At 32.8% G+C, this 144,179-nt stretch overlaps 8 protein-coding genes across 13 annotated transcripts in view; 3 read left to right on the top strand and 5 right to left on the bottom strand.

Annotated features, from left to right (window-relative positions):
• Positions 1-53,486: 53,486 nt before the first annotated feature.
• Positions 53,487-54,488, bottom strand: LOC107912987 (chaperone protein dnaJ 11, chloroplastic). The gene has a single exon (XM_016841382.2). It carries the CDS (start codon positions 54,328-54,330, stop codon positions 53,860-53,862), a length of 471 nt encoding a protein of 156 aa, XP_016696871.1. The 5' UTR covers positions 54,331-54,488; the 3' UTR covers positions 53,487-53,859.
• Positions 54,489-58,680: 4,192 nt separating this feature from the next.
• Positions 58,681-59,262, bottom strand: LOC107911057 (RING-H2 finger protein ATL39). The gene has a single exon (XM_016838950.2). The coding sequence runs from the start codon at positions 59,260-59,262 to the stop codon at positions 58,681-58,683; it is 582 nt and encodes a 193-aa protein (XP_016694439.2).
• A 552-nt stretch (positions 59,263-59,814) lies between these two features.
• On the bottom strand, positions 59,815-63,284 carry LOC107912988 (DNA-(apurinic or apyrimidinic site) endonuclease 2). 2 transcript variants are annotated; one of them, XM_016841383.2, is made up of 10 exons: positions 63,056-63,284; positions 62,839-62,950; positions 62,552-62,767; positions 62,381-62,466; positions 62,184-62,299; positions 61,975-62,055; positions 61,583-61,783; positions 61,249-61,400; positions 60,351-61,126; positions 59,815-60,232 (listed from the first exon to the last, which is right to left on the bottom strand). In XM_016841383.2, exons 1-10 carry the CDS (start codon positions 63,161-63,163, stop codon positions 60,161-60,163), a joined length of 1,920 nt encoding a protein of 639 aa, XP_016696872.2. In that variant the 5' UTR covers positions 63,164-63,284; the 3' UTR covers positions 59,815-60,160. The 2 variants fall into 2 exon arrangements, with proteins under 2 accessions (XP_016696872.2, XP_040937361.1); XM_041081427.1 differs by having other exon boundaries at positions 62,552-62,741; positions 62,839-63,194.
• A 1,305-nt stretch (positions 63,285-64,589) lies between these two features.
• Positions 64,590-66,976, top strand: LOC107912989 (transcription factor bHLH121). 4 transcript variants are annotated; one of them, XM_041081430.1, is made up of 5 exons: positions 64,590-64,924; positions 65,070-65,191; positions 65,800-65,922; positions 66,007-66,456; positions 66,528-66,976. In XM_041081430.1, exons 1-4 carry the CDS (start codon positions 64,848-64,850, stop codon positions 66,024-66,026), a joined length of 342 nt encoding a protein of 113 aa, XP_040937364.1. In that variant the 5' UTR covers positions 64,590-64,847; the 3' UTR covers positions 66,027-66,456; positions 66,528-66,976. The 4 variants fall into 4 exon arrangements, with proteins under 4 accessions (XP_040937364.1, XP_040937363.1, XP_040937362.1 ...); XM_041081429.1 differs by having other exon boundaries at positions 64,602-64,924; positions 65,800-65,927; XM_041081428.1 differs by having other exon boundaries at positions 64,649-64,924.
• A 1,055-nt stretch (positions 66,977-68,031) lies between these two features.
• Positions 68,032-72,920, bottom strand: LOC107912990 (calcium-dependent protein kinase 28). 2 transcript variants are annotated; one of them, XM_016841388.2, is made up of 12 exons: positions 72,328-72,920; positions 71,594-71,724; positions 71,340-71,381; positions 71,094-71,205; positions 70,922-71,000; positions 70,193-70,362; positions 69,671-69,797; positions 69,448-69,563; positions 69,232-69,339; positions 69,085-69,147; positions 68,788-68,961; positions 68,032-68,576 (listed from the first exon to the last, which is right to left on the bottom strand). In XM_016841388.2, the coding sequence occupies exons 1-12, from the start codon at positions 72,703-72,705 to the stop codon at positions 68,412-68,414; spliced, it is 1,665 nt and encodes a 554-aa protein (XP_016696877.1). In that variant the 5' UTR covers positions 72,706-72,920; the 3' UTR covers positions 68,032-68,411. The 2 variants fall into 2 exon arrangements, with proteins under 2 accessions (XP_016696877.1, XP_040937365.1); XM_041081431.1 differs by lacking the exon at positions 68,032-68,576 and having other exon boundaries at positions 68,855-69,004.
• A 16,070-nt stretch (positions 72,921-88,990) lies between these two features.
• LOC107912992 (naringenin,2-oxoglutarate 3-dioxygenase) lies at positions 88,991-91,964 on the top strand. Its single transcript, XM_016841389.2, has 3 exons — positions 88,991-89,544; positions 89,698-90,126; positions 91,521-91,964. Exons 1-3 carry the CDS (start codon positions 89,185-89,187, stop codon positions 91,821-91,823), a joined length of 1,092 nt encoding a protein of 363 aa, XP_016696878.1. The 5' UTR covers positions 88,991-89,184; the 3' UTR covers positions 91,824-91,964.
• Positions 91,965-135,157: 43,193 nt separating this feature from the next.
• LOC107912993 (uncharacterized) lies at positions 135,158-136,818 on the top strand. The gene is made up of 3 exons (XM_016841390.2): positions 135,158-135,606; positions 135,702-136,138; positions 136,232-136,818. Exons 1-3 carry the CDS (start codon positions 135,528-135,530, stop codon positions 136,736-136,738), a joined length of 1,023 nt encoding a protein of 340 aa, XP_016696879.1. The 5' UTR covers positions 135,158-135,527; the 3' UTR covers positions 136,739-136,818.
• A 39-nt stretch (positions 136,819-136,857) lies between these two features.
• The window catches only part of LOC107912994 (transformation/transcription domain-associated protein), a 27,211-nt gene continuing 19,889 nt past the window's right edge, over positions 136,858-144,179 (bottom strand). Inside the window, 12 exon segments of the mRNA XM_041081432.1 lie at positions 136,858-137,127; positions 137,232-137,441; positions 137,536-138,087; positions 138,293-138,571; positions 138,772-139,203; positions 139,506-139,991; positions 140,082-140,372; positions 140,450-140,710; positions 141,043-142,341; positions 142,601-143,030; positions 143,112-143,524; positions 144,052-144,179. The exon segment at positions 144,052-144,179 is cut by the window's right edge and continues 220 nt beyond it. Coding sequence (XP_040937366.1) covers positions 137,008-137,127; positions 137,232-137,441; positions 137,536-138,087; positions 138,293-138,571; positions 138,772-139,203; positions 139,506-139,991; positions 140,082-140,372; positions 140,450-140,710; positions 141,043-142,341; positions 142,601-143,030; positions 143,112-143,524; positions 144,052-144,179 — 4,901 coding nt within the window. The 3' untranslated portion in view covers positions 136,858-137,007.

Raw genomic sequence — 144,179 nt, forward strand, 5'->3', positions numbered from 1 at the left:
ATAAACGCCGCAAATTGTTGCAGCGTTTTCTATAGCGGCATTTTTTGCGGCGCTTGTGAAAACGCCGCAAATAGTTCTAGCGCCAAGCTCCGCTAAAGGCAAAAACAAAAACGCCGTTAAAAGTCTGTTTTCTTGTAGTGTTAGTCTATCCTTTCTTTCCATTACCAAAACCTTACCCGTGACTGGATCAAACTTCCTTTACATTGTCATACATCTCTTCTCTAGTTATTAGAATAGAAGCTTGAGAACTTATTTCCACCAACCTCGTAAGCTTGTCCTACATTTTACTTATAATCATTGTTAAATTACATAAATAATTAATAATATAAGTATAATAAATTTGTATGTTGTTAAAGCTTTACCCCGATTTGTTTCGAATGATCATTTATCTCATCTAAAATTTCATCTTGAGTGTTACAAGCATGTTGAAAATTTGAGTTATTACCATTATTTCTTTAGCCTCAGCAAATGAAACATTTTCGATTATATGTATCTACTTTCAATTCAGAGCATTGTTTGAGTTAACTAACTTATAATCTATAAAAATATGAACATTTGATTAATAATGCTAAAATTATAATTAATCAAATTTTTTAAAGAATATAAACACTGTTATACTTGAAGTCCTTTTTACTCAAGATCTTTAATACAATATTTACATTTTCCCAAGTTTACATCTAGTGTTATATTTTCTAAACTCTTCAAATCATATACAAATTGTAGGTAATGATTGTGCAACTTATATTTCCAACCCTTGTACAAATGTTGCAAGTGCAAAGTCTTTGATTTTTTTTTTTAAATTTTCAGGGTATTCAAACTTATACTATAAGATATTCATTTTAGATATATTAGACATTTTAATAAATATAAACTAATCAAATTTATTTTACCCCTATACATGCCTCCACATTAGCACTTCAATTTTTTCATGAACTTCATTTCCGTTCTTCGCATTCAAAGGAACATATGTTCATATGAAGTATCCACAATAATTAACTAAGTCACATGCGTTCTCTCCGATGATCCAATTTACATCTTGTTCCATTTTAATCTTTAACTTTTATTTCCACCGTTGGTTTTCGAAGTTCACCTTTATGCATTTCTATTTACCACAAATTTTTCTTTTATCTAGAGATAAATTAACATGCACATGGTTGAAACCCTTTTTTGAAATCGACTTTTTATTTTAAAATGAAAATGAGAGTCACCGCCAATCACTTTTAAGATGTGTGATCGGGTCACCTGATAATTTAATCATTTTAATAATAGGTTTGATTTATTAAAACAATGTTTTTCGGTCTACAAAAATCTAAAAAATAGGTTCGGGAGTCAGTTACGCACAAGGAACAATTAGCACTCTCGTTACGCCCAAAATTGGTACCTAATTGATTACATGATGTCTTTAGTGTCAAAAAATAAAAATTTGAATATTCAAATATGATCCCTCTTTGCATGTTTTTTTTAATTTAAATCATTTAATTAAATCAAAACTTGTATAAGAAGCCTTCTAATTTCGAGATAACGAAAAAGGTCATGTCCCGTAAGTTAGGTTACGACATCTCAAATTTTCGAAAATAAAACTGCTCCCTATTCAATTATTGTTTAAATCTCATGTGTTTTTAGTTTTAAAATGATGTTCGATTATTTAGGTTCAAAGAGAAAATCAAACCCCGTAAGTTAGGGCTGATTTCTCGAATCTCTAAATAAAATATTGCGTTAGTTTTGAAATTCTCCTTTATACGCTTCGAGTTAAAAAATAATATAACGTTTACAGTGATGTATATTTAATTTATTCAAGCACAATACAAAACAGGCAAATATGTCTAAATATAATGTATGGTATAGTGATAATGAAATTATAAAATGGCTAGGTGGGTAGAATATTATAGTGATAAATAATAAGTAAATAAAGGAATACCATAATAATAATAATAATAAAATAAATAAGGTAAAATAAAATAAAAATGAAAAATGCATTATTAAAAAGGATAAATAAACATGACATGAAAATGTCGAAAAATAATAAAAGAAATAATAAAATAACGAGAAAAGAAATAAAAATAAAATAATAACGACAATAATAAATAATAAAAATACACAAATAAAAGGGCATAAACAATCTAATATTTAAGTGTAAGAAAAACAAATAGATAAAAAAAATAAATGCTTGATGAAAAAAAATAAAAAAAATTTCAAATATAACAAAAAGTAAAGGAATGATAAATAACCAAATAAATAAAATAAATAAATGAATTAAAATAAGCAAAGGACTTATCGTAACTTAATTAAATTAAAAGGATAAATTGGGATAAAATAAATAAATAAAAGACCAAAATAAAAAGCGCGAAAACAAATGAGGACCAAATAAGAATTTATCCCAATCCTCAGGACACGCATCCCTTCTCTAGGAGATTAGCGAACCGAGGACTTAATTGAAAGCAGGGTAAAATTAACTGGTATAATTTCTAAAAAGAAAAAATGGTGAAATTAGGACTAAATTAAAGCAACCCAAAAGGCGGAAGGATCAAGAGCGCAAATATTCCCTCCCCTTTAAAAACATGCGGATCCTAAGAGGATCTGAGTCGGGTCAATGAGTCAGCCTGAAATGGCGCCGTTTTGGCATCTGGAAATGAAACCCAAAATGACACTGTTTTGGAATGCTATAAAAGCAAAAAATTTAAGAAAAAAACCATTTGCTTCATTTTTTAGAAAAAAAAGCTTCATTCTCTCCATTTTCTCTCTGGGCACTACCCAGAATCCGGCTATCAGGCCACCGTGACTGCCGGTAACTGGTGACGGTGGCCACCGTCTCCAGTGACCGTAAAATTGCCTAAAAATACCTTTTAAACCCCTTTTTTGTGTAGAACTCCGATTTGCAGTTGAAACTACCAAAAACTAAAGCCAAAACCCCCCAAAAAGAAAAATACTTTTCGACTCCCGACGCCCTCCGCCGCGGCCTTGGCCGAATCCCCAAGGATTCGACGACCTCTTAGACCAAAAGAGATGCGAATAGCGGCACGAAGACGAAAAAGCAGGTAATGTTTTTCCTATTTTTTTACTTAGTATTATTTATTTGCTTCGAGAATAAAATCAGAGAAAAAATAAAATTACTGCCTTTTGAAACTTAACACTTTTTTGTATTTATCTTTGTGTGTCCGTAAAAAAATACATGGTGCCTAGCTCTTATAGCCAATTTTACATATTATTATTTTCTTTTTCTTTCTCTATTTTGCTACTGTTTTTGCGTATTTGCGTTCGTTTTCCTTGTTCTTCCTTTTTTGCAGGTGGTGGTAGATGGCGAAGTCAACGACGATGGTGGCAAAAGGGGTGTCAGACGGCACGCCTGCTGACATGGTGAGGCTGCGGCACGAAAAGGGGCTAGGGTTTCTGATTTACTGAAAATGCTTAAATGTTTTGGGCCACTGGGCCGTTAGGGTTTTCTTTTATTTTGGGCTTCTTTTGTAATTGGACTTGGACAGATAATTTTTGTTTTTTTTTTTTTGGTTTGGTTTGGGCCGGGGCAAAAATGACTTATTACACACATTAAACCTTTGTTACAACAAAGTTTAAAAACTATACATGCCATTACATATGAGAATGAACTAAAAAACTAAAAGTGGTGTTGGTCCAAGAAGATCTAGGTTGATTTTGTTCCATCATGATTGCGAATATATGCATATCAAGGAAAGAAAGCATCGTTGGGATTCTCATGACATTCCAACATTTTTTTTTGTGAAACTTATGTTGAAAAAGGGATAGCGAAGAAAGAACACTTCGTTTTAGTGCCATTGATAATTATTGTTATAGTTTTCCTTTAAGAAAAACAAATGTGCATTGAAAAGATGAGAAAATTGTGAGTAAAGGAGAGAAAGTGTAAAACATTATATTAGAATTATTTTTTGGTGACATATAAAACTAAATAAACAAACTGATTACATAGAAAAGTTCATATTTGAAAACTCCCTAACACTATCTTGCTGCTTGAATCTCCACTGGAGGCTAATAAAAAGAATACATAAATCCTCATCATTATTTAAAGCCAATTTTACTAAAGCGTCTGCTACTTGGTTATTCTCTCTCAGGGTGTACCTCAGAATCCACCTTGCTTCACTTGACAAAATCTGTTGAATTCATTTAGCTAAGTATGAGCGTGGTCATGTTGAATGACTATCACAGATGGTACTAACAACCTCAAGATTTTCAAACTAAATAACAACCTTCTTGTATAATTGTTTTTGCAACAATAATAAGCGATCCAAAATGCTCAATGCTTCTGTGTCAAAGATTGAACATTTCCCTAGAAAACGATTGTAGCCAAGAATCCACGTCCTTTTTTCGCCTCTCGCCATACCACTTGCAGCTGATACACCAGTGTTTATCTTTATCGCACCATCTGTGTGAAGGAAAAACCATATACCCGAGATATTTTTTTCTAGTTGGATCACTAAGTCTATCATCGGAGTGGACTTATTGATTGAAGTATAATGATTCACCCAGCTAAAGGACACTTTAAGAATATCATTCGGGTTCATGTACTTACCTTGGAAGAAAAATAGATTTCGATTCTTCTAGATACACCATAATACTAATCTGAATAAGCATACCCATCTCAGCTATTCTGTAGTGTATTTGGTTTGAACTTGTAAATTTGAAATCAACCAACTAAAAAAGTTACCTTTAGAATAGAAGCCTTGTTGATTAGTAGGAATGACCCATATCCAAACATCTTTTGTGGTTGGGCAATCTTTGAGCACATGTAAGGAATCCTAATGTCTAGAAAAGGAACATGACTCATCTTGTCCAAACCCCCTCCGAACTCTTTCGACATTGGTTAAGAGTCTTTGTTTCAAAGCTAACCAAAGGAAATGTCTAACTCTCTGTGGATCGGGAAATTTCCACACGATGCTACATATGTTATCTTTAGGAGACCACATTCCTTCCTTCATCAACCAATACACATTTTGAACCAAGAAAATACCTAATGTAGAATGAGCCAATGTGATTAAATTCGATCCAGTAGAAGATAAAGGTGAGGGAACACTAATGTTATAATGAATAATTTCTTCTAACAACCAACCTTTAAATAAATCAAGATTCCAAGATCCATCTTCCAAAATCATCTCATTCAACTTGCAGTTTGAGGTGACATTCGCATGGTCTAGAACATGATTTATTAAAGGACCCATATTAGAAACTCAAGCATCCTCCCAACTTTGAATATTGGTACCATCACCAATGGACAATATCAGATTATCTTTCAATAGAGGCCATACTTTTACAATGAACTTCCACATGAAAGAGCATCTACTTCGTCCAAACTATCAGGTAATATTTCCTTCATTTCGTATTTTAACTTGAGAACTTAGAGCCATAGTGCATCATTCTTAGTGACAATATTCTAGCCTAGTTTCATGATAAAAGTAGTGTTTTGATCATTAAGATGTTGCAATCTAAAACCTCCATGAGATCTCGGTTGACAAATATTATCTCACCCCACTAAAGCTAGTTTCCTCTTGCCATTAGATACGCCCCAAATGAATTGTTTTACCCTTTTTTCTCAATAGAGTCACAAACGCCTTTTGGAACCAAAATTGATTGCATAAGGTAATTCGGTATTGATAGTAAAACTGATTACGTCAAGGTCACCCTTCTTGCAAATGAAAATTTCTTAGCATCCCAACTCGAAAGCTTAGTTCAGACTTTTTCTACAAAAAATTCTATGCACTCTTTGTGACTTTTTAGTGGAAAAGCGGAACCCCCAAATAGCAACTGAGATCCTGGACTTGTTGGAATCCAAGATTTCCACAAATTTCCTCCCTAAGCTTATTCTTGACACCATTCAAAAAAAGATATTAGTTTTCCTAGAATTAATCTTATGCCCAGAAGAATCACAGAACTGGTCTAGAAATCTTTGAGAAGTCCACAGTGAAACATGTTCACGTTGCTGAAATAACCAAGTCATCCGCAAAGAACAAGTGCAAGAGTGTCGGTCCTCTCCTAGATAATTGAATGGGATTCCATTCCTCAGCCAATATTGCTAAATGGAAGCGATTTCCTAGCCACTCCATACATAACACAAAAAGATATGGAGATAAAGGGCATAACTAACGAATTCCTCTAACTGGTTTAAATTTAGTAGTCGAAACCCCCTTTCACAGGACCTGCATGATGGAAGTCAAAATAGCATACATGATAACAGTAAAAAAATAATCAAGAATGTATGCTACCTTAAGAGAGACTTCCATAAAATCTCATCGAACTCTGTCATAGGCTTTCTCCAGACCTATTTTTATGGCTATCCATTCACGATTACTCTTGATTATCATGGACTGCAAAACTTCTTGCACAATGATCACATTATTAGTAATGTTTCTACCAGCAACAAACCCCACTTGCTCTTATTCTATAATCTTTGGAAAAACCAACTTGAAATGATAAACGATAACTTTCATGACAAGCTTATACAGAACATAGCAGAGACTGGTTAGGCGAAAATGCGTAAAATTTTCTGGATTAGTAACTTTGAGAATTAACACAATTAAAGTGTCTTCAGATACGAGTTTACAATACTGCCATCAAAAACTTTCTTAGCCTACTCATAGATGGCTCCTCTTATAACGTCCCAAATTTTATATTTTTGCTTCTGCAATTATTGACACAAATATCTATCTACTTCATTGGTTAAGTATTCCGGGTGTGTGTGGGAGGTCCCAAGTTCAAGCCTTGTCTTGGGAAAATTTTGGTATTTTTCTAAATAAAGCCTTGACCTTGATCAACAGGCTTTTGATTGGTTGGTTGTAAAAAATATTAGAATGAGCCTGCTGGTCTAGTGGTTAAGATGTGTGTTGGTGTGTTAGAGGTCTGGAGTTCAAATCCCTGCGTGAGCGTGGGAGTATGTTTTTGCTCGTTTGACTAATAGAGTTTCGGTCAAACAGAAACTCTGAGTTGGTAGAGTTTGTGTGGGTTAGTGGGGATAGATTTGGGGAGATGATAGGGGGTTATCAGAATATTCTATTCAGTTTTCCTTTTCTCGAAAGAAAAAAAAATATTTCAATTTTCTCTCCTTCTTCAAATTCCCTACCGTTCCCCTCTTCCCGTTCTCTTCTTTTTCCTGAATCCATTTTATCATCTCTTGTTTTGTAACTTGGTTGGTGCTCACATGGTTTGGTAAGTTCGATAAATGAATTCTTGGTACTTTGGCATGATGTGAATGCTAAGTTCTGATTAGAGTTCTATGGATCCTTTTGGCAGCAATATTTCGTGAGAATTAAGGTTCATCTCGTGCTTTTCTATAGTCAACTGTTAGTGGTGATTGAAGATAAGGGGGTCTCTTACTCAAAGAATGAATATTCTATATTAAGTTGGATTTTAGTTCACCGTTAAACGATTAATTGAGGGTTACAATGGTCGATTTCTAGGTTCTGGAGGCTTAGGAGTGCTTGCGCATCGAAGACGATATAGGTGTGTACCCGAAATGCAGAAAACAAGGTTTAGTGAAAAGCCAAAAAAACTTACTGTCAATGCCGCACGGACGTGTGGTCACCTATATGGTAGGTCGTGTGACGGCACACAGGCGTGTGATCGATGAGCCAGGCCGTGCGTGTATGACACGACCGTGTGATGGCCAGGTAGGCCATGTGTGACACACAGGCAAGACTGATTTAGGCCGTGTTGGCCACACGGGCATGTGGGCCCACACAGACAGTTCACATGAGAGTGTGGAATTCTGGGTCAGGCTGTGTGATCCACATGGCCAAGGCCAATTTGGGCCGTGTGGGCCCACACGAGTTAGCCACATGGACGTGTGAGCCCATGTTTCTGAAAAGTTGTCTAAGGTTGCACAGGTCACCCAAGTTGACTGTGGACTTACTGAAGGGTCGGTAAACCCTACTTAGACCTTATACGAGTGATCTGTTTGTCTGATTTCTATACCAAGTATGAATTATGATATCTAATTATATGTACTGTAATTGTATAATAGCATGACATATTTTGTATGTTGCATTGCATCTGGGTGGGTTATTGATGATATTTGGAGGAAGTACCTAAAAGGCTATTAAGCCTGTTATCTGGCAGCTCTGCTACAAATTTCTGATTATTGTGCCGCATTTCGGTACAGCATGGTGTGTAAGGATAGGAGGGTTGATTTAATCCCCACATGGTGTGTAAGGATAGAAGGAAATAGTGTGTAAAGGCTGGTGGGTAGGATTCTGTTTTTCTACTATTGCATACTGTATTTGAAATGGGACAAGGCCCTAGTATAAATATCTGAAACTGTATCTGATTGGGCAAAGGCCCAAATCGAATATGTAATGAGCTCAGGCCAGCCTATGTTTGACTGTATTCTGATGTGTTTTTGTATGTATGTTTTCTGTAGGGATTACACACTGAGTTTACGAAAACTCACCCTTTCTGTTTAACCTGTACAGGTAATCCCCAAACTTGACAGATCAGCACAGCGGAAGACTCGACGGTAGCCACACAAAAATTTTAGACTATTCTCATAAATTTTTTGATTTTATTACTTAATTAGGGTTTGATGTAAATTTTGGGACTCTGGATTGTTCTGGATTTTTACTTTAGATTTTAACTATTTTACAGTTTTAGAACGGCTAAACGGTAAAAACTTGATTTCGCTAAAAACAAGGGTTTCTTTCAACACTAACAGTTTTCCAAAAAAATAAACGTTTCCAAAAGCTTCCACTAAAAAGATTTGATTTAATCATAATGAAGAATATGAGCTTTACTTCAAATTAAAATAAAGACTAATCAACTAGAACGGTTTTAACTCGACAAACTCGTTTTCAAATTCCATTTCATGTGACATCACCAGATTCGGCCATAACATCTAGGCCGGGTTTGGGTGTTACACCTCTAATTTTATCCCACTATTTCTGAAAAAATAATGCATGATAGCCATCACTTCCTGGTGCTTTCAACAGTTCCATGTCAGAAAGAGCATTTTTTATTTCTTTATTTAAAACCGGTCTTCTAAGAAAATCCATGTCTTTGGGTGCAAGACTCGGGAAACCACTTGGGGGAAAATTCCCTATTTAAATTGGTACATCTCCATATAGTTTCTAAAAAAAATTAAAAGCTTTCAATTTAAGTGTCTCAGAGTAATTACTCAAATCACCATCCGATATACGCAAAGTATTTTATATTTCCGTCCCCCAAACTCAACCAGTCACATATTTATTTTTGCTTCCAAAGCATTTCTTCATGATAAAAGGACATTTTCTAACTCCTCTCGAACCTCTAATTCATATTTAGCAAGTCTATTAGAACTAAAAAAATCCATGGCTCTCTTGTGAATCAAATTCTTTTTCTAAGCCGTAATATGACCTTACACACATTTATTCCAATCTTTGAGTCTCTCTGTGAAGCGAGCAATCGTGCTAGTCATGTTACCGTCAAAGTTCCAGTTACCCACAACAAAGTCCCAGAAATTGGGATGTTTCCTCCAACTAGCTAAGAACCGAAAAGGCCTACCAAAAGAAGTATTGGTGTCTAAATTAAAATTTAAAAGAAGAGGCCTATGATCCGATTTTATTGTTGGAAGATGAGACACCAAAGAAGAAAGAAAAAACTCCAACCACACATAATTTCTTAAGGCTCAATCCAACCTATCAAACAAATTACTACAGTGCCAAGTGAATGGAAAACCCTTAAAACCAAGATCTTGAAACTGCACCAAATCCATAAACTCTTCGAAAGATGAACACTTCTAGCCTCTTACCTCACCACCTTTTTTGTCACTTGGAAATAAAATGACATTAAAGTCCTTGATAGCCATCTAAGGATAAAAACTAGATGAAATAGAAAGTAATAAATCTCTCCAAAAAAGCTTCATTTTCTATCTATTAAGACTACCATAAACAAAAGCAATAAAAATCAACACCGAAAGATGGATAAAGCATATACGAACCAAGATAAATTGGGGATGATTCCCAACCACCTCGATATCAAGGGCTTCCTTCTAACCTAACTATATACCTCTAGAAAAGCCAACTTCTTTCATGCAATGAGATTTTTCCAAACCCAGATTTGCAATAATAGTGTCTACTTTAACTCTGTTAACTCTTGGTTCAAGAATACTGATATTATCTGATCTATATTATTTATTATATTCACTAAATCTTCGAGGAAATTTAGAATTCGCGCAACCCTGCATATTTAAGGAAAAGATGGATAAATTCATAATAAAATGTAAAAAATTAAGAACAAATTTATTGTTGACTAGCAATAGAAATGTCCAGTCGTTCCCCTTCTTCGTTCATCATAATTTTAACTTATTGCCCATTTAGCACAGAAGAAATAAGATCTGTTGCCTTCAACATAGATTCAAAAAAAGAGACTCGAGTATTTCTCGAGGACTTGAAACGGTTACCTGGTCCCGTAACTATTTTATTAATATTTATTTTCTAAACCCCTTTGGCCTAAATGATTTCTCTCCAATCCCCTTTCCTTTTGTCGACCTTGAAGAACCCCCACAATGTACAATTCACTAGTTTCGATTAATTTAGGATTCTCCTTCTCTTGAAAGACAATTGCTTAATGCTTTTTAGCATCTCAAATACCACCCATCACAGCCACTACTTCTTCATTTAGCTCTTCAAAAGTCAGATTAAAGTGCAACGAAAAATCATTATTACCTTCAACTGGGATGGAAGAAAAAATGCTAACAACCACTCCAACATTAGCAGCTTTAAGATCGTCATTTTTTACCGTAATTTAGGGGGCCTTCGAAATAGTGTTTTCCAAATTGCTTGCTAGAAATGGTTCACCAAGGGTAGAGTTTAAATTAATTTTCTTTGTTGTAGTCGAGGGGTCCTTTGGGAATTCCTCTTTTTTAAACCCTATATGAGCCTCACAAACATCCACATAATTTTTTCTCTGCACGCCCGATTTAGATCCAAGAGAAACAGAAGGCTTGCAAGTTGTTCACCGCCGTGTCTCCATCCCAATAAGAAAAACCACATATTTTTGGCCCTTAGAAGGTCCAATTGCCTGATGGCGTTCCTGCTAGATGCGATTAATGAGCCTAAAGGATTGACCCATATTATCCTTTCTTGCACCAGTACCCGAACCTCTTATCCCATTTCTAGAGCTACCCCATCATCAATTAAAACCTTTTTTCCTATGCTTTTATCTCGACAAGTATTTTTTAATAAAATTTCTATTCACCACTTTCGAATCTAGTGCCATTAAAGATTGATATCTTGAACCCATGATTCTCTCCCCTTCTTTAGACCTTTCAAATTTATTAGGTTCACGAGATTGGCGCCTTGATTTCTACTCCACCAACATCCACAGGCTGTATTCGCCATTTTCGATCGACGGTTCCAGAGCAGCCGGTGTGGTGCTAGCCGACTGTAATACCACCTCCGATGCAGCAGAAAATGAAGATCTGTTTGGTCAAATTTTCCTGTTATGGCCATACCATCCACACAGAAAGCATACCACCGGTAAGCTCTCATACTTGATTTTTTATATCTTCTCGTTGAATAGTATTTAAGACATTAGAGGTCTTTCTAGATTTATAGAAACAACCATATGCGCACAATGCCCTCTTGCCTTGTTGTTTGTATTGAAATATAGTTTTGTCACTTTTTTTTATCAAACCCCCAATTTCTTATAATATTTTCTTTCTGTATAGAAAACTCAGAAGACCTGGAAACTTGATCCACCTAATTACAAAGTTGGGTATTGGAGAGCTAGGTTAAAATCGATAGATCAAAGTTGAACAATTAAGTGCTGTCCAAAAAAAATCCAAGGGCATTGTGACAATATCTTCTCATAGTCCTCCACATTCTGATACATGTCTAAAAAATAGTAATTCTCGATATCCATCAATTAAAAAGGCTTGGTAGGTTTCGATAATCCGTAAAGTCTATTTTGTAAAGCTAGAAAATCGATACTCCCTAATAACTTAAGTACCACTTGTTGAAAAGTCAATTAAAGGGTGAGTTGAAAAGTCAAAAATGGGAGGTGCAAGTGGCACTGAAAGGAAAAATGGTAGGCAAGTTGTTTAAAATTGAATGGGATAATTGCAATTTTGGTCCCTAATTTTTTAGGCCATTTGCAAGTTAGTCCCTGAACCTCAACTTTAAATAGGCCTAACCATTTTTCATTTCAACCATCCCAACCAATCTTTCTCTCTTAGTTTTCTCTCTTCTCCCATTTGAGAATTCTTAAGGAATTCTATTTGTTTGTAATATTTTGGAGATAGTAAAGTTATCATCTGGTGTTAGTGCCCGAGGACGTAGGTATAATTTACCGAACCTCGTTAAAAATCTTGTGTTCTTTATTGTCCTATTTTTCTTTCAATATTTGAGGGTATAATAATAGTATTTAATTATGCTATTAAATTACGATAGAAGGAACATTCTGACTAAGGAAAAACTTGGTATTTAAGAAATCCTTGTGATCCACCTCTTTTCCCTGGGAATTGAACTTTGTGTGATTTTTTAGTACAATAATTTACACGCTTCCGACCCTATTGGAACAACAAGTGGTATCAAGAACCGAAGGTTAATCGTAGTATGCTCTGTGGTTGCAGTTTAAACTGATCTTCCAATTTAGAAAAGATTTCCTTAGGTATATTGAAAGATTATGGAGAAAACGGTCGGTGTATGAGCTTCAACATCGTCCATGTGGACAAGACCGAAAATTGCAAATGCAAGATTGGCCGTGGAGATCTTTGATGGCACGGGCCATTTTGGTATGTCGCAAAGTGAGGTTCTAGATGCCTTTTTTCAGCAGGGTCTAGACATTGCCATTGATGAAGAGAAACCAGATGATGTACAGGAGAAAGATTGGAAGGTGATCAATCGGTTGGCATGTGGCACAATTCGATCATGCCTTTCTCGAGAGCAGAGGTATGTTTTTTCAAATGAGACTTCTGCAAATAAGTTGTGGGTGGCACTTGAAAATTTTTTTTTGAAGAAAAACAGTCAAAATAAGCTCCACTTGAAGAAAAGACTGTTTCGCTTCACTTATGTCCCAGGTACCACAATGAATGATCACATCACCAAATTTAATCAGTTAGTCACTGATTTGCTAAATACGGATGAGACATTCAAAGATGAAGATTTGGATTTGATGTTGTTGGGGTCACTTCCTGGGGAGTTTGAGCTCCTAAAAACTACTCTACTTCATGGCAGGAGTAATATATCTCTGAGCGAAGTCTGTGCGGCCTTATACAGTTATGAACATAGAAAGAAGGACAAACAGAAAAACTTAATCAGAGATACAGAAGCTTTAGTAGTCCGAGGTCATTCATACACTCGGAAGAAAACTTAGAAAGGGAGATCAAAGTCAAAGTCCAGACTCGGGAAAGATGAATGTGCCTTTTGTCATGAGAAATGCCACTAGAAGAAAAATTGTCCAAAGTTGAAGAATAAGGGAAAAGCTGTTGTAGATGCTTGTGTTGCAAAGCATGATACTAGTGACTCTGAACTATCACTGGTTGCATCATCATTGTCGTTCCATTCAGATGAGTGGATATTGGATTCGGGTTGTACTTATCATATGTCCCCTAACCGGGAGTGGTTCTCTGATTTAGTAGAACTAAATGGAGGAGTTGTTTATATGGGCAATGACAATACCTGTAAAACTGTTGGGATAGGTTCAATCCAATTAAAGAATCAAGATGGATCAACCAGAATTCTAACTGATGTTCGGTACGTGCCCAGTTTGAAGAAAAATCTCATCTCATTGGGAGCCTTGGAATCTAATGGTTCAGTTGTTACTATGAGAGATGGGATTTTGAAAGTGACATCTGGCGCACTTGTGATATTGAAGGGCATCAGGAAAAATAACTTGTATTACTACCAAGGTAGTACAGTTATTGGAGCAGTCGCTGCAGCTTCCGGTAATAACGAATTGGACTCAATGCAGTTGTGGCATATGAAGTTGGGACATGCCAGCGAAAAATCCTTGCAAATTCTGGCAAAGCAAGGATTGTTGAAAGGTGCAAAGGCTTGCAAATTAAAATTTTGCGAGCATTGTGTTCTGGGAAAGCAAAAGAGAGTGAAATTCGGCGCTGCTATCCATAATACAAAAGGTATTTTGGAATATGTTCACTCAGATGTGTGGGGGCCTTCCAAAACACCTTCATTGGGAGGAAAACACTACTTTGTTACTTTTGTTGATGACTTTTCCAGAAGAGTTTGGGTGTATACCATGAAAACTAAGGATGAAATGCTTGGAGTTTTTCTTAAATGGAAAACTATGATCGAAAACCAGACTGGCAAGAAAATCAAGCGGCTTAGGACGGACAATAGAGGGGAATATAGAAGTGATCTGTTCTTCGATGTGTGCCAAGTATGGTATTGTTCAACACTTCACAGTTAGGGATACACCATAGCAGAATGGAGTGGCAGAGCGTATGAATCGAACATTGCTGGAGAAAGTTCGATGTATGTTGTCCAATGCTGGGTGGGGCAAGCAATTTTGGGCTGAAGCTGTGACATACGCTGGCCATCTTATTAATCGTTTTCCATCATCTGCATTAGAAAGAAAAACTCCTATGGAGGTATGGTCTGGAAAGCCGGCTATAGATTATGATTCCTTACATGTGTTTGGATCCACTGCATATTACCATGTGAAGGAATCAAAGTTAGATCCGAGGGCAAAGAAAGCTTCCTTTATGGGAATCACTTCTGGAGTGAAGGGATTTCGTCTTTGGTGCTTAGACACAAAGAAAATGATCTATAGCAGAGATGTTACCTTTGATGAATCTGCCACGTTAAAAAATGTAGCAGATAAAGATATTCAGATGAGCGATACTCCACAGCAGGTGGAGTGTACTCCAAAACAGGTAGAGTTTAAGCAGATGGGGATTTGCCCAGTTAATAAGTCTAATTCTCCGGCCACAATGGAGGAATTAGAGGTTGAAGAGGTTCTGACCCAAGAACCGTTAAGTACACCAGAACCAGTTGCAATTGCAAGGCCACAGAGAGAAATTCGTAAACCTGCTCGATTTACTGATATGGTGGCCTACACCCTTCCCATTGTTGATGATGATATTCCTATCACTTATCAAGAAGTAATGTAAAGCTTAGAAAGTGATAAATGGAAATGCGCCATGGATGAAGAAATGCAGTCTCTCCGGAAGAACAATACTTGGGAGTTGGCGCAATTACTGAAAGGTAAAAGGGCAATCGGATGCAAGTGGGTATTCGCAAAGAAAGATGGATCTCCTAGCAAGAAAGATGTTCGCTACAAGGCAAGATTGGTAGCTAAAGGCTACGCTCAGAAGGAGGGAATTGACTACAATAATGTATTTTCCCCTGTTGTGAAGCATTCCTCTATTAGAATTTTGTTGGCCTTGGTAGCACAGTTGAATTTGGAGCTAGCTCAACTTGATGTTAAGACGGCTTTCTTGCATGGTGAGTTAGAAGAGGAGATCTATATAACTCAGCCCGAAGGATACACAGATGCTGGTGGTAGAAATTGGGTTTGTAAGCTGAACAAATCGCTATATGGATTGAAGCAATCCCCGAGGCAGTGGTACAAGCGATTTGATAGCTTTATGAGAAGGCAGAAGTACACAAGATGCAAATATGACAATTGTGTGTATTTGTAGAAGCTACATGACAAATCTTTCATTTATCTACTCTTGTATGTTGATGATATGTTAATCGCTTCGAAGAGCCAAAAAGAGATAGATAAGCTGAAGACTCAGTTGAATCAAGAGTTCGAGATAAAAGATCTAGGTGAGGCCAAGAAGATTCTCGGTATGGAGATAAGTAGAGATAGGCAGAGAGGCAAGCTTTGTTTAAATCAGAAACAACATCTGAAAAAGGTATTACAATGTTTTGGTGTAAATGAAAACACAAAACATGTAAGTACCCCACTTGCTTCTCATTTGAAACTTAGTGCTCAATTATCTCTGAAAACTGAAGATGAAAGAGAATATATGGCGAAAGTCCCATATGCTAATGCAGTTGGGAGTTTGATGTATGCGATGGTGTGTACGAGGCCTGGCATTTCACAAGCTGTTGGAGTTGTGAGTAGGTATATGCATGATCCTGGAAAAGGACATTGGCAAGCTGTGAAATGGATTCTACGGTATCTTCAAAAAACCGTAGACGTTGGTTTAATTTTTGAGCAGGATGAAGCACTTGATCAGTTTGTAGTTGGATATGTTGATTCCGACTTTGCTGGTGATTTAGATAAACGTCGTTCAACTACGAGGTATCTGTTTACTCTTGCGAAAGCCCCAGTGAGTTGGAAGTCTACCTTACAGTCTACAGTAGCAGTGTCTACTACAGAGGCAGAATATATGGCAGTTACAAAAGCTGTTAAGGAAGCTATTTGGCTTAATGGATTGTTGAAAGACTTGGGAGTTGTTCAAAGTCACATTAGTCTATATTGTGATAGTCAGAGCGCTATTCATTTAGCAAAAAATCAGGTCTATCATTCAAGAACCAAGCATATCACGTAAAATATCACTTTGTGCGGGAAGTCTTTGAAAAAGGAAAAATTATACTTCAGAAGATTCCGACAGCAGATAATCTCGCAGATATGATGACCAAGGTGGTAACAACAATCAAGTTTAATCATTGTTTGAACTTGATTAACATCCTGAAAATTTGAGCACCTTCAGGTGTATGGCGCTTGAGAGCGCATTTGGAGGCACTACAAAAGATAGCTTTATCGAATTTGGGGAGTTGAAGGAAGTATGTGAAGATGTGATTATCCTAATCAAATCTTCAAGGTGGAGATTGTTGAAAAGTCAATTAAAGGGTGAGTTGAAAAGTCAAAAATGGGAGGTGCAAGTGGCACCGAAAGGAAAAATGGTAGGCAAGTTGTTTAAAATTGAATGGGATAATTGCAATTTTGGTCCCTAATTTTTTAGGCCATTTGCAAGTTAGTCCCTAAACCTCAACTTTAAATAGGCCTAACCATTTTTCATTTCAACCATCCCAACCAATCTTTCTCTCTAAGTTTTCTCTCTTCTCCCATTTGAGAATTCTTAAGGATTTCTATTTGTTTGTAATATTTTGGAGATGGTAAAGTTATCATCTGGTGTTAGTGCCCGAGGACGTAGGTATAATTTACCGAACCTCGTTAAAAATCTTGTGTTCTTTCTTGTCCTATTTTTCTTTCAATATTTGAGGGTATAATAGTAGTATTTAATTGTGCTATTAAATTACGATAGAAGGAATATTTTGACTAAGGAAAGACTTGATATTTAAGAGATCCTTGTGATCCACCTCTCTTCCCTGAGAATTGAACTTTGTGTGATTTTTTAGTACAATAATTTACACGCTTCCGACCCTATTGGAACAACACCACTGAAGTGGCCATATCCTCTACAAAGAGTTGATGGATCTTTTTTGAAAAATCAATAGAAGGGATGTCGTTAACTTTCGACTTCTTAACATCTTCATCTTGTAAAGCAAAATCTTTGTCCAAGGGATTTGATTCGTTCACCATTTTCTGTTCGTCTGATTTATTCCCCAATACCAGATCATTCCAAGATAAAGTTCTGGTTGTCATAGTATCCACAACCATCTCATCCTCTAAAACACTAGTCGAGTCTTTGAAATGTACCTTTCTCGTGCTCAGAACTCCAGAAAAAGAAGAAGCCATGTTTTTACATTTCCACAACTTTTAAATAATAAAACTTTAATTTTAAATAAATTTTAGTTAAAAAGTGGCACGTTATTGGTTAATGAATGTTAGTTGTCATAATGTAATTAATTAACTAAGCGTTTTTTTAATGAATTTAACAATTGAGATAATTAGTGTTACGGAAATATATTTTTAAGTACCACTTTTTGATCAAATATATTTTAGCTACTTGGGGATCAATTTTGCATTTAAATATTGTTTGTCAAAGTTTTGATTGATTTTTTTTAGTATGGGTTATGGTTTCCTTTTATGGAATCATTTAAAGGGATTTTTTTAAAAAAAATCTTGATTTTTATTATATTTTGGTTTATTTATTTTTAAATATATTTTTTAAAAGTTTTAGGTAATGATGTTATGGGTAAGAAAAAAAAATCCCGATTTGTAGTATTTGGGTGATTTTTAGAATACAAGTCAAAAAGTATAGTTACCTACATCGAATTGAACTCCTTTTTTTTATTGAATTTGTAACTAATGTTAATTTCTTATGATATAAAAATAAATATTTTATATTTAAAAATAGAAAAAATAACTTAATATTCTATATTAAAATATTCTTTTAAAAATATTATATAATAGTTATTGAATATGTTTTATTTACTCGAATTTTTTTTAGAAATATTTATGATAGTGATTTTGAAAATTTACCAAATAATGTCAAAAACCAAAAAAGAAACTTATTTTGTCAAAATAATTTAAAATTTTTAAAATTCAAAATTAGTATGAAAAATTGAGAACTAAATTGAGTTATTGTGAACAGTTTTAAAAAAATAAAAAACAACTAAGCGGAACTAAACTCAACCCCTATATGACGTGGCACAATGATAGAGTGATATGACATCGCATCTTAACAATGTTAAGAAAAGGAGACAATGTGTGACGAAATATAAATTTAAATACTAACTTAAAACGAGAAAAATATTAGGTGGAAACATGAAAAAAAAACTGACCAAATTCAATGGTCAAAATATGAGTTATTCCTAAAATTTATGGTGTTTAGATTATTTATTTATTTATTAGTTTGTTTACATTGATATCTGGTTAGCTCATAGTATCAATATTGTAGATAGCATAGAAATTGAAATTAAAAATTTTAAAAGTACGAATTTTATTATTTTATATTTATAAATCCTTGAAAAGAAAACACACACAAATAGAAATGATTGAAAAACAAACAAAATTATAATATTATTGGATTGTTTTACTATAATGAAATAGATTTATATGGAATCCAATTAAAGCAGCCCATATATTTTAATAGCCCAATGTTTAAGCCCTAGTTTCATATTAAGAAAATAAGTTACTCTATTAGGCGTTTGAATTACTTTGAAATTTATCTGGTTGCAAATTGTATAAAATCATTAGGTTTATCATAAAAAAAAACTAAAATAAATAAATAATAACAGTTAACACAAATTCTCATGAAAGCTTGTAGGTAGAAAATTACAAAAAAAAAAATTTATAATATTATTAATTAGTTTTGATAGTTAATATTATTAATTTTTCAATTAAATTATTAAATTATTACATAGTTATATATAATTGGAACCATCACATGGCTTTCCATTTATTTCAAGTTTGCATTTCTTTCTTTTTCATTATAAGCAATAATCAAATTTCAATATTGACCTTAGATTATGTTGAAACTTGAGATCTAATTTGCATATTTTAATTTTTGAAATAATTTGATCTCTCTACTTTAATAATGTCATTAGTTAAGTCTAAATAGCAACTACTGTTAACTATTTGAGTCAAAATGATGATGTCAATTTTTAATAATACTACTCTAACAAAAAATAGAAAAAAATATTATATCATAATGAGTTCGAATGGGTGCTTTTAAGGTAAAAAAAAATCTTAATTAGTATTTTCAATGTTATTTTTATTATTAATCACTACCAAGTGTATTTATTTGTTAATTTCAAAATGTGACATTAGAGCATTTAATAGTAGAATTTTAACTGGTAACAACTGAACTTGAATTTTTAAATTTGAATGTGAAAATAAAAGTAGGAAGACTAAATTCTAAATGTACAAAGTGTATAGGGGCTTAGAGTATATCTTAACCTTCAAGTTTTTACTTTATAATTTAGCATAAACAAATAATTAACCCAACGCGGAGGGTAGATCAAGAGCCATACGAATATATAACTAAAAAAGAAACAACCAACCATTATATATTTGGGTGTAGTTACATATACCTATTACAACATTAACCCAAACATTCAGTTCATTCAATTTGAATTTGATTATCAATTTGAATTCACTCAACTCAAATTTGAGAATGACCCAAACTTATAATGACATGAACCCTAATTAATGGGATTTAAATGGTCAAAAAGTGTAACTTGAAATTATTGAAACTCAAAATCAACTATAATTGACTTTCTATCTTATCTCAAGGTAACCATTACATCTTCTTTCATGAAAAAATCAATTACTAACCAATGGAAATTAACTCATTTAACACCCTATACCCGGCCCAGTCGCCAAGCCCAAAGATTAGAATGCCACACCATCATCACACATCACACACATTTTAAAATGTCACATTAATAGGCAATCGTCCTCTTTATTAGCGTTCTTACAAAATTTTAAGTCAAGCATATATTAATCATCATTAAAACATGTCAAACATACTTCAAACAAACTTATAATATCAATTAAACATGCATTAGAGCCACTTAGCAAAATTCTAAAACAAGTTACGCAAGTATCGATACTAAAACAAAGGTATCAATATTTCTCTTATATGGTATCGATACCGATTGGAAAATCAATACCAAAACAGCATTCCATTTCTCGTTTAAAAATCAAACCCCAGAATTTATCAATACCTTTATTAAAGTATCGATTATTTTACCTTTAGTACTGATACTCGTGATATGGTATAGATACCAAATTACGTTACTGACTTCTCGCACTTTCAAAAATCATAGAGGTGTCATTTTTAAAACACGAATATCGATACCTCTGCTCCAGACCACAAAAATACTGCACATCTAAACATTTAATCCATTCCAAAAAATATCTAATCAACATGCATCATTTACCTCTTTAAACCAATGTCAAAACGACCAAAATAATAGTTCAAAACATCAAAAACATGTCCGAGCAAGAATCAACATACCAAAGTCCAAGCCTATAGTTCCTTGGAATAATTAAGCTACAAAATATCCAAACCATTATGGCCATACCATGCAACAGTTCTACCAAGTCATTCAACATTCATTGACCACACATACAGTTCATGGCACTTCAACATAGCAAATATTCAAACCAAAACAATACCAATGAAATAATTATGACATCCACCAAAAGTGCTAGAAAACTAAACCCATAAAATATCATGAGGACCATAATAATAATCAGTTAAAGTCTAACCATATTGCCCTATCCCTAAAGTTCAAAAAATAATATTAATACCACCTACGCAAATACTAAAGCCTAACTTGGATCACTTCCTTGGTATCCTCATATCTCTCACACCATAATGCTAACAGTCTGCAAAGGTTTTAAAAGGAGTGGGTGAGTTTAATCAAGCTCAGTGAATGTCAAAACAACCATAATGTATACACAATATCAAAGGTTAAACAAGAGCATGCTACAACACATTCACAACTATATTCTAAACAAGTCACAACAATATATTCACTCTTCATTAAAACATAAAACTAACATATACTCTCACGTATAACTACACTCAACTTATATACAAATAATTTATTTTACAATAATTTGCCAAGATTAACAACATATACATGCTTTAATTGTGTCTAGCTTATATATTAACATGCATGCACAAGTTAAATGAAAACGATCCAATCCACAATTGCATACGCAATTTACTATAATAACATAGTAACATTTTCATGAAACTTAAATCAACGTATTTAACATGTTATTCACATGTTTATGCATCCATCTCACATCATATTATCACAACATATAAGATCACATTTAAACGATAATTTTGCACTTGAGGCTATGAAATATAAAAGTGGGCTCTATCACCACACATCAGATACATGGATCTCCAACATACCAATTGACTAATTGAGTCAAACATATCTCAAAAAGTGAAGCATAAAGCTAACACTCTCCAACACACCAAACATGCCCCATTGAATGGACCTTAGCACATATTCCCTTATCTCTCCAACCTGTCTTAAGACCTCAGTGCCCAAAAACACAATACAAATAGGTGAACACTCAGAATCCTATGGCATGCCACTTATATCCAACGATTTCAAGTGATCACAAGGCCAAAATATCCACAATTACACATTTTTAATTACCAATTTAATACACATCATCTCTGTTCATATTCATCAATTTACATCACAACTTGTACAAAATGCATGCTTATCAGTTTCACATTTAATTGCACTTTAAGTGCCACAATAGTGCTTATTGAGTCATCACATATTTGGCCAGATATGTGTGCACTAAAATCAGTACATCACATGTCACATACAAATATTCTCACATATTACACGTCATAATAATATCACATTTCACAATTCAACACATATATTTACCGAAATTTCAATTGCTTTCGCTACATATTTGCATTATTAACATATCATTATCATCCTCATTTGGCATGTATATCATGCCCACAACACAACACAATTCACAATAGTCATCACACAAATCTCATATCATAATATCATATCATAATAATCAATCCACAATTATTCACATAATCACATAATTGCCAAAATAAAGTAAGGGAAATAGAAGGCTTACACTCGAAACTTAGGATAGGGGTTTAGGCTATTCCTAAGCTCTTAATTAACACTATGAATCGTGTCTACAAGTAGCGATTCCAAACACTCACCGATCACACTTTCGCCTAATTGTCGAAAGTTTAAACTAACTATTCATTGTCTTTATCTTTAGTCATTGAAGGTCCTGATGATTCTAAAGCTTCAATATGGTAAATCACACAACAACACAATATAAATTTGGCCAAAAACTCACTTCAAACAATAAAAACACAAGCCTAAACTAAATTCTCATGTAATTGAAACCTTCAACATAGCAAATTTTAATTTTAATTTCTTGGTTTATACTTAATCTTTTTGCCTAAAACTGATTTTGTTCATCTAATTATTCACCTATGACTGATTCTCAACCTTTAAACTACTCAAAACTACCCAATTCATGGTATCGAAATTTTCGACATGTTTGTTGTAATTTTCACGAAAATTCCTTAAAACGTTGGAAATCTTCAATGAAAATTTAAAGTAAGTTTAGAAGCATCCTAATCATGTCAAAACTAATTCAAAATCACTTTGAAACCATATTTTTACCCAAAATCCTGAAATCCATTATTAACGACCCAATTTTCGGTTTTGATTTAAAACATGTGATTTAGTGGCTAAAAAATCAATTTAAAGGATCAAATAACATCAAAAACTAATAAGGAACCGAATTGTTACCTTAGTTGATGAAAAATCAAATGTTTGATCAAAAACTCGAAAAACCCAAAAATTTAACAGTGGAGAAATTTATGGCGTTCTTGGATGTTTTTGTTGAAATACTATAGAGATTTATGGCTTAGGAAATGATAGAAATCTAAAGAATTAAGTTTGAGAATTAAAATTGAATGAGAGGAACCTTCGAATGCAATGGAAGTGGGTTTTATAAAGATGGAGGAGGAAAATAGGGTAAAAATTAAAATTTAGTTTAATTACCTTTTAAAAACTCATAATTTAGACCCTTTTAGAAATCAGTCCTTTTTTCAAAATTGAAAGTCTTTTGAACATTATTTTCAAAAATTGTTTTAATTTTCATGAAACCATAAACAAAAACAATTTCAGGTTACCACAATTTAAAATTTCTAAACCCATTCCGAGCCAAAATTCGTAATTTACCCTCAAAACTTCTATGCCTAATTATGGGGTGTAACAAATCATTTGTCTTAAACAAATGACTCATGGCCACGTTACATTTCCATCTATTATGTAATGCCAATGAGAGGATAACATTAACCCTTTTATTGGGGGTATGAATTTCACTATTGTAAATGAAGCTATGTCATGAAGAAGTCGTATACCCAACATGTCAACTTTTGGCTATTTATTTATTCGAACTTGATGTTTCAATACATCAAAGTATATGAGTAACGTATACATAATCAATCACTTACTCGGGATTGAAGTAAGTCACACTATGAACGTTACAAAGGAATTAATTCATAAACGAATCTAGGATTAAATCAACTTGGGTCATGTCTAATGTATTCTCAATCCAAGTAACCACATTTATGTCTCTATCTTCTAGGAGTCAATCAGTCTGATGTCTAAGATAGTGTATCTCTTTAATTGGACTTGATAAACAACATAATAATCCTTCAACCAATTTACTCAATTTCTATTGTAACACCCCTCACGGATCCTAACGATTGGTACGAATGGGAAATGTCACTGGAGCATGTATAGATAGGAAATCTCAATTTTTATTTGAAAGTTAAGAGTTTAATTTTTTTTATAAATAAGTTTTATACAAATTTAAAGTTCTAAAAATAATTTAAAATCATTTAAAATTCAATCATAGTCGATTGAGGGTGGTTGGAAAAAAGGTCAAAATGCGTTAAATGGTACAGGGTTATAGAATGGCATAACGCCATGATAAGGGGACTTGTGATGTTGCGACATGCCTTACTGAGTAGAGATGTTGTGACATCAGGTGGTGAAGTCACGATGTTGCAATTCCATGGTTGCGATGTGGCTCACTGAGCATGATTTAAACACTTCAAAATGCTTTCCTAAGCCCCTTTATTCATGATATATCTAACACATGCTTAAAAACACTCAAGCCTGTACAAAAGCAACTATAATACACTTTTAAATTCGCAATTTAGAATCTCCAAAGGTAAGTATCCATGCATATCAATGATTTACCAAAAGAATGATAAGGTGATGAAATAACAAGTGAAGCTTGCGAGCTCAAATTTAAACAAAATTCAACATAAAGACTAAGTAATATGAAATTAATATATTTACTATTTAGACACACTAATACATGCCACAACTAAAAATATGTCACTTTCATAATCTTATTGATTTTGATGATCGTGTGATGTCTCGAATTGAGTTAGGCTTCAAGACTCACAAAATCAACAATCTATGCGCAAAAACAACGGAATGAAGCAAATAATACTTAGTAAGTTCAAATGGAATTCACTATACTTACCTTGTTGGAGGTGAGCATACCAAATGCCATAAGAACATGCATACTTACTATAACATTCTCAACAACATCACATAAGGCAAGTTAAGCATAAGAATTTACAATCATGTCGACTAACGCAATTAGTATAGCACATATAATATGATTAATATATATTATTATCATACCATGGAACGTATTTATATATCATGGCAACACATGCAAAGACTTCACCTTTTCTTTAAACTTTATAGCACAACCATTCATATTCATTTTCTATAAGCAAGTAGCTATCCGTATAAAGCTTTTCGTCAAATGTAATATTAGTAAAATGAACTTGAACATACAGGAAGCCACCACCACACCAAGAATGGTCACAAGAGCTTAGAATTGCACACACCAATGCATATAAGTGCAAAACCCAAAGACATTATATACATCCTGTTAGAAAAATAGGTTTGGAAAACACAGCGGAAAATAAATTTAGGGAAAAGCCAAAGTTTTAAAATTTTTCCAGAGCAAGATATTGGCTATGATATCTAAAGTAATAAATACTTAATAAACGCTTTGATTGAGCAGTCTTCTCCGCTATCCTCAAGCTCACGTCTACTGAGTGTAGGCTCGCTTCGAATCAGAAAAATTTTCACAAAGATTACTAGTGGGGTAATTTTACAATTTCTCCAAACTTTTGGGTTAAGTTGTAAATCAAAAAAATATCTCTAGAAATTTTCTGGAATAATCTCTTAAGAAAATTTTCTCTCTACAACTTTCTTTTAAATTCAAGGGTGTGGAAATAATGATCCAAGGCTCTCTTTATATAGGGAGAGTTTAGAGAGTTTAACTATGATTAAACTTAATCACTTTTATATTAAATTAATATAATATTTATCAAAATAAATATTATATTAAAATTAATAATAAATATTATTAAAATAATAATAAGATAAACATTAAATTAAATATAATATTAAGATAATCACTTTAATATTAAATTAATAAAATACTATTAAGATATGTATTAAATTAAATTTAATACTAAACTATTCACAGCAACCGGCACCACCATGTACGGTGATACAGGTGCGACACCCTTACGGCATCCCAAGTCGGTTTAGTTGCTGCTGGTTTGGTCCGGTCTAGCTACCGATTGAACCATCAGCCTGGTTTCACATATCAGGTCCGGTTTGACCAGTTTTTAGGTCTCAATTTTGGGCTTTTGGGCCCAATTTACGATTTCAGGACCAAATTTCAAGTTTAATTACCATTGAGCCAATTGTTTGACTTAAAAATTAACTTTAAAAAATATCATATTAATTTTAATTGATTTGATTAATTTAATTTTACTTGATCAAAATTAATTTTTTCAAAAATCACTTAGATTTTTCAAATTAATTTTTCAAGAAAATTCTTTAATCAAATTCTCTAGTTGATCAATTCTCACGATCACCTAATGTAATTACACATCGAATAAATTGACTCAATTAAATTATTCCTAAAGTCATAGATTTTACTTTTGATTCAAATGTAGTCTGATCAAGCTTTTGCTGAGCTAGCAAAGGGACCAATCGAACATATACAATTAGGCTCTAGTGATTGCAATTATATCCAGAAGCATCGTTCTGATAATTCACAATTACTTAATCATGGAGTCAATCTACAAGAAATACCATGATTGAAAACTCCTTATTGTATACTCTTTACGAAAGTAATTCACCCAACTGCTTTGTTCAATGACCTCGTCATGTGTGCGTTACCCTCATATAATATCCTTGATTCCTTTGAGTTAAATCCATTTACTCAATACAATCCTATTTTATCTCATTGTCACCATTGTGTCTTCTTAATGATTAATATGTCACTGTCAACAAATGATAAATTGCCCATTCGAGAAGTAACAACCCGTGGCCACATTTCATATTTATCAATCCACACAATGCCAATGAAAGGATATCATTTACTCTTTAATTGAGCTATGGATTCCACTGTTGCTAGTAAAGCCATGCCATACACAAGTCATGTACCCAACATACCGACTATGGGCTTGATCATTTTTAGAACATAAGTATACACTCATATTAAAGTACATGAGTTGCATATGCATGGTCAGTGACTAACACAAGATTTAGGTAAATTACACTATGAACGTCACAAGTAAATTAATTCACAAAAAGATTCAGAATTAATTCATCTTGAGTTGTAACAGTCGATTTTTTAGTGGTGTCAGGAATAGTAGTTTCAGGATAAAAAATCTAACGTGTCAATTCATAAAATTTATTAGCTAAATATTTATGAGGTCATTAGTGTAATACTAAAATTTGGTTATGAGATTATAATATTTAAATAGTTACTTAGTAAAAAGGACTGCATCGTTCTGATAATTCACAATTACTTAATCATGGAGTCAATCTACAAGAAATACCATGATTGAAAACTCCTTATTGTATACTCTTTACGAAAGTAATTCATCCAACTGCTTTGTTCAATGACCTCGTCATGTGTGCGTTACCCTCATATAATATCCTTGATTCCTTTGAGTTAAATCCATTTACTCAATACAATCCTATTTTATCTCATTGTCACCATTGTGTCTTCTTAATGATTAATATGTCACTGTCAACAAATGATAAATTGCTCATTCGAGAAGTAACAACCCGTGGCCACATTTCATATTTATCAATCCACACAATGCCAATGAGAGGATATCATTTACTCTTTAATTGAGCTATGGATTCCACTGTTGCTAGTAAAGCCATGCCATACACAAGTCATGTACCCAACATACCGACTATAGGCTTGATCATTTTTAGAACATAAGTATACACTCATATTAAAGTACATGAGTTGCATACGCATGGTCAGTGACTAATACAAGATTTAGGTAAATTACACTATGAACGTCACAAGTGAATTAATTCACAAAAAGATTCAGAATTAATTCATCTTGAGTTGTAACAGTCGATTTTTTTGTGGTGTCAGGAATAGTAGTTTCAGGATAAAAAATCTGACGTGTCAATTCATAAAATTTATTAGTTAAATATTTACGAGGTCATTAGTGTAATACTAAAATTTGGTTATGAGATTATAATATTTAAATAGTTACTTAGTAAAAAGGACTGAATCGTAAAAGCTATAAAAGTAGAGTCTACTAAATTTAGAGGGTTAAATGAATAAATTAGCCAATAAAGATTTAATGGGTAGATCAATATAGTTATTTATTTAAATGGATAAGCTTAATTAAGGTAAATTGTAATTAATTAATGTTTAATTAAGAACTTTGAAATATTTACCAAAAAACCTATATATATTAAATTAAAGAAAAGAAAAAGAATAATTTAAGCTTTATTTCATCTTCTCTACGGCATAAGGAGAGAAAAACTAGGGTTTCATCCTTTTATTTTAAAGCTTTAATTCGTAAGTGTTTTTATGCTCGTTTTTAGTAATTTTTATGTTTTTGAGTTCGTATTAGCTTAATCTAGCTAATTCGGACTAATTTGTAAAACTGTCAAACATTGTGGATTGCACCATTGATGAATTGAGTTGTTTCCCTGAAGCTTTTGAAAGATTTCTAAGCTTAGATTTTAGATTGGACTGTTTTGTAAAGTAATTTTTTTATCATTTTAATATTTAAGGACTAAATTGAAAAAATGATGAAAGTGCTTGTCCTTGATATGAAATATTTGCAAATAAAGGCTGTTGGAAAACCATGGAAGGTTTGGCTGGAATGAGATTAAGAAAAAATAGGTAAATTGCATGTTTGGGGTTTAAGGATTAAATTGAATAAAGGCGAGAAATTGAGGGAAATTTTGTAAATGTCAAAAAGGACTTAAAATGTATAGAATGATTAAACTTGGCTATTGATTTAGTTAATTGAATGGAACTATTGTTTTAGATCACGAACGTGTTGATGACCGAGGAAAAGATAAGGTAGCGGAGTAGTCCCTGTACTTTGGCTATTACTACAAATCAACCTGGTAAGTTCGTATGTCTAATTTTTATACTTAGTTTTTCTTTTCAAAAAATTATAAATATTTAGTTTGTAGAATTTTTAAGCTTATTGGATCAATTTAAAAGTTGGTAATACGAATAATTAAGGGGATTAGGCCTTAGGCCGGGACGTGAAGTGATGAAATGATTACATATTTTGTTCTAATGATTTGGACTAATCCAATGGCTGAGAATCCTATGTAAGTTATGAATTCTCGTAAGCTTGTGTGAGCAACATTACGAAACGATGAATGTTCTGGAATCTAGATCGAATAAGTGATACTCTGCATTTTTGAAAATGACGACCTATGATATCTAATCAAACTGATTTAATGAAACATGTAGCTCTTATCTGTGGTGGATTGTGAACAACAAGGAATTATCTTAGTTGTTATCCAATTGTGTTGTTAAGATAACTTGTGGTAAGCTCTATCATTATTTTTACAAACTTATTGAGCTTCAAGTAAGCTTACCTCTGTTTGTTCTTTGTTTTGTAGATTTCGTTTTTGCGGTTGGGAGATCGGATCAAGCTCAAAGAAACACACTATGTCAAGGACAAATTTGGTAGATTTTGGATATCTTGGTTATATGGCATGTATAAAACTTTGTGTAGTAATAGTTCATAAGTGTGTTAATGATCATTTTGGTACAAATATGCTTTTAGAGCTTAAGTTTTGTTTGATGGATTTTCTTAAAACGCTTTGATAAGTTTAAGTTTTTTGGTCACTTTTAGGTACTTGGAATATATGCTTCTTTATGGTATGTTTGAACTGAAATGTAAATGGTTAAGTTGATTGTCATTTGGTAGTTAATAGAACTAAGTTTTGTGCTTGAAATGTGGCTATATTACTTTGATTGGGTTAGTGATGTTTTGATACGAATGTGGTACCTTTGAATGACATATTAGTTAAATGAAATAATATGTTTGAAGCGGTATGTTTATAAGTGTTTAAATGATGTTTAGGCTGCTTGAATGTGTGCACAAACAGGATGGTTGGTTAGGAGTGTTTTGGCCTTGAAATGGCTTGTTTTTAAGGTCAAATTATGGATTACAGGGCATGGGACACAAGCTGTCAAATGTGTCATTTGCAAATTGTTAGTGTATCAAGTAAGTGTGTTACATGGCCTAGCACACTGCCTGCGACACGATCGTGTGTGGCAAGTCAGACAGTTATACGAGTGAAGACATGAGCTAAAACATGGCCATGTGTCCCTTTGTTTGATTGTTACACAACCCTGGGATATATCACATAGCCGCGTGACCCCTATTTTCACATTTTTGCATCTTTATCTTAAAACTTATGTTTTGTTACGATTTAGTCCCAAATTGTTTATGATATCTTTTTAGGGCCTCGAAAGCCCGATTTAATGCCAAAATGCACATGTTTGTTTTTCTTTAATGTGTTTTACTTAAGTAGTGTTAAATGATTTTATTGAGATGCTTTGAGGTTAAATGTTATCGTATTGATCGGTAATTCTCTATAACCCTAATATGGCGACAAAGACAAGATATAGGTGTTACATGGGTCCAATCCAGTGTATCATTCTACTAATGAATACATCGATGTCTATACTCTTGGAGTCAACTACTCTGATAGGCAAGACTAGTCATCTCCCCAATTGGAATTGTAGACAACATAATAATCATTCTCAATATTTGAATCAAATGTGCACTTTAATTCTTTTATGGGATTAAGGAATTATTTAGATTATCTACTGAAGTAAATTATCTTTCTCACTATGTAAACATTCTTTACAATTCCACTTATCTTCAGTTTGAACTTTAGACAATCAATGAGCTAATATTTACTTCTCCCAATTTCGCTATGCATGCAAAATATCAAAGACAGAAAATACAAAAGACATAATAGTGAAATGTGAAATTAACTTTATTTATTTATTCATCTTTCAAATAAATAGAAAACAGTTACATGTTTACTACAATATGGGTACATTTCCCAACTACCACACCAAGATTATCCCTGAAGAAGCAGTATATATTTGATGATCCGCAACAAATGCTAAATCATCAAATGACATGATATAACTCTAAACAAATACTAAATCATCAAATGACGTGATATAACTCTAACTCTGTAACGCCCCTTACCCGAGACCGTTGCCGGAGTCGAGCACAAGGCACTACTAAACTTATTTGAGCACTTAACCAAATTTAGATAATTTATATCATACTTTTTAGACAAGCTATCCAACTGCGTCATAGTTGTTAAATAATTCATATCTCGAGTTATAAAACTCAAAACCCAAATCCGTAAATTTTCCCCGAATTTATACATATATATCTACTTACTAATTTTTTTTATAATTTTTGGTTGGTCCAATTAGTACAGTTTATTAGTTAAATCCTCCCCTGTTTCAGGGTTTGGCTACTTTGACCCCTGTGCACTACGAACCAAATTTCTCTCTGTACAAAATTCAAATAACCATGCCGTTTGTTTCTTTTAAAAATAGACCCAATGAGGAATCCATACATATACAGTATGACTCATAATTAATTTTTTGCGATTTTTAATTATTTTCTAAAATCAGAACAGGGGAACTCGAAGTCATTCAGACTCTGTCTCACCACAATTTAAATATCTCATAACATAAAATCCAATTGCATGCAGCGTTTCCTCTATATGAAACTAGACTCATTAGGCTTTAATCTTATTTTTTTCCAGCCCTTAACTCAATTTCCACAATTTATGGTGAATTTTCAAATTCAAACTACTGCTACTTACCAAAAACTGTTTTAGTACAAATATTGTTAACTAGTTCATAACATCTTTACTTCAATTCATTCAAACTCTATACATGCCATATAAATCTTTAAACATAAAACAAAAACTACCAGAATTGATCTGAATAGTGTGCCCTGTTGTGTTGATCCGATCTACCCACTTCACTTCAAGTCAATCTACATAAAAATATTAAACACACACAAGTAAGCTTATTGAAGCTTAGTAAGGTCATAGGCATATAAACACAAATCATATCAAATATCGTACACAATCATATATCTATTAGTTTAACTATTTCATCCTCCAAATCAAAATTTCATTAATAACTCATTGGAATAATTTCCATATGGCTACTCACAATTTAACTCCCTTAGGCCCATTTCTCATTTACTTTATTGTCAAATTAGGGAACAATAAGGGAATTGAGTGCTTCATTATCACATTGCCATAGTAAACTATGGACTTTCACATTGTTACGCATCACACACCGAAGCCATAGCCTTTCCATGGTCTTACACGGTTCAAATATCATACCGAAGCCATATCCCAGACATGGTCTTATACGGAATCACATTATCACATTATACCGATGCCATAGCCCAGCTATGGTCTTATACGGAGTCACATTATCACATTGCACCGATGCCATAGCCCAGCTATGGTCTTAAACGGGCACACTTATCACATATTTTTCGTCAATTCATCAGGGTCACAGAATAGAAGCACTCAAATCCATTGTTCCTACTAATTTGTACTTTTAGTTACACATTATTCATTAGTTAATGCAAATTGATAGTATTCATCAACAATAAAATACTTTAACAATCATAAGATTTTCATATCAAAACATTGAACTTTGCCATATGAACTTACCTGGACTAATTTGCAAAAGTCGTAGAAATTCAGGGACTATTCTTGAATTTTCTCCTTTCCACGATTCAGTTCGTTTTCTTGATCTATAATTATAAAATCATTCCTTCATTAGCATCCATTTCAATTCTATTTCACTTCACAATTTATGCTGTTCAAATTTCGAAATTGCACTTTTACCCCAAAATTTACAGTTTTCACAATTTAGTCCCTGCTCGATTCACCCATCAATTGAACTAATTTTTCTCAATTAACACTTTATTTTATCATTATAAACTATTTCAAAACCTTTTATATTCTTAATTTCAACAGAAACCTTCAATTCACAACTTTTTCACAATTAGGTCCTAAATATCATTTCCTATCAAAATCACTTAATAAAACCACCTTAATATGAAATTAGAACTTAAATTTCATAATAATTCATCATAAAATTCCCTTATCCATCCAGGGTAACTTCCAATTTCACCCATAAAATCAAAAACTAATGAATTCTACAAGTGGACCTAATTGTAAAAGTCATAAAAACATAAAAATTATCAAGAAAAGTAAGAATTAAACTCACATGATGTAAAAATATGAAAAACCAGCTTTCTCCAGACCTTCTATGGCGTTTTGGCTGAGAAAATATGAAGAAATGTCTAGATTTTTCAATTACATCATTATTTAACTATTAACTTTTATGCTATTTCCAATTTTGCCCCTTGTTCACATTGTTTTCTTGCTTATTTCATACCCAAACCGTCCAGCCATTAACCTTTGGGTCTAATTGCTCTTTAAATCCATATTTTTAAATACTTAAGCTATTTACTCACAATTTAACAAATTTTACGCTATTTTCAATTTAGTCCTTTTTAATTAATTAGCCATCCAAACGTTAAAATTTTCTAACGAAACTTTAATACTAACTCAATGACACTCCATAAATATTTATAAAAATATTTATAGCTCGATTTTCAACTTTGAGGTCTCGATACCTCATTTTTGACCCGTTTGACCTAATAAATTCTTTTAATTCACTAATTTCACCATTTCACAAATTCTTCTAAATTCTTACTTGATTCATAAATATTAAATTACTATCTTGTTCAATCTTATTTGTCGAATTTAGTGATCTCAAATCACCATTTCCGACACCACTGAAAATTAGGCCGTTACAAACTCTCCCCCTTTAAAAATTTCGTCCTCGAAATTTGTTACCTGAAAACAGATTTGGATACTGTGATCTCATTGACTCCTCTGTTTCCCAGGTTTCCTCCTCCAATCCATGTCGATGCCATAACACTTTTACTAACGGTACTCGTTTATTCCGTAGTTCTTTAACTTCTCGAGCTAATATTTTCACTGGTTCCTCCGAATAAGTCATATCTGATTGTAGCTCTATCTCAGTATGAGGAATCACATGTGAAGGGTCTGATCTATATCGTCTCAACATAGATACATGAAATACATTATGGATCTTCTCAAGTTCTGGAGGCAAGGCCAATCTATAAGCTACCGGACCGATCCTCTCAATGATTTCGTATGGTCCGATAAATCGTGGACTAAGCTTTCCTTTTCTACCAAACCGTAAAACTTTTTTCCACGGAGAAACTTTCAAGAACACACGATCACCCACATTGAACTCTATATCTCTTCTTTTCAAATCTGCATACGACTTTTGACGATCGAAAGCAGCTTTCAAACTTTCCCGAATAATCTGAACTTTCTCTTCAGTTTCCCGAATTAAATCCACTCCGACTAATTTCGATTCACTTAATTCTGACCAATACAACGGGGTTCTGCACTTCCTTCCATACAGAGCTTCAAACGGTGCCATTTTGATACTAGCTTGATAACTGTTATTATAAGCAAATTCAGCTAAAGGTAAGTACCTTTCCCAACTGCCACTGAACTCGAGTATACAACACCTTAACATATCTTCCAAAATCTGAATCACTCGCTCTGACTGTCCATCTGTCTGAGGGTGAAAAGCTGTACTAAATTTTAACTTAGTACCTAAAGCTTCCTGTAGTTTATTCCAAAATCTCGAAGTAAACCTCGAATCTCGATCAGAAGTAATTGATGCCGGCACCCCATGTAATCTCACAATTTCTGACACATATAATTCCGCTAACTTATCAAGTGAAAAATCTGTTCTGACCGGAATAAAATGCGCCGATTTAGTGAATCTGTCTACTATCACCCAAATCGAATCTTTTTTCTTCGGAGTCACTGGCAATCCAGATACAAAATCTATCGTCACATGTTCCCACTTCCATTCTGGAATCATTACGAGTTGTAACAAACCTGTAGGCACTTGATGTTCAGCTTTTACCTGTTGACAGATTAAACATTTTGCCACAAATTCACAAATTTCCCGTTTCATACCAGGCCACCAATACATTTTTTTCAAATCACAATACATCTTCGTACTACCCGGATGAATCGAGTACATACTACTATGAGCCTCTGATAAGATATCCTTCTTCAATTCTAGATTATTCGGGACACAAATTCTATTACAATAGTATAATATACCACTATTATCAATAGAGTAATCTAAGTTCAAATTATCCCGAACCATTTGTCGTTTCAACACCAACTTTGGATCTTCATCTTGCAATTCCCGAATTCGTTGAAAGAATACTGGTTTTGTCTTTAATTCAGCTAATATAGAACCATTTTCATTAACAGACAAATGAGCATTTAACGCTCGAAGAGCAAATAATGATGATTTCCGACTAAGTGCATCTGCCACTACATTTGCCTTACCCGGATGATAATCAATGATAAGATCGTAATCTTTCAACAGCTCTAACCATCGCCTCTGTCTCAAATTCAGCTCTTTCTGCGACATTAAATATTTCAAACTTTTATGGTCTGTATACACATAACATTTCTCTCCATATAGGTAGTGTCTCCAAATTTTTAAAGCAAATACTATGGCAGCTAATTCAAGATCATGTGTAGGGTAGTTCCTCTCATGTGGTTTCAACTGTCGAGAAGCATATGCTACAACTTTTCCTGACTGCATCAATACACAACCTAAACCATTCAGAGACGCATCACTATATACTACATATGGCACACCTGATTCAGGCTGAGTTAACACCGGAGCCTCTGTCAACATTTTCTTTAATTGATCAAAACTTTGTTGGCACTCATCAGACCATACAAACTCAACATTCTTCTGTAATAATTTAGTTATCGGTGAAGCAATCAGTGAAAAATCTTTCACAAATCGACGATAGTAACCAGCTAATCCAAGGAAACTTCGCACTTCCATAACATTCTTTGGAGTTTTCCAATTAATCACCGCTGACCCCTTACTCGGATCTACCCGTATACCATCAACTGACACAATGTGACCCAAGAATCCCACTTCATGAAGCCAAAATTCACATTTACTAAATTTTGCATATAACTGTTTTTCCCTTAATATCTGTAGTACAATTCTCAAGTGCTGAGCATGCTCGGATTCTGTCTTTGAATAGATCAGTATATCGTCAATAAACACAACCACAAATCTATCCAGGTAAGACTGGAAAATTCGATTCATTAAATCCATAAAAGCAGTAGGAGCATTTGTCAAACCGAATGGCATAACTAAAAACTCATAATGACCATACCGAGTTCTAAAAGCTATTTTCGGTACATCACATTCCTTTACCTTTAACTGATAATACCCAGATCTGAGATCTATTTTTGAAAACACTGTAGCATCCTTAAGCTGATCGAATAAATCATCAATACGAGGCAAAGGATATTTATTTTTAATTGTTACCTTATTCAGCTGCCTGTAATCTATGCACAGCCTCAATGAACCATCCTTCTTTTTCACAAATAAGACAGGTGCACCCCATGGTGACATACTCGGTCTGATAAACCCTTTGTCTAACAGTTCTTGCAACTGCACTTTTAACTCTCTTAATTCTGCTGGAGCCATTCTATACGGTGTCACTGATATGGGAGCTGTTCCTGGAAGCACGTCTATCACGAACTCAACTTCTCTATCGGGTAGTAAACCTGGTAATTCTTCAGGAAATACATCCATGAATTCATTTACAACAGATAGTTGCTCTAACTTTGATTTAGAACTTCGAGTATCAAGAATATAGGCTAAATAAGCCTCATTTCCTTTACACAACAATTTCTGAGCAGACATAAAGGAAATCATTCTAACCATGTCATCCAAATTCCCAGACTCAACCAAAACAATATCTCCTGTTTGACATTTCAAGCTATTTCGTTCTTCTCGACAATTCACTACCGCGTCATGTTTCATTAACCAGTCCATGCCCAAGATAATATCAAATTCACGAAAGGGTAGCAGCATCAAATCAGCGGGGAAATCACAGCCCTTAACTTTCAGTGAGCAGTTATGACATATTAAATTAACTACCACACTTTGACCTAACGGATTTGTAACTTGTACATCATAATCAGTAGGCTCAACAAATAAGTTCTTTTCAGATGCTAACATAGTGCAAATATATAAATGAGTAGACCCATGGTCTATTAAAGCATACACAGAAACATCATAAAGATAGAAAGTACCAGTAATTACATCTGGAGCTGTTGCTTCTTCTCTCGCTCGAATGGCATAAGTACGAGCAGGAGCCCTAACTTCTGATCGGCTAGCAGTATCTTTCATACCCGAACGAGTAGCCCCTGTAGCACTGCTCTGACCAGAGCGTCTTCCTTTTTGAGGAAGAATTTTCTGTTTCTCCCTCCGTTCCACTTCTTCTACTTGTAATTGGGGACAATCACGAATAAAGTGATCAGTGGCCCCACATTTATAACAAGCCCCTAACTTACTTCTACATTCACCGGGGTGACTTCTTCCACAATGTTGACACTTAGGCCTTTGGGTATTTTGTACACTACCCACACTAACAGTAGGTCTGTCAGATGCTTTGTAATCAGATTGTCTTGGCCTACTTTTTCCTGATCTTTCCGGTACTGAAGTGGCTCGACTGAATTCCTCTTTAGATTTCTTCACTGGTAAAGTCGAAAATGACTTAGATGCACTTCTTTTGAAAGATTCTTTACTTCTTCTATCTCATTGCATCTTTTTATTATATACTTCTTCAAGCTTCTGAGCACGATCTGATAGAACAACAAATTCTCGTATCTCAATGCCCCCTATCATCATTTTAATCTCATCATTAAGCCCTTCTTCAAATCTGATACACATTTCTTCTTCTGTAGGTACTATATCTCGAGCATATTTGCTCAGATAAACAAATTCTCTTTCATATTCAGCCACTGACTTGTTTCCCTGTCGCAAGTCGAGAAATTCTCTTTTCTTCTTATCCAGATATCTTCTACCGACATATTTCTTCTTAAATTCATTTTGAAAAAATTCCCAAGTGATCTTCTCAGCCGGTACAACAGCTTCTATTGTTTCCTACCAGTTATAAGCTTCTTCTTTCAATAATGACACGGCACATATTAAGTAATCATCTGGTGAGCACGCCATTTGCTTAAAAACCCTCATTATACTTTGTAACCAATATTCAGCTTTAACAGGGTCATCATCTGTTCTTCCCCGAAATTCTTCAGCCCCATGTTTTCTGAGCTTTTCAAATGGAGAACGTTTGCCAGATTCAGTTGTCGGAGGAGGTGGAGGAGCAACCGGGGGTACTACAGATGTTGAGATAGGGGGAGGAGGTTGTGTAGTCTGATTTCTTTCTCGCACATTCTCATTATACCATTGATTCATGAATCCATAAATCATATTTTTGAGTTCTTGTTCTCGCATCAATGAAATCGGAGCTTCACTACTTGTTCCTTGTTCAGAGGTTTGTACTCTGCTATTAACTTCTTCTTGCTCAGTTTGTTCTGGTCTATCTGACATCTTTTCAAATCGAAGATAATCTATAATAAAAACAAGGATTAGATCGGATCATACACAGCACACTATCACAGATTTATATGGCATGTAATTCTAGACACTTTTCACATCATACATATTCCGAGAATCGGCTAAACCGAAGCTCTGATACCAATAAATGTAACGCCCCTTACCCGAGACCGTTGCCGGAGTCGAGCACAAGGCACTACTAAACTTATTTGAGTACTTAACCAAATTTAGATAATTTATATCATACTTTTCAGACAAGCTGTCCAACTGCGTCATAGTTGTTAAATAATTCATATCTCGAGTTATAAAACTCGAAACCCAAATCCGTAAATTTTCCCCGAATTTATACTCATATATCTACTTATCAATTTTTTTTTATAATTTTTGGTTGGTCCAATTAGTACAGTTTATTAGTTAAATCCTCCCCTGTTTCAGGGTTTGGCTACTTTGACCCCTATGCACTACGAACCAAATTTCTCTCTGTACAAAATTCAAATAACCATGCCGTTTGTTTCTCTTAAAAATAGACCCAATGAGGAATCCATACATATACAGTATGACTCTTGTGCAATTTTTAATGATTTTCTAAAATCAGAACAGGGGAACTCGAAGTCATTCAGACTCTGTCTCACCACAATTTAAATATCTCATAACATAAAATCCAATTGCATGCACCGTTTCCTCTATATGAAACTAGACTCATTAGGCTTTAATCTCATTTTTTTCTAGCCCTTAACTCAATTTCCACAATTTATGGTGAATTTTCAAAGTCAAACTACTACTACTTACCAAAAACTGTTTTAGTACAAATATTGTTAACTAGTTCATAACATCTTTACTTCAATTCATTCAAACTCTATACATGCCATATAAATCTTTAAACATAAAACAAAAAATACCAGAATTGATCTAAATAGTGTGCCCTATTGTGTTGATCCGATCTACCCACTTCACTTCAAGTCAATCTACATAAAAATATTAAACACACACAAGTAAGCTTATTGAAGCTTAGTAAGGTCATAGGCATATAAACACAAATCATATCAAATATCGTACACAATCATATATCTATTAGTTTAACTATTTCATCCTCCAAATCACAATTTCATTAATAACTCATTGGAATAATTTCCATATGGCTACTCACAATTTAACTCCCTTAGGCCCATTTCTCATTTACTTCATTGTCAAATTAGGGAACAATAAGGGAATTGAGTGCTTCATTATCACATTGCCATAGTAAACTATAGACTTTCACATTGTTACGCATCACACACCGAAGCCATAGCCTTGCCATGGTCTTACACGGTTCACATATCATACCGAAGCCATATCCCAGACATGGTCTTATACGGAATCACATTATCACATTATACCGATGCCATAGCCCAGCTATGGTCTTATACGGAGTCACATTATCACATTGCACCGATGCCATAGCCCAGCTATGGTCTTAAATGGGCACACTTATTACATATTTTTCGTCAATTCATCAGGGTCACAGAATAGAAGCACTCAAATCCATTGTTCCTACTAATTTGTACTTTTAGTTACACATTATTCATTATTTAATGCAAATTGATAGTATTCATCAACAATAAAATACTTTAACAATCATAAGATTTTCATATCAAAACATTGAACTTTGCCATATGAACTTACCTGGACTAATTTGCAAAAGTCGTAGAAATTCAGGGACTATTCTTGAATTTTCTCCTTTCCATGATTCAGTTCGTTTTCTTGATCTATAATTATAAAATCATTCCTTCATTAGCATCCATTTCAATTCTATTTCACTTCACAATTTATGCTGTTCAAATTTCGAAATTGCACTTTTACCCCAAAATTTACAGTTTTCACAATTTAGTCCCTGCTCAATTCACCTATCAATTGAACTAATTTTTCTCAATTAACACTTTATTTTATCATTATAAACTATTTCAAAACCTTTTATATTCTTAATTTCAACAGAAACCTTCAATTCACAACTTTTTCACAATTAGGTCCTAAATATCATTTCCTATCAAAATCACTTAATAAAACCACCTTAATATGAAATTAGAACTTAAATTTCATAATAATTAATCATAAAATTCCCTTATCCATCCAGGGTAACTTCCAATTTCACCCATAAAATCAAAAACTAATGAATTCTACAAGTGGACCTAATTGTAAAAGTCATAAAAACATAAAAATTATCAAGAAAAGTAAGAATTAAACTCACATGATGTAAAAATATGAAAAACCAACTTTCTCCAGACCTTCTATGGCATTTTGGCTGAGAAAATATGAAGAAATGTCTAGATTTTTCAATTACATCATTATTTAACTATTAACTTTTATGCTATTTCCAATTTTGCCCCTTGTTCACATTGTTTTCTTGCTTATTTCATACCCAAACCGTCCAGCCATTAACCTTTGGGTCTAATTGCTCTTTAAATCCATATTTTTAAATACTTAAGCTATTTACTCACAATTTAACAAATTTTACGCTATTTTCAATTTAGTCCTTTTTAATTAATTAGCCATCCAAACGTTAAAATTTTCTAACGAAACTTTAATACTAACTCAATGACACTCCATAAATATTTATAAAAATATTTATAGCTCGATTTTCAACTTTGAGGTCTCGATACCTCATTTTTGACCCGTTTGACCTAATAAATTCTTTTAATTCACTAATTTCACCATTTCACAAATTCTTCTAAATTCTTACTTGACTCATAAATATTAAATTACTATCTTGTTCAATCTTATTTGTCGAATTTAGTGATCTCAAATCACCATTTCCGACACCACTGAAAATTAGGCCGTTACAAACTCTATAACAACCCGTACAAAAATGCGCATATGACCCCAATTGTCATGCCAACCGTATCCTAGCTTTTCTACCAAGTTTACTTAGACACAATAATTAAGTGAACATTAATAAACAAGTTCATTTGTCTAAAGTTACAACATTTATAAGCATTCATGTTTTCCACTTTACTTAGCTCATAAACCGAACATCCATTCACGTTATACAAGTCACCATACCATTGTACACATACAAATATCCTTTTTTAACTTTCTCATTATCACAACCAATAATTATACATTTTTAAGACAATGACCATGTTTTCACCTATCATGTTAACTATATTGATGTTCTTACTAGAGTTTCACAACCACACATAACAACATGAAAGTATAGTAAGTTCCATGAGAACTTACATTTCCCAAAAGCAACAAAAATGGATGGAGGTTTCTCCAAGGCCTTCAATCCATTATCTTTTCCTTTCCCTTGCTAAAACCACCTCTAGTAGCCTCTTTCTCTTCAAATACATGCAAAATAACAACTTTTGCTAAAGTGTCAAAATGTTAAAGTAACATTTAATAGCCATATTAATAGCTCAACTAATATAATACTCATAAAATTGTAATGGAGTGTTAAAATGATGTAAAATCATGAAAACTCTCCTTAGTTTTCACTCTCCAACTCATGATGATGATGATGATGATGATGATGGCTCAAATAGGACTTTTAGATGTTCATTTTGCAAGAAAATGGTGGAAGATCTAAGAAGATTGGTGTAGAAGATGGAAGAAGAATACAAAAGAAAGTATTCTTCTTCTTCTTGATATGGTCGACTAGAATGTCTAAAATTTGGGGGATTATTTTCCCTTTTTTTTTGTTTTATTATGATTAAAAGTAGAAAGGTGATCAAATGGTCAAACAGTAAAAGGAACATATGGTTAAAATTAAATTTCAAGGCCAAATCTATTTATTTTTAAAATAAAAAAATCATCTCATCACCATACATTATCACAAACATTAATATTTAATCATATTTAGGTCTCAAATTGTAACACCCCTAGCCTGAATCTGATCGCCGGATTAAGGCTAAGAGGCATTACCGAATAAAACATTTAATTATCTCATTCACATTATCAATAAACATAAACAAAGATCGAGCTGAAATACATACTGATATTTAAGTTATACGCCATTTTCATATGGCCAAAATATTTACAATTTCCAAACATCTTTATCATCAGCGTAACCTATACATGCCATATCGAGTCCAAAATATAATTGTACCAAAAAGATCGATAGTGTGATGAACTACTGACGATCCCCGAGTCGATGGCCAAGATCAACAATCTATAAAACAGAGAAATAAAGAACAGAGTAAGCTTTCAAAGCTTAGTAAGTTTTAAGCATCGCAAACAATTAAGACTTATCGAACATCGAAACATTTATTTAAACAAACCTAATCTCAATTCAAATTTGCTTCATGGCCGAATACACATAAACATAAACATAGATTCTCAGCACATTTTTTTTCTTTTTCTTAAAGTTCATACGATGCATTTAAATCAAATAATCTCATATATTAACAACATTTGACATAATAGGTCATTGTTTTACTCGTAGATATAACAATCATTCACATTTAAGTATCATTCTTTAATACTAATAATTCACAAAATCATTGACTGAATGTACATGTGTCATAAAGTAATTTTAACATATAATTCATATACAAATATACCATGACCGATTAAATCATTCTCATATTCGCAAATATAACCATCAATCACATTGATATATATATTCTTCTTTGATGCTAATGATTCACTTCGAAATCAATTCATCGATGTGTAAGTAATACGCACCTGAACATCTTAAATGTATAGTACTTACTCAACAATGGTTTACTGCGAACATTCAATATCGTAATCTTATTTAATTTACTGGCATTAAGCCTGTCAGGTCTTAGAACTTGAAACTAATTACCAGCACAAGCCTGCGGGAATTTAAACCCGGTATAATACCAGCTCGAAGCCTGCGGGACTTTAGCCCGGACATATTTTCAGCACGTAGCCTGCAGACCTTAAGTCCGGTTATAATTCCAGCATGTAGCCTGCGGACCTTAAGTCCGGATATAATTCCAGCACATAGCCTGCGGACCTTAAGTCCGGATATACTTCATCACTGAGTGTCATGCATACTTATTCGCAAGAGAATTCAATTCACATAACATCTCACAATCATAGTTCATTTATTCCATTCAAATAATAACGTAACATAGGCACCATTCATATAACCTTTGGTTCAATAACATACATGAGAATATATGTCCGTTTTACTTTCCAACTTATCTTCTAATGTCTATTCGGCTTTAAGCCTTAAGCATAAGTTATTTGACACACAACTATATTCGAATAGCCTCAATAGATCTCAATCAGTTATCATACATATATCAAGATATTATTAATTATGTACTAAATATGACTATTCAAAACTTACCTCGGATATACTTGAACGGTTGCGGAACGGCTACTCTATTACTTTCTCTTTTCCCTTATCTGATTTTGATCCTCTTTGCTCTTGAGCTTAATTAAAACAAATAGATTTGTTTAATAACTTACTCAACTTTATTTCTTAATAGTCACATTTGACAATCATATATATCTTCAATATGTATTATATTTTATAAATATGCCATGACTCGATTTCATGCTTATATAATCTATATCTAATTCGCATACCAAGCAAAGATTCACATAACTTATCATGCTTCCTTATACATGAATTTAACCTTATTCCCGAATGTCTCTATAAACACAAGGTACATACATAAGGCATATATATATACTTATATATGACTATCACAATTTAAATCATTTACTCATATTTATGCACAACCGCGTATACACATGCATATATATAATGCATGCTTTAATATCATATACTTTTATTATTTCAAATTACACTATGGCTCCAAGACATATAGCTAACTCCGAATGTCAACTTATTAAACATTTACCACATTACCAATTGCCATTTATCATCAATGCCACACACACAAATACATACATGCTCATATGCATAAAATCTGTTTATGTTTAATTTATAACCCATTCGGCCTTAACTACTCAAACTTAGCCTTCATATTTAATTCCATTTTATGACCGAATGTAACAAATTCATATAGGTTTCACCTATGCCAAACAATGACCGCACCATTTAATCATGCTTATGGCCGATTATCATATTAACACGAGACACACAAACATCAATATCCAAGTATGCTAATATATCACACCATCAACTAAATCATACATATAGAAACATAAAATTCATTTGACCTATTATACTTTCATGTGCACATTTTTAACCATACAACCAACACCTTAATAAACAATTTAAATACATATCACCTACCAATTCACATCTCTAAAATCCCCGATACAATCATTTTTTTATCATAGCCGAATGTCACAAAACAAGGCATCCAAAATCTCAAATCACTTTATATAATCCATTCGGCCTTTTCAAATTAGATACACAAAATTTTATTTTTTTTAAACTTAACATACTTTTATAATTTCAACCGAATAGAGTACTTTTATTAATTCAAAACAAAACATCAAAGTATCATTTCTAAATGAAAAATCCTCTCATGACCGATTGCTCCCATAGCTACCAAAATGAAAATTTGCACATGGGTTATGGAGGAACTAAGAAACTATCCTAAAATACACAAGTAATTTCTTTCAAAACACTTCAAACATACTAATGACATCAAAACATCTACTAAGAATTTCAAACTCCTTGGCCGAATTTCAATCCTCCCAAATAACAAAAATTCGAACCATGAAATAGGTAGAATTCAAACTAACCATCCAAATTATGCATAAATTTCCAAGAGTGGCATTGTACATACCTTATTCTAGCAATCTCCTTAGCCAAAATTTTAACAAGAATTTTCTTCTTCCTCTCTTCTAGCTACGGCAATGGAGGAACAAAGATGAACCAATTTTGGTTTCTCCTCCCACAACCCATTATTTTATTACCCTTTATTCTTTTATTCATTCTTTAATTCATTTAGTTGAAAATAATGTTAATGGAAAATACATATAATATATTAATCAACAACATGGCCGGCCACTATCAGAAAAATGGATAATTTGACATGCAAGTCCATTTTTTTTATAACATGCATTAGTAGATCATTTTAAATTAACCTATCACATTTCAAAAGTTTCTCTCATAAATCCTATTTACTAAATTTCACATACATTTGACAAAAAATCAAAGCATGAAACTTTCACACATGCATTTACACATATAATAAGCATAAAATATAACTGTTAATTATTTAATGACTCAGTTTTGTGGTTTCGAAACCACTTTCCGACTAGGGTCAAATTAGGGCTGTCACACAAATGATTGCAATGCCTTAGAGAGCAAAATTATCATTTTGCCCCTTAACTCGTATTTTTACCCAATTGAGCTTGAAACTTTAAAAAAGTTCCAAAATACATTTTAATGACCTCTCAATAGTCTAAAGATAATTAAATTCATTAAAAATGAATTTTTCACCAGAGATATGTATAAAATTATCAAAACAATCTTGTACGGAACACCCAAAAATTTTGGGGGGTTACATCAATTGATCAGACTATGGACCTTTTAGATTACCTACTAATAAAGTTGTCTTCTCGCATTACGATCCAACAACATAATGTAACTCGGCATTAGTTAAAGTTTTATGTAATCAATAGGCGAATATTTTCTTTACATTTTACTTTTCTTGCAAAAACCCGTTAAGGATAAATACAAATGATACTAATATGAATAATGAAAATTTATTAATCAACCTATTCGAAAAATTACAAGTACTTATGATGAATAAACTACACTTAGGGCACTAGATCCTAACAAATAATCATATGCCCATTTCAACTTTTTTTGTTTAGAAAGGAAAAACAAAGCTTGTGGATTATGTAACTTTAATTACTCACAGTAATTAAAAGTAGATGTCGAACCCAAAAATGCATTTAATGTTATTCATGAAGGATGCATGACAAATAGGACTTTGGTTGTTGTTATTATGAAAGCTAAATCTTATTTTCAAAAGTCTAATCCCTATAATTCCTTTATTATATTGAGTATTTTGCAAGGGGTGGAGTGTTTGATATCTTCCATTGCAAGACTTTTAAGTACCATGACTATCATTAAGATCCTCTAAGCTCGTGGAAAGAAGCCTTAAGGCCTTGGGTAGCCCATCTTTAATGGTTTACCAAAGAAGGCTAAAATGGTAACTTTGGTTCTTGATGAGATTAGTATTGTTAAAGACCATCTTGGTAACTGGACTATTATCAAATGGACAAATTATGAATGATCAATGTGACATCGTGATGCCTCCATGCTCAGAACAAAACATGCTAAATCTTTAGGAGAATGGTAAAGTTGATAAAGAGTCTGCTAAAATGAGTCTTTTCAAGATTTGTAAGGCTACCAAGTTTAAGGCACAAGAAGAAAAGCAGAGCTTGAATGGATGCAAGCCATCCAACTTTCCTACCTAAATCCTGATGATCGAATCTTTGTTACCTTTTCTGAACACATATTTGCTTTTGCTCTTATAAGTCCAACGGAAGCTTGTATCAAGAAGGTGTTGAAAAGAACTCCTATGGAAGATTAGATTGTTGCTGAAGGCAATTGGTTGGCTCAACATCCTTTTTGTTTGCGCTAATGTTGGCATCTCCATTTTATTTAGTCTATTTGTGAACAAAATCGGAGAATCTTTAGGTATACGACTCCTCCATGTAAATGATTTAAATAATGATCCCCAAATCCACTTTTAGAAGCATTAATTGGACTCCTCTTATTCAAATTTATGGTGATGTATCTATTTGTTTCTACCTAGGAAGACTAGGGGGTGTAATGGTTTGTTTAGGACCTTTTCTATTTTTTCAATGAAATGATATTTTCTAAGTTAAAAAAAACAAATAATAGTAAATTATAATCCTTACTGACTGTCATGTTCTGGAATCTACATGCACGGAGTTGTCTTTTTCCTTGCCGCTGAGCTTAAGGCTCTATTTGGTTCACTGAAAATAGCTTCCGGAAAATGATTTTTGGAAAATAACTTACTTTTCTAGAAAAGCTAATATTTTTTGGTGTTTGGATGAATTTGTGTAAAATATTTTATGTTATTTGGCAGATTTCTTGAAAATATTTCATAAAACTTGTTTTTAATGAAACAAATATACATTTGAGATTTATGATAAGTAGTGAATTGATTGCAGAGTGATGTTAAGGTGAAATTATAGTAAATAATGAATCTTCATGATGTTAAGGATTAAATTGTAAACTTTGTGAAATTTATAATTGAAACAAGAGAAGTGATATGTATGAAAATTTGTTATGTAAATTAAGATATTATAATGAGTTATTTGATTAAAGTGCTTAAATGGTGAAAAATAAATTACATGGCAATAGGGACTAAATTAAAAAAAAATGTATAAAAAATTTTAAGTGTGAAACGGTTTAATATGTGAATATGAAAATTATGATAAAAGTTTAATGAATGTGTTATAAAATAATGAAATATGCATAAAGTATTGTAAAAATGAAATTGTGAAAAAATATGGAATTTTTATTATGACAAAAACTAAATTGTTAATCTTGAGAAAATATGTAGATTAAAATAATAGAAATGGAATACACAAAAATTTGATATGTGAAACAAGATATGGAGATAAATTATGTGATTAAAGTGTGAAAAGAAAGAAATTTAATTTAATATGATTAATTAGTGAATATTGAATTTTTATGACAAAAAAGGACTAAATTGAAAAGTTATGAAAGTTTATAAGAAAATATTTGATAAGTGAAGAATGTAGTAAAGAATGTAACATTCCGGTGCTTTGACCCAATGTTCGGGTCGAGTATAAAGGTGTTATAGTAAACAGAGCCTTGTTAGTTTATGGGAATAAAGGGGATAATTCTATGTTGATCATTCTATTTTACATGAAACAAGCATCGAAAAACACTACAAATATTTTTTGTAAAAACTTTTATGTTGAAACAAACAAAACCTAAAATAGAAATTCAACAAACAATTATTATATTAATTTTCTTTCTTTAAATAAAATTTAAAAAAAAAAACCTGCAACATAAATAATAAATTGAAAAAAATACGTCATATAATTTTCCAAGGATTGTGTAATTGAATTCAACGGGTTGAAAAAAAAAATAAAATAAAATTCTAATCTACTAATTTAGATAAATAGATCGGCCAACCTAATTGATGACATTTGTTAGCTAATCATGTGCGGAACTTCACTTTTAATCAAATCATTTCTACTTTTTCTAATAATCTTCTGGAACAATTTTGTCTACAAATTGAGTCACTGGACTTAACAAAAATTTATATTTTTATATTTTGGGTCCATCATATCTAAAATTTTATTAATGTCTAATTTAATTTATCAACATTTCTACTTTATATTATTCCATTTTTTATAAAGAGACAAACCACTTTAAAACAATTTTTATTTAAATCGCAACAAAACAAAGTAAGACTTAATATCAATTGTATACTAATATATTTGGATGCTGAGCCATCTTTTCATTAAGCTGTGATGTAGAATGGGGAAAATAATAAAGAAATTAATTATCTTAAACAAATGAGTTGGAGCAAAATTGAAATGGATTCTAAGCTTTTTAAAACTGCTAGCAGTAAGGTATATGAGAGATGTGAGTTAGATGGGGTTCATGAATAGTTTATGATAGTGATAGGCAATTGGGCAAGAAAAGAAATTAAAGGAAAAAGGGAAAATTGAAGGACTAATTTTTTAAGTTGATCAGTTGTCAGTGTCATTAGTTAGCAAAGTGTTTAAAATAATAATGGAGGGTGAAATTAACATCAGAAATCACAATCAACGATTTTGGTTACACATGCATTACTTACCTCATTATGCTGTTTTGATGGACTACGTAACCTTTTCATCATTTCTTATCTCTTCACTCCCTACCTCATCCAAATATCAATTCATAATTAATTATTATATGTTAAATTGAAGAATAATTTGATCTTTTTGTTAAATTCATAATATCAGTCGACATAAAATATATGTGGCACTGTCTAATTACTTTATCAACCACGTCAGCACTTAACAGAATAGATTACAATTTTAACAGAATGACTAGTTTGTTCTTTGATCTTATGTACAGAGATTAATTTATTCATTTTTTGGTAGACGAAACAAAACACAATACAACTCTTAATACAAAAGCCTCTATAATAGTTTTATTGTTATAATTATTTATTTGTTTTATTTGCATAATTTTATTTTTTACAAATACGTTGGTTCAAAATGTATAACCTCTTTTTAGCATCAGATTTATTTTGAAATGTTAGTTATATGCATCACTCATCTTTAATCTAAGTACATAATTTTCCTCCACAAACAAAGCACTTCACCATTGCGTGGAAATCAAGCGATTTTGGTTAGTTTTAATTCCATTCAATTTAATTCAGGTTTTAAAATTTTGGACAAAATTTATAATTTAGGTCATTTTGAGTTTAGATCACTTCGAGTTCAAGTTATTTTGAATTCAAGACATTCAAGTTTGAGGGTTAGATTTTTCTTGTCAAGTCATTTTAAGCTTATATAGTTTCAAGTTTTGATCACCTCAAGTTCTAGGAGTTTTGGGTTCAAGATATTTCTAGGTTTGGAATGTTTCAAGTTTGAATAGTTTTCAATTCAAGTCATTTCATGTGAGGTGTGCCTCGCATTTATCAGACGCTTTGCAAGCACTTATTGGAGATAGACGCATGACATCATGACGGAGATGACACAACGAGCAAAGGACGACGTCACGATGAAAGTCATTGGGACGAGGTGATGATCTCTTGAGGCAGGAGTAGAGACGACATCATGACGATATCTCACCTAATGTAGCCGCCTTTTTTACTCCAAGCAGGACTTCTTCTCCTGGTTGAACTCTAATTACTTTAGGGTTATTTTAGTCATTTGAACCCTTAATATTGAGTCTATTTAAAGGGCCTTTGTACCCCTGAGTCAAACATTACAATCAGCAATGACTTTTATAGTTGCAAATGAGGTTTAGTGACAGTTTTCGTAGTACTTATGGAGAGAATTTTGTACCTATTTTGAGAGAATTCTATGAGAGTTAGGATTTTGTTTTCAAGGTTTGAGTTTGTAGGTTTAGTATATTTAAGTTTATTTTCTTCACATTATATTCTCGTTTGTTTACTGAGTTAGTAAAAAGTTGAAAAATTAATTGAAGTTTAATTGAATAAATTAAAATATTATTATTATTATTTATAATCAAATCCAACTGGATTGAGTTTAAAGTATATTAAAATTGAGAGTAAGATTGATTTATAACACCAGCATCACCCACCCGTCCTTCTAATTTATAACATTAGAAGCGAATAAAAACTCAACCCAAATGATTTGAATCGGTTTGGTTTATAAATTTGTATATTTTAGTAATTAGGAGGAAAAGAGAATCCCAATCCGGTCCTTTGTAGTTGAATAAAATGGCACTTATAATTTAATAAACTGAGACATTTCAAGAATAGAAATATTACTCTAACATAGATTAATTACCTTCTGTATTGATGTTTGTTTTTTTTAATCAATTTTTTTCCTACTTGCTAACCAATTCTTCATATTTTTTATTAATGTATATAATTATCGTTTAAAGAAGTGTATTTTTGCTAAGGGTTGTATTATCATTTATATTTTTATAAAATTTTAGATTAAATCAATTTTTTATTATTTTTAAGAGTTAAATTGTAATTTTGCTATTTATTAACTTATAACTTTATATTTTTTGGAATGTAAAATAAAAATTTTCATTTCTTTGAAAGGGAGGGGGTAAGATCCTTGCTTGTGCCCCTTTCTTCGCCTCTGCTGAGCATCTAAGTTTGAGTGTCATCATACATAATTGCAAAGTGTAGGTCTCTAATTTAGCGGTGTAAATAATACACCGGTACTGATGCAAGTCTCAAGGCACAATTTCAGACTCATGAATGTGATAGACTTACACTACCTCAAGGCCCAACAACAGTGTCAAAGGTTAAGCAAATCAAATCAGGATTTGATCAAAGACAAAATTCGAGGACAAATCTTTTTGAGGAAAGGGAGAATGATACATGCATAGATGGGGTGAAATTTATTAAATTCCAATTACCAAAGCAGCCAATTTTCAAGCTTGGGATCCTAACATTTCTGGGTTGAGATGTCATCATGGCGTTTGAAGATTTATCTCTTAGCTTCAAAACACATTTTGAATCACTCAATTTTGAGTTCGAAAGCTCAAGTTATGATCGTTTTAATGAAGACTACGCAAGCAGAATTACGAATTTCAGGCTTTTAATTTGAGTTCAAAACATATTGGGTTCGGGTTTTAGGCTTAATTTTTATTATATATCAGCTCAATATTTTATTTATCAACTCTTATTTTTTTATAATTATTAAGTATTTTAAGTTATTTAAGAGTTTTATGTTAACAAGAAAGTTTAGTTTAAAATTACTTCTTGTTTAGATTAAATTAGATTTATTTAGCTAGTCTATATATAGGCTTTTGCATTGTACACAATTCAGATAATTCATTATTATTCTATTTCTCTTTGAGTTAATAAATTCTCTCTGAGTTTTTCTTTTCAAGAATTTCTCTTGAGTTTTTTTTGAAGAGTTTTAACAATTTTTTTAGATTGTGGAGATCAGCTTTAAACTTTTTCTTGCTAAGGTTTCTATCTTGGAGGGGAAATTAAAGCCACTTGAAGGGGGTTGTGGATTCTTCATGTTTTCAAGGCTTTTTAAGACTTCTACACACCACGTTCCATCTTTCTATTTTTCTTCTTTATTCGCTTTCTTATTATTCTAATATTTGATTTATTATTTTATTTTAGTTATTTATTTTAATTTTTTTATCTTACTTGGATTCAATTTTGTTTTAGGTTGTGTCAAAATCCAAGTTTCTTTCCAAACGTCTAGAGCCAAAAGTAAAATCAGTTACTTTGACAGACTTTACGATCCGCTTTCGCATTCATCATTCTCATCCTTTATCAGGTACTCGTAAATTATTTGAGTTTGATTCGAAAAAAAATTGCACTTGATTCGATAATTATCAAGTCGAATTTGAGCTTAGTAATACTAGGCCCGAACAACTTATGTGCCTTATTGAGCTTTTCATATTGTTACATTATTAAACTATGTTATTTCCCTTAATATATATTTTTAACCCTAAGTTGAATAATTGAGTTGGGCTTGGGTTTAAAAAGAGATGTTTTATTGAGCTCCAAATTTCAAGTAGAGCTTGAGTTAGATAGTATTCGGGTTTACCTTAACTCGATTATAACCCTAATATAATCTCATTATTTGTGTATACCATGTAAGAGCTTTATTTAGATTTTTATGCTATTGTTGCTCGAACGTATATTTATATTTATAATTGTGAACACCTTTTAAGATTTAAGAAGTGTAGTTTTGGGATATTTTATAAAACAAACATTATATTTATTATACCAAAGAACATGATAATTAGCCTTCAGATTGTGCTTTCAAGGGTTGGAGCGATAAGCTTCCATTTTGTAAATATATGTTATACAATCACAAAAGGAATTATGTATATAAAAATATCTTAAAACAAAACACTCTGGTAATAATGCAATTTATTTTACAACATTAAGTGAAATAATAATAATATAAAGAGGATATTGGTGGAAATTTTGGGAAGTAGTGCTCCGCAAGTAACGAGAATCAAAGTAACAAAAAAAATTACTATTCTGCCACATTTATTGGAGGCAAAATCCCTACATCTTCCATGTCATAGTTAGCTGGCAAATTTAGATTGGATGAAAAAGCTTCTAGAAGGCTTGCTTTTCCACCTCAATCACAGTGCGCCATTTAACCATTTTAAAAGACACCAACTTTTTTGTTTGTGAATAGGTCTTCTAGAAACAATCATCATTTTGTCCTTTAACAATGACGCATGAATTGCAGTTACATTTGTGTAGGGCAGCATCACACTTGTCTTCCCAAAACAATCCCACCTTTGACTATGTTACCCACACCCCACAAACTTCCCTCCATTTTCCTTTTAATAATACCACCTCTTCCAATTAGATTTTTCTTTTCTGTGGAATTAAATTATATTTATTATTTTAATAATTGTATCTTTTTTGATAGTCCAAATTATAATTTTATTATTATTAATTTAAAATTTTATAAATGTTATGTAATCAAAAGGGAAGCCCCATCCAGAATTTTAAATATTTTATCTTAATAAACTGGTATAAGAATATTAATTCAGCAAATTTTGTTTCTTGAGAAAAATGATGAGATGTAAAAGGAAAAATTTTGATTTGGATAAAATTTTCCTTTCCATTTGTCAACTCAGAATAGAAACTTCACCACACAATATCACAGCTAATAATATAAATTAAGCTTAACAACAAGCTATTTGTCATTTTAATTTTGTAATTATGATTTTAATCACTGTGAAATAGTACTGAAAGTACAATGGAAGGGTCCATCTTTTGTAGATGCCGGGCACAGGGCAAAAAAAGAGCAGAGCTCTTACGTACCACTATCAACACCTCTGATTTCTCCACCAAAACCCACGGCCCACCGCTCTTTGCTTTTTGCTTTCTTTTTCGTTAGTCAATCAGTTATTTTTTTTTTTTTGCTGGGATATAATCTAACTGTACAGATTTTTAAGAAACGTTGATGAGTTCAACCTCCAACTCAGTAGGCTGATGGAGTGAGTCAACTAATTTACCAGCACTGATCGGTCTCCCAACTCCTCCCGGTAAAACTAGAAAACCTAGAAGCCGAAGTCAACGGCCGTTGGCATCTCCAGATAAGCTTACTATCATATACGGCTCGTTTCTCGGGATCCGATAAGGTACTGTAGGCCGCATGGATCTTCATGAATTCATCGGCCGATGAGTCTTTCCGATCGATTGTCACCACATCGGGGTGGCAAACCCTTGCCAATCGGCGGTACGCCGCCTTGATTTCCTGGTTCGAAGCGCCGACAGAAATCCCCAGCACCTCGTACAAAGATGTGCACGCTGCCATTCCTGGACGGCTAAGGTAACCTCTGGGAGAAGCTTTTTGTTGTTTTGAAGTAAAAGAGGCGGTGGAGGCGGCGGCGAGAGGTGGTCGGAATCGGAGACGGGAAGCTGTCGGAGGAGAAATTGACGAAAGGGAGACAGAATTTGAGATGGGGAGGGAAGAGAGCATGGTACGAGCTTTTGGATTATGGAATAACTTTGTTTCGAGAAACCAATGGGGAGGGATAGGTGATAATATAGAGGGAGAAAAAGAGCAACGGAAGGTGCTTTTTGTACTTCTCCTTAACTATGGTTAATTGGCTAATAGCAAATTATGGCAAAGCTTATCCGACATTTACTTTTGGTTGCGAGTTGCGAGTTGTGAGTTGCGACTGAGTCAGCAAGTTGACCTTGCAATGTGGCCATTTCTTTTTCTGTTAAAAACTGCATTCATAACTTATAAAAAAAATCTAAATAATATTATAAAATTAATTATTACAAAATAGATTAATTTAAATTTAAATAAAAAATTAAATAAATTTCACACATAATAAAATTTAAAGGAAAATAAAAATCAGATTAAAAACCCACGTGGAATTTAAACTTGAGATGCTACTTGAGTTGAGATGCTATTTGAGAAAGAAAATAATCTTATTCATTATAATTTAAATAAAATGTAAGAATCATATACTTAAAGGTTACTTCTTTATTGATGTTGCGGTTAAAAAGTATTTTTAAAAAAATTATTTTTGAAAAGTATGATAAAAAATTATTATGAAAAATATGGACAGTTAACTTTTAGAGTATTTTGTACCGGTTAATAAATTGTGGTTGAAGGTTAAATTATCCTTTATCGAAGGCTAAAAATTAGTTAAATTATATAATTATTAAGTAATAAATAGAAATTGTTTGTAAAATTAATGATACATAAAATATAAATTTATATAATTTATATGTATTAAATAATTAATATAAATAAGAATATTTTGATAATTTTTACTTCTAAATATATAAATAAATAAATAAAACCTAAATCTCAACTTTTACATTTAAGTAGAAAAGCACTTCTCCACCACAATTTTGACCTTCAAAACTAAGTGTTTTTTATTGCTTATATGATAGAAAAATATTTTTAAAACCCAAGAACAATCAAGAATGGGACCTTAATTGTACATTTAGTAAATTAGCAATGAAAATTTTAACTACATGAAAAAATTAAAATTTTGTCAAAAATCTCTTTTAACCTTTTTTTTTCTAAAATATTTTAAAAATCAGTTTGAAATAATTAAAATATATTAAATGATTATTTTTATATTAATAATGTAATTTTAATTTTAATTATTTTTAAATATGTAATTACCATAACTTTTATAATTATAATTATTTTTAAATGTGATTTTTAATAATACCATAAAAAGATAAATATATATATATATATACTTCATCGGTAAATTTGTGCTTTTTCATTTTCTTTAACTGTATATAAATAGCTTGACACAAGAATGATTCATAGTTAATTAAAAAAGAAGTAATTAAAAGGGATATATTACAAGAAAGAAAGCAACAAAGATTAGGTAGTTTAATGGATGGCATATGGTGGACAAGAATTAATGGCATAACCAAAAGGACTTGCTTCCATCGTTATGTTTTGTATTTGTTCATAAAAAAGGAATGAGATATTTTGTTCTCATTTAAAATTTTATTACATTTTTTTTTTTTGATGTGCATCCACCGATTAAATGTGGGGTCACTTCTATCTTGGGTATTTTTGTAGCTAACCCCACCCCCACTTTGCATATTAAATATGTATACTCTTGGTTGGGATCAAAAGGAGTGGTATTGCTTTTTTTTTATATTATTGCATGAATATATCTATCATATGTTTGATTATTAGTATAATAATATAAAATAACACATATATTTTAAAATAATTAAATATAACGTAAAGAATAATTAATATAAATTTAAATTTAGATGAATAAAAGTGTAAATATAAAAAAACATAAATTTTAATATGTTAAAGCATATTATTTTCTTATTTATAAATTTATATTTTGTAATTTTTAATTCCTAACTTAATGGGATGATGGTAAATACAAGTGATAAGCACTTTGTGTAATGTCCCCACAGACCACTTCCATCATCTCTTATACTTGTAGATTTACTTGAGATTCACCCTTTTGTCCCAAAAGTTGAATAAAAATAAAATGTGAAAAAAGTCGCAAAACGTGCTCCCCATTTCCTTGTTGTCTTTATCAGTTTAGTCATGGAAGCCATTTCATCCCTTCTATTATTATTATTATTGATGTGTTTTTAGTGGTGGAATGAGGTCCAACATAACTCTTCCACATACATAGATTGACTTCTAATGTGTGTGAGATAGCGAACGTTGGAGCTTACCTTTTAAATTGCCTTTTAAGTATGTGGTAGCAAAAACAGCTTAAGCTTAGGTTAAAAATGTAAAATGCGACAAGAAAATGTATTGTGTTTGAATATTCATTAACCAACCGTTTCCTCCAATTTCTTTCTCACAATTTTGCTCATCTTAGACTGCTAATACTTTTTATGTTCTCTTTAGATGGGCGGTGTGTTTACTTATAGTTATTGTAAAAAATAGTAATGGCGATGAGATTATATATTGTAGTGTGAGACAAAAACGAAAAAACTAAATACACCACATTGAAAGTAAATGCCCATCCAAAGGGGCCCTTAGTCTCAAGTTAGTCTATTTTATAAACTATGTTGAGGTAAATCTGAATTGTGTAACGAATAAGAACAAAAAAAGAAAAAGTTGGACACAAATATTTATGTGGAAAAACCCCTTTAAAGAGAATAAAAAACCATAGACAAAGAAAGCTTCATTAAAACGGCAAGAACCAAAGAGAAGTACAAGATGGGGAAGCAAACAAACCCAAACCCTAAAAAAAATACAAAATTCTCACAAAACTCTCTTAATTATGTTGTTGAATCAATCTCTCTAGGTTTGCTAAAAGCCTTATTTATAGGTTGAAATTTGTGTGAAAGTATGATTAAAACATCCCTAGAATAATCAGAGTTAGACTAGGAAAAGATAACAAAGTTTAACTAGGAGAAGAAACTCGGTTTAGTAGGGAACACATCAGGACGTGGCATATTACATCGTCAGGACTTGGTGATTCTTCTCGTCCAAACATCGTTGTCATGTCGTCCTGACGACGGCTCTTCCTTGTTATGACGTCGACTCTATTTCATCCAAAATGTGAAACACACTCCACAATCTGATATAACGATTATTATTATTATTCCAATTTTTGAAAACTATATTTAATTTAATTATGGAATTTTAGAATTCAATACCCTATACTTTATCTTATACTACCTTTCTTTTCATTCATTTTTGCTCATCTTATAACACTATACCATAGACATAGGTATTAGGTTACATCTTCAAAACTAAATTTCAACATTTGTTTTAATTTTTTTTTATTGGGTAAAAGAAAGACTTAGGACCCTAACTCACAACACTATAAATACTAACATTTCTCCTCAAACTAATCTTTCACTCAACAATTTATTCCCTACACCGTAAACCCAAGAACCATATGCTCGACTATAGAATTTGTTTCATGGTATATATGTCAGATGATAATATTCCATTGCAGGTCATGTATACTTCTATGTAAAAATTGAAACCCCCTCTCCAACAACAACAATCTTTATAAGGTTTGAGGAGAACATTCTTATATCGCTTGTCCCATGTTTCTCGAAATTTGATAATTTTTCTGTTAATTTGTTTATGAATTTAGATCACCTAAATATTAAAAGAAATATTATTTTATTTTTAAAACTTTATATAATTTTTAGGTGTTTTGATGACACAATATTTAAGTGAAATTAGTGAAGAATACATATAAAACTGAAAGCTAATTATTAAATTGAGTTAAAAAAATTGCATAAACACTGATTTTTAAGTAAATGAAAGGGTTGGGAAAACAATATTTTCTTATTTGTATCTTGAAGTTAGGAAAGAAGAGATGTAGAAAGTAGTTAGTGAAGAGTTAAGTAATAAAATAATGCAGTTCTTAGGTATAAGCTGTAAGGGCAACCAAGTGTCGCATATTATATTATGATGAGTGGATTTCTTTAATTAATTACTTGTAATATTTTAATAATATTACAGAAATATCCAAGTTGACTTTGGCCGTCCCCTTTCAAGCCAACCACCTCATTTTACTCAATTTGGTACCCCCATTTGGCAACTCCCGCTTCCCACAAAACCCTATATTATAAGCTGTCAAACAACACTTTAGGGTCAGCTAAGTGCATTTAAACATTACCTTTTTAACCAAATTTAGTGTTGGGTGGGGGATTGAAATAAAATTATATACAAATTTATTTTAAAATTTAAATTGAATTACTCATAATTGAGAGGGATCAAAATTGCTATTGTTCCATTTAACAAGGGGTCAATGCCCGTCATCAAATGTAGTAACCTTTACTTCATAACGTTCTCAAGAGTAGGACTAAATAAAAGGGAAAAAAATAATGAATAAAAGGAAAATTAGACAAATGTGTTACGTATACCACCATAGAAACCCAACAATGGAATGTGATTACTATTATGCCTTTGGTTCCTGCAATTATTAGACCTTGCCGATTGTAGGCAATGCTCCAGAACCTTATCCCTGCAAATGGGACAATGCAAAGATGGAACCTCAAGCCATTCTTCAATACAATCCTTGTGGAACATGTGCTTACACCTCGGCAACACCCTCACCCTCTCTCCATGCACGTACTCTTCCAAACATATAGCGCAGGTTTCAAGCTCCGAAATAGTGTCGGAACAACTAGGCTCCGATGAGGGCATCATTGATTCTCCGTATACAAGGACTGGAATCTGGTCAAGCTCGCTGTCGACAGATGGTTTTGGCTTGGTTTTGTTCTCATCGGAAGAGTGGTTTGGTGATCGGAAAATGCATTTGTAGATTAAGAAAAAAGTTATACCAAGACTTATCACTGCAACCATGACTGTAGACCAAATGCGGTCGACTAATACATTCAAGTGTTGGTCATTGTGAGGTGAGTTATGGTCTGTGAGTATAAGCCTGTGGCTGTTGAGACTCAAGCCTTTGGCAGGATCCATTTGGGGTGTTTGAAAGTGTGAGGAGGTTCGATTCAAATAAATAAGAAGGAACATGGAAGTGATTTCACCATTTACCTAAATTGTAATGACAGTTTGCTTAGCCTTGGAGAAAAAGTAAAATCCTGCAATAGATATTATACGATTATTGACAAGTGATGAGCATGGAAAGGGGATGCTTGTATGCGTTAGAAACTGTCACCACTTAGGTTTTTCTGGAAACAGCTCATTTGATCATTTAAGGAAAATTACCCGAATAGGAATAATACGCGGCCATTCGATTTCTCATTCTAACCAATGAAGTCCCCGTTGGTTTACCATTTAAGTAATGTTTTTCTTCCGCTGACCAAGTTAAGAAATCCAACTCGGTTTGTCTACGAGTGACGTATGATTGTGTGCGTGTTTTTTTACAGGGATTGTACCCCAGACTGATGTCTGAACACTATATTGGTGGTTTTCTTTGGAGTGAATAGTCAGTGTAGTGCATTCCATCTACTCAAGGCCTTTTGATTGATGAAGAAAAATTGTCCTCTTTGATTGATATAAGATAGTTTATTGATGAAAAATGATTCTCTTTGATTCATGTAAATACACTATTCAACCAACAAAGAAGAAACAGATTACAGGAAGTTAACCTTATGGTGGTGTTAATGTTGATATCATTGACAAATGCAGTGTTAAACCACTGAAAAATTGATCCATTGGTCTAATTAAGATGAACTGACGTTCAACATCCTCAGTACATGACCAGGATGAAAGAAAGAGTTCGCTCTCTAGCATGGAAGAGGCTGAAATTGATCAATAATTTACAAAATGGGTGGTATGCCAGCATTGTGGAGCCGGTCAAGAGGGAAGGACATGTGCATATCCTCCCATCAAACTTTGAGAAGAAGGATCACCATCATTTTGGCCGTGACTTCGTAGAAGCCCATCTGAAGTAACCACAATTTGCTTCGGGGTTGGAAGAAGGACCCTGTAAGATGCCAAAAGAACAACTTGAATTATTTCATAAATCCGGCACCTTTCCTAATGTAATCAGTAAACTGCACTTGAAGAGCAGACTGGTTAATGAATTGATAAAACACGCATACCTCAGCTCGAGCACACACGTAGAACCTATGACCAAAATTAGGACCTGGTTTCTTCACTACTCGAGAAACACAAGGTTCTCTATGGCCCTTGCAAAGAGGTATGCTGTTCTGCATGAGTTGTTGGATCCTTTGCCACTCCAATAATGCATCACTCTTCTTCTGTTTCTCCAAATAACGACTACCATCTTGTTCTTCTTGACCCTGTGAGGATGCATTCCCATTTGTGTTGTTTTGTGCTGGACTACATGGACGATCTGGTTCTTCTTGACCCTGTGAGGATGAAATTCCATTTGTATCATTCTGCATGGTAGTGCATCTACGATCATCCATCACAGGAGCTTCCTGGGACTGATTGTTAGAGTTTAGGACACCGGTCTGGTTAGTTGAAATATCATTTGTAGAATTCTCGATGCCATAATCTAGGTTTTGACTTTTCGGGAAAAATGATCTCAAGGAGAGCTGTTGACTCTTTCTAGCTCTTTTCCTGGTTCGTTTGTTAGGCAATGGACTGGTGTACTCCTCGTTGAATACAATGGTAGTGCTACAAGCAGCCTCCTCTTTGAGATCTTCAGAATGACCAACAACTTTTAGGATGGGGTTTCGGGAGTCCTGGTCCAAAGAACAGCAGGATATATCTGTTCCATTAGCATCACAATTAGCTATAGACCTTTTTACATGACTGCAACCTCCTGAGATGATACTTTCATCAGGAAATGAACTTGATACTACATCGGATTTGACTTGCTTAGTAGCTTGCCTTCTCATTAAAACTGACACTGTACAAGAAAAAAAAGAATAATCTTTGAAAAATTACATTGCTGCAGAAATAATTCTCTAAGACATATATACTAAAATTTAAATGAAAGTAATGTCCAAATATGGGAACTGAATCTCGTACCAAGAGTTTGCTGCAGACCATGAACCATTGGCAGATATCTAGCAGCTAAAGATGGAGTGCTATGTTCTAAGACATCAGGGATTTCCCTTAAGCACGTATAAACAGGTGCATGGTCCGAACCTTCTAACTTAATGTTCCACCCTCCTTTCCACCTGCATGAGGCAAAATAGACAAAAACATGCTAATATCTAAATATTTAGAATATTGTCGGATTTGATTTAGAATAACATGAGACTTCAGTGACCATAACAATCAAAACTTAGACCTTCGATCATTAAGATGACCACAAAGTAATTTGAAAAGAGAAAACTACAAGGTTAGATCTAATCTTTACCTTGTTGCACTTCCAGGCTTCCACCGCTTGTATTCTGTCAAGATGTCACACTCCTTCACATGGCAGGTTACCAAATTATGTCCCTCTACATCGTGCTCCTCATGTAAGCAAGGCCCAGCACATAGAATATGATCAATTCTTGTCCCATAATTGAATTGCTCAGCACCAGTATTTGAAGGCCAGCATGTAAATGCTTCTCTTCTGCAAATAAGTTAAAGATGGAAAAACAAGTAAATAACCAAAACCATAAAACATTAAAAGCCTTCATAACAACAGAATAAACGCTTACCTTACCTGTTAATAATGATGAAAAAGCAGAACTTCTAATAATGTTATAAGAGGAATGTCAATTGAATACAATGAATTCAATGTCATAAGAAGAAAGTTAAAACCTGTTTGGATTTTTGGCCCTGAAAACATCAAAGAAATGGCCTCCAGATTCCACTAGCATTGATCTAAACCATGTTCTAAACCTACAATGGATTGCAACTGAGCTAAGTACTTCGAAAGAAAGCCAGTTTCATCCCATAATATATACAATCCATAGAGTTGTAAACAATGTCAGACTCAGAAAAGTTACAAAAATAGGTCCAACGCTTACTCATTCTTCTCAAAATCTGGTCCAGCTTCACAACGATCAATAGCAGAAGGAGCAATGTTGAGGTCACCAACAACAAAAATCCTCCTTCCTCGACACAACAGAGACTCCCATCTTTTCTACATCAAAGACAACCAGTGTCAATCCCCATTGCACCAACATCTCTCAAATAAAAGTTCTCACTAAACAAATTTCATCACCTCTAATATCTTGAAAAAGTTGAGCTTGAACTGAATTCTCTCAGAATCACCGTCCCCTGCTCGGGGTCCATACAAGTTGAAAAGAACTAACAAATACATTAAGAAAAGATTGAGACAATCGTACCATCTTACAAAGAACTAACCCAATTAATAATATCATGTTAAACTAACCGAAATGACCATGATCTGTGATAATGCACCGCCCCTCACTATCAACTTTGAGAAGCTCCTCTCTTGAAAACTCCACAAGCCCTTCAGCTACTGCTGAAGCTGCTTCGTCTTTTCTAGAACAACCTAGGAGACCCGTGAAGCCTTCCTCCGCCGCAATCGGCAACGCCGCTTCTACACTGGAGAACGCCGACTTAACACGACAAAATGTTGCCACACCTGAAAATAAAATAAGTGGGGAACTTTTCTTTTCTTCTTTTCTCATTGAGGCATACAATCGAACATCTTACCGGAGTACCCAGTTCGGCCTTTGTCGGAGGAACGAGTGCAGGAAAAGAAGGATTCATAGCCATCGGCTATTGCCAAATCCGCCGTTAATTCTTGTCTTCTCAATTTCGTCTCCTAATTCAACCCCCCCCAAGAAATTAGGAAAAAGAATTAAGGTAGTAAATATATATTAAATTTAAAGAAAAGAAAAAAAAAAGGGGGGGAAAGAAAATTTGGGACCTGGATGCAGATAATATCAGCATCAAAGGAATTGAGTAATTTAAGGAGAGAACCGAACTGTGAGACTCTTTGCCTCAGTCCATTTACGTTGTAAGTTACTATCTTCATTTCTTCATAACTTAAATTTCCCCCTTATTTTCCTTCTCTTTTCTTTTCTGGTTTGAAGCAGATAATATCAGCATAAAAGGAATTGAGTTTTTTTTTTTTTTTTTGTGTGTGTTGAGATCGGAAATGATCAAATTATTATTTATATCTATTTTATTATTTAAGTTTTTATTAAATTGATATCTTGTTAACTTAATTATAAAAATTACAAAAAAAATTATTAAAATAGGTTATATTATTTAAGAACATTTTAATTTTTTTTTTATTTTTAAAAAAATCAATAAAAATATACATAATATAATATTTGAATCAATGTTAATTGTATTATTAAAATGTTAAATTTATCACTCAACTAAAGTTTTATTTTGATAAATTTTATATATTTTTATTTTAATATGTACAATTTATTATCTCTTTTAGTTTTTTATATTAATAATCTTATTAATTTAATTGGTATCACAAGTCAACTTAATTTAACTCACAATTGATGATAAAAGCATGATAAATAATTGTAGAGCATTTAGTATTATTTGTCTGATGTATTTATTTATTTAAATTTTATTTTAATTTCATTCATATTTAATATGTTTTTATGATTAATTAGTTTCAAATAATATGATTCATTGTTTATTGTAAGTTATTTTTAAAGATGTGTTTTAAATTTATGATTTCCATATGTATAGTGTGTGATAAGATTTATAGTTAATATTTGAAGGAATAATATTTGTTACACTGCCAATGAAATTTCTAGATTCTATAAATAATGTTAGAGAGTTGACAAGTGTCATATAAGAGTATATTAAAAAAATATTAAAAAGAGAGATTATTAGAATCCGATCCAAGAACAAGATTATTAGTAAAAATAGAATTTTTAAGAGATACAGAAAAATGCAAAACTCTATATTTCTATTCTATTTAAATTATATATACATACACAATAGAGGAATATAAAAAAAATTATTTGTATCTCCAAATTCAAATTTCATTCCACATAAATAAAAATTCACTTTTTATCTTGCTGCTAAAGGTTTACTCGTTAGTAATATTGAATAATAATAATTATCCACATAATTTTTTTTTCAACAATTTCTTTTTTTTTTATCACAAAGTCAAAGCCCATTACAAGACTTTGACTTTAATTCTGATAAATTAAACTAATTATCTTTTCACTACAAATAAAATGATTTCATTTAAAACTCTACTTGATTGAATTTTAATTTAAAGGAAAAAAAAATAGTGGAGCTAAATTAATTCACTCAAAGCACATGATAATTTTTTAAAGTTTGTGAAATGAAAAAAAAATACCAAATAATAATCAATATTTAAAATATATATCAAAATTAAAATTAATTTATACTTTATGGATTGTTTTATATATAATATTTGCAGCCAATTAAATTAAAAGTCAACGCAATCCTACGAAATTTACGGTGGTCTACAACCCACTTGAAAAAACCGCCTTTTTAGTGAAGTTAATTAAATCCGACAGGTCCCACAAACAGGTTTGGGCTCGTGGTGAACACAAGTTAGTGCTGTTGTGGTTTGAGTTTCCTCTTCCTTCCCCCATTTACGATTTTCTCTCTCAGAATTCACCCAAGCAAAGGCAAAACACGCATAAAAGTTTTGGATCATCAGCTTGATCTATAACTTTAAATGCCAGCTTCATACTAAGGGGAAAAAATCAGCAATGGATCATCAATGGAAGCCTAACGATTTCTCTATGCCAGCGGCAGCAGATTTGGACCCCTCAAACCCTGAACCCAGGTTTTTGTTCTCTTCGGCGTGTTAAATTTCTCGTTTTATTTCTTGCTTATTTCACATTTTAATTGTGGTACTTATTTAGTGTTGGTGAATCATCGTGTTATTTTGGTGGTTGTGATGGACATTCATTGTTTCTATAATTTGGCAGACAAAGGCAGGAGATGGAAGCTACTGATCCAATAGCTGCAAGGAAAGTTCAGAAGGCGGACCGTGAAAAATTGAGGAGGGACAAGCTGAATGAGCAATTTGTTGAGTTGGGTAACACGCTAGGTAAATTTATGCCCATTCATTACTTGTTTTAGATGACTATGAATTTACCCTGTGTTACTAGGATAACTCATCCTCTTCCACTAGCTAGTGGGGTCTTTAGTGTAGTAACAATTTGAACTATCTAATTTCTAGTTCGATGCCATTGTCGGTTGTTACGGTTGCGCCCATCTCGTTCATTCATCTGCTAGATGCTGTTGCTTTGATGATAAGCAGTTGGAAAACTTTGAATGCCTACTAAACTTGGTTCACTTTAAAGCTGTTGATAAAAGGTCTTGTAATTTTTTCGTGTTTAGGATGCATAGTTACTGATGCACATAGACAACTAAAACATTCAAATATTGCTTGGAACATCGAACAAAAGCAATTCAGGAAGTAACTCTACTTGTTAGGAGCTTGATTGCAGCGATTAACGCATTTCGTCTGATCGGTATCCATGTCTACTTTGTTCTTTCTTTCATTGAAGTTGTATCGACAGTTATACTCAGTTCCTTTTGTCCCTACCTCTACAGCACTTCTCTTAGGCATGATTACTGTTAATTCTTCCCTGAATGCACTTTTTGTTAAAAGTTAAGTTCTTGATTTCTGAAAAGTCACGATTTGAAATGTAGACCCAGATAGACCTAAGAATGATAAAGTAACTATACTTGTGGATACAACCCAAATGCTTAAGGATTTAACTGCCGAAGTCAACAGACTAAGGGCTGAGTGTTCATCACTTACTGAGGAATCACGTGAGGTGACATTCTCTTAGTATTAAAACCTTTAGATTATGGTACTTTTAGTTGCTTTCTCACTTGCATTTTTGTTCCAACCAGCTGACTCAGGAGAAGAATGAGCTCTGAGAAGAAAAGGCTTCTTTAAAAGCTGATATCGAAAACCTAAACATTCAGTATCAGCAAAGACTTAGTGTCATGTTCCCATGGACCGGTATTGAACCTTCAGTTGTTGTGGCTCCCCCTTATTCATATCCAGCTCCTCTGCATGTCCCTACGGGTCCAATTGCAATGCTCCCCTCACTGCAACCGTATCCATATTTTCTAAATCATGGTCCAGGTGCTGTTGCCAATCCCTGCTCAACCTACATACCATATTCAATGGAACAACCATCATCACAACCTACATCGTCTTCACACCTTTCTTTCCAAAGGGATTGCAGAAGCAAACCAATGGATGACCAAGGAGGAAGTAACAGAGATAGTTGTGATGGTTCTAACGATGTGGTGACCGAACTTGAGCTGAAGATACCTGGTTCATCAACAAATCAGGTATATTTTATCAATCTATATCCCTGGTTGTAATGTCTGTGATGCTAAATATAACCAAATGTCATATGCAGGGTTTGTCTGCTGTAGAAACAAAAGGCAAGCAAACTGAGGAGAGAAGTATGGTGAACAGTATCTCTTCAAGCCGAATTCAAGGTCCTCGCGATAGCGCCTCTAACAATCTGGATGAAGTTTCAAAGTCCAAAAAATGAACAATTTTTCAAATTCCTGATATTCTGTGTTAAGTCCGACAAGGGTAGTGCCGAAAGAAGTACGTAAACAAGGGTACATTTTCTGCTTACTGCCAGATTCTTTGGCATTAGGAGGGTCTGGAAGATGCTTGTCTGAAACTATCAATGATGTTGAGGCAGACCTGGATGATTTCATTATCTAGGTATTTGTGAATTACAAATTTTCTATTGTTAATATCATTCTCTCCTGCTCATTTAGAATTGATGCGATGATCAGGATATGTTATAATGCCATCTAGAAAGGAACTTTCTTTTTTCTCCTGTTCATTCAATCAACTGTTATTGTTGTTATCCCTTTCTCTCAATTTTTAACATATACCCCCCCCCCTCAAAAAAAAAGGCAAAAGTTGATCCCCTAACAGGGGCCCCCACTTGCCATTGTGGGTGAATGACTCCCAACTTTTCAAAGTTCCAGTCTTCCCCACTGCAATTATTGCAATAAAATGACAGGCCACTAGCCTAGCAGCCACCAACATGCGACAAGTTTGACTAGACTTTACCAGATAGCGGTCATAACCAACCAACCCTTTGCTTTGCTTTACTTCTATTGGATGAGAACAACCAAGTTGATTGAAACTGCAGTTTTTAATTACTAGTTGTTTTAGTCACCGTTAAAATCTATTATCTCTTAAATGACAATATGACGTAACAATTAAAATGAGTTTTAAATAGCAACGTAAATGTTTAGGACAAAAATGTCTATAAAAATAGATCAATCAAAATGGAAACAAAAATTAAAAGAAAAAGAAGACCAATGATTCTTTTTTTTTCAATTCAAGGATTAATCTGATTCATTAGTTTGATATATTAGTTTTGATTATTTTAGGAAACTAAATTAAAGTTTCCCTTTAATTAATTTAAAAAATTCAATTTATTAAATTTATTTAATTAAAGAATAAATTAATTTATTTGACTGAATATTCACGTAGCCATTTAAAACTTATTTTAACTACCATGTCGAATTGTCGTTTGGAAGATAACAGATTTTAACGACTTTCATAATGAAACGATAACATAGATAACTAAAACATAACATTTCAAATATAAGTGATTAAAATATAACATGAAGCAGTTTTCCTTAATAGTTATTACCATTGCCTTTTTAAGCAGTTAAGCCTCACTTCCCAATAGTTATTACCATTGCCTTTTTAAGCAGTTAAGCCTCACTTCCCAACCAGGTAGATAGCCCTGCATTGAATGGACTTCACACCTAATAAAGAAAGAGACTCTGCCCACGTGAATGCCAACCACAATAATATCATAGTTGGACATGCAATTAGTGGCTGGCGCGGTTCAAATATGATACCATTTGGAGGGGCAAAACGGATGAGCGAATTTCGATGCAGCATATATTCATTGATAAATGACTGTGAGTCGCATGTTACAAATTTGGAGGGTACAAACAACAACTACCCAACTAAAGAAATATACACAGTATGACCATATACCTAGTATGACCATATACCTGCAGCTATCTCGCTACCACTGCCAACATCAACTCTTATTATCCAACACCTTGCAGATTCCATCCAACAGAACTCGAGTTTAAAAACCTTCTCTAGCATGCTGATGAAGACAGGTATATGGAGTCATACTTGGGATCTGGTACGGATACAAGCAAGCACAAAATCTGGGAAAATCCTCTATATTCTCCTGGCTCTCTTTTTGTCTCTCCACTGATCAACCCTCGTAAACTTCTATTATAACCTATAACTTCCGAGAATTCCGCTGATCAGATGAACAAGGTACATTCCGTGAACTAATGCTTGCAGTTCGTAGAAGTCGGCGGAATTCCGAAAGGCTTATTTTTCCATCTTTATCAATGTCAGCCTCCTCAAGCAAAGGGTCAATGGAACCTCTTAAGCCCGTGTGCTGCAAACACGATTGCACAATGTGAATAAGAGAACATAATTTATTACACTAGTAACATTCTTCATTAAAAAGGTCGACATTGCAAGCAATTACATTGGCCTCTCGGGACACAACACAAGGGCAGTCCACAAACACATACGTCTAATTTTGCAGGGATAAACACTTTTTTCTTTGTTTTTAGAAGAAAAATATCACCAAAAACAACACTTACCATTCTAAGTTCCTCTGGAGTTATAAACCCATCTCTATCTACATCAAATTTCTCAAAAGCAGCTTGCGAAAGCATCTGCCATTTATCAGAATCATGTTCTTCCATTTGATTCACATGTAGAGCTGCTGCAACAAACTCCTTGAAATCAACAAGCCCATCTGTGTTGCTATCAATCTGAGATCAGAGGAAATAAACACCTCCACAACAATCAAAACCACTGGAAAGAAAAACTAATTACAAAAGAAAGAGGAAAACAAAAAGTTACTTCTGGATTAAAAACATGAAACCTGTACTCACCGCTTGAAGAATCTCAAGGACACGTGGTTCCTTCATTTTCCAAGGAAGATCTTTAGCGAGGGCCTGCACAGCAACCATTTTTATCAGGACGAATACAAAGAAGCTCGGTGCAACCTAAAAGATGCTACATGTGATCGAAATGTTTACCTGTCTCATCTCTTCAAGACTAATAGAACCATTCTTATCCACATCAATTGCATCAAACTGATCCCGAAGATCAGCTATCTCTTCTTCATTAAGTGTGCTAGCTAATGCCTACACAGTAATAATAATTATATTTAACATGATGAAAAATGGAGGGAATAACAGTCGTTTATGACCATGAACAATCCACTAATATTTCGGGAAGACAAACTAGATTACCCTCAGAGCAAATTGCTTCAATCGACTATACTTCACAAATTGTCGCAGGTTGTTAAGGACAGAAATATCAACAGGAATATCAGACGCATTTCCTCCTTCTCTAACCCACGGGTGTGCTGGAGAAGCTAAAAACAATCAGATATTCTAGAAATAATAGCAAACTTTCCATCCTTTTCCTTAGCGTTAAAAGTAATAATTTATGAAGAGAGAAACAAACACATACATAGGGCCTGAGCAGCTGTCAGTCTGGCATGGGGATCCTTCACCAATAACTTCTTCACAAAATCTTTAGCACCATTGCTAATTGTTGGCCATGGCTTACGACGAAAATCAGGCTTCTTCTTCAAAACCTGAGTTCATTGACATTTTGCACATGAATTTTCCAGAAAATATTAACATTAAATAAATAAATAAAGCCAGAAGAAAAAAAATCATTGACCCATATTATCAGTGGATTTCATAAGAAAAATCATAATTATTCAGAGCAAACAAAAGACAGCTAAAGTAACTTGGACGATAAACAAAATTTCCATATTTTTTCCTCGTAGACACATGCATAACAAGTGCATAAAGGATAATGAAGTGCATCAATCAGTCCATTGAAATGCCTCTAGTGCAGAAACAAACATAGTGCAAAAGTAATTTTCTATCTACATGTGATAATAATAAATGAGTAAATGAATGAAACCCATAAAATTCAATGAAAAAGATAAATCAAGATCCATGATTTGGAAAAGTACTACACCTCCTTAAATATGCCATCCTCGGTCTTATCCCAAAAGGGCCGCTTCCCACAAAGCAAAATGTAGGTAATTACACCAATACTCCAGACATCTGATTCGGGCCCTGACCTTCTCTTTAACACCTCAGGAGCAACATAGTAGGCACTGCCTACAATATCATGAAACCTCTTCCCTGCATTTAGTCAGTCATGGTTAAGGATTGCATGGGTTGGATATTTGTAGCATGAGTATAAACTATGAAGCACGGACATGGCACAGAGTACAACACAATATGGACACAGTGATACCGCAAATTTAGAAAGAAACAAGGACATGATGCTACAAGATATGAAAATCATTTACATTATATTTTAATACTAAAAGTTTTGCAAATAAATATAATCAGTATATAACATTTTATATTACATAAATAAATTATTGGAATAGTTAAATTACATTGCAAATATCTTGGTAAATAGGCTGCATAGCGTTAAATATTGGATGTTAAATATGTTAAGACCAAATATTGGATACATGTTCCATCCTGTCCGTGTCAAAAACAGGCACAAATCAATATGCAGGGGACATGGTGTGTCCGTGATTGATAGATTCTAATATTAAAAAGTTGAAATGAATGTAACAGCTAGAGTAGGAAAAATTAAATAACACAGTAGATGGATCCTGGTTTTTTTTAATACATAGTTATTTCATGAGCAATAGCAAGATCTCTACACGAAGCAAATGCTACTTACCGGGTCTGATAAAGTCTGACAAGCCAAAATCTGTAGCCTTAAGCAGTGAGTCCTCTCTGGTCGACTTAAATAGGAAATTCTACAGTAAAGAAACATTGAGAGAACAATAAGCAAGTGGTAAGACTTTCTAAAGAAATTTTGCATGTAAGCCATGTTAATGTAGTTCAGCAACCTCAGGTTTCATGTCACGATGCACCAAGCCATGCAAATGACACTCAGCAGCAACCTTGAGCATCTGCCGTACAACAACTGCTGCGTCTTTTTCACTATAACGACTATCTTTTCTGAAAGAAAATGATAAGAACATATTACTACGGGTTGTGACACTATTGAAACCATCAAGAGAAGTACTAATTATTATATTTGGACCATAAATACAGTAAAAAAAATTGTCCCAAGATTAATTAAGCATCCTTACTTAGCCAATATCCGGTCCAGCAACTCTCCACCCTCACATAACCTAGCATCAAACACCACCGACAACGTGATATAATCAAGACATAGAAGGATTGATACAAAAGCACATAACCAAGGTCAAAGATGTGTCACCAGCTACGGAAAAAAAATACTTTTTTTCAAAAGTGAACATCAGAAGACAAGAAAATTACATGATTAGAGAAAATGAGAACCCAAAGAACAGCCATAGAAGAAGACGATATTCATAAAACTTACTCCATAACAATGTATACATAAGAATCATCCTCAAATGCATTATAAAACTGAACCACATTCTCATGCCCTTTCAAGGCTTCCAATATTTTAACCTCTCGCTTGACATCCTCAACAGCCATTGGAAGAACCATCTGCACCCCACCACATAAGAAAAAGCAAAAGACATATTAGGACTACCAAATTTTGAGTAGTTAATTGAGTGAAAAATACATCATCTTCCATTCAATATCTCTACGATGCTTCTATTGAATTCACGGTCAGTTCAAACAGCAAGATATATTAGATTTCAGATGCAACTACTGTATTTTTAGCTCAACTATCATGACAGTTAAATCAATTGCTGTAAACTTGCTATAACAAAATGGCTATTACAAGATTGTCATACCAAGATCCTAAAACAGTAATAAGATTATCAAGCCGAAGAAGAATGGATTCAAAATCCTCATAGCTCGACGAGGTTATTGCAGTTAACCCACCTAATTTTACCACAGACAAGTCGATGGTGTTTCTAATTGAGACCAATCAGAAGGGGAAAAGAACAAGCTCTCCTCACTGGGTTACAAATCAGAGAAAGGAAACACTCCCATAACCTTAACCCGAAGTAAGAAAGAAAAATCCCACCTTGAATATAATAGACTACGGATATAGCCAAAAGGAAAAAGTGAATCAAAATAATCCCAAGAACCCAGAAGCAGAAACAAGCAAAGGATGAGAAAAACATTAAAAAAGAATACCTTATTTTTATCAATTTTCTTAACAGCAACACGATCCCCATTTGCCTTGTCGATGGCAACATAGGTGTAACCAAATTGTCCATGTCCCAACAATTTCCCAATGGTGTATCGCTGATCAAAATTTTTATGATACCCAAAATCAGTACGCTTGCCGCAGGGTATGATCCCTGTTTGTCTGGTAGAACTTGGCTTCCCTTTGACCTTTAAAGGCTGAGAACTCCTCACCTGCTGCCGCTGACCCTGTTGATTATTTGGCTTTCGAGACTCTTTCTTCTCATTGGCCGTTACAGTGGTGGCAGAGGGTTGATGTTTGCGGTGGTGGGCGGCGGCGTTGCTGCTTGAGCCAATAACTTTGGTAGTGGAGAGACAGGCTCCCATGATGTTGTTAACAAAGAAGAAGAAGAAGATATGCTAAAGGAATGAGTTGTAGAGATAGAATCCCATAGGAAAAGAAGAAAGAAGAAAATAAATAAATAGTAAAGGGGTAAATGATTAAAAGCCCCCAAAACAAAGATAATGGCAATGAGAGAGGAAACATGGTAGGAAGAAGGGAAGAAGGAGATGGTGGTGTAGCTGCTGCCTGCCAATGCCATGCCCATAGTCAAAAGCGCTTTTATTTTATTATTTTATGTTATGACCAAATAACAACCTACATTGGTCTAATTCGGCATTCAGTCTCTCAAGTCCTTATATATTAGAAAATGAGTCCTTTTACTTTTAATCTCAAGAACTTAATAATGGAAATTGTAATTCTAAAGTTGTATCTACTTTAAAAACACCGCATAATTTGATTTAATGAAATATTAATCCTTAAATTCAAATCATAAAAAAAATAATAATAATAAAGATTTATAGTTAACTCCAAAATAAGAAAAATGCTGTGAGATTTTCTTCTTCTGTGTGTTTGATTGCCTCACCTAACTAAGCTGTTTTTAGTAGCTCAATTATATGATTCTATATGTTGCCTTTTTCTGTATGAGGTTTGGATGTAATTTATATCTTCTTTTCTGGTGTTTTAGTTATAAACACTTAAAAACAAAATAATTTCTTACACTAAATATTTATACAACTCGTATTCCAAAATTAATTTATTATAAGTGGTTATACAAATTTCTTAAATTTATTCGAATCAAGGGTAGGTTGACTAAATTGGTAAATTTATAGTCATTTCCTAAAATTTTAATATAATCACCCAATACTTTATAATCCAATTCTCACTCTCCCCATAAATGATGGTTTAACTCCTCCAAATATTCTAAGTTTTTAATTTCATATCATGGTAAATTTACTTTTTTGCCCTTCTAGCCCAAATTTTAATTATGCCTTTGCTCCTATTTTTAGTATTGAATTATCTATCTATCTATATCCTTATGTTGTTTAATAACACTAAATCTTATTTTTGAATTTTTTTTTGTTGTTATTATTATTTTAGATTTTTTAAATTAAAAATTAAATATAATTAATAAACTAATTTTGTTAGTTGACGGTATACGGTTTTGGTTGTATGTATATTTAAGAATATATAAAAATTATTTTATAATTTTATGATTGATATCATAAATAAATTTAAATCATTTTTTAATTTTTATTTGTATTTTGTAATTTAATATTTTATTTGATAAAAATAATATCTTAAATTATTATATCTATATGAGATATATATATATATAATTTCTAAACATAGATTAATCTTATAGTATATTTAAAAATTAAAATTATGCTAATAAGATATAAAGTATAGATAAAATAATTTTATTCAAATTAATGAATAATTAAATTTTACTTATTAAGTGACAAATATGTGTTTAATTATATAATTTCAAACAATTTTTACACACTAATTCTAAGTGTTTTATTTTATTTAATAATATTTTAATTTTTTTTTTGCCAGAGTACTAAAAATTCTTAACACATTTATTTTAAAATAGTTTTAATTTTTAACAATAACTGAATACTTTTTTTTATATACTGTATGGCAGAAAAAAAACCATATTTGCATAGTTCAATCATTTTTAACAATAGTTGAATACTTTATTTTAAATATGGTATCAAAGTCACTTGTTTCTCGCCTAGACTAGACACCCTATCATACATGTATGTGTGTGAAAATCACGAATTAAGAACACATATCTATGTTTAAAAATAACATATAATAAACAATAAAATGCATAGTTTGAAACTAATTAATCATAACAACACATGAAATATGTTTGATATTAAAATAAAAAGTAAAAAAATTTATGAGTAAAAACGAAATTTAAACATATAAATGCATTGATAATAAACACAATACTAAATGCACTACAATTATTTATTATGATTTTGTCATAACTGTAAGATAGTGTCGAGTTGATTTGTGACTTATACAGTTGATAAAGATAATAAATTATGTATATTAAAATAAAAATATATAAAATATATCGAAATGAAACTTTGATTGATTGAAAAATCTAAAGTTTTATCATTTCACCATATATATATTATTATTGATTTTTGTTAAAATTTTAATTAGTGCAAAATTAAATATAAGTTTATGTTCAATTTTTAGACCTTACATTCTTAATTATTTTATTTAAATATTTCATATAAAAATAATGAACGAGAAAATTACTATTATATTAATATTAATATTTATTAAAAAGAGTAATTTTCTAAATAAATTAGAATTGAATTCACAAGAAAATAAAGTGTTATAAATGGTTTGCAAGTTAGGAAGGTGTGGGTGTCTCCACGTTTAATAGATTTCATCATTCATGTACCTCCATCTCTTATATAATACCAAAAAGTCACATAACAATATATTTTATTTTTCAACCCATTGAGTGAAGGGCACTAAATTATTATAAGTTTATGTTTTGATTATTAGAATTTAAAGTTATAAAATAATCATTGAACTATTCACAACTTTTCTTTTAAGTTAGTAAATTATTAGAAATTTTTTGTTTTAAATCACTGGGTTGTTAAGGGTTTTTTTTAAAGTTCAACTAGCGAACTCCAAGCGACGATTTAGCAATGAAACAGTGGATCAATATCTATTGACGAGGAGAAGAACATACCTTAGATCCAAGTCGATTTGGCGATCAGTGTCAATGATCAAAGTAGAAAGCTATTTGGATTTTGATTCATAAATTCATGATGTTCAAATCTGTTTCATGAAAAAAAATTACAGGGAAATGAGCGCTTTCGATTGGTGTAGGCAATGTAAACAAAAAATGCCATACATAAGCGATTTTAACAGCCCAATGATAAACGAAAACTTTCAAATAGTTTAGTGACCATTTTGTAACTTTTTGAAGTTGGACGATTGAGACGTATATTTACTAATATTTTAATAACCTTGGGTTTTACCGTTAATAATTCTTAGGGTAAACTACACTAGTATTTATTGGTAAGTTCCGTTTTTTATCATCTAATTATGAAAAGTTACGAAACGATCATCTAACTATTTGATTTTATCATTTTTGGACATCGACCAATGCCATTAAATGACTAAAAGAAGGATGATGCAACAACTTTTAAAATTAGCATGATAGCAACTTTAACCTCAACATTATACATTATGTCAATTAGTTTTGATTCTAAAGAAATTAACCCTTAACATTAACACATCATGTAGTTTGATCTTTTTTGTAATTTTGTTTTTCCTTATGACCCTTTCACCTAAAAAGCTTAAAAAGAAATAGTCAGCTAAATATGATTGAAAATATACCAAAAATGAAAGCACGCAAAAGTTCAATACAATAACTTTCATCTTTTCACATTGTTTTAAATTTAGCCCTCAATGTCTCAATGAAAAGTAAAATTGCAAACAAAACCAAATTACACAATGTATAAATGTTGAAGGTTAAAGTTACTATTATTCCAATTTTAAAAGTAGCTAAGTTAATGTTAAAGAGGAAAGTTGCTAAGTTACTATAAAGTTTTCATGATCAAGTGGTTTCCCAAGGGTGACAGGTTCGTCTGCTTTGGTCTTTATGGCTTGCATATAGTCAGTGATAGATTATGATCCTTTGGAGATGCTTTTCAAGTTGTCTTTGATTTGTTTGATATGTCCATAAGAAGGACAAGCATAAGTGTTGGCAAGGGCTTGCCAAGCATCACGAGACGTTTTTGATTGAGTAATGCGTGGCACAAGGTTAGGTGAAATCGTGCCCACCAGTGCTCCAAACAAAAGTTTGTCTTGTCTCAGCCATGTTTGACATGCAAGATTGGGGGAAATTGCATTGCTGACGGTGATGGTGACAGGTGGAGAGATGCGAATCGTTAATAAACTTGTGCAAGTCATAACCTATGAGGATGGATTCAATATGAAATTTGCAAGAGAGATAATTGGTGGAGGTAAGTTTGATGGAGTTATGGATGGTGGCCAAGGTTAGAGGATTGTTTGGCTTGCGAGTGTTTGGGAAGATAGCCTTAGTATTTCCAATTACAATTAGATAAGAGTTGATCGGATATTCAAGAAGAAGTGGTTAAGAGAAGAATTTTTTTTTAAACAAGCAAGTGTAAGGACCGGAAACCTAAACTCGTATGAGATACGTACACTAATACCATAAAAAGTATATTTTTCCCTTTCCCTTTTCAATTGATGGCCATGGTTTTTATTAGAGAATCTGCTTTGTTACATCAAATATAACTAAACTTAGGGAAAAGTAAAATAAAATAGTATTAAAATAGAGCATTAATTATGTAATCTAGTATGTATTCTTATAAAATGTTCCGTTGACAATTTAACGATAGGTGACTAAACAGAAAAAGTTGAATAATTAGATAATTATTTTATAATTTTTTATAGTTGAATTACTAGAAAAAATTTATTGATAATTGAGTGATTAAATAAAAATTGATAATTTAATGAGGGCATTTACTTATTTAATTATTCAGATATTGTGTACGAGTATTTGTGTCAGGATTGAAGTCATTTCATTAAACGTGTTGAAATAACGGTATATATAGAGATAGATGGAGCCCCACTTTCAAAAGCTGTTAAAGAAACACACACACAAGTCTTGGACTTTTCAGCCACTTCATAATTTATCAAAAACGTGTCCAAATATCATCACTTCTCCAGTATGAAACAAATCTTTGATTTTCCAGTTCTAACTCTAAATTGATGCTAATATACTATTTATTATTAGAAATGGCAGATGATTGGAGTTTTACTGTTTTTTTACTTAATTATATCTGTAAATTTATCGACTCGATTTATTATTTGGATTTTTACTATTATTCATCCAATACCAAAATTCCATTTCAATAATTTTTAGATACCAAATTTATAAAATTGGGTATTTAAATCTAAATTCCTATTCAAATAATGGTTAAATTAGTAAAATATGTCGAAAAAATTATGTATTAGTAAAATAAGTTGATTTTTTTAATTTAGGGAAATAAATTATTTTTTTGAGAGAAATTATAAAAACATGTTTATCTGGAAATATTTTTCAATTATTACAAAAAAACGCGTATTTTTTTTTACATATCCAGCTAATTTAACCTCAAATAATTAATACACATAATATTTATTCACATTTACTCTAATTACTCAAAACTACAATATCCAAATATATATAAAGAAACAAATTTGGGAATCGATAATGGTGCTTGGAAAGAGAATGGCAAAGCTTGGTTTGATTTTTGGGGGCGGTCAAGGATTCAGAAATAGTGAGAGTGAGGACCTGGTATTTTGAATTATATTACCACGAATTAGAATGTATAAGTGATGCAATCGTACAGCCAGAAATGGACTGGAAAACGAAAGAAGATCTTAAAAAGTTGGTCAAACAATGCGCATGGACGTCTTATTTAAGCTTTGAATGCATATTCTACGTTTTCCTATTCCTATATTTTATCTTTACCAACTTCTGGGGAAGTTTCAGATACTAATTTTCCCATTAATAATTGACGCTGATTTATAGATGGTAGCCTGACGAATAACAAATGAACACGTATTAATTTTACTTCAAATCTTCTTCCACTTCATCCTTAACTTTTTTTAAAAAAATATGCAAATATTCCTCTCTTGTTCAAATTTTCAGCGAGGATGGACAAATTATTAACCAAGACCCATTTTTGTCGTCTCCATGCATATATTCTCTTTCATTTTGTATTTTTCAATTTCACATGTGAATGAGATATAAATCTCACGTCGCTAAATAATGAAGGTAAATAATGTATATATATATTATGTGTACACTTTGTTTGAATGAAGCTTTTCTAAGTCAACCATTTTGATTAAAGAATAACAAATCAAGTTGGTTGCGGAAAGCAACTTTGTCCAGAGACACCTTACTTTTAATGACACTTGTTCATTCACTTGCATTACCTGTAGACCTTATCATGTTCCATAATGATCTATTTAAGCCAATTTATGAATATAAGATTCTTCTTAACCATATTAAAGGCATATATTTGAAATTTAACATGGCTCATCAAACTATAACTTAAGGGGATAATTAGCATCAAGAGATTCACTCAAATAGCCCATAAGTATAGCTTTAGAACCCATCGAGCAAGGACGATACGAATATACTAATTGTTACTTTGTTTAATCAACTGTTCAACTTTTTTTCCTTTACCAATTTCTACGACTTTTTACACAATCACCATATGAACCATCATCAACCATCACTCTCATTTTTTATATCAACAATTAGTACAACTAGTGAAGATTGAGTATGGCTCAAGCCAACCCAGATATCCTTGCAAGCTGAGAAGAAGAAGAGATTAGAGTCAGAACCCTCATCCCCACAACACTCAAATTCAGCAAAACCTCTCAATTCAGCTGCTTGCAAATCAACCATATGATCCTTATGGCCAGTAGCAACTAATATCTAAATTACTGGCCAACCAAATGTTACACTTTATGTCATAATCAGTAGCCATTCCCACCTCCGTCGGGGATTCATCCTTACCTTACTCTAGAGGTGCAAACTATCCAAAATCATGAGGAATATCGTCCTTAGATGATTCATCCTCAATAACAGGCTACTCTTTTAGAGAATCAAATGGAAGCTTTGAGAAAAAAAATGCGATCCCTCCATAAAGCCAAATAACACAAAATAGAAGGGAGTACTTCAACAACAATCTAACCCCAAAAGTGGTGATTGTGTACTTTCAAACCACTAAAAAGAAATATATATCTTAAATGTAACGATAAAGATAATTTTCTTAATGAGATGATAAAAATATCAAATTAATTTAAAATTTTACATACATAATAAATATAATTATGTTGATAAATTCAACTGTCAAATTGTTAAATTATTACTTGTGTAAAAATTTATTCGAGAGGTAAAACTAAGTAATTTTATAGTATTGTAAATGAATCCTTCTTATATAACATGTAATATGTATCTTAGATAAATTTTTTAAATTCACTGTTTAATCCTTAACTGATAATATTTACTAGATTACAATATTAACTAATTCGGTATGACGGAGAGTGATCACTTTTCGTGAAATTTAATTAGTTGAAAAGTGATTTCAATATTTGGTATATCAAAATTTATCTTCTTTAAAATCTAATTTTTTCCATAAATATGATAACATGATTTCTATGATAAAAGTTGAGAAAATTACATTTCTATAAAAAATATTAAGATAAAATTAATGGTTTAAAGAATTAGTGTAAAAAACGTAAAAAGAAAAATGGTTGCCTCCTTCCTTCTCTCATTTCTAACATCTTCTATACCCCAATTTTTCAACATCAACGTAGTTAGCTTGAATTGATGTATGTGAATGTTATAACATCGTAAACACATCTCTTTCTTTCTTATTTTTTTCTTGCCTCAATATAGTTAAGCTTCCCACTGTCCTGTTTTTAATTTATATAAGAAGGTAAGGTAGACACGTTTCCAATGGATATATATATAATTTAGAATAGATACTCATTTAATTATTAAATTTTAGTTAATTAAGGTAAAAATTAATTGTAAATTAAATTTTATTAATTATAAAAATTAAATCTATGATCATTTTTTTAAGTCAGGTATAAATGTAAGTTAATATGTAGATTAATTACTTTAAATATTAAAAAATTCCTAACATGTTAGAATAAATATGAAATATGTGCTGACTTAGAAAATATCTGTTTTGCTGTAGCAAATGCGGCCATTTTTACATGAAAGAGAAATATGATCCAAAGTGGTTTTCAATTTCTATGGTGTATCCAATAATGAGTGGTAAAGGGGACCATCACAATTTATGCTCCCACCATTTAAACACTTGGTCGGTAGCAAGTAAAATCTCCCATACACCATCAACTGTAACTGAAAGAGAGATATATGTATCTCCTCTTCCCTCACACAATTCACAATCTCAAAAGCTTTGAGGTTAAAAAAGGAGTGAAACTTCCAAAAGAAAATGACACATGTATCTGGATAATGGACAACTTGCAGTTGTTCTTCTTTGACCACCGTAGCTTCAGAGCATGGGTGTTGAGCGTCTAGGCTAAGGCTTTTCACACCCAAACCCATTGAAAATGTGGAAGAGAATCTTGCTCATATTATTAGTTTAATCGACTTAAGAGACTATACTAGTGTCGATCAGGAACACTATAGTAATGATATTCGTAACAGGCCATCTTTGTCTGGTCAAAAGAACAGAACCGCTGTTGTTTTGGTCAGGTTCATTCTCCAATGTCAGTTTCAGTTCCCTACAAAATGTAAATATTAAAACTTAGCATGTGATACTTCCTTTTGATTTTTCTTCACTCAAGAATCAAGTGACTAAATATATGACTTTTCTATTCTACTTCACTTTTTTTCTTTTACTTGGTTTGATTTTTATATATATATTAATAATTGTATAAAGTGATTCAAATATCAAAATTAAATAAAGTTAAGTTTGAATGAGCGGTGCATTTAGCTGCGATTAGTGTAAAAATAGCGGTGGCGATAAGATTAAATATTGTAGAGATATTGTAGCATCAGACAAAAAGTAAGCTAAACACACCGCACCATACCTAATCATCCATCTAAACCCAACCTAAATCGAATTAATTTTCTTATCAAAATCGTTTTTTTTTAGTATGATGGAGTTTTTCAATTTTGTTTTTTAAGATTTATCCATAAAATTTAAAAATTACTTTGTAATTCACAAATCACTAAACAAATTATACAAAAGAAAAAGGCAACAAATTGAGAAAAGAAATGTATGGTCGATTTTATTAAAAATGTTATATTTTTATTAGGCATGTATTAGCTTTCGTATTTATTTATAATATTTCATATTTAAATTTCAATCCATTGATTGGACAAGTTTGCATCGATAATAAAAGTTTTTATGAATTTGATTAAAAGTTTAAAGGTGTTCATATGTCGAGTTTGATTGCGTCTAAGTATGATATTAATATATTTTATGTTTTTTCAAGTCCGATTTGAAATATAAGTCTAAATTTTTTGTCCAAATCGGCCCATATTTACAAAAGATTAACTCAAGCTCATTTTAGATATGCTCATATTTTTAAAAAAAAAATTATATTATTAATTTAATATTAATAATTTATATATTTTTTTATTTTCTCGAAATTTTTTATATAGTCATCTTAATATTATTTTAATGTTTACATTATAGTAGTATTATATATTAGTATAGATTTATTTTTTTAATGTGTTTTAAATTACATAATATATAAAAATAACATAATGTAAAATACTATAAACTTAAAACGGGCAAAGCTAAGCTTATGCCTTAAATGTTCAAGCTAATTTTAAAAAAGTGTAGTTTTGCAAAATTCCATAATTGTTTATGAAGAAGAGTGCAAATGCATTAATTAATCAAGATTTTAGCAGTTGTTATATACTTATAACATCATTCGGATGTTATAGAGATAGTTGTTATAAACCTATTTTTTTCACCTTATAAAAAATAAAATTATATTTAATTTGATTTGTTTCTTTTTTTTTTTTGAGAAAATTAACACTCCTATTAATTAGGAATGAATAGAAATAGAGGTTCCTTCATATAAGGAATCATGAGTATTCTCTTCTAGTAACAATATAACATACTGTGGTGGATCTAGGAAAAGAACTATTTAGTTTAGTTTTCCTATTGCTGCTTTTGCCAAACAATCAGTTACTTTGTTACTTTCGCACAAGACATGTCTAAATTTCACTTTCCAATCCTTATTACGTACCATTAATATTTTATTAATAAATTAAACACTTACATAAAAAATTACAAGTTATTTAAATAAGTTTTTAATGGAAACTAAATTCTCTTAGTGGCAATTTAACGCTTATATCGGTGAAGAATTCGATCTATTTCTTCAGCAAGAGGAAACTCCCTCAATAGCTAGGCTACCCAAGAGCTTAATAGTTAAATCTTCGAAGTCAGACCAAGTAGCAGTCCTTCATCTCCATTTTGTTCATCCACTCCAATGACTTGGGCAACAATCTCTTCTTCAGTGGAAGTCTGAATAACAGCACATATGTGGTAGCATCCATTACTTGATGGATATTATCACCTGGGATTTGTGCTATAAGTAAAGACACACTCCCAACATCCTCAACCAATTCTATGCTTTTGGTATTAACACTTGAAATGTTATTCGTAGGTAGTCTTATTCCAACAATTGAGAATTATGGAGAGTGTCTATTGCATGTCGTGTCTTGAACTTGTTGTTACCAGAGAGCGGATGACTTCCATTGCACTCATATGCATCAATCAAATGGCTAATGAAACGGGTTGTATACCTCACCCTAAAATTTGCAATTATGCCAACATTTGCCTCAACATTTGAAGATATAAGTGCATTATCTTTTATCACTTCTTGGAGTTTAGTGCGAAAAATAGGAAGGTCTTGAATGGGAACACTCTCAGCCTCAATCATGAAAACGGTAATACTTGATTTCATGTCATTGTTTGAACCGTACAAGCCACCCTCCAAAGACACTAGTTTTTTTTTTCTCTGCCGTTTTAATGCTCATCGATTCTGCAAAACCAAGAGCTTTGCCGATGATGATTGCATCTGTCAAGATGACATGGTTTTTCTTTTCTCGAGTGAACCAAACCTTCACTGCTTTGTCAATCTGGTAAATATTGATTGGTTGGTTTTTGGATGATAAAAAATGTAAACTTTTTTTTTTTGTCAATTCATACCTCTGGATGTTCGCAATACCAAGATTATACTACTAGTTTTATGACTAGCAAGTCCAAATTTATATCTTAGTTGTTCATGGGTAATTGTAGGAAATAACTTGACGCGTAGACCTCATATGCCGTAGAATGGAAGATGAACGTGTAGGACGTAGTAGTGTAATTGAATGGGGATTTTACCCCAAGTGCAGCCTTACTAAATTAAATGAGTGCAAGGGTAACCATATTAACAAAACTAAACTAGATGGATAGTATGTGCATATGTTATGACCCGCGAATAAGGTACCAAAGAGATTATTTGAGTAAATTAAGTTTACTTAACTCATTAAGATTAGTCCAATTCATGAAACATCGTGAAAAATCTATCTATTTGAAGCTTGGTGACTCAATAACAACAAATTACAATTATTAAGTCCATTTGTAATCCTAAAGATAAGATTATTGATAATTTAAATTTATTAAGAATTTTTTGAAAATAATAATTATTTATAAATGATTTTGTAAATGAGATTTTAGTTGTATGAATAATGTTGTAATATTTGGTTCTTGAGTGTTCAGGTTTAAATTTTTTTAAAAGAATTTTTTTATTTTATTTTAAAACAAATTAAGTTATCTATATAATATAATATATTTGTGACACCAATTCAATCAAACACTTTATTTATAATATAAATATATAAAATTATTATTTTGAAAAAAAAAACTCAATTAATGAGTTTAGAAATCATCTCTAAAACCTTGATTTCTTAGGCCTCCAAAGAATTATAATCTTGTTTAAATAGTCTTATGGAAGACTTTGAAGTAGATTTGTTTGAAGGCTAAACTCGTTCAAAAGGCTTAGCCTGCCTCGGACCCGACTAGGACAAAAGGTGTTCCATTCCGCTGACTTCAATCCGATTTAATTACTATTTATTTAATTAAAATTAATTTTATCATTAAATATGTAAATATATTAATATTAAATAAATAATAAATTTGGGACAATAAGTTGGACCGAGCCTAAAAATGAAAAAATAGAGGGCCAAATTATGGATTAATCTACTTTTAAGCCCAAAACCAATCGAATAAATAACCCTTCTATGCCAATTAAAACAATTTTTTTTTTCTTTTGGGATAATTTAAAAGATATATATTAACTTTGATTTAATGGGCAACGTATACATGAATTTTAATTTTGTATAATTTTATACATAAAAATTTTAATTTAATGAAATTTTTATTAACATAATTAACAATATAACACCATTTTGAATTGAGATTATATTTGATCTATTGTTAGTGCATGAATCTCATATACTATCGATAAACTATAATTTGTCACTTCGTTAATTAATAAAATAAGATAAAATTAAAGGACTTATACATAAATATTAATAAATTTATTTAAACCTAATTAAAACTTAATTACAATTTTTTTCTTCTTTACCATCCAATTGGTTATTGGGTTATCATGATAGAAAGCGGTAATTCCTTATATATATATATATATATATATATATTTAAGCTACGAATTTACCCATTCAGCTTCCATTTCTTTAGAAAGAGAGTAAACTCCGTCGAATTTGAAAAATAATGCTGATTTTTAAAAAATATTTAAGGTTTTGAATCGATTTTTGAGGTATTTAGAAAAATAGTAGAGGGAAACAAACTGACGTGTCATTGAAAATGTATTTTATAAGCACATTTTTTTCACATCAATTTATTTGATTAAATGGTTAAATGTTAATGGTTTTATATTTGATCTCGGGCTCGATTTCTCTCCTACTCATTTTTGTATTTTTGTTTCTTGTTGTTTCAAGCTTTACTTTTATCCTTAATTACTACTTTCAACATATTAGCTCTTTTGGTTAGATGGTTAATTAATAGTGATTTTATTCTTGAGTCTTAGGTTTGATTTCTCTTCTAAATACATTTGTATTTTTTTTTGAAAAATAATAAATTCGTATTTTTTATTTCATGTTGTGTCAAATTTTTTTATTTTTAATTAATAATATATTGTTTTCAAGTTTTTTTAATTAATAACTCTTTTATTTATAAAAATAAATAATTATTGTCAAATATCATTATATTTATTAAATATAATTTTTATATGTGTAATATTTATTTTTCAATCCATATCATGAGTGTAGTAAATTTTAGCATTATATATTTTTTGTATGTGTATTCGAAATAATTATTTGAAATATTTTACATATAAAAATATTTCAAATATCATACTCACAATGTAGATGAAAAACAGTGATACTTGAAATATTTTACATATAAAAATAATAATGATATTTGATTTTATAATATTAGAAACCATCATACCCATAATATAGGTGGAGAAAATAAATATTTGACATATAAATATTATATATAAAGAAAAATATATCAAAACAATTACTTGATGTTTTTAAAAAATAAATTATATTTAACATAATGATAAATATAAATTTTATCAAAAAATTATTTTTATTTTATAATTGAAAATAATTATTTAATTTTATAAATAAAAGAGTTATTAATTAAAAAGATGAATTAAAAAATAAAAAATTGAAAATAATATAATTATTAATTAAAAATATAAAAAAAGCTTGAAATAATATGAAAGAAAAAATACAAATGTGCTTAGAAAAGGAATTAAACCCATGACTCAAAGATAAAATCATTATTAATTAATTATCTAACCAGAAAAGTTGATGTGTTATAAATAATAATTCAAAATATAAGTAAATTTTGAAACAAATGAAATAAAAATACAAATGTGAGTAGCAGAGAAATCAAAGTTGAGACTCAAAAAGATAAAACTACTAACATTTAATCATTTGACCAAATGAGCTTATGTGTCAAAAAATCAGAAAGCGCACTCTGTATGATACGTTTTCACTGCACATCAATGAATGCGTCACGTAGAATGCATTTTTACTTTTCTTTCTAAAATCGACCTATTTTCTAAATATCCTAAAAATTAGTCTAAAATCCTAAATATTTTTTAAAATCAGTATTTTTTTTTTCAAATTTGGGAATAAACGAACTATTTTTCTTTTTATAATGTTTAATGGAGAGAGATCACTATTTCGATGGAGATGGAATCCCTTTGAAGATGACTTGGATTTGAAAGAAGCCAATAACCTACGCACTGAATTCCTTAATTTTTATAGGGATTATTTTAATCTTATAAGGTAATTCATCTACTGTTGTTTCAATTCACTAATTTCCTTCAATGACAGTTGATAGGTTTAATTTTGTAATGTTTTTTAAAAGTATTTTTAGGGTGAAGTTAAAATTTTTAATTTTTTAATTTTTCAAAAAAATATTTTTGGGTCCATTTTTAGTTTGGAAGAAACATTTTTTCTCTTAAAAAATAACTTATTTAAGAGTATTTTTGTCTAGACCTGTTCATGGATAGGGCTACTCGGCCCGGTCCGCTCAAAATGTGAGAGAGTTTAGACAAAAATATAAGTTCGAAAAATGGGCTCGGACAAAAAAATAAGATCCGTTTAAAAAATAAGCCGAGCTCGGGTAAAGCATTTTTTGCTCGAGCCTGGCTCAACCCGGCCCGAATTCATTAAAGGACAAAAAAAGTTTTTTTTGTTTTTTAATATTATTTTCTTATTGTTTTCTCCTTATTTTGCTACCACATTACTATTATGTTGCTACTATTTTGTTGTTATTATTTGAATATTGTATAAAACTTATTTTATTATTAATTTTGTTTTTATTTTAAAGGCATTGTTAATTTTGTTATTATTTTAGAGGCATTTGCTTGTTAAGTTACATCTATCTTAGTGTTATTTAAGTCTACATATTTTTTAAAATTTATTTTAATTTGTTGGGAAATATTTATTTTGATGTTTTTAATATTTATGATGTATTATATATATTTTAAAATTATAAAAAATAATATAAAAATTAATATAAGTGAGTCGAGTGGGGCCCAAGTTTTAATATTTTTAACCGGGTTGAGCTTGGGTAAAATTTTAAGCCTATTTTTGAACCGAGCCCGAACCAACAAATAAGCCTAATTTTTAAGTTGAACCCAACCCGTCCCATGCACACCTCTACTTTTATCTCAAAAATATTTTTTATCTTAAAAACAATACTAAACATGCTGTTTGCGGTAGCTCCAATCTTTGGCTTTGATTTAGACTACTGCTTTGTTGCCGATTCCCCAGTTGTTGTAGTCCAAAGATTCTATTGTTAACCTAAAAATATTGTCGTCATAAACTTTCACAGATCGCCTTCAAATATATTGCTAGTTACTATACATAGTTGCAACATTGTTTCAAATCTTAGTTATTAATTGTTATACTTAGATGGTCTTCTACTTAATTTGCTCATGTTTTCGAGAAATTAAAGTGAACGAGATTTTGGTCTTGGTTTAATTGTAATTAGGTTTAAATAAATTTATTAATATTTATTTATAAATTTTCTAATTTTTTTATTTTGTTAATAATAAAATGATAAATTATGATTTATTAATTGTGCATGGGATTCATATATCAACATCGTATCAAATATAATACATTTTACATTTATATATTGCTTATTAAATATAAAAATAAATTGATATATTTATTTTTTAAATATGTAAATTTAAATAAAAAAATAATTTCAATCATAAATTTAAATTATAATAAAAATTTTAAGTGCATAATTATACTAAATCAAAATATATTTATAAAATTTCAAATGAGAAATTTTCACATTAATTTTAGTTTTTTTTTCAGAAAATTTTAGGTTAGGAATTTATTATGACATTAATACCTGAAAATATTTGGTGAAGCAAATTAAGAGGATGTTAGCTAGTCACATGCAAGGTCTGCATTGAATCTCGTTAGGTGAAGACGTGAAAGAGAGACCCTACTGCCAAACAAAATTACGCAAACCAACCTTTAATTAGATTTCATGTTATGGCTACTAAGAGGATGTTAGACTTCATGTACGCTAAGCCCGTAGACTTTGAATCTTGGGCTCACGTCCAGTGTCTATAATCTAGATTAAAAAAATATTAAAATGATGTCTCAATAATACAAAAAAATATTTAAATAACATTAAATAATTGATAAATGAGACAAAATAAAAAATTAATATTTTCGGTTGATTTATAATTTGTATTCTTTTATTTTTATATTTAACTTCAGCCTTGTTTGGATTTTAGAAATATTTTTTGTTTTTATTTTCAAAATAGTTTTCATTTTTAGATAAATAAAAATTTTACTAATATAATCAAATAAAATTAAAATAAACATAACTTATGGAATGATGAATTAAATAATTTTGTTATTTGAATTATAAAATAAAAATAAATTCAATTTAAAGTAAAAAAAATTTCAATATCTTAATTTTCCAAACATTTTTCTATTTTTCCTAAATTTTAAAAAAAATATTTTCTATAAATAATTTTCTAAATTTTCAGCCAATCTTTTTATTTTTTTCATTTTTCAAAAGAACAAAAATAAAAATAATCTATATTTTGTAATCTCCAAAAATGTTTTTCTGAAAATATATATCTAATTTACCGAAGAAAATGACAAGTCGGAATTAATATGAAAGTGAAATGAAGAAGAGAATATATAGAATGTGGTAATTGTAGAAGCCAAAACTACCAAAACTAGTAGCTGTCTGCTTGGGAGGTTTCTCACGAGCCTTGTGGGGGGGTAGTTAGCCGACACCCTCCAACTCCTTATGTATACACCATTTCCACGGTTCTCTGCTAACCTATATCTGTAAGCAAACATCCATTTAACGCATACCAAATAATTAAAACCAGCAGTAATGGCTCCTTCAACTCTCACAGAGCTTGCAGGGAAGGAAACCTTACAGGCGAGCTTTGTTCGTGATGAAGATGAGCGTCCTAAGGTTGCTTACAACCAATTCAGCGATGAAATCCCTGTGATCTCTCTTGCCGGCATCAATGATGTAGGTGAAAATAGGGCGGAGATATGCCAGAAAATCGTGGAGGCTTGTGAAAATTGGGGTATCTTCCAGGTCGTGGATCATGGAGTCGACACTAAACTCATTTCTGAGATGACCGGTCTTGCCAGAGAGTTCTTCGCTTTGCCCGCCGAAGATAAGCTTCGGTTCAATATGTCTGGTGGCAAGAAAGGTGGGTTCATCGTCTCCAGTCACCTCCAGGTAAATATATTCATCACTCAACTCCCTATCTCTTCTCTCCTTTTTTGCTTTAACGACTTATTGCTTAAATTTTATAAGATACCACTTCTGGCTGATTTAGTCCTTTATATAGTCAATGGGAGCGTCGAGATTGATCATGTTTGTTAATTACAGGGAGAAACGGTGCAAGATTGGCGGGAGATTGTGACCTACTTCTCGTACCCAATTAAGAGCCGGGACTATTCAAGGTGGCCTGATATGCCAGAGGGGTGGATTGAGGTGACAAAGGAGTACAGTGATAAATTGATGGGCCTAGCTTGCAAGCTTCTTGAAGTGTTATCAGAAGCAATGGGATTGGAGAAAGAAGCATTGAGCAAGGCATGCGTGGAGATGGACCAGAAAGTGGTGGTTAACTTCTACCCTAAGTGCCCACAACCTGATCTCACTCTGGGACTCAAGCGCCACACTGACCCCGGGACTATCACGCTGTTGCTCCAAGATCAAGTTGGTGGGCTTCAAGCCACCAGGGACAATGGCAATACTTGGATCACTGTTCAACCTGTTGAAGGGGCATTTGTGGTCAACCTTGGAGATCATGGCCATGTAAGTCTAACTGCTTGCCTTATTTGCATTGTTGTCGGTACAAAAAGTTTTTATAATAAAAGTATTTTTAAATGGATAAAATGTTTATTTTTTTAAAGTTATAATTTGACAAATTAAACAAGCAAAGGGTTAAAGAAAAATTGCTTTTTAGATGAAAGGACTTTCTTTTCAGGACACTTGTATTATTTTAGATAGAAACAAATAACCACTCACATCCTATAATTTGAAAAATAACCATTGATAAATCTAGGGGCGTTGAAAGTTAGAAATTGAATTAATCGATGGAGTCGATTTAATTTAGTTAATCGGTTGGTAGTTAAATTTAGTTTGATTAGAGGTTAGTTAATAATTTTTTAAAATTTTAATTATTAATTAATTCGTTTCGAAATTAGATAATTAATCGAACTTATGTAGTGTTTTAAGATTTAAATTTTTGATTAATTTGATTAGCTTTCAAGACAAATGAACATTATCAATGAATTTTTTTATATGTTTTATACATGTTTTAATCAAAAAGTAAAATATATAAATTTTGATTAATTCAATTAATCGATCGAATTAACTGGAATATTTCAGTTCGGTTAAAGATTAAAGGACTGTGTAGTTCGATTAATTCGGTTCGATTATTAATTGAATCGGCGACTATTTGAACATCCTTAGATAAAGCGGCTAACCCCGTTAAAATTTATTTTTTAAATGAATTTTAATTAAAAGGAAAAGCTTAGCCTTCATAAATGATTATTCTATTTAATTTTTTTTATCTTCACACTAAATATTCAATTAAAAATAATAAAAATCTAATTAATTAAAATAATTTAATTATTATTAAATTAAATTATAAATTGTATCATATTTAAATACAATCATATGATAAACATAATATATATGAGTTTTTTTATTAAATATAAATTGAGAATTCACGTCATATACACAAAATAAGACTTTAGGCTAAAATGTTTTAGTTGTGGGTCTTAATTTCGCCATCAAATTAAAGCCTTAAGTTTAGTTTTAGAGAAAAACTATTATTAAAGATAATTATCTTTTTTCTTTTTTAATATATATATTTTTTATCATATACCTGTTATTTTTTTATTTAATATTTTTCTTTTAAAACCCTTTTAATAATGGTACCTATTTAATTATACATAATAAAAAAAAACCACTGAATTCATTTCAAAATGAATAAATAACCAAACACGTGTAAGTTTTGAGTATCACATTTTTTCATGGATGCTACGTTGTTATTAGTCCGTCATTCCCATAAGAAATAACATCACTAAAACCGCAAAACATGATTTAGGATTTCAATATAAAACTTACAAAATTTGCTACATTCATTCAATTGGTGATAAAAAGAAATAGCAGCAAAGTATAATTTGAATTGTGATGAGCAGTACCTGAGCAATGGGAGGTTCAAGAACGCTGATCACCAAGCAGTGGTGAACTCCGACTGCAGCAGATTGTCAATAGCCACATTCCAAAACCCAGCACCCGATGCAACAGTGTATCCACTGAAGATAAGAGAAGGAGAGAAACCTATACTTGAGGAGCCCATCACATTTTCTGAGATGTATAGGAGGAAGATGAGCAAGGATCTTGAGCTTGCCATGCTAAAGAAACTAGCCAAGGAACAGCAGATGGAGACGACCAAGAAGCCCGAACTGGAAACCAAGCCTCTTGAGCAAATCCTTGCATAAATAAACTTCATTTTACTTCTGTATTAGTATTAATTAAATGCATTTGGACTCTTCTTATGGCTACTGCCTACATTTTATGCTTGTTTTCTATGCTCAAACCTATGTACGTAATAAATGAAAAATAAATTTCCACATTCTCTAGCTAGCTATTGTTTAAATTGTGGTTGAGTTTATACTCCTTAGCTGTTGTTCCTCGCTCCATAATATTATCAGACCGTAAGAGACTCTTGACTATATCCTCCATGGGGTTTCTGAAAAACTAGACTTAACTGTATTCTACATCTATCAGTGCGTCCAAATTTTTAAATTTGAATGATTTCGAGTTAGTCTCTAAGCTTTTTGGAATTAAAAGAAAAAGTACAAGATTATTTTAATGGCTGTTATTTCTTATGGAATTGACAGATTAGCTAAAAGTAAAGTAGCAGTCGTGAAAAAAAATGTGATTTTGAAAACTTACATTTGTTTGGCATCATTGTGAAAACATGTTGTAAATGATTAAAATGTAGATAAAATCACGAAATTTACTCAAAAACTACAAGATCATTCAGATTCCCTTAATATGCTAATAAAATGGAAGGAAAGGAACTACAGACGTTTTCAAAACAATAAGAATATTGAGCAACAACCAAGGTAACCACCCATGGAGAAACGGCGATGTATGGATTACACGGTTAGCAGTGTATGGATTGCCTCTTCATGTCTGGAACTACAACACATTTCGAAGAATCGCTGCTATTTTGGCATTGGGGGAAGAAACTTTGAAGCTCGATGGCTTCAGTCATGGTACAATGTCTATTATGACGGATCATCTAAGTAGAATTGAAGCAACGATTACAGTGAAATGTGGAGTTGAAAACTTTCAAGTGAGAATCCCAGAGATTATAGAGTTGGGTAAGTGTTATTGCAATGCTAGTTTGAGTAAAAGTGAGTTGCGGAAAATTTTTGACTGGAAAACGGGAAAATATGGGCTTTTTCTTTTATAAAAATAACTTTAAAAAATTGATAAATTATGTAAATGACCTATTTTTTTATTAAACACGTAAATAGCTTAAAATTTATTGTGAAAGTTGATAGAGTCAAAGAGTTTGGCGTCATTAACATGCCACGTCAACAACCTGATAAAAAAAATTAAATTTTTGGTGCTGTCATGTAGAATGACAATATTTGTATAAATATCAAAAAAAATATTATAATTTCTGAAAAATAAGGAATTTTAAAAAAAATTCATTTTTTTGAGCCAAATAATTTGACTCTAGTTTCCAATGTCTGCCACCATCATTTCTTTTAATTTGATTTGTGCCATTTTTTTTCTTCTTTTTGTTTATTATTGTTCATTTCTTTTAATTTGATTTGGGTCCTTTCTTTGTTTATTTTTTTTAATTTTAAATGTATATCTTTTTTGGTGGAGCCATTCATCAGTTCATTTTAAGACTTTTTTTTAAATATGTTTTTTTTTATATTTAAAATTTAAAAAAAATAATATTTTATTTGGTGGAACCATTTTAAATGGCGCCACCATTTTATTATCAATGTAATTTCTTTTTAAAATATGTTTTTCTTAATTTAAAAATGTATAAATTGATATTTTATTTTGGTGGAACCATTCTTTTATGGCTCTACCACTTAGTTCCTCAACATATATAGATATATTGAGGCGTTTTTGTAAGAGTTGAACTAGAAGAAAAGAAAAGAGAGAAATTGCTGTGTTTAGTAAGAGAGTTCAAAAATTCTGTTGAAGCTGAATAACACGATGTTTTTGGTGTAAGTTTTTTTTAATGGTGAAATTGTAGAAGATGATGTTGGTTGTGTATTTCAAGGTCGACAAAGAGTAGGGTTGCAATTCAATAAAAATGTGAAGTTGGAAGAAATGAAAAGGAAGATCAGTGCAAAAATAGCTATCCATTGTGAAAGAGCGACGTCCAGATTATTTTACAAGTTTCCAATATTTACAGAATCGATAAAATTTTGTGAGATGCAACTATTAGATGATGATGACTTGGGCACTATGATGGAAATATGGTGGTCAACTAGAGTGAGAACCCCCAACCAGTTGAGTTATTTATTGAGTGAGCAGATTTAAAGCCCGTTGAGAATGTTAGTCCAATAAGTCAACATCGCGGATTTTATTTTGATTTTAATGTTGGATGGACAGATTAGTTAGAATGCAGAGGAGTATCGTAAATGCCCGAAAATCCAAATTATTGTGAGAGTTCATGTAACAATCGTACCCCAGCTCCCTGTCTACAAATACATTCGGATGTGATAATAAGCACCGAGGTAGACGTTGGAGAAGGGACCAATAATGGTGAAGATTTTGATCAGGACGTTGAAGATTTTAGTGACCCCGATATTGATGAAGTTCCGAACGATATCGTCGATAAAGGCCATGAAGAGGTTGAAAATGATCACAACCCTTCATTCAGTAACTCAAGTCATGGCATTGTTTTACGAAATGAACCTAGGGGCAACATGTTGAGCGTAGATCCAAATGCAATGTGTGCATACAAGTTCTCTGAGTATGCCGATATAGTACCTGCTCACAGATTGACGTCAAATTCACAGTTGAAAAAGTTATTTGTTGGGCAACGGTTCGAAAACAAGGTGGACTATGTGTTTGCCATCAAACAGTACAGCATGAAAGTGTCGATTGATTACAAAGTTTCCAAGTCTACATCAACATTATATGTTGGGGAATGTTGGAGAGCCGGCGATGAGTGTGGCTGGTGGGTTTGGGCTACATTTATACAGCGGACTCAACAATGGAAAATATGAAAATTAGAAATGTAACAGCCTAAATTTAAGTGGTGTCAGAAACAGTGATTCGAGATCACTAAATCCGATAAAAAAAATTTTAAAATTTAATAACTAAATACATATGAGACAAGTGTGATGAAAAGAGAATTTTTGGATTAGTGGATTTTGTGATTTAAAAAGAAATTAATAAGTAAATTGGGTCTAAACCAAGGTATCAAGACCTCGAGTTCATAAACCCAGCCATAAATATTTTTAAAAATATTTATGGAGTTCCATTGAGTTGGTATTAAATTTTCGTTAGAAAATTTTAACGTTTGGATAGTCAATTGGTTAAAAAGGACTAAAAAAATACAAAACTAGTTAAATGATGATTGAAAAGCTTAGGTGACTATTAAGAAGGGTTTTAAAAGACAATTAGACCCAAAATGTTTTGGGCTGGACGGCAAGGGGCATGAAATCAGCAGGAAAATTGATGAATTAAGGGTAAAATTAGAATATTGTAAAATTTACTTAATAAAGCTAGGACTAAAGTGGAATTATCTAGATTTCTCTTTATTTTTATGCATTCTCATCAGAAAAAACACCATAGAAGGGTTTCCTTAAGCTGGTTTTTCATATTTTTACTGCAAGTAAGTTCAATTCTTGATTATTTCTTGAAATTTTTGTGTTTTTGTGACTTTTACAACTAGGTCCACTTGTTGAATTCATTAGTTTTTGATTCTATGAAAGAAATTGAAAGTTTCTATGAATATGTGTTGGAAGTATATGGTGATTTAGCATGGAATTAGAGCTTTACATTGTTTATATGCTGATTTTATTGAAAGAATTGAATAGAAAGTGAATGTTTGAGACCTAATTGTAAAAGAGTTTGAAGTTAGGGTTTTATGTGGAAATCCTGAATTTCAATAGTTGTGAAATAAATTTTAACTTATAGGTAAAGTATTAATTGGGAAAAATTAGCTTAATTGAGGGGTTAATTGAGCAAGGACTGAATTGTATGAACTGTGAAATTTGGGGCAAAAATCAAAGTCAAAATTTGCACTAAAACAGTTTTGGATAGCAACAGTAGTCTAACTTTGAAAAATCACCAAAAATTATAGAAATCGAATTAGAGAATGAATAAAATATGAAATTAAAGCTTATTGAGTCTAGTTTTTTATAGAAGAAACGGTGAAAGTAATCGAATTGTAAATCATGAATTCATCATGTGAAATTGTGGTTGAGAAGTGAACTTAGTAATTGTGTATATTGTATAATTGTATGAATGTTTGGTAAGATTTATGTTTTATGCCAATAAACTTACTAAGCTTCTATAAGCTTACTTGAGTGTATTCAATGTCTCTTGTAGATTGGCGTGAAAATATACGAAGGATCAGATCAACACTGAGGATCACACTATCCAGATTATCTCCGGTAGCTTTTGTAAATTTTCTTTTTTTAACTTATATGGCATGTATATGGTTTGATGATTATATAAATGCTAAGACTTGTTTAATGAATATATAATAAAGAAAGAGTGATGAATATGCTAAATGGTTTAATTATAATAGAAGTATGATTTGGTATCAAATTGTTTAAAATGGATTGGCTGGTTTAGATTGGTTTCGATTTTAAAATTTGCAGGGAAGGTTGAATATTTATAAAGGGGTTATATTGAGCTTATAAAAAAAACTTTAGGATTTTAAAAAAAAAAATTCCCTATGGTTTCGGTTTAATTCCGGGTTGGTCTCGAAGTATGTTTTGGGCTTTGGAGGCCCATCTAAAGGACGTTATGACATATTTTGGTAAATAAACAATATTTAATTTGTAATAACAGAAAATCAATTCGGTAAATTTCGTTGATGCCTTGTACCCTATTTCAGCGACGAATACGGGTAAGGGTGTTACAAGAAGGGTGTCATACATGCAATGTTGCACGTATGTCTCAAGACCACTAGAAATTAGATGCCAAAAGTATTTTTAACTGTATCATGCCACTAGTGAAAGATAGTCCAACAATTCCTGTGTCTACATTTATTACGGACATGCAAGCTCGATTCCAATATGGAGTGTCGTACATGAAAGCATAGTAGGCAAAACAAATGGCCATGTAGTAATTGTAAGGCGATTGGGATGAGTCATACAATGAACTTCAGGGTTGGATTCTAGCAATAGTAGAGTACATCTCAGGAACTGTCGTGGGCTTGCAAACATTGTCTTATAAAGACCCAAATGGACAATTGAAACTGGGGAAAAGAGTTTTTCGTCAATTGTTCTGGACTTTCGATCCATGTGTTAAGGCCTTCTCCCACTAAAAATTGCCAGTGCAGGTTGATGAAACGTGGCTTTATGAAAAATACACGTAAATACTTCTAATTGCGGTTGCACAACACGGTAATCAACATATAATACCGATCATTTCTGCTATCGTGGAGTCGGAGAACTTTGAGTCTTGGGCATTTTTCATTCGGAACTTGTGGAGGCATGTTGCCAAGCAAGACAAATTTGCATTGCTTGAAGGACCTTGTTACTAAGATTCGGGAATTCGAGGTTCCATGGAGGTCAGTCTACTGTATTCGCCATATCACTATCAACTTTCACAAGGAGTACAAGAACAAAAATTGGCACAAATGAATTGTGAACATGGGTAAAAATATCGTATTTAAATTTGTATTTGTAAATATTTTGAGTCCATTTACTAAATGAGATGGTAACGTGTTTTATTGGAATATATATGTAGGATACTAGTTGGAAGCACACTGATTTAGACATAAGCTGGCGAGGTTAGAGACTGATATGATGGGGTTCGAACCTTCTCTCAGATAGTAATTGGATAGCATGGAGATATGGTAATAGGCTCAATATTTTGACGAGGGGTACCGATATGGCCATATGAAAACCAACCTCGTTGAAGCCGTTAATTCCGTCTTGAGCCGTACATGTCACTTACCAATTTCAGCGGGTTTTTTCAGCCACATTTTACAGGCTGACAGCCTTAATGCAAAGAATGAGGTTGAAACAATCAAAATAATTGGAGGCAGGACACGTACATGTCGAATATGTCAGGAATGCCATGAAAGAGAACATTCAAAAGGCTAGGTCAATGAATGCAAAACCATATTCCCAGAACTTAGAAACTTTCTGAGTGAAAGAGTACATCGGTCGTCGATCGGGGATCCTGTTACGGTCCTATGGAGTTGATCTTTGAAATAGGCGGTGTGAGTGCGAGAGGTTCCAAACACTACGGTACTTGTATGCACATATGGTTACAGCATGTGCTACATTGAATTTGAATGTCAAACAATATATCAACTATGTGTACATTCTTCAATTTATGTTACGTATTTGGGGTAATGAGTTCCCCGTATTGAGGGATATGTCGACATGGGAAGTACAATCGCTTACGTTCGAGATGTTGCTAGATAGGTCACTACGTAGGAAAGTCAAAGGTCGACTGAAAATGATGATGATTTGGAATGACATGGATATCAGAAAAGAGGTCGATCTAAAGCGTTGCACCATATGTAGAACAGTTGGCCACAATCGGAGTAAGTGTCCCTATGGAAACGTCTATACTGTCCAATTTTCACGGTCTGGAGGAAATTAATGTTGTACTCGATGTTTTCATTTTATGGTCTTATGGAAATGAAGTTTGTATTGTTTAGTGTTAAGATTTTATTTAAAATTAACTTATACAACTTTTAATACTTTAAAAGATATTTTAAGTTATACAAAAAAGACAAATACATAAGTTGTGGAATTAAAAATCAATACAACAAATATGACATAACACTTGAAATATATAGGTATCAAAATTGAAATGAACCGAGAGTGGTATCGTCGTTCGAGATATAACGATTTATGGACCTCTGTTGATGCGGTGGACGTTGGAGTGTACTATACACATCAAGAGGATCAGCTGTCGGATTAGCTGTCGAATCGAACGTGGCCTGAGGTGGTGTAGAGTATGTGGTATCACAAAAGATAGCAAATGTTATCAGAGGTTGCGGTTGTATGTAAGTTGAACTAAAACCGCCCATCTTCGGGTTGTATGAACTATTTTGGGACCCTTCACAAAAAGCGTCAACCCATGTGTCTAGGTCGGGCTCCGCCATATGTTGAGCCTTTAGGTCGGGCTTCGCCATATGTTCATCATTTGGGTTTAGCTCCATCATAAGTTGCCCACCATATAAATAAACGCACCATTGGGTCATGTACAAAAGTACAATCGATGGACTGAAATCAAACATACAAGAGTGCATCTCAGGTCGCATCTAGTACCGAACGTTCCATAGTGCTATATAACGCTGATGTTCTACGCTCCAATCCACTCCATCGTTTCCCCTTATGGTCTTATTATGGACATCAGTAAATTGTTGTGGATCATTCGGCACAAATTGTCTACACCCAAACTGTCGCATAACTCAATCAGCATTGTACCACTCAACAGTTGAGAAGTTGAGCACCGACGTGTTAATGCACCACACATGTGCTTCGACATGAACCCATTTTGGAATAAGGTCGCAATGTTCGGTACAGAATACGATATCCACAAGAACTACACAATGTAATAGAATGAGTCAAGTCACATCACATACTGCAAGTGGATAAGTTAAATCAATGTTACTTAAGTTAAATCAATATATATTAATTTTTCTCCGGCGGACACCTTTACCATTTGACGATATATGATTAATGTTTTGTTCGCACCAATTTCTAGAGACGTTGCCCATCTGAAACTGAAACAAACAAGTTAGCACTTAAACTTGGGAAAATATTATCCACACTTATGAGTAGTTAAATGTAAGTATAATTTAGTCTTTAGCTATTGATAAGTAGCCACAAATATGGTTGGTGCCTAACAGTCGCTAGGAACAGCATCTTCTACAGAGCCCAAGACTACATCAAACCCACACAACCGACCATGTTACGTATCCTGTGTTTTGTTGATCGACAAAGCCCATGGTACAATATGGCCAACACTACTGATCCCCAACTATAAGTACTGGCACGATGGAAATCCTTCAATAAAGGCAAGTACCTAAAGTGGACCCTATTAGATGTGTTGCTCGGCATAAGTACCCCTGATCAACTGCATAATATATGCTCGAGTAGCGCACATCACCTTGTGCTCAGTGGCGATTGTAATGGTCTAAATTCAAGGTTATCGGAATAGTGGTTTCGTAACCACAAATCCGATTTAAAGAGAAATTTATTTCAATATTTTTGCATGAAAATTGATATGATAGGAAAATCGTATGAAAATATTGATAGAATTTTTTTTTACCGATTTAGTGGTTAGTTAGAAAAAGAAATTATTGAATAAATTGGGTAAAAACAAGGTATCGGGACCTCTATATTGTAAAACCGAGTTGAAAATAATTTTATAAATATTTATTAAATGTTAGTAATGTGGTATTAAAATTTCATTAGGAAATTTTAATGTTTGGGTAGTCAATTAAATGAAAAGGACTAAATTGTAATAGGTGTAAAAGTTGCTAGAATGATTAAATAGTTTAAGAGTCTAATGAGAAAGGATTTAAAAGGAAATTAGACCCAAAATTTATATATGGCTGGACGGCAAGGGCATGAAATCAGCAGGAAAATTGATAAATTAAGGGCAAAATTGGAATATTGCAAAATTAACTAAATAAAACTAGGACTAAATACGAAATATCTAGATTTCTCTTCATTTCTCTTCGATTCCAGCAGCTAAAAACGCCATAGGAGGGTTCTATAAGCTAGTATTTCATAATTTTTGCACCAAGTGAGTTAATCCTTGCCTTTATCTTGTAATTTTTGTGTTTCTAAGACTTTTACAACTAGGTCCTACTATTAAATTCATTAGTTTTTGATTTCATGGATGAAATTGAAAGTCACCATGGTTGAGTGCTGTAATTTTATGATGAAATAGAATGAAATTAAAGCTTTAATTTGTTTATGAGATGATTTTATTAGGTAATTTCAATAGAAATTGATTTTTAGGACCTAATTGTGAAAATGCTTGGAATTAAAGTCTATTGCTGAAATTATGATTTCTAAAGGTTGTAAACTAGTTTAAGGTGATATAATAAAATGTTAATTGAGAAAAATCAGCTCAATTAAGTGGCTAATTGAGTAGGGACGAAATTATCATTTATTAAAAGCTTAGGGGAAAAATGGTAATAAACAGCTTGCACAAAAACAGTTTGGACAGCAGCAGTAGACTAACTTTGAAAAATCACCATAAATTTTATAAATTTAATTAGAAGATGAACAAAATATAGAATTAAATATTATTGAGTCTAGTTTCTCATAGAAGAAATATTGTAAGCAATGGATTTGTAAATTTTGAGATATAATGAATTTTGTGAGACAAGGTCAGAATGAATTTGGGTTCCCCTATTATGACTTTTAAAAATCATAAAAAATTGAATAAAAATAATTAGGGGCTTAAATTTATATATCTAAAATCCTGAATGAGTCTATTTTTAAGAGAAACAAACAAAAACATCATTTGAATCCTGTATTAAGATATAATTAATTTTTAGTGAAGAAGGGTCAGAACTGTCAGACAGCAGAACAGGGGTGACTTTAAAGAATAAACTGTACTAATTGGATAAACCAAAAATTCTGAAAATTTTATGGTAAGAAGATATATGAGTCTAGTTTCAGGGAAAATTAATGGATCTTAATTTGGATTTCCGTAGATTGAGTTATAAATAATTTAGTGACTATAACTCAAATAGACATTTTTGAATAAACTATAAATAATAATAGTTGAATTATAGAGAATGTTGCATATGAACATGAAATGTATTAAATTGATAATTAAATTTATTTATTTAGATCCAGAAGATTCAAATACGAAGCTAGATCGAGGAAAGGAAAAAGTTAGTGATTAGTAGATTTTTTTTGTTTACAAACAAGTATCAAGGTAAGTTCGTGTAACTTGAATTATATTCTTAAATGCTTGAGGTTGTATGTTATTGATGTGAATATGATTTGAATGTTCATTGTATGAAAATTAATGAAACATTGATATATTTGATAAAATGGGAAGAAATCCCGGTTGAATGAAAGGAAAATTCGATGGATCTCTGAAAAGGAATTGACGGTAAAAAGGATCAAGCCCTGACGGGTGATCCTATCCTGATATAGCCCTTTCGAAGAATATGTGTAAAATGGATTTAGCCCGGACGGGTAATCCGAATTAGGGTCTGAATTTAGCCTGGACTGGTAATTTAGATCCAAGCTCGTTAGAGTAATTGTCGTTGCAGGGGATTTAGCCTGGACTGGTAATCCCAACAATACTCTATGAGTTTATATTGCAGGGGATTTAGCCTGGACTGGTAATCCCGCTGCAAGGTTGAGGTTCGCGGGAGTGTGCTCTCTGAAATGGAAATGTGCGCACATGAATATGAATTGACGGACCCGGAAATGTACACTAAAAGTGTACCTCTGAAAATCCATCGAAAATTCCAAGAAATTCAACGGGATAAATATGAAAAAAAATAAGGAAATGGAAATCATGTATTGATGAGCTCATCAATCATAATATATATTATTGGTACATGGAAATTATTGTACTAGCTTGAATGTTGAGTTTGTGCATGTTAGGGTAATAATGCATTGAATGGATATAGGAATGTTTATTGTATTGTATTGAAAATATTAGGTAAGTATAATTCTTGTTACATGAGCTTACTAAGCACGAAGTGCTTACCTCGTTTCCTTTTTTCCTGTTTGGTAGTGTTAAGAGTTTGGAGGTCGGATTTGGTTGAAGACACATCACACTATCAACCTCAGGATTTCGGTATATAAAGAAACTTTATTTTGGAAATCAATGGCATGTATAAGCTAATAAAGTAAATGTTAACGTGAAATGAATATAAAGTTAGCCATTAGTATGGTTAACAAACCTGGTTTTGGGTATGTGATGACGTTATTTTATAAATATGCATGAATTTATCTTGAAAATATGTTGAATTGGATTGGTCTCGATTTAATATTGCAGGGAAGGTTAGATATTTATAAAGGGGCTATATTGAATATAAAAAAAATTGTAAACTCCGGTAATACCTCGTACCCTATTCTGATAATGAATACGGGTAGGGGGTATTACAGCGGTGCTCGATAACTCCTTGAAATTTGCTGTCAACCATGCCAATGTCAAGCACGTGAAGTTCTGTTCCTCATCACTAGGGGACCGTCCAAGCAATATGTGGCATATTATTGAAGGTTCCAACACTTTGCTTCGACCTGTGACCACATCACCGATAACTTGTAACCTAAGTTACATTGTGACATCCTCCAATATGATAATGCACTCCTCGCACAACATGATGAAGGCATGGGTCTCCAAACATCACCGCTCAACCAAGGCGAATATTAGGTTTTCCTTTAGGTCAAACCTCCGGATCAATGTGACATTCGCAAATCTCGCCAACTATAAGTATGACATGATTAGCTCATCTGTATCGTACTTGGAAAAATGAAAACTTGACCTCAAAACTCTGTACCCATCCTATATGGTAAAATTTTTATAAAAATATGATAAATCAATTATCTATATAATTTAAACATAAAATTATATATTGAAGAGTATAACAAAACAAAAACAAAAACTTATATTATACCCTTCGATTCATCATCGTTGTAGGATAATTTTATGCTTAAACATAAAATTAAAAAGTCGGGACATGAAATTATAGTTTAAATACTATTTTTGACAAAAACAAGAACTTACCTAAGTGAGAAAAAGTTAAAGCTTGAGAGTTAAATATTCATTTAAGCCATTTCTTTAATATAAATTATAAAAGTAAAAGTTGTATACATATTACATATTTCACACATAATTATAACATGTAAAAGAAAAGTACATCTATAAACATCCATATCAAAGCTCGCTTTGAGAGATTATCATAAATAATGGTCTGACCTTAATCCCAATAAATCTTTGAAAATGCAACGAAATGTTTTTAATCAATCCAACATAGCAAACATCCATATCAAAGCAAACTTAGCTTAGCAAATATAAACAAGTTACCAATGTTAAATTAAATTGTAAGAGAAGACCATTTGCTTGAGAATGGTAGGTTGGATTAATAACAGTACCTTAACATAACCATGTTGGACACACTCACACATTCAACACTCATAAAATTAAAGAAATTATATATTTTATTAATTTTTAACATAAAATTAATTTTAAAAATTTTTTACTGAAGTTAAATTAAATGAGTAATAAAATATTATTATTAAAATGAAAAAAAGGCTAAAAAGGGCTAAAAAGGGCTAATAACAACCTTAAAATGTAATATAAGCTATTAAATTTTATTTGTATCCAACAAAAATTTCAATACATGAAACCAAATAGATAAATACATATAAATACATGCAAAACACATAGAGGTCAGTTTCATGCAAAAAGAGGATAAATAGGGCTAATAAGAATCAACTGGAGATAAGTTTCATACAACCAAAACATCTAGAGCAAAATAATGCTGAGCAAGAAAAAATGAGAAACCAAAATGAAATCTTTTTTTATTTAATTTATAATTAATTTTACTGTTTCATTGATCCTTGATGAAGTGTGAGTCGTGTTTACTCGAGAAGACATTCTGATATCTGCATAATTTTAAAAAAATTACATAAATTAAATATAATTAATTATTATATTACAACTACTACTTTTAATATAATACATGCACATAAAAACATTATACATAACTTGTATTTATCAACTTTAAAAAAAATAAAACTTTTTTTTTTTTGCTTTTCTCTTTTCTTCCCTTCTTCTTCTTATTCTACAAAAAATTTGAAGGGGGCCAAAGCCCCACCTTCCTTTTTATAAATAGCCCAACGTCTCTTATTCTCTCTTTCCATTTCATTTTTTTAAATAACGATTATTATTTAATAGGATTATTTTCATCATAGTAAAAATATTTTATCTATTATGAATATTTTATTATTAAGTGGATGTCCATCAAGATCAAGATAAGTTTTGATGTACTTTAAATTCTAATAGTCATTTGATATAGATATCTACTTCATTTATACTTATTATGCCTATAAATAGAGACTTTGGAGAAGTTTTATAAATATTCTAATTTATCAATAAAATTCACTCTCTCTTTTGCTTTCCTATTTTCTTTGTTCTTTACTCTCTGTTTATTTATTTTATGGCACATTATCAACACGATTCTTTTTTATTTTATAATATGATCACTCCAAATTTGTTGTCCAAATTGTTGTCGATTGTCTTCTAAAGCTATTGCAATTTTAGTCTTCAATTGAGGCCTGCGCGTTATGGGTAATCATTATCTAAAGAAATTTATATAATCCTTACTTGTGCTCATAATAATAGCCAGGGTGATAACAATGATGTTATAGAATCTCAAGTATCTTTTACTATAATATATTTATTATATCATATTTTTTATAATTGGAGACTAATCATGACAACATGAATAGATAGATTTTGATTTGAAATCTACACATGTTTGCGATAGTGATTATGAAATAAAGAATTTATTTGGACGTTTATAAGTTTGTCCTAGTAAATCTATTGCATTCCTCGAAATGAACGCAAACACAAAAGTAAAAATAAAAACCAATATTATTCTAATATTTGGTAGTACAAAATTAGTTGAAAGCTCTAGAAGAGCTAATCTATCAATATTTAAAAAGAACAAAATTTGTAATGGTTAATACATTGGTTTTAAAAGATATTCATTGTAATGGATCTCATATTGAAATTGTGAATGAGGAAAAGATTATATTTCATATGAATCGAGAGAAGATTGAGTTATTGGTTACTCTTGTTTTTAAATTGAATTGAATGTGACTATCTTTGTATTTTTCTTTTGTCATCATCCTCATTAAGGATTGAAAGCAAAATATTTTACTGTGAAAGATCTACTTATGAGTAATAGAATATGATAATTCTATCTAAAGTTTGTTATGGTTGGATGCACCTGAAGTTGCAAGTTTTTTTTGGATATTTGAAGATTTTGGCGTATTCCCTGAAACGAATATTGCATATAATTGTTTGGAAATTATATTTTATTGACTTAGTGGCATTATAAATTTCACATTGATTTAGACATTTCCAGTAGTAACGTCACAATAGTAATTATATATGGATACAAAGTAAAAGGAATGACAGTAAAAGTATCATGAAATTGCCACAATTTATATTGATATTATTATTACAATTGAAATGCATGTTAAAGTAAACCAGAAGTTTACTGATATAAATGCATTTACTACTTGGTGTGATAAGTTAGACCATCCTAGATCATATATGATGTGAAAATTAATTGAGAATTCATATGGACATTCATTAAAGAACAAGAAGATTCTTTAATTTAAAGAATATTTGTTGTTTGTTTTCAATGAAAATTGCTCATTAGAAACTCACTAGCTAAAGTTGAGATTTAATGTCTTACATTTATGAAATGAATATGGGCCAATTCATCCACCATATGGATGGTTTTGATATTATATGATTTTGGTAGATGCATCTACAAAATAATCATATATGTGTTATCAATTTGTAACCTGCCGTTTGCAAGATTGCTTATTTAAATAATTAAATTCAAATTATGCAATTAAGACAATTTATCTTGCTAAAGCTGATGAGTTTATATATCAGTCTTTTATTGATTGAGTTTGAAAAACTTTCGTAAAAGCTTGTTATTTATGCATCTGATGGTTTAGAGAAATTATTGATTGAACATCTCTGATTAATATCTAAATTATTACTTCTAAGAACTAAACTTCCTATTCCAACATGAGATTGAGTTGATTTACGTGTTGTACGCATCAAGCCAATAAGTTATAAATACGCCCTATTGCAATTAATTTTTAGTCAAGAGCTAAATATTTCTCATCTTTGAATTTTTATATGTGCATATATGTTCCAATTGCTCTACCACAACTCACAAAGATGAGTGAATCCTCAAAGAAAGTTGAGAATATATATTAATTACAAGTCTCATTGTTTTATTATATGTTCTAAATGTATTGGAGATTCAATTATGACATGATTTGTGATTACTATTTTGATTCGATAGTTTTTCTGACATTAGGGGGAGAGAAATAATAACTTGTAATGAGTTAGAGGGAAAGTAATTTGAACTAGAAGTTCAACAAGGATAATTCATTGCAAGTTCCAAATATGAAAATTATCATAAAAAAATAATTCTTCTAGATGATCATATAGTGGATGTGGGTACTCTAGAAGAGACTCAAGACATAACTAATAACTAAAACTCCAAAAGAGATTCTATAACACCCCTAACCCGTATCCGTCACCGGAATAGGGTTACGAGGTATTACCAGACTTATACACTAGCATTTATACAAAATCGAGTCATAAATTTGCTTTCCAAATCAAAACTTTTGAAATTTTACCATTTAGTCCCAAATATGGGCCTACGGGGCCCTTTACATGCTTTAAAAATGATTTGGAACAAAACCGGTAGCTTTGGAAAACTTTGAAAATTTTTCTTGAACTTAGGGGCACACGCCCGTGTGGCTCCCATGGCCGTGTGGCCAGCCCGTGAGCAATTCTGACTTGCAATATCTTAAGCATCAAAAGGTCACACGGCCTGGGCACACGCCCATGTGGCTAGGCCGTGTGGTAGACTAATTTTTCACCATTTTAAGCCATTTTCACACGATTTTGACACACGACCATGCTTGAAACCCGTGTCCTTCACACGATCAAGACACACGACCGTGTTTTTAGCCCATGTACTATCCTGACTTCATATTTAAGGATGCAGGGGACACACGTTCTATCAACATGCCCATGTGCAAGCCGTGTGTCTCACACGATCAGATTACACGCCCGTGTGACATGCCGTGTGGACTCAAAATTAATCTTATAGTTCAAATTTACCAACCCTGCACACTTTGAATAACAAGCAGTTTAAAATACAATCTTTCAACCAGTCCAAAACATGATTAAACATATATAATACACACTAAAACCACTAGTATAACGATTTAACTCACATATTTTCGATAACTATTTAACATAGAATTTCCAAACATTATACTTAAATACCATCCAAATCAATTCAAAATAAACTATAGAAGTGACTATTTTATAAACATAAATTTTGCTTATATAGATTAACATTTATCATGCTTACACTAGTAATATTCATACTCAAAATAACATTAAGACAACCTAGGTACATGCCATTCCTCTAGATAAGATACATCACCAAGTACTTGAGTTCGGGAGTTAGCTTGGATGCTGAGACGTTATTTACTTTGTACCTAACCTGCGCACGGAAACAAACCGCACGCTGATATACACTCAGTGGTATTTCTATAAACCAATACTTAATTTATGCATTTATACTTAAATCATAGAATCCAATAAATAAACACATTATGAACATTCAATTAATTGTCTTCATTTCATAATAACATTTATCATTAGAATCAAAACCAGTAAGATGTTTAATTCAGTCAGTATCATTCAGTCTTCAATGCAGTAATTTACCCCTATTAACATAACTCGGACCTGGACGGATACGCGGATCCAACCCACGCACTGGGATAGTATACAGTGTTTCATCAGCCGAAACTGAAAGATACCGTAACAGTAACATTAACAGTAATAGTAACAGTAACAGTATCGGTACATAGAGTACCTCATCGGAACGAATCCGAAACAGTAACAGTAACAGTAAGGTGACACTTATAATGTCTCATTGACACAAAGTCGGAGTATCCTTGAACACTTCCAATCTTATGGCATGCCAATTATATCCGACTAGCCCGACACTGTTAATAGGGTTTTCATTTCACTTTCAATTTTTCATATAACAGTTATTGCATTTCAAATATAACAATTCTTACCTTTAATTTACTTACCATACATAATAAAGTAACACATACAACATTTAATTTAAAAGCTCAGTTTATAGAAATACAAACTGTAATTCTCGAGTTTATTCGTTATCTTTGCTCACTTTCTTTTTTCCCCTCTTTGATGACGTTTCCGGTGCTACGTTAGCTACGGAAAAATTAACATTTAAAATCATCAGTAATTATCATTAAATAACACACTCTTCTATTTTTAATGTAACTTTTACATAAATTCCAATTTAGTTCTTCCACCATCATCATTCTTTCTCTTCAATTAAATCTCATATTTTCATTTAATACCCACTTTAAACAAGTTTCAACTCTTAATATTCAATATAAAACATCAATTCTACAATTTAGACAATTTAGTCCCTACTATAACAAAACTTATATCTCTTTTTACAATTCAATCCTTCTCCCACTTCTAACTTAAATTTCTATCATTTTATCTCATAATTCATCTATTTATTCAACTTAATTAACATCTAAAATTTCACTAACTTTCTAAATTTAAATATAATTCTAGTTGAACTTTGTTTTAAGATCCCCAAAACATCAAAATTACAAGAAAATGGACTAAATTAACTTACCAAATAAGCTTCAAACTTCAAAATCCTATTTTTCCTTTTCTTTTTCTTTCTTTCTTTCTTTCCCCCACTTTCGTTTCTTTCCCTGTTCTCTTTTCTTTATTTCATTTCTTTTATTTCTTTTATTTTATAATTATAATATAATATTATTTACTTATATAATAAGTAAATACTAATAATTATCAATATATGTCTTATACCTACTCCACATGTATTTCACTATTACCACACACTTGGCACTCATGGTTTAATTACTAATTTAGTCCTTTGACTTTTCTTTAATCTATAATTAAACTTTTACACTATATTCAATCTAGTCCTTTCACTAAATTAACTTTAATTCAAGCTAATTCACTTAACCAAAGTCTAATTAACTACACTACTAGCTTCGTAAATATTTCTAATAAATATTTACGAATTCATTTTGCAGAAATGATGACCCGAAAATTCAATTTTTCAACACCCGTCAATTTTGGGTCGTTACAAATTCAGATACCTAAAACTGAAGATTAAAATAATGAAAATAAGATATTTCAATAAGTTATGTAAATTCGAGAAAATGTCGAACTGATAATAAAAGTGGTCGACAACGGTTTTGCATGCAATATTATTGTTGAAATAATGAAATAAAAGAAGAATTTTGAATAAATCTATTCATAAATATTGATATGGAGTAGATTGGTTAAAATAGAAAGATGCAACTCAAGTACAATTAAAATTCATGGAGTTTTGCAAAAGCGGAATAAAAAATATGAAGTTTTGCACTAAGTCCTGGCATTGATTATAACAATATATAATATTCTTTTGTTGTGGATGTAATAATCTTTAGATATATTATTAAATTGATAGTTCATAAAGGATTTAATTTGCATCTAATGGTTGTTGTTACAACCTTTCATGAATCACTATATAGTAAAATTTATACTAAAAAATACTAGAAACATACTAAAATTATTGGGAAATTGTTCATTTATATGAATTGAAATAATTAAACATATGTGGTAAATTTGACTTAGCCAATAGTAGTTGAAAGATGATAATAAAATAATCCAAAATACCTATCTATATTTTTATAGATGGATTATGGTTAAAGTTTGTTATGATTATTGTTGAAATTCCTGAAGATATCAAAATATATTTCCTACAAAATTTTTCCTCACTCATGACTTTCAAAAGAATGTTTATATAAATGCTTACCAAATACGGTCAAATGGTAATTTGAAAAGCTAGTATTCAAGATTGAATACATAGAATATGAGATATTATGTGATGTTTTCATGAGGAGGAGTAAAACACGCGTTGTAAAGGCATAAGAAAGATAAGCATGACATAGATGTTCATGGGAAAGCACACGAGATTTGTTTACAACAGCGATGATGAGATTGAAGAAGAAGAAGAAGAAGAAGAAGAAGAACGGGGAGCGCATGGGGAGTATTCAAGTGATATAATGAGGTTGAAGGGGTTGTGAACACCCAAAGGAAATCACCTGCGCTTTCCTCTAGAGGAGGAGGATGAGCAAGATTAAGTGATCTCATTTTATGATTGGCTAGGGAAATTAATTCTTTGCTGTCTTTCTTGGCACCATTCATTCATTTTGTCATTTTTTTCAAGATAAAAAATAGAATGAATAAACCAAGTAAGATCACCAATGAATTGATTATTTCAATAAAAAAATTATCGTTCAGTTGTTAATAGAGGTGTGCATGTGCTGGGCCAGGTTCAACTAAAAACTCAAGTTCGCTTGTTAGGCTCGGGCCTAGCCTAACCTAAAAATGGGCCTAAAATTTTGCCCAAGCCTGACTCGGATAAAAATGTTAAAACCCAGGCCCGACCCGGCCTGTTCATATTAATTTTTATATAATTTTAAAATATATATAATACATCAAAAATACTAAAAACATCAAACAAATTGAAAATAAATTTTAAAAAATATGTAGACTTAAATAACATAAAGATAGATGTAACTTAACAAGTAAATGTCCCTAAAATAATAACAAAATTAACAAATGTCTTTAAAATAATAACAAAATTAGCAATAAAATAAGTTTTATACAATATTCAAACAATAACAACATAATAGTAAAATGATAGCAAAATGGAGAGAAAACAACAAGAAAATAATATTAAAAAAATCGTCTTTTAGTAAATTCGGGCCGAGCTAGATTGGGCTCGGGTAAAAAATGCCTTACCCGAGGCTTATTCCATTTTTGAAACGGGCCTATATTTTTGCCCAAACCCTTCCATATTTCGGATAGGCCTTCGGGTCGGGCCATGAGCATGTCTAGTTGTTAACTTTAAATATATCGATGACTAAAACCCAACACCCGATACAACAGTTACCCACTGAAGATAAGATAATGAGAGAAACCTATCAGTGAGGAGCCTACCGCATTTGCTGAGATGTACAAGAGGAAGATGAGAGTAATAAATTTCAGCCACAATGCCTTGACCTCATCATAACGAAGATTAGCACCGTCAAAACACAATATCAGCTCATGAAATTGGTGTGATGGAATCATAACTACTGCGGCCGCAGCCTGTTATGCAACAGCTGTAACAGAGAAGAAATGTGGCGCAACAACATTGCAACAAACAAAATCACTTGGATTTTGGTTATTTTTGGTCCGGTGACAGTGAGTTAATGGCTATTTGCTTGCTAATGCTATTGTTTTTGTCCTTTTTTAAGAGTCCCAAAACATTTTTTTCTCAACTTACAACTTCATTCGTACGACAAAAAAAAAAAAGAAAAAAAGAAAAAGAAGCTTAGAACTAATTTTGAAACAAGAACAAAATATCAAATTCTCATTTCCTCCTATTTTCTTGGTTATTTGAAAGGAGTTTTCTCACATTTTCTATCTCACAAGCTCTAATCTCCTCAACAATTTGTAAATTTCAACTAATTTTTTGTTTTTTTATTGTTAATTATAAATATTGTAGTTTTTATTTCATTTTTGTGAATATATTTATAATTCTGTAGACAATGAAGAAATGTTTATATACTTTACGAATTGCTTCTTAATTTATGTTTTTCATGCAACTAAATGGTAGATTCATTATGGAAGAAAGGCTTCAAAATTAGTTTATATTAATTATAATGAGAAGTTAAAGCTAAGGCACATGCTAAAAAAAGTGTGCAAGAATTAGAGATTGGATTTAATCCAATCAATTTTGATAATTTTTTTAAAGAAGACCCATTAAATTCATTGATTGAGAAAAGAGTTGAAGCTACACTTGATATAATTCTATATGGTTGCCTTAAGAGTTACTCAATGGTACTAAAGAAATTGACTAAAGCATAAAAAGCTTCAAAAATTAGTTTATGTTCATTATAAAATGAAGTTAAAAACTAAGGAACTTGTGAAGAAAAAGTGTGCACGAATTAGGGATGGGTTTAATCTAATCAATTTTGGCAATATTTTTGAAAAGGAGGATCCATTAAAATCATGGATTAAGGAAAAACAGGAAGCTACACTTGATACTAAAGATAATTATACATGTTTGCTTGAACAATTACTTAATGACACTAATAATGAAAATGTTGGTAAAGAAACTCAAGGTGTAAATATGGATGATATCTCACCTATTTCATCTAATGAAGAAAGTGATTAGTTGTCGACATCAAGTGGTGGCAATGATGGTGATGCTTCTGGTGAAAATAATGAAAGTGGATACCAAAATGAACCTCAACAAAGGTATTCTATCCCTTTTTATGGAAACCAAGGTGTGAGTGAAAATAATGATCCAGGTTTGTTCAGAAATGTTCTTACTAGTTCACATAATAAAAAAGTTAGAGATGATGGAAGGACATGTTCATGATTCATTTGTAGGCTTATCATCACATAATTTGACTACAAATGAAAATGAATTTAAAGAGTCATCATCTCAAAGTTCTCATTCTTACCATCCAAATGCATTTTATCCATCTTACTTTGGACAAAATCCAAGTTATTAACGTTATCATTTATCACATCACAAAAAAAATGCTTATAGAAATCCCAACAATAAACACAAGAAAACCTTTAACTCTAACAACTAAAAAAGGACTTCAAATGGCTAAAGAAAAACATAAAAAGCCTTAGAAATCAAAGGAAGTGAAAATGGTCTTAAAGACAACCAAAGCCTAGACTTATAGATTTTCTTAAAAGGACATCTCAAACGCATTATTTTAGGCTTGACAGCAATGACAAGTGGCATCTAGCCACATGTGTTGTGCCAGACACCCTGTAACATCCTGAATTTTGGGGTTAGAAGTTTTGTGATTTGTAGGTAGGGCCAGTGGCTAGATCGAACAATTGCATTTGGTTTCGCGTTCTAGTGTTAGAATAGGCCTACTGGTTTGGTGGTTGGTTGTGTGTTAGTTTACCTTGGAGTTTTGGGTTTGAATCCTCATGTGTGTTTAAAGGGTTTTGTTTTGTTTTGTTTTGTTTTTAAGTTTTAAATATTTATTTACTTAGTTATTTATTTTAATTTTGAACTTAATTTTCTTTTTGCAGATTTGTTTCCACGTTCCTGATTTCTCTTTGTTTCCTTCATGTCATTTTTTTCCCTCTTTGTTCTTCTTTTGGGATTTCCCAAAAAAATATTTCTGCTTTCCTCTGCCATGGATTTCTCCTGGCAGTCACTTTTGTTTGCTTATCCTTTTAAATTTGTTTGAAATCGTTGGGGTTTCATTGGATTTTTATATTTAGTGTTCGGGTAATTTAAGGAATCAAGCAAGGAGAAATTGTGTTGAAGAGGCGTTTCGATCTTCGTTGGTGCTTGGAATCGCGAATTCAGGTATGGGTTCAGTAACTTTTTCTTTTCATTTTCAAAATTTTGATTTAGTTCAGTGAAATTTGACATATTTGGTGTGTTTCGAAGTGTCAATTGTTGCAGTTTAGCTTGAAATACTGTGGGTTTTTGGTGTGTTATTTGGTTAACAGTGGTTGGGTAGCATTTCTAGAGCAAAGGCACGTTGTGCAACTAGTTTCTGTGTGGTTTCGTGGCCACACGGGCGTGTGCCCCAACATGGGTTGTTCACACGATCGTGTAGAATTGGGAATTAAGGCTTTAGGGCCAATTTTTGTGCCACACAGCCTTATGGCTAATTTGGGGATTTTAATCGGCTTCTACACAGCCATGTCCCTTCCCCACACGGGTGTATGTGTTTGGGAATTAGGGTTATGTGCTTTGATGCCATATGGTCATGTGGCCAATTTGGGGATTTAGGGATCCCACACGGGCGTGTGAGACCCTCACACGATCGTGTCTTACCTGTACCCTATTTTAGTACAAACGGACAAAGAGTTACACGACTAGATCACACGGGCATGTCCCTAGGTCACACAGGCATGTGCCTTAGCCACATGGTCGCGTGCCTCCTTTCATATGGGCGTGTGCCTCTCCACATGGGCGTGTGGACCCTCACACGGCCTAGGCACTTCCACACGGCCATGTGGCCCTGTTTCGTAAATTTTTGTTTTTTAGCATACCCTATCCGTTCTATTTCTTGTGTCGTCCAACGGTTGTTGGGGCCTCTGTGTAAGTATTAAGGACTCTGATACGGCTTAGGGTCATGTGATTAACTATATGTGTGGTGCTAAACTTTCGATTTGATAGTTCGTGTTTGTAATGTGCTCTACGAAATGAAACCATGTTCGATAACTGTGAAGAAATTTGACATTAAGTTTGTGTGTGTAAAGGCATTCTAATTCTGTATTTTGATTCTGTATGTTTGATTCCAAAGAGTGTGTATTTTTGTAATCATACGGAATTCTATATTTGACTGATTATTTACGACCTTCTATGTCTGTATAACTGTTCGTGTTTGGTGTGCATTATTGCATATGATTTGGGGTTTGGTTGTGAAGAGAAGGAAGACTATTTCTGATTTGGCAGTTTAACTGCAATTTATCTGTATAGCGGTTTACCGCAATGCATTATACTGAATATACGTCAGCTTTGTTGCGTACTATTATCTGAGTGGCTTAGTCCACATACATGGTGTGTAGGGTTGGATGGGCCTTTTGAGGTCCTATGCGGTGTGTCTGGTTAGATGAGCTTAAACAACTCTATTAGGGTGTGATAGGGGGACGAAGAGGTGTTTTGGCTGGATGGGTGGGTATTCACTACTTGTCTGCATTCTATCAGTTTGACTTATCACTTGTGATTGTTTTTGCGTGTAATGAGGTTTTGTAACACTGTGTGTGATGACAAGTGCTTTGCTTAAGTACGTTTTTTTGAGACGTTGGCTTCGTGTATACCTTCTGGTTTTGTATATCTTTGTAAGCATGTTTCACTGTTGTACTGCTATCTAGAATTCTGGTATGTAATTCTGTTGTTAGTTATGTCTTGAACTTACACTGAGCTCGTGTAGCTCACACCCTTAGTGTTTCCCCTTTTCTGAATTCTGATTGTGGACTCAGCACGCCGGAGGTCTCGGAGTTACGCATTTTAAATAATAAGTTTAAGTACTATTTTAAAAACTGTGGTATGGACTTTTGTATTAAATATATGTAAGCGTTATTTGGACTGAGGTTTTTGTAATACCGAGATTTTATATCTAAAAGTTTTTACGAAATTTAAATACTGTAATGTTTTTCAGTTTATTGAACTAAAATTTCTCATGATCACTTCAGTGATCAATGTGACTTCTAAAATTCGGTCTAAACTCCTAGGCTAGGTATTGGGGTGTTACACACCCTTCATCATTGTCGTTACTTCCCAAGCTTAATTGAATTCAACATTACATTTGCAACGAACCTTCTAAAAGGATTACGTCAACTTTTCATTTTCCTAGACAATGAGGAGAATTTCTTTTCCATCCTTAAATATTTAAGCAAAGAAGTGTCTCACGAAAGACCATTTTATAATACATGTACACATGACTTAGGGCTATTGTTAGACCTCTCCCCAACTGTACACATGTCAACAAGACAAATGACACTGACTTTCCCATTGACTTCACTTGAGAAAGTGCCTTTCTTAACCTTTTGTCCTAATGAGAGAAGTACCAACCTTTCGTACTCATGACCACCTACTTAATAGCCCTTCTTCACTAGCCCTTCTACTCTTTTAAAATGAGACAAAAACATGCTTTTTAAGTGTGAACACTCTTCAAGAGTGATGTGGTCGTTGAGAGCACCAAAAATATCCTATTCCCTGTAAAATAATAAAAATAACAGTAAAGGGAAAGTAGGGTCGAATCCTCAGAGACCGGATTGTACGAATGCTCGTTTCTTGAAATCTTGGATAATTTCTTGGCCAAGAAACTTGTGTTCCTAAAAAATAAAAATAAAAACAGAATTAAGAATTTCGATTTGGAAAAATAAAAATAGTATTTAAATTAAATTGAAATTGCGAAATTAAATAAATGACGGAAATTGAGATGGAGAATATATAAAAATAATAAAGAGAGTTAAAGGAAAAGAAATTCTTATTGGTAGATTCCAGCCTCCAGTTATCTCATTCCGCCTTGGGTTCAATCCTCGGCTTTTAAATAACCCTTCTCAACTCAAGTAAGCCAGTTATAGTGGAAGAGGACGTCTACGACTACCAGCGCCAAAGATTAGACTTACGATTTTTAGAGAACCTGACTCTAGCCAGTAATCTATGCTAGATCAACTCTTCTCAATGGCAAATCCCACGCCATTTTGTCTCTTTGGCTTGCCAACCTCTGACGCAGTAAGTTAACGAACCGACTGTGTAATCCTTCCAAAACATACAAAGCGGCCGCCTTTGCATATGCTGAAAAGCTTACTTCTTAAGGGCTATGGATGGAAGCGTTAGCCCGTAGTGCGGAGAAACGATGAATACTTGGCGAGAAGGCTAAGTACGGATTATAGGCCTCAAGAACCCTTTTTGGGGAATATTGACAACTTTCGGCTAGATAGGTTTTAGTGGCTCATAATAATGGTGGAAAAGGAAATAAATATAAAAATAGAAAAGGGGATTTTATTGAAAGAAAATATGAAGAAACAAAAGCCTAGACTTTCAGGGGGAGAGTGTTTACAGAAAAGGATGAACCCCAAATAGAGTCACTTCACCCCCTATTTATAGTGCTAGGGAGATAGTCTAATTGAACTTAATTTTTAAAAAGATAAATACATTTAATTAAAGATAAATAAAGATAATTAAAATAAAATCCTAAATTTGAATAATCCTAATAATTATCTTAATATTAATTATCCTAATATAAATAAAATGGAGTCTTATAGAATAAAATCTCTTCTTTTTGCGTTTTCAGTCCTTGTGTCTTCCACGCTCGCACTTTTGGCACAATCTTTTTCCTGTGTCGCATATCAGCCCAATGTGTCTCCAAATTTGCACTTTTGTCCCTTAATTTTGCTTTTGCCTCCAAATCAGTCCCTAAAAGATAAAAAGACATAAATAGCTCAAATTAGTAGGATCAAGCTCAAAATAAACACATGATTAATACATAAAAATACGTTATTCTAAAACATTGTCAAAGAGTGAACACACCTTCAAGGAAATTCGGATCCACATAAGTATAAAAACCTTTAAAGTTACTTTTCCCAATCATCCTCTCTCCTAGCAATCAACATGCCCTCTTGTTCCTTTTTGGCTTTCCGCCCCTTTAGGTGAATTGATCTCCTTAGCACCACCACTTGCTCCTCCCTTGTTATACACTCTATTGACAATAAGATTCTTTAATGCTTGTTATTTCTTATGGAAATGACTGATTAACTAACAGGGTCTCCATCTTTCCACCAATGTGTCGATAAGTGTAGGATCTAATTTATAGCCCTAAGCATATGAGACACATGTAAAAATCTCACATCTTGCAAATAACCACGAATTTCACTATCTAGGCTCTTTGATAAATTGCCTCTAAAACATGATCATCCGCCTGCTTATATCAATAAAATAAAATAATTTTAAAAATTAAAATACTTTAAAATTAACTTAATTGAAAATAATGAAATTTAAAGTTTTTACTTACCATTATCGATGGAGTAGTGGAAATGTGCTTGTCGCTGAAACGAATAAAAGAACTTGTCATTCATGAAAATTTAATCGAAACGAATAATCAAAGAAATAATTAAATTATACAAATGTATTAGAAAATATCAAAAAAAAATATTTAGAGAATTGAGAGTTTAGAGAAGATAGAGGGAGTTGGATTTGAGTGAAAAGAATGAAAAATGACCTGGTATAGAAAAATAAAATAATTGTTGGGCTGCTTAAACATTTTACCGTTGGAGCGTTTCAATTTATATCATTGGGGAAATGACTGTTGGAGGAAAGCGTGTCTAGTTAGGTGTGCTTTCACTTACTCTCTCCAAAATCAACATATTTCCTTAAATTTTGAAAAAATGACCTATTTTACCATTTAAAAAAATGACCTAGTTATCATATTTATCCAGGAACAACCTTGTTTTAGTAAACTTTTTGTTTTAAATTTTAATAAATAAATTAAACATTCATATTATCAAGGGAAAAAAAACAAAGACTTACAAATAAATTTATCTAAGGGCTAAATGTTTTTATGCAAATATTAAATAATTAATATTTAAAGACCGACAGGTTAGAGTTGTGGTCTCAAAACCACTATTTTCGACACCACTGAAAAATGGGTTGTTACAGAGTATAACAAAATTTGGGATCGTAGAATGGATTTCATACCCATTCACGAACCTTTTTTTCACAATGGACACAAGGACTTTTATTGAGTACATGCCTTGGTTTAGACTCGCCGGCAAGCCATATCTACTATTGGTAGAGGCAAGGAGTTGGCAAATTCGTCTGAAGAGGCCACGACAATCACTCTAGCTATGTAGGTCTTGAGCAAGTGTCGCGACAAGTTCGTGATCGACTCTAACCCAACAAAGGGCACCGATATCTGCACCACATCCCGGTCAGTTCCTTACATATATTCTTGTTCTTTTCACTAAACCTATGTATTTTTCACAAGCACCACATTATGCATCACCACAACATCTTGCATATACACCTCCTGCAGGTGTGTATTTCGCAGCACCTCCGTCTTGGAAAAAAAAATAAGGCCTGTTTAAAAAATGGGTCAAGCCTCGGGTAAGGCGTTTTTGGCCTAGACCTGGCCCGACCAAGCCCAAATTCACTCAAAGACAAAAAATTACTTTTTTCAATATTATTTTCTTGTTGTTTTCTCCCTATTTTACTACCATTTTACTATTATGTTGCTACTATTTTGTTGTTATTATTCGGATATTGTATAAAACTTATTTTATTGTTAATTTTGTTATTATTTTAGAGGCATCTATCTTAGTGTTATTTAAGTATACATATTTTTTAAAATTTATTTTCAATTTGTTGAGAAATATTTATTTTGATGTTTTTAGTATTTTTGATATATTATATATATCTTAAAGTTATATAAAAATTAATATGGGGGGCTGGGTCGGGCCTGGTCCTAGCAAACGGGCCTGAATTTTCAGTTCAGCCCGGCCTGACCTGGCCCATGCACACCTCTAGTCCCCAATATTATGCCTCGATGCTGACATTGATGTCGACACGAATGCCAACACTAAATCCGATATCAATGTCAACATATCCACCAACAACAACAATTCATAGATATTATGCGGAACCAGATTTTATGACATTGTACAGTTATTCACCAATAGTGTCACAAACACCCACCGCGTCATTTTTTTTTCAAGGTGCTCATCATCGTAACCATCTTCTCGTAGAATAGAGGATACTTGGCTGGAGGCTTGGATGACACCTTACTCAACCATAAAAAGATATGAGGACGAAGACAGCGGTGGAGATGAATATGAATATGAGGGTCGAGATGAACATGAATATGGGAGTCGAGGTGCTAGTTTCGAACCATCCAGCATGAACTATTGAATTGGATCAGGGTTTAATTCAGATCCTTGAACAACATTCGCTGCCCCTTCGTCCGCGGCTGCATCTTCTTCCTCAGCTGCACCTTCATTGTCATCTTCAACCAAAGGGTTCGATGTACCTTCGTCGGACCCGAACGTAAAGAGTAAATCATCAGTTCTTTTATACCCCATGTTACAGTCAACATTTGCACCAGATTGCCAACCGGTGTAGGTTGATGGCATACCACTATAAGTGCTTTTGCCCAGGACATCGAACCATCAAAGTTGAAATCGAATGCACTAATTGAATACCATGCTCAGGTTTTGAGTTCGGGTTACACTCATACTTGACTGATAATGGGCACTGAAGTTGAAATCGATGTCTAAAACCGAAGAATGTCTTCCTATTGATAATTCAGGGACATTATAATGGGAGCTTTGTAACAAAGTAGTGAACCCTACGCACAACCGTGTCGTAGAACTTTCTGCTTATGCTGCAATTCACGCATAAGCTGTAACATTGGTCAAACATGGACAAGCTCCATCAACCTCGACAAACTCAACATATAACTCCATTATAGATTTTCCACTTGAGTAGTGCAAATCTATACCGACTCCAACTCCAACTCCAGCTCACCTTTCACATCAAATAACTCATACTAAAATAGGTTCACTAACACCAGCTATCTACATTTCAAGCTCGAAATTCTTCGTCGGCCTGAACCCAAAATTTCCTTTTCATTCTAGTCCGTAGCTTACGAAATTGAATGCTACAATTAAAAGCTAATTTCACAGATTGGGCTCCTGTACAACCTCGATGTTCGTATTGCAAATTTGACCGTTATAATAAATTATGGATTTTATTCGCCTACTCATTTTAATTTAAAACAAATTAAATATTTAAAACAGAAAATATTCAGATGGTTATCCAAAGAAATGAAAACACCACTCACAATACAACTCTTAAAAAAAATTGCTTATGTCTGAGTATTGAATAATTTAGTAGTTTAATAGCAAAAATAAAATGACGAAAGAGGGAAGGCGTGCTTTGAAACACGTTAAAAAATATGCTTTTTCATCTAATAATAAAAATGAAAAGGTCTTTTGTACTTGAAAATAGATTTCAACCGAGTGTGCTTCAAAGAGCCTTTAGTGTGCTTGAAAATATACCACGATTCCAATGGGAAGGCTTTGAGTGGTGGTGGACAGAAAATGCATCCAGCTGGCCGAGCTTTCTTGCTAACATGTCAAGGAAAGTGCATTCATCTAAGCACGCTTTCCCTGACATGTCAACAGGAAAGCTTGCTCAGATAGATACGCTTTCTATCCACTACGATCCAAAGTCTGACAAAATGCTATGATCCTAGGAATCCCGGGTAAGATTTGAGGCACCTCTTTCAAATATTCAATAAAAATGCATTTTCTGTGATGCATTTTCAACCACATGTTGTTTTTATCTTTTCAATATCACCCCTCCCCCATACCTATAAAAGGGGGGCTCTCCCTCCATACTTTATCATTCCTAAAACCATCGTCTTTCTCAGTCATCATCCTTTCACTTTACAACATTTCTCTCTCTAGTTTTTCTTCTCGCTTCAGCATTCAAAATTTTTGTCAATAATATTTATTCCTATTTGAGGTGTAATAGCTCATTTTTGCCCGACCCATTTCAGTATTTAAAATAATAAACCCCCAAAAAAATAAAAATAAAACAAAGTCCAAGTCCAGTACAAAATTACAAACATATAATTTGGCCCAATCGGAATGGCCCATTACTTGAAAGGATTTAAGGTCCATCTATAAGCTTGACTCATATGGAAATATAATCTTTAAGGATATGCAATCTTAGATATGATATGCAATCTTAGATATGATACAATCTTAGATATGATATGCAATCTTAGATATGATATGCAATCTTGAAGATATGATCTTGTAATATTGGAGATTTAATTTGTAGATATCCTTTAATCTTAACCGTTGATGTAATTGATCTGTACCGTTGGATTTGGGGAGGCTCAACTATAAATAGAGGCCTCTCCCTTCATTGTAAATCACTTGAGTTTTGGGAAGCAATAAGAATTCTTGAGAGCATTCACTCAAATTTCTCTCCCTCTTGCGTTCTTACTCTCTGTGGTTTGTTCTTATTTTATTCTTCGTCTATCTTAGTTTTTCAACATTTTTTATTTTAATTTCTTCATTTTTCAAATATGTATATTTATTCCTATCCTTTATACATTTGATTATGTATTTTATATATTATAATATTTAACCTTTTTATATAGTTTATTTTCAAATATATATTTTCTATGCATGTATATATATTATATTATCATTTCATGTATTTTGAACTATTGCATTATATTTTTATAATTTGTAAATGTTCTATTTATTCATTTTTTTAGTGTATGTCATTTATCTTATTTGTGCATAGTTTTATTTTTTTTATATGCTATGTTTAATTATTTCTTTTATGTGCTATTTTATGATATATATTGTTGTATAATTTTTGCATGTATTATGTTTTTCTTTTAGTTTACTCATGTTTTTATTTGTTTATTATCTTATATTTACCCTAGTATGATTTTTTTTCATTAAACGTATGTTAATGTTATTTAGTTTTGTCTTAATGATATTATTTATGTTTGTATGGAAATGTTAGAATATTTTGTACATCTATGCTTCATGATGCATTAATATGTCATCCTAAAACGTCATTTAAAATAATATTCCAAGGTTTTTTTAAAAATAAAAATAAAAAGGCAATGTTTGATGTTTGGAAACTTCGAAAAATGTAGTGCCCTAACTTACTGGGTTGCGACTTTTCTCGTTGAATTCGAATAGTCAAGCACCCTTCTAAGTGATTTTGAGTTTTCGAAACTTAAACAATTATTTCGAGATTTCAAAACATAGTGTCCTAACTTACTGGATATGGCGTTTTGTTGTTTCGAGATAGAAATTTTCGAAAGACGAGCTTAGTTTCGAAGGTTTTAAAATGTTGCGTCCTAACTTACTGGATGTGATGTTTTGACTCGTTTAAAATAAGTGAGCCTTAATTTTCAAAATTGAGACATTCTAATTAAAAGAAGTTTGCATCTTAAAACTTTCAAATTTCCGACATTAAAGACACTTGATAATCAATTAGGTACCAATTTTTGGGCGTTACGAGGGTGATAACTCTTCCTCGTACGTAACCGACTCCCGAATCCATTTTCTCGACTTTCGTAGACCAAAATTAATGTTTTAAAACAAAATGTTTTATAAGGTGATCCAATCACACCTAAAAAGATTGGTGGTGACTCCCGTTTTCGTTTTTCTTAAAGTCGATTCACATTTTCCAAAACTCGATTTAAAAATGGTTTCGATGGCTTGGCGACTCCGCTGGGGACTAATAAGAGAGTTAAGCCATATAATTGATTACCTTTTGTCTTAATGTCAAAAATTTGAAAAATTTTAAAATTCAATCCTTTTTTCATTACATGTGTTTGTATTATTGCATATGTTATATATTCTGATACGCATTGCATTCGCATGACCGTTGTGGTCACAACCTTAAGTGGGAGTAAGAAACTACGCCTTCGTGAGGTTTTCGCCTCCGTGCAGGATAGTGGATCACTTTCGGGATACATCCGTACCTATGGTTTCGTGAGATTTTCATCTCTGTGTAGCCATAGGGAAATGTATTCCCCTGAACTGAACTCGATTCAAATGAGCCTATAATGGGTGAGGATCGAGGAATCTGCTGGTTCGGGTACCTCAAACTTTAGAAACAAACCACATATAGAAAAACAGTAAGAGCTCAATATAGATAGAATTATACTTAGGTTATCTTTGTGTTTATTAATATCATATGATACTGATTATTTTCTTTCTTTTGTGCATGTCATTTTGCATTTAAAAGGTATCGATTCACGGTCAGTTTCTAAGTTAAGAAATTTTTATTATGGAGAACGGACTTCTTGATAGAATGGAGGGCAACGTTAACTTCCATAAATGGTCAAAGGAAACGCTGAAGGATACACATCAGAATTATGGGGTTACACTCGCATCAGCGTGACGCAAAATAATCTCCAGGAGTTAAAGGAAATATGGGATCAATGGAGTAATGAAGCTAAGCAGTTGTTCTACAATAACTAAGGGGACTTGCAGTATTTGTTTGACAGGAGGATAGATGAGCAATTCAAAGTGAGTATGGGAGTATCGATGGACACTTCTACCGTTGTAGCATTTCTCTTTCATATGAAGACGGTTGCCATGTGGATGGTAAGGGTATTGGAAAGAAAGTGATTGATAGAGTGCATGAGACCTACAAAAATGAGTTGGATGGAAAGAATTTTGCCTATGATGGTAAAAAGCTCGTTTACTATAGGACCGCTACCAAACAACAAGCTTGAGTTTACTGTTGTACTTATCAGAAACAATGGAAATGCAAGCCCCGATGGCCTAAATAGCTCAAGTAAGCGTGAAAGAAAGCGATTAAAAAAGACCGTATCATACAAAGACCTTTAGAGATTAGCTATGCTGCGAAGGTACCGAGGCAGGATGCTCTGCGTGGGTAGAAATCTGAAAGCTCTCAAGAAACATTAAGGATATAGGATATTATTTTAAGGTAGCACACTGCAGAACGGGATACCTACTTGTTCGCTAATCTATCTCAAAATAATCAGAACAACTTCATAGGTATTGGAGGAGGTGCCCTTAGCTGCACGGATTACCCCACAGGTGAGGTCGTAGCTCAAACTCAGGAGGCAGCTGATTATTTACAGACATTGGTAGCACATGCTGACATATTGACCACCAATATGAGCTACAATCTGATCGTGGCCAAGAGTTTGTTTTGTTATTAAAAATTTAGGCATTAGGGCGAAAGTGTATTTGTAATCCATTTATATGTAAAGATATTCTTTTTCTAAATAAAGTTTTCTAAATAAGATTGAATCGAGATCGATACCTTTTGCATTCATGCATTTGCATCTCATAGTCTTTCATTGCATCATTTGCATTCAAAATTATAAAAAGACCCTAATTAGTTAAGGTTATTAAAAAGAGAAAGAAAAGGAGAGAGAGAGAAGAGGGTCACGGCTGAGTGAAAAAGAAGTTGAATGGGAATTAACGACGTTCCCTTACATATCCCCGACTTTTGTGTTAGGAGGGATAACTTACCAGAGAATGGGGTGTTTGGAAATGAAAATCATCCCATCAATGTCGTACATGAAGAAGGGACTAAATAAAGAAACCTTGAGGGCATTTGCCCTTACGAACCGGGAAGTTGTTTAAACAATTGGACTGCAGAAGAACTTCCTGTAATCTTTAGGAATTTTACGGAGTAATATTCAGAACACTCCTGTTGCTCTAAAGCCTAGGAGTAATGAGATTTCTTTTGAGAAATGGGCCCATGTTCAGACATTTTTATTTTCAATAAAACATACTTTTATTATTTATCCGAGTAAATATTCTTTCATTCTTTTGTGTGCCTTTCATAAATCCCTAGATATCAATGGCACGGGCAACGATTCTACAGATTCAGAGTTCCTTTTGAGTGCAATATGTGTTTAGAGGAATCTCAGTACTTTGAAGGTAATAGAAATTGTGACTTGTTTCTGAATTTGTTGAAAATGGTTTTTACCCCATGAAGTGGTGGTAGGAAATATAGCCTTAAAGGAAAGAAAGATTGCGAAATTGGAATTAGCAGAGGAGACAAAATAAGACCTTGTAGAGACTATTATGGGAATTCAAAAATGTGGTCCAAAGATGCATGCAGGAGGATTTGCAATTGCCAGGATAAACATGAGGTTTTGGGGCACTGTTGGTCCACCATGGAAAGGGATCGTATCAGTTGTATAATGAGTGCCAAATTTAAAGGAGTCAAGACTTATGGGGCATGTATGTTATGGGCCCAAGCTCGTCAAAAGTTTCAAGCTGACAATGACTCATCTTTATGGACGTCAACTACTCCATTAAGAGGGGGAGATAGCTTCATATGCCAACATTACAAAGTCAAAAGTCATCCATTTCAAAAAAAAAGATTATATATAACTGCACAATGCCAAAAGTTTGCAGTCTTTTGAAAGATAATGCACCATACCACAGTACAATGTTGCCAAAAGAAAAGAAAAAGAAGAAAAAAACAAATTACAGAAGATGACCGAGATTGGTAAAAATTGGCATAAGAAACTACCGCCCACTCTCTATGCTTATGCTGGGGCAAACACCTTCAATTCCAGTTGTTTCAAAAGTTCCAACCATCATCCTTGGAATGGGTGCATTGTTTGGCTTTCCTGAGCAGTCTGATGTGCCGTCAACAGCTGCGATGGTTAGCTCCAAGCGGTGGCCATTGATTTCCAGCTATGGGGCATCAGGCCGTACACAGCCCCTGAAGCTTAAAATGATAGATTCTTTCTTCAAAACCAGTTTCTGACAAAGTGGATGACAGTATCATGAAGGAAGCTCTTTTAGACTTCTATACAAGTTCGGGGAAGAGGAAACCTGATCAAATCATTATTTTCAAGGATGGAGTTAGCGAGTCTCAATTCAATCAAGTTTTGATCAAGTTATTGAGGCTTGCAAGTTCCTTGACGATAAGTGGAACCCTAAATATTGTGGTTATTGTTGTACGAAAAACCATCATACCAAGTTTTTTCAGCAGGGATATCCTGACAATGTGCTACACGGTACTATCATTGACAACAAAGTATGCCATCCAAAGAACAATGGTTTTTTACCTTGGTACCCATGCTGGAATGATTGGAATCACGAGGCAGACCCACTATCATGTTCTCTTAGACCAGGCTGGGTTTTCAGCTGATGATCTGCAAGAGTTTGTTCATTCTCTATCCTATATGTATCAAAGGAGCACCACAGCCATATTTGTTGTGGCTCCTATTTGCTACGCTCATTTGGGCAGCTTCACAGTTGGGGGCAATTTATGAAGATTAGGGATGCTTCAGAAACATCATCGAGTTATGGTGGGATGTATGCTCCGGGAGTAATCTCTGTACCTCAGTTTTCCAGGTTGAAGGATAAAGTCAGCAACTTCATTCTTGTCTGCTGAGAATCATTAAACCATCTTTTTGTATGGTTTGACAAACAACAGCCAGGACTGCTGCTGGGGCAATCCCTTTCTCATGGGTTTATGAATCAAGATTTTTCCTCCAAGCTTTGATGGAGTCAAGAATTGAATATCTCTAGTAAACTTAACTTGAAAGTATTCATCCTAAGCAAATGTACCAAGAATGGATGACACAGGCTTATGACAAAGAAGGTTTGTCCAAAAGAATTTCATAAAGGAAACCTTGTGCTGAAAGAGATCCTTCCCATGCAAAAGGATACTGAATTAGGAAGGGCCATATGTTGCGAAGAGGGCTTTCTCTAGAGGTGCACTGATTTTGACAAGAAATGGATAGGAAGAATATATCTGATCCAGTGAATTCGGACTCGATCAAGGAGTACTTTGTCTGAAGGAGAAGGGAAGCCAAGGTGAAAACCCGCAAAGGGCACTTTGGGACTTCTATTTCAAAAATAAAAAGAAAAAAAAAGAAAAAATGGAGAGGCTAAAGTGAAACCCGCAAAGGGCGCCTTGAGACCGAAAGGGTTTTGAATTGAAAATCGGAAAGGGCAGCTCAAATTTTGAAAGGCCTGCAGTGATCTTGCTATACTAGATTCGACAAAAAGTGAAATATGTTACATACAGGGGCATCAACAAACTACTTTGGATCTTTTAAACACATGTTAAACTCAAAGCAGTCTTCACGGAGTTCACATACGGAAGCCTAAGCTGTGATATCTAGGGCATCTGATTTTTTTGTCCTGTTTACTATCTTGGGATTCTCTTTCTTCTCAAAGATAGATTAACCTCCTTTGTTTTTTGATAAATCATTCAAATTATCCTCAAGATCAATTTATTCGTCCTCCATTATTCATAAAGTATGTTACATAGAAACAATGACTAATGAACTAAATATCTTTACAAATGAAGTTTTGCATATTACTCTGGAAATTTTTAGATAATACAAGAAACTGAAACAGGACAATTGTTTAAGGAATTCCCATATGTGAGGGTCGGATGTACTCGGGGAAACTGAAATTTCTTCTTCAGTCTAAATGATGATTGAACAAATCAAACAATTCGATCCTAAGAGAGGATCATCTTACAAACATTTTCAGCAGGTCATAGCATTTGAAGAATGGTACAAACCCACAAGCTGAGTAGGAATGAGACTTCGAGAGAAGTAAGGAAAACTTCGATGAGGGAATAAGTGATGTCGTCCGAAATAGGGGTCATATTCATAACATTTTGCATTATAACATGTCTAATTAGGAGAATTTGACTCACTTCGATCATAGAATCCTAATTATTAGGCATGAACTCATACGCATTCTACAGGTTATGTCTTTTATGGGACAATGTAGATCAGAGAAACAAGATTTGGCATCCCTGTGTTTATAGGGAACAGATCGAATATAGCAGATCTGACACTCTTGTGCTTACAGCGAAGCAGATCGAAGATTTTAGCATGGCATCCCTGTGTTTATAGGGAACAAGTTGAAGATAGCAGATTTTTCATCCCTGTGTTTATAGGGAACAAATTGAAGATAGTAGATCTAACACTCCTGTGATTACAGCGAAGCAGATTGAAGATTTTAGCATGGCATCCCTGTGTTTATAGGGAACAAGTTGAAGAGAGCAAATTTGGCATCCCTGTGTTTATAAGGAACAAATCGAAGATAGCAGATCTGACATTCCTGTGATTACAGCGAAGCAGATCGAAGATTTCAGCATGGCATCCCTGTGTTTATAGGGAACAAGTTGAAGAGAGCAGATTTGGCATCCCTGTGTTTATAGGGAACAAAACGAAGATAGCAGATCTGACATTCCTGTGATTACAGCGAAGCAGATCGAAGATTTTAGCATGGCATCCCTGTGTTTATAGGGAACAAGTTGAAGAGAGCAGATTTGGCATCCCTGTGTTTATAGGGAACAAATCGAAGATAGCAGATCTGACATTCCTGTGATTACAGCAAAGCAGATCGAAGATTTCAGCATGGCATCCCTGTGTTTATAGGGAACAAGTTGAAGATAGCAGATTTGGCATCCCTGTGTTTATAGGGAACAAATCGAAGATAACAAATCTGACATCTCCATTTCGACAAAGAGCAGATACATAACAGATCTAACCTTCAAATGATTTTATTGAAGCAGATCTAAGATGATTTAGCATCCTTGTGTTTACAAGGAGCAAATCGAAGACACAGCAGATTTGGCTTTCACGTGTTTACGCTAAAGCAGATTTAAGATGATTTGGCATCTCTGTATTGCCAGAAAACAAATCGAAGAAGCTGATTTGGCGCCTCTGTGTTCGACGGAGAGCAGATCGAAGATATCAACATGACAATCCTGAGTTTGCAAGGAGCAGATTGAGGACCATGAAGTCTGAAGCTGATGAGACCGGGAAAATTGGTCCTTTTATAGTCTTTGCTCTATTCTCGTTACAGACAATGAGCAAAGAGGGGTAGCTGTAATAGCCCATTTTTGCCCGGCCCATTTCAGTATTTAAAATAATAAACCCCCAAAAAAATAAAAATAAAACAAAGTCCAAGTCCAGTACAAAATTACAAACATATAATTTGGCCCAATCGGAATGGCCCATTACTTGAAAGGATTTAAGGTCCATATATAAACTTGACTCATATGAAAATATAATCTTTAAGGATATGCAATCTTAGATATGATATGCAATCTTAGATATGATACAATCTTAGATATGATATACAATCTTAGATATGATATGCAATCTTGAAGATATGATCTTGTAATCTTAGAGATTTAATTTGTAAATATCCTTTAATCTTAACCGTTGATGTAATTGATCTGTACCGTTGGATTTGGGGAGGCTCAACTATAAATAGAGGCCTCTCCCTTCATTGTAAATCACTTGAGTTTTGGGAAGCAATAAGAATTCTTGAGAGCATTCACTCAAATTTCTCTCCCTCTTGCGTTCTTACTCTCTGTGGTTTGTTCTTATTTTATTCTTCGTCTATCTTAGATTTTCAACATTTTTTATTTTAATTTCTTCATTTTTCAAATATGTATATTTATTCCTATCTTTTATACATTTGATTATGTATTTTATATATTATAATATTTAACCTTTTTATATAGTTTATTTTCAAATATATATTTTCTATGCATGTATATATATTATATTATCATTTCATGTATTTTGAACTATTGCATTATATTTTTATAATTTGTAAATGTTCTATTTATTCATTTTTTTAGTGTATGTCATTTATCTTATTTGTGCATAGTTTCATTTTTTTATATGCTATGTTTAATTATTTCTTTTATGTGCTATTTTATGATATATATCGTTGTATAATTTTTGCATGTATTATGTTTTTCTTTTAGTTTACTCATGTTTTTATTTGTTTATTATCTTATATTTACCCTAGTATGATTTTTTTCATTAAACGTATGTTAATGTTATTTAGTTTTGTCTTAATGATATTATTTATGTTTGTATGGAAATGTTAGAATATTTTGTACATCTATGCTTCATGATGCATTAATATGTCATCCTAAAACGTCATTTAAAATAATATTCCAAGGTTTTTTTTTAAAAAAAATAAAAAGGCAATGCTTGATGTTTGGAAACTTCGAGAAAGGTAGTGCCCTAACTTACTGGGTTGCGACTTTTCTCGTTGAATTCGAATAGTCAAGCACCCTTCTAAGTGATTTTGAGTTTTCAAAACTTAAACAATTATTTTGAGATTTCAAAACATGGTGTCCTAACTTACTGGATATGGCGTTTTGTTGTTTCGAGATAGAAATTTTCGAAAGACGAGCTTAGTTTCGAAGGTTTTAAAATGTTGCGTCTTAACTTACTGGATGTGATGTTTTGACTCGTTTAAAATAAGTGAGCCTTAATTTTCAAAATTGAGACATTCTAATTAAAAGAGGTTTGCATCTTAAAACTTTCAAATTTCCGACATTAAAGACACTTGATAATCAATTAGGTACCAATTTTTGGGCGTTACGAGGGTGCTAACCCTTCCTCGTACGTAACCAACTCCCGAATCCGTTTTCTCGACTTTCGTAGACCAAAATTAATGTTTTAAAACAAAACGTTTTATAAGGTGATCCAATCACACCTAAAAAGATTGGTGGCGACTCCCGTTTTCGTTTTTTTTAAAGTCGATTCCCATTTTTCAAAACTCGATTTAAAAATAGTTTTGACATGAGGTATTCTTGAGTCGTCGGTGATGCGATATCACTCCGAGACACACACATTTCATATATCTTGCTGAAATGGGACCATTACCTCAGAAACATATCCTATGGAAGTCAGGTTCAGGGTGATGGTGTTTTATATGGTCACGGGTGGAAATCTACGTAGAAGACTCAATCAACGACTATTATGAGGTCATATATCAAAGTACAACTGGAGAGCTAGTTGATGGTTTTTATACGGGCATGAGCTCAAACTTTTTGGGTACTTGGAGATGTTGCCTTATAAATACCATACAAAAGTTTGAAGGCATAATCATAGGGAAAAACTGTGGGGCTTCCCGTTATAATCGATGTAGTTTTTTTCTCCATTTTCACGCAGTCAATATCTTTAACCTTTCTTCTTATCTGAAAGCTGGCACCGTCGTGGACACAATAAGACTCTTAGGTAGGCAACGTCTGTTTCGGTGGAGTAAAGGCGATGCTCCTTTCGGGGCAACAATGGTTGTCATCATTCAACAACACATTAATAACTACAACCGCTGTCACACCAACCCAAGTTTGACCTCTACTCTGCCTAAACATTCGCTCTCTACCTGAGAACCTTCTTATGTCCACCTCGGTGTTAGCCTTCGGATAAGAACAAAAGATTAAGAATATCGATTGTCTGGAAATAAAGAAAAAAATTATTTTGATTACATCAGAAAACTTTTCATTTTTCCCTATTATTATGGCCTCAATATTTTGTATGGTATATATAAGGCATCATTTGCAGGTATCCAAAAAGCTTGAACTCATGACCGCATAACGATCATCAACTGACCTCCAATTATACTCGAACTATTGACAGCATAATGACTGCCAACTGGGACTTTCACTTAGGTTTCAACCTGTGACCGTATCAAGCACTACCACCCCGAAACTTGACTTCCATATGATGGGTTTCTGAGGTAATGATCCTATCCTGACATGAAATATAAAATATATGTATTCTAAGACACGTTATCGCATCCCTGACCCCTCAAATCTACCTATAAACTGTCACAATTTCACTCTCAAAACCCTAAACCCAATAAAAATCATAATTCCTAAACAAAAAAAACTCTAACCCTCTTAACAAACTCTAACCCTTAAAAAACTATAAAAAATCGATGGCCGACGTGCTTTCCTGCCAACTGTGCAAAAAGCGCACCTAGTTGAACACTCTTTCACACACACTCTCCAAAAACTATTTTCCTAAATTTTGAAAAAAAGACTTATTTGGCCTATTAAAAATATGGTCTATATTGCCTATTTAGTCGTTATTCCTAGGATGCAAGGCAAATTGATTTATGGATTTTCTTTTTTATTTTCTTTGTGGTGGAAAAAATAATAGTGTTCTATATCTCTACTATAAATAAAGTATTGGGCTGATGTTAGAAGTTAATCGGATATTAATTTAGTCGATAAAATACAAATAAATTAAATTATCTAAAAAGTAATATATTAATAGGATTATACAGGTAATTTATTTTTAAAATAAAAAAATCAATCTATTAAATAGTGACTTATGTTGGAAAAAATTCGATTTAAAAGTAGTTTTTTTCTTATAGCGGAAAATTAAAAATTTAAAAATTGAGCCGATTTTTTATATTTATAGTAATAAACTTTTCTCGAAAATTATTTGTGCGAGACAGATCCTAAACATTCTCGGCTCTTAATTGAACGACCTTCTTCCCAATTCTCATATCACGAATCACTTTCAGTGTAAGCCCGAACAATTACGAATCAAACATAGAACCAAAAATAATTTTCTTACTTTCAGTAGGAAAGTAAATATCTCTTTATAAAATCTGGTAAAATTGATATTCCAGAAAATTGAATTTATACTTAGAAAAAATTTTTGAATGTTTTCGGGCAGAATAATAATATCTCAAAGTTGTGTGTTTTTAGGTTATCAGTGGCATCTATTTATAGGGAGAGATTGAAGAATAATGATTGAATTAGTAGAATACAAATAATACTTATCTAATAGAAATATAAGTCATCTAGTTCTACTAGGAGAGAGGGGCGACTAACCCTAGTTAATTATACTAGGGTTGCCACCCCTCATACACATTATATTTGGACCTCTCATGTATTAGGTCCAATTATACGTACTTCATACATTTTTAACTCAACACTTTATAATTTAATCCAACCCAATTCATGTTTTTCTATTTCTCAAAATAAATATTATTTATTAAATTAGTTTAAATAACTAAAATTTTCAATTAAATAATTTTCTCAACCCAATTCTAATTCCATTAAAGTTATGACAACTTTACCGTAAAACATCTATGAGAAAATATATTTAATTTCCATATTCAACGGATTCACAATGATAAATTAATTTAACTGCATTTTCTAATGTCAATTATTAAATAATAATTCGAAAAACTTAAATTAATTCTCATGTCATTTCCACACTTGGTGAGAAACCACATTCGTTTTCGAATGTAACTCATTTCTCTAACTTTATCATTTCTAACCATTTTTGTTAATTTGATTTTATATTTAATTCATTTCTGGTTTCAACGAGCTAGCGAGGGACTAATTAGATATATGTAATTGGGGCTCAAATGATTTATAATTAAGTTCCAGCTTTTTGCCTATTAATATAAACTTATTTAGTCACAAAGTCATTTAATTATAATATCGTGATTGAGCTCTCTCCAATTACATGCAATTACGAAAGCTACTCGATTAGTGCTCATTCAATGATCTTGTCATAATTGTGTTACCCACATTAGATATCCTTAATTTTTTTAAGATAAATTCATTCTCCCAATATGACCATATTTTATCTTATGGTAACCATTACATCTTCCTTCATGAAAAGTAAATTATTATCGAATACAAATGAAGTCATTCATTACAAAGACAAACGATTCATGGTCACATTTACTTTTCATCTATCATGTAATACAACATACTGCAGAAGTCGTTTACCCAACACACCTGCTTTCGGTTCCTTATCTATTTGAACTCAGACTTTTACTTACATCAAAGTATACAAATACGAATACATGGTCTGTCATCCACTTAGGATTAAGGTATATCACACCATAAACGTCACAAATGAATAAATCTATAAACGAATTTAAGATCTATTCTACTTGGGTCTTGTCTGATGTATTGTCAGTCCAATCAGTCACATCTATATCTCTATATTTTGGGAGTCATTCACTTTGATACCCAAGACAAAACATCTCTCCAATTGGACTTGATAAACGACATATTAGTCTTTCAATCGATTTACTTATTTTCGATTAAACTAAGGATATGGTTAGGTTCATCTACTAATATAAGTTATCTTTCCATGTTATAATCCGACCACGTAATATCATTTAGTATTAGTTAAACGTTAGATAACCAATGATCCAATATTTGCTTTAATTTTACTTTGCGTGCAAAAACCATTGATGACAATATACAGGGGTATTAATATAGTTTATGGATATTTTTATTAAATCAATTTGATCGAAAAAAATACAATTGTAAACAGACAAAAACACTACACTTAGGGCACCAAACCCAACAACTTGAACTAGGTGTTCAGGAAGATTATTCTTCTGATGCTTAAGAAGCAAGGTTTTAAAGTTGAATCCTAGATTCATTTATAGATTTTTTTTAGGGTTAGTTTAGCATTATTTTTTAAAAGTGGTGTGGAAAAGATACTTTTGAAAAGTTTAGTTTAATATTTAAGTGTTTAATATTGATGTTAAATAGTATTTTTGAGAAATAAAATATTTATTTTAGATATGTTGTAAAGTAAAAAACATGCATTTAGATTATGTTTAAATTCATCAATATTATGATATTTCAATACAAAAATAAGAAAAAAATTTATTGTAATTTATTATTAATATTTTGATATATGAAATATAAATTTTAAATATTTTTAAGTAATTATTATTAATTGTTTGTAAAATGTAATTTGAATATACAAATTATATTTTAAATATTAAAATATGACCATTACAAATTCAAATGTACGATATTATATATTTGAAATAAATTTAAAAAGGAAAATAATCGTATACCTAATATAAATAATACATAAAATACATATAGATAAAAATTAATACACTGGGGCAGTCGCAATTCTAAAGAGGAGCCAAATATCAAAATGAGAAGACCAACCCATCATAATAAAGTAAAAGGAAGTGGATAAATGGAACCCTGAACAAAAATATATTAATCAAATAAAGAAAAGAAACCCTCGAGGGCAACGGCTAGTTTTGTTTACAACGGTAAGAATAAAGATGTTACCCATTAAACCCTCGCCCCAGCCTTAATCAAAATCATATCTCCATACGATATATATAAACCCCTCTCCTCTTAGCCCTTTAAAAACCATCAATTCTAATCTTCTTTTATTAAGGGTTCTGGGCATCTTTCGTGATTTTAGAGTTTTAACGTTCTTTCATTAGCGGAGTTGTTTTGATTTTCAATGGAGACCCCTTTATCTTCAAGAAGAATTACCCGGTCACAGACTTTGGCTGCTTCCAACAACGGTATCCCTGTTTCCAGTGAGTTATTTTCACTTCTCTTTTCATTTCATATATATTTCTTTGTCTATCTTAGGAAAAGAACAAGAAACTAATTTCCTCGTGTCTTGTTGTAGAAGTAAAGACTGAAGGATCGGAGAAGAGTGCGTCTAAAACAAGAACAAGAAATGGGAAACAAGAAGAAGAAGAAGAAAGCTCCGCGCTAATTGATATAACAAACGATTCGCCGATTGTTGGGGTTGCAATGAAGACTCCATCATCTGCTGTAGTAGGTAAGGGTAAGACCAACACGATGACGATGATGACTCCTGGTTCTGGTGAGGCTTTGTTAAGGGGTCAAGTCAAGACTCTGTTGCAGAAGGTTGAGGAAGAGGCTGAGGTTTCAAAAGTGCCATTGGAGAGCCGCCCTTTTGTTCATCTTCAATCCCCAATGGCACTTGTGGCCCCCACTCCTGCAAATACACCCCAGGTCCCTAATCTTTCTGAGGATGGAGGATTGGGTTCAATGCTGATGGATCTTCCTGTTGTCGAAGAAGAGTTGAAAATATCTGAGGTTAGTTTTTTTACTCCCCCATCGCATGATGTCCTTTTTATTTCGTGATCGAATTGCTGAACTTGAGAAATACTTTGGCATGTGATACTACAGATGGTGAGTGCTAACATTGAAGGACAGAAATGTGCGATTACTAGATCGCTGCTGCTGGATTTTGCTGAGAAATCAGAATGCCGTTCTGATAATGGAGTGATAATAACAGAGGACAGCAGTGCAAGCAAAGAGAAGACATTGGCATTCCACAATGATGACATCGACAGCGCCACTATTTGGTCTATCCAGGTTAATGCAAGCACCCATGATGAAGATGAGGATAAGGAAACTTTTGAAGAAATGGGAGATGAATGCTATGACCATAAAGTAGATGGAGGATTGGTGGATGAGCTATGCAAAGGCATAAGCAAGATAAGCATGACAGAGATGTTCACGGGAAAGCACACGAGATTTTTATACGACAGTGATGATGAGATTGGAGAAGAAGAAAGTGGAGAGAATTGGGAGTACTATTCAAGTGATATAATGAGGTTGAAGGGGTTGCCAACACCCAAAGGAAAGCACCTGCGCTTTCCTCTGGAGGAGGATAAGCAAGATTGTGAATAGTAATCTCATTTTATGACTAGGGACATTATTGCTCGGCTGTCTTTCTTTACACCATTCATTCTTTTTGTCATTTTTTGTCATCTCAAGTTTTTCATGACCAAAAACAGAAAGAATAAATGTGTAGTAAGATCACCAATGAAGTGATTGTTTCGTGGGATTTAACTTCAAATCCATTTCCAGATTTGGTGCCAAAAATCAAATCTGAAAATTTCTACATTTATAAATTATCTACAACAGGGTTGGACATTTAGAGGATACCATAACTACAATCAAAACCAGGGATGCCATGTTGGATCCATTGTACATAAATTTCTGGGTAGCAGGGCAGCCTCGACTAGCTCGGTAACACCCCTCTGTACTGACTGTGGTGGGTCCATTGCATTTTCCTCCTGAATGCACCAGAAAAAACACCCGTAAGCGTTTAAAGCCAGACCACCAAAGAAACAGGTAACAGAGAGAGAAAAAAAATAATAACACACACACAATTTTATACCTCTTCAGAGAAACACTCTGGAGCTATTCCGTTGATCCGGCCAATAACATTCTCCACGTTGGTGGTAACCTTATGTTTGAAGTCAGCAGGGTTCATACTACCACTTCCAGCGGCAGAGGCAAGTGGCATTCCGAGTGGTCTTCTCCAAGACCAAGAAAGCAGCTCATCACGGAAAAACATGGCCAGTTGATACCACAAATGCTGCGATTGCTGCAATGCACCGCAGAGGAATAAATATGTGAATCAAACATTGTCGTCAACATGACCATGTGTTGGTTTTGATACCAATGCTAAGAAAACATACCTTGGGTGAGACTACAGCCTGTGCGGCAGCACACATTGAAGATACAATAAGCCCTTCCACACCAAAATGGGAGAAGAATGCTTGCATGTTCCTTGTCAGACGGAAGGGCACTGGTTCACTAAATTCGATCATTCCATTAACATCATATGCAGGATGGAAATCTGTCTGGAATATTTTCCCCGTGTTTTTTGCAAATAAAATCTTATTTGGAGACCTTCCCCCAATTTGTAACATGAAAGACATGAAACTCGACAGAGCTAACTGGATTGCAAATTGCTTTTTGAAAGCCCATATATGATTGCCACTTGGCAGGGTCTTGTACATGTACTGGGAAAAGATACCATCTGTTACAAGATTTTTTGTTATATCATTATATGCTTGTAAGCGGAGATCTACCAGAGCTTCAGGGGAAATTTGCCCCAATATAGCCTGGTTTAATTGCTCCTTGAAGTAGGTGATTGGACGATCTGCCTCTCGGTCATTTCTTGCACAATGATTTTCATACACCTCAAGGAATGTGCTGTACATCAAATCGTCTTCAACCATGCGCACCTGTTAAAGAATCAGTTATTCTTTTATCTTGATGGGAATAAAACAGGAATAGCATGACCGGACCAACTGCCATGCATTCCAGTCTCCATGGATGCAAAGCTACAAAAAGTTTCTTACACGATATCTACAGAAAAATTTGCAGGTCTACACAAAAACAATAAAAGAAATCAAGGGATTGGAGATATTAACAGGTAAGACCGATCACCTGCGACCAAACAGGAATTATAATGGGTGTGTGGATGCATATATGACGACGTCGGGACTCCTTGTGCTTATCAAACATCTGGTTCATTACACGGAAGAGCTGCAATATCCGCTCATCACTTCTAGCATTAGGAGTCAAAGATGTCTGGACAATGAAATGCCTTTGAGAACCGTCAGAGCCAATCAGCGTCAAACGACGAAAGCTGCTTCCATGCCTTCGAACAATTTGTATATCAGCTCCCACACGATCTAACTTTACTGTGTGGTCAGGTGCAATTTCCTGGAGGTTCAAGAGATGATTAATTTAAGTAGAACAAAAACAAAATAATTGAAAAGCTGCAAGTGACCTTTGGGGCATATGTTGCATTTTATTCACAAATTCAGATAGTCCGAAAGACTAGAATGGCAATCTCTGGTACATTGCTGACCACACAACATAAGGGGTACTGTAACTAATAGAGAAAGTTCTGGTTTTGTTACCTGATCACTGAAATACTGCCCCGGAATCTCTACGTCAACTACATGGAAGTCCCGTAACACCCTGCTTTCCTCCTCCAGCTTCAGAACAGCAGGAAACCTGTCCTCAACATTGCTCTGTAGTATATTTTTCCAGTGTTTTAGTCGTTCAGTCAGTTCAGAAAGTGTGACTGGAAAGGTTGTGGTACTTTCTGGATCTAGATCACGCTCAAAATCCTGCTTGTACTCCCTAACAAAATCTACATGCTTGTTGACAGCATCTGCAGAGAAGCAAGCCCGACACACACCAGAGAGCTCTTTCTTGAGAGATTGGGGAACTTCTGAGGTAGTAGCAGTGGGGTACTTGTAACAGCGGTGCAGCAGTGCATTAACCACTGCAAGAAGTCTCTCCTCAGGCAGAGTAACAAACCTTGAACCAATTTCGGTTAAGAGAACCTGTGAAGAAGTAAAGGCTTAATTTTATAAAATTAAATAGAGATTGACTGAACGGTGTGGGAAAGAGCAAACATCACAGTTTTGATTTCATGGGTTATCTATGTTTAACATTAGTGGAAAATCACTTTAAATAAATGCAGGTAGCTGGTCATGAAACAGAATGGTCCTTCACTTTTAATCAAGCTCCACTCTTAATATTCATGAGATGCGTAGCAGTAAACTGAATTCTGGTTTGTTATGAAGATCTGATGTATGCCAAATCATAAAAGGGAAACTAAAAAGTTTAGAACAGAATTTCTCACCTCAAGCTCACCAGCCAAGTTAGCATGCTTGCTTCTCAAGGCCTCCATTATATCCTTAGCGGCATCAAATGCACTGGCAGCAGATGCAACCAAACCTAATGCACCATTACGCCTCATTGTACCCTGCCCACCATCACTGATGCTTGAAGAACTTGGCTGCAGAGCTTGGTCATTTCCTGTGTGCACACTGCTCTCTGTTGCAGTGGATCGCTCAGGTTCGTGCCCATGAGAATTTCCCCCATCATGAGATCCAATTCCACTACCAGATTGAGAACCTTGATGAACTTGATTATCTGGTGCTAAATTGCCTCCAGTATGACTCTGCACTCTAGCACTTCCATCAGCAGCCAAGCCAAGAGAACTAGGATTGGCACCAGAGATGTTCTGTTGCATTCTTTGCTGAGCCATGGCCATTCTGCCAAGTTCCGACTTATTTGCAACATCACGGCGCTCAAGCAAATAAGTCCGGAGCCAGTAATAGAGTGCCTGGATTTTAAATGAAAAAAAGTTAAAAATTTGCAATAGCTAAATGAGTAACGTACATTTACTATGTGGGTGATTAGAATAAACATTTACCTGCGGATAAACAGTAGCAATTTTAAGAAGCACAAGTTTGCAATGAGGTGCTTCAGTCCGTTGCAAGGAAAGTAATAACTGTGGAATCCAAGAAAGCCAGACCCAGTGGGGAATTTGGTCCAAATACTTATCAAATGACCTCCCTACAGGTTCACTGGGAGTATCAAAGCTGAGAAGGTACAGAACACGAGCCAGATGGCTTCTCGAATTAGAAACACCAAATTTAATGCCTTGAAGAAAGCAGCTAACAGCATATTCTAACCAAATTTCATCATGACTGTCTTTATATGCCTGCAATGTGAAATAAACAATTAGTCCTCGCCTAAATTAAACATTAAAATCCAAAGCATCAAATCTGTAAATAGTACCATGTCACAATAATTTCCCCAGCTTATCCACCCTTTAGGCAAATTTTTGAAAAGAGTGATGGCATTGGAGTATGCAACATTAGCCCCTTCCGAGTCATTTAATTTTACTAGAAAGTCTCCTTTGATGCAATAAATTTCTGCCTTGTGTTTCACAGGAAAATATTCCAGATTAGTGCTGTTGATCAAATTAAGGCCAGTAGTAAGTTCTCCCTTCATTTCAAGGTATGTCTTTGCCTGTTCTTTAATCTTAACAAAGGCCTCCTGTACATATTAAAAGGAAAAATCATCAAGAAACTTTCAACCAACACCCATCTCATTCACCATTCTCATAAAAAATAAATAAACAAACTAGGCCAAAAAACCATAAAAATGAAAAAAAAAAAATAAGAGCAATTTGATGCTCTGCATTGCCACTCTCGTTCAGGACATAAAATTAATCAAAAATCAAATCAGGACTTAAAAGTACAAGAGCTTTTAACATATAAGACACAAAGAAGACAGACTTCAGAAATTTAGTAGCTAAATAGGAAGAAGTAAAGATTTTATGTCAATTTAGAAGAAGCATGTTAATATGCTATGGTGATATTTAGTACCTGTACTTCCATGGTTGAATGGCCATACATCTTTTCAAGTATCATCACACATACATCATAAAGGCCCTGCTTACGAGCAATATGAGCTAACTTATTAACATTCCATGCCTTATCACGGTAACCAAGATGATGAAGTTGCGGGTTTGTGGTGCTAAACTCTTTGAATGCATCTATAACAGCATTATACATTTCGTTCCTCCATTGGAGCAAATCATACCAGACAGACATATTATCCCATTCATTTGGAGTTCTCAATCTCCAAGTCTCAAGGATATCCTTAAGATCAGCATATAGGTTTCCAGGCACACCAACAACAGCATTGCCAGAAAGTTTGTTCCCATTGGCAATGTCCACAAGAATTCTGGCAGATTCTTGAACTTCAACTAATTGCTGAAACTGCTGCAGAAGAGGAACCCTGGCATGCACAGACATCTCAGGTAATTGCCACCAATGTTCTAAAGCAAGATCAACACCCTTCCCGACTATGTTTTCCGCATCCCCTACACCATTTGCATTTCTATCATGGAGGGCAAAAAAGGCTTGAATAAGGCGGAGTTTGGGAGTTTCTTCTACTTGAGCTTTAGGGATTACATTATCCTTCATGTATGCCCAATCAGGTAACTTCCAAAGACTATCAAGTAGAATTTCGTAATTCTCAGTACTCTTTCCAAAGTCTACCAATGCATCCCACTGGCTAAGCTGACCAGCACAATAAATCCATTGCTCTTCCCAAAGGCACATTTCAGCTTTAGGAACAGTATTGTTATATGTGCCTTGAGTAGCCTTAACCATAGCTTGGTAAAAGAGGCTTTGAGCACGTTGCCAGTAACCATGCTGAACAAGTGAAAGCCCAGCTTTAGTTTCTGCAGTGACAGACCTTTTCTTCCATAACCCACACCTCATATCATCTTCATTCAGCAAACGATAAAGGTCAGCCAATGACTCAGAACACTTTGTTTCATTCATGAATAACATGACATGACTTTCCAGCAGAGCTAATGCAATATGCCACGCATTATATGTTTTTCCTATATATTTAATGAGTTCACTTGGCATTCTAGGCTGAGGGTGGCTCAACTGAAGCCCTTCCAACAATGCTTGCACAACGTTTGGTCTGCTGGCTTGCTGCTTCTTATGATAATCTTTAGATAGGAGGGCTATCATTGGTTTTGCGAGAGCAACTTGTTCATCTTTGAGTAAGGTAACCCACACAATAGGAAAAACTAACACCCACAAATGATATGCAACATTTGCATCCCTATGAGCAAGCTCCCTCAACGGAATAACAAGATCAGCAACCTGAATGAGAGGAAAGAGTTTCAACATCAAACAGCATATTTATAGGCCCAGAGGAAATGCAACTCTAAGCATTAAGCATCAAGTAACTGCAATATTTTATCAATGCCAAGGGATAATAATCATTTAATTAAATCATACTGAACAGTCTAGCAAACAAATATGGTTAAGAAGAGGAGACAGAATACAAAAACAATAGAATTAATACACCTGTTATTAGCTCAAGGACCAAAAGACATTAAAATAAAAAACATGTAAGAACCTGAAGCTTGCTCATTTCATTCAGGAATTGTGCATGTTTGAGAACAATGCTATCAAGTGTCAAAGGAGCATCCTCAGAACCCTCTGGTACTTCGGTAATCTGTTGCTGCATTCCAGAACTATCTGGAACAGAACCAGGAGCAACAAGTGGTAGAACCCTGGCAGAGTTAGGAGCAAGTGTAATAGGTTTATCCTCAACTAAAATTGCCAAAAGGAGATCAAGACCCTGCTTGAGCCAGAAGACATCACTTAAAGCTTCCCAATCCTGTATTTGGATGATAAACTGCAACCTGGTGAACAAAGTTTTGCCAAGTGATTCATGATATAGGGAGAAGAACTTCATTCGAATTTCAGGATCTCTAGCTCGAAGACCAAGCATGAACTGCCTTTCCACCTTCTGAAATACCTCTTGACGCAGAGTCAGTGGATATCTGAAATTGAATCCAATCATACTACTAAAATTTTGCAAAACATAATTTAATTATCTGACATAAAATATTAAAGTTATTTACTTGTTTGAATCAGCACAAATGTCATAAAGAAGCTGAAGATATTTTCGGTCCCACTCTTCCAATACACTAGGCTGGAAATTTTGCTTATCAACCTGCGAAAGCTTCTGAAGGAAAGAGACAATCTCCTTAGGAGTGAGAAAAGCATTAGCATTGGCTGACATGCCTGGCTTGCTGTAATCATCTTCAACCCAACCTTTTATAACATCAAGTATAGAAAGAAGCACACTAGAATCAGTTCCCTTCTCCGAAAGCAAAGCATTCAAAATTTGAGTAACAGATCTCTTGCATTCAGGCACCACCATGACCCTCTCACTAATTAGTTTCAAGACAGACTTCAAGTTGGAGATGACTGCTCCAATGTCAGCTCCTTGGCGAGATGAAGTAACAGAAGAATCTGGATCTGTTCGCTGACCCTAAATATAAAAGATGTCTCAATCAATGTAATCAATCAAATGATCTAAGGATAAAAGTTTATTGATTCTGACACAAATAAGTATTCGAAATAAATAAAGTAAAATAGGGATAATATGAGTGGTAAGTCAAGCAAATGAAACAAAAGGATTAAATATATCTAGAGTTGGGATGTACCAAAAGCAAAACATGCATTAACACGGCCGGCAAATGAATATCAAATAAGATCTCTGGAAGCACAAACACGCATCATACAATATTCAATGATATAACCAAGTGGTAATCATTCCCTTCCAACATCTAACTTCAAATTAACATCATTCATGCCCAAGTTGCAGGTTTCAATGAACGCTAATTAATTATCAACAGCATACCATGAAGAAAACTGCACATTATGGCAAGAAGTTTGAAACCAAAGGCAACAAACTGCAAACCATGAAACTACATACACTGTGTACCACCAGACCTACTCATATATGTGTCCAGATGTAACTAGAGCAAAGTTGAAAAAGAACATGCAGTGGCCTACTTGTCTTATGTTGGAGCCAGCTGATGATCCCATATCACGTGCAAGGCGTTGAAAGATACGGACCAAGATGAATGGATCAATGAAGCTCTTTTGCACCTCCGTCAATGTCTTAATGACAAGGAGCACAA

The sequence above is a fragment of the Gossypium hirsutum genome, chromosome A11 (assembly GCF_007990345.1).
Source record: "Gossypium hirsutum isolate 1008001.06 chromosome A11, Gossypium_hirsutum_v2.1, whole genome shotgun sequence".
NCBI classification, from domain to species: domain Eukaryota; kingdom Viridiplantae; phylum Streptophyta; class Magnoliopsida; order Malvales; family Malvaceae; genus Gossypium; species Gossypium hirsutum.

Coding starts and splice junctions, on each gene's coding strand:
- LOC107912987 (XM_016841382.2), bottom strand. CDS start 54,330: ATGCTCTCTTCCCTCCCCATCTCAAATTCTGTCTCCCTTTCGTCAATT.
- LOC107911057 (XM_016838950.2), bottom strand. CDS start 59,262: ATGGATCCTGCCAAAGGCTTGAGTCTCAACAGCCACAGGCTTATACTC.
- LOC107912988 (XM_016841383.2), bottom strand. CDS start 63,163: ATGAAGATAGTAACTTACAACGTAAATGGACTGAGGCAAAGAGTCTCA. Junction 62,951..63,055: donor CTGATATTATCTGCATCCAG/GTCCCAAATTTT, acceptor GGGTTGAATTAG/GAGACGAAATTGAGAAGACA. Junction 62,300..62,380: donor ACTTTTTCAAGATATTAGAG/GTGATGAAATTT, acceptor TCTTTGATGTAG/AAAAGATGGGAGTCTCTGTT.
- LOC107912989 (XM_041081428.1), top strand. CDS start 66,103: ATGTTCCCATGGACCGGTATTGAACCTTCAGTTGTTGTGGCTCCCCCT. Junction 66,457..66,527: donor CTGGTTCATCAACAAATCAG/GTATATTTTATC, acceptor TGTCATATGCAG/GGTTTGTCTGCTGTAGAAAC.
- LOC107912990 (XM_016841388.2), bottom strand. CDS start 72,705: ATGGGAGCCTGTCTCTCCACTACCAAAGTTATTGGCTCAAGCAGCAAC. Junction 70,363..70,921: donor GTCAGACTTTATCAGACCCG/GTAAGTAGCATT, acceptor GACTAAATGCAG/GGAAGAGGTTTCATGATATT. Junction 69,564..69,670: donor GACAGCTGCTCAGGCCCTAT/GTATGTGTTTGT, acceptor TAGCTTCTCCAG/CACACCCGTGGGTTAGAGAA.
- LOC107912992 (XM_016841389.2), top strand. CDS start 89,185: ATGGCTCCTTCAACTCTCACAGAGCTTGCAGGGAAGGAAACCTTACAG. Junction 89,545..89,697: donor TCGTCTCCAGTCACCTCCAG/GTAAATATATTC, acceptor TGTTAATTACAG/GGAGAAACGGTGCAAGATTG. Junction 90,127..91,520: donor ACCTTGGAGATCATGGCCAT/GTAAGTCTAACT, acceptor TGTGATGAGCAG/TACCTGAGCAATGGGAGGTT.
- LOC107912993 (XM_016841390.2), top strand. CDS start 135,528: ATGGAGACCCCTTTATCTTCAAGAAGAATTACCCGGTCACAGACTTTG. Junction 135,607..135,701: donor CAACGGTATCCCTGTTTCCA/GTGAGTTATTTT, acceptor GTCTTGTTGTAG/AAGTAAAGACTGAAGGATCG. Junction 136,139..136,231: donor AAGAGTTGAAAATATCTGAG/GTTAGTTTTTTT, acceptor GTGATACTACAG/ATGGTGAGTGCTAACATTGA.